The following is a 121,896-nucleotide window of genomic DNA, read 5'->3' as shown; positions in this document are numbered from 1 at the left end:
CTCACACTCGGCATTTAAGGGGAAATGGCTCTAAAAGACCTACACTTGATACCTGTATAAGGAAAAGGATATGATTTTAGAAACTCACACTCGGCATTTAAGGGGAAATGGGTCTAAAAAACCTACACTTGATACCTGTATAAGGAAAAGGATATGATTTTAGAGACTCACACTCGGCATTTAAGGGGAAATGGCTCTAAAAGACCTACACTTGATACCTGTATAAGGAAAAGGATATGATTTTAGAGACTCACACTCGGCATTTAAGGGGAAATGGCTCTAAAAGACCTACACTTGATACCTGTATAAGGAAAAGGATATGATTTTAGAGACTCACACTCGGCATTTAAGGGGAAATGGGTCTAAAAGACCTACACTTGATACCTGTATAAGGAAAAGGATATGATTTTAGAGACTCACACTCGGCATTTAAGGGGAAATGGCTCTAAAAGACCTACACTTGATACCTGTATGAGGAAAAGGATATGATTTTAGAGACTCACACTCGGCATTTAAGGGGAAATGGCTCTAAAAGACCTACACTTGATACCTGTATAAGGAAAAGGATATGATTTTAGAGACTCACACTCGGCATTTAAGGGGAAATGGCTCTAAAAGACCTACACTTGATACCTGTATAAGGAAAAGGATATGGTTTTAGAGACTCACACTCGGCATTTAAGGGAAAATGGCTCTAAAAAACCTACACTTGATACCTGCATAAGGAAAAGGATATGGTTTTAGAGACTCACACTCGGCATTTAAGGGTAAATGGATCTAAAAGACCTACACTTGATACCTGTACAGGGAAAAGGAATGGGGTTCAAAAACTCACACTTGCCATTTAAGGGTAAATGGGTCTAAAAAACCTACACTTGATACTTGTATAGGGAAAAGGAATGGGTTTTGAAGACTCACACTTGGCATTTAAGGGGAAATGGGTCTAGAAGAAATGAGTCTTTCAGGTTATTAGAGAGAAAATTCATTGGATTCCCAATTCAACGCCCTTTTAAACTGAATTATTTCGAAAAGAAACGCCCTTTTAAACTGAATTATTTCGAAAAGATAGTTGAAAAATTTTGGTATGCAACTAATTCGAAATGAGAATTAATTTTTAAATAGTTCTTAAGATACAATATTTAACATCAAATTTATGTGTATTCAAAATTTTGACAATAACGAATGTTTAGAAAACGATACAAATAAAGATTATTAAACATACAAATCACAATCAGAAAATTTACTTCAATACTATTTATATATTTATAAAGTTTATTTATTTGTCTCAGATAAAATATGCAAATTTTAAATATCATTTATTATTATTTACTGTAGATTAATTGGGTGAATTGTCATGTATGTCATTTTTAATACGTTCTTTTTTACATTTTAATATGCTATGCATGTTAATATGTTTTACTCTTTAAAATGTGACATTATATAATGTTATGTTATGAAAAAGTATATTTTTTAATACTTCGGAATTGATCTTTGCAGAAATTTGAAAATTATGAGCATTATTTGTAAGCGAGGTTTGGCCTAACTTGTAAAGATTTTTTTTTGTCGCATTATTATTTCTATACAGTTTATGATTTTTTAAAATATGGATATGGAACTATAAAATATCCAGTTGTTTTGACATTGTGGCAATCAAAACAAATGATTATATGTTTTATGTATCTAATCTAAACTAAGATAATTTTTTGTGGCATTGTAGCAGTACAATAACGATACACAAAGAGAAACAACTTTTATAAAAAAAATAATTTGTTGTTACCTTGTTAAATGAAATATTCCATTAATAACTCTGAAACGAAAATAATTTCTTAGTTAACAAAACCCCTTCAGTCGGATCATTTATGAAAATATTGTTTCAGAATTAATGTAAAGATATTTCGATCATTCTCTTATTAATATTGTGTTGGTGTGCAGTTTGAAATGACCAAAAATTAGCAATATAATTATTAAAAACCATAATTACTCTCTTAAAGAATCATGTTTCAAAGAGAAGCTTTTTTTATACATAATTTTTTCCTTTACTGAAATATTTTTCCAAATTATTTTGCTACATTTATTTGCGAAAGAAACACTGTTTGTCAGATTCAAAAACATTTAGTTATAAAACTTTTGATAAAATAAATTTTATTGAATGTTCCGTAAACATCGTCTTTAAAACATATTGTTTTGAAAGCAAAAATATGTTTTCAAAATATGTTAAGTTATTTTGGCGGTCAATAATTGCATATAAATGCCCCATAACTAATTTAATTTAAGGATGAAACTGAAAAAGTGGTTATTAGAGCAAGTCCTTAGATTTAATTCGACATGCTTTTAATCCCATTTTCACATTAACTCATCTCGATAGTGATTCATCAGAATTTGATAAAAAAAATATCACATCCAGTGTGTAATTTTTTTACCACATTTTCGGTAATTATTCGAACAAATATGCATAAAAGAAGTGATTATGGAGTGCCTGGCCATTTGAATTCTGCTCATGTTGAAAATGTTAACTATTTCTAATTTGCGAGCATGTTTATTAATGCTGAATGCTGCTAACATTAATTTATTCATTTCTCATTTCTATCCTTAATATAAAACTACTCTAAAAACAAAAATATGTTCAATTTTTTATTTTAACACATCTATAAAACTTTCTCATGGTTCAAATGTATTTAAACATTCCCAATGACAAAATTGAAAAATCAGGAATTTCTTTTTTAGCAAAAGAATGCGTAAATTTTACCAATGATAAAATATTTGTTTCGTGAAAAAAAATCAGTGCAATTAAATCAGAAATAAATTTTATTGTATCTTGTTATAATCATAATTGATTCGTATCAATTCCTAAAAAACGTGTTTTAATTGTAACGTATTATAATTCTAAACGTATTATAATAAATATTACGTTTTTCAATCTATTTCATGAAACTAAGATTAAGAAATTAAATTTTTTTCCTAATCTTTGTTTCTGTTTCGATTGTTTCTCTATAGTGTAAATAATGCAAATAATGCCAAGATACATAATAAAAAATTGAAAATACATCAAAGTTTATTTAAAAAAATTTTATTTTTGCAAATATTTAATATTCATCAAATTAAATAAACATTTAGGCACATTGACATCTAAAATATATTTGGGAACAAATTGTTTTATTCAAAAGTAATTCCAAATATGGCAACTACATTAAATAACTTTCTCTTAATTACTCAGCAATTGTTAGGTTTGTCAACAAGTCTCTTTCAAAATTTGTTATGTTTTTAGCAATGAAAACAAAATGAACAGAAGTTTCTTTTGGTATGAAAACTTTTTGTATAAAGTACAATAATTATAATTAACACTATTTTCAATGTTTTTTCAACACAGTATTCGATTATCTGTTTTAATTCGTTTGGTATTGAATTTACGGGACATTTTTTGAAATACCTATTTCATTTGAGGAAATATTTTTGACTTCAATTTTGATTTCTTTATAGGCAGAAAAAATTGACAAACTTTTTAAATTATAAATCTTTAAAAATGATTTTAAATAACTATTATAGTAAGGAAATAGCGCAAATTTCCATCTAAATATCTTTTAAATATTATGTTTTACGTAATAAGCCTACGAAAAGAAATTAAATTAATTTGTTCAAGTTATCAAGTTTCTTCTTAAGCTCGCAATAGCTGTGCAATTATTTGGGAATAATAAGAAATGAGTTAATTCAATAAATTATTTGAAAAATAACAACAAAACTTACTTAAGGTACATATAAAATTGGAGAAGTTTTTTCAATTAATATAATAACATTCAATTTAAAATTAGAGAAGTTAATTTTTGCTACTCAAAAACCAATTATAAATTTAGGGCGTTTTTACGGATTGAAATAAAATTATTATCTGTATAATCAAGCAAATGTAAATTTCTTTTGTAACAAGTACAGTGATTTATGGTTATCAGTAAATTATTTTGATACTACATTAATTTTAAACCAACTTGGTAAACATAATATAAAGATAAACGTGTTCAAAATATTTTTTAAAAAAAATACGAAAATAATTGCGAAATCAAATTGCATAGTTTGCTTATTTTAATTGCTTATTTTAACAGTATTTATATTTTGAAGTCTAGTTATTTTAAAAATGAAAAGTTTTAAACCTTATTAAAAACTCAACCTTTAAGTATTACTTAAAACAAATTTTAAATATCGGTGAGAAGTTAATTTTACAATGAATGTTTACAATTTGATTCCTAAAGAAAATAATTGTAAAGGAAGTTGAGTAAAAAATATAACAACGGAAAGAGGTTTTAATTTATTTAAAGGATTTGGTTAATATATATAAACTATAAAAGTAGTTTTCAACTGTCAAAAATTCACAACTTTGACTATAATGTTATGGAGTATTTAATTGCTAAGAAAATCATAAAATAACAGTTAGATATTGCATAAATGGTTTTCAAACGAACTGTTAATCAAAAAAGATGTATATAAATTATATATAAAAGCTATGTTTCATTCAAAAATTATTTTATAAATACATTGCAATATTTTTAATGGTCCCAAAGTCATTCATTTAACATTTCTATATTACAGCATGCATAATAAATATAATACAATATACATGAATAGTGGTAAATATGGTTAGCTTGTTTTAAAATGATACATTTTGAAAACTACCACAGATTTCAATTAACAACTTCAAATAGACAATTACATGTGGATACATCTAAGGAGATACATTTGGACGTTCATTAAATAAGAATAAAATTTTTCCATTGCAATAAATTTGCCGGAATTGAAATCTATTTCATTTCAAAATAATACAAAACATCACTGTCATTTCAAAATTATACAAAATTTGTTACACAGAATTGTTATTTTGAAATTATACAAAGTTTATTACACATAATTTTTATTTTAAAATGATGCAAAAATAATAATTGCTGACCCTTCCGAAAATATATTAAGCGAAAAGGATACATCTCACGTTCATTGCACTTTTTGGTAAATAAACGTGTTCAAAATATTTTCAAAAATAGTACAAAAATAATTGCGAAATCAAATTGCATAGTTTACTTATTTTAATTGCTTATTTTAACAATATTTATGTTTTGAAGTCCAGTTATTTTAAAAATCAAAAGTTTTAAACCTTAAAAAGAATAATTAATAATTATGTAATATAATAAAATTTAATAATTATGCTATAAAATAAAAAAATAATAATGAATTCATTTTTTTTTAAAAATCAAATATTTGATAAATTATTAATTATTTGTTAAATTAATAATTATTAAGTTTCGTTTTCAAAAATGTCTCAAAGAAGCAAAATTGTTAATCGACTTGAACAGGAAAATATTTGAATTTCTGCTTGTCATCATACACAACATATTTACAAAATTACAGCAGAAAAAAAGTATGCAGAAAATACTACACTGTAAAAAATATTACAGATCAAGTTACAGTAAAAAGTACTGGCACCTTGAGTGCAGCATTCGTAAAATCCATTTTTCTAAAATATCCAGTAAAATTTTATCCTGTAAATTACAGTAAAATTTTATATTGTAATTTTTACAGTAAAATTTATTTAATCATAGTGATTTTTCAATAAAGATTACAATATGTCAGATTTTTTCTGTCATGAAATTTTACAGTAAAGATGAATTTCACGGTAAAAAAATTACTAGCACCCTGAGTGCCAATGCTTTTTATCATAATTTGACAGTGTACTGCACAATTATTATTGTCAAAATCTACGATACATGAAAAAGTTTTTTTCGTCCGGAAATTTGCGTTCTGTTTGAATGATTTTCTTAACTTCACAGATCTTAATATACCACTTAAATAAGCAGAAAAAAACTTTCAGTTACTTTTAAAAATTAATGTATTTAATTATAATAAATTATTGATTTTCAAAAATTTATTTTTAAAACTGGATTGTTTAAAAAAGCATTGTAAGTGAAATATCTTCAATCTTAATAACTTTTTAACTAATGAATGGATTATTATGTATTTATATTCAATTTTAAGCATTCCATGGGATAACTTTAAATATGCAAATTAATAAGAACAGACTACATTTTATGTTACGAAATAGTTTGTAAGAATTAACATTCTCTGAGTAACATACTTTTTTCCGATTGATCCGTTTTCTTGACCTACAAAGTCTGGAAAGGGGTAGTCGCAATCTGGATGAGATGGTTACAATTATTTAGACAGGACAGTGGTCGAAAGTTTGGTTTTCTTAATGTTAATTTAAATTTTTTGTGTATTTCACCAAATGTAATAAATTACTTAAGAGGAGAAAAAAAATTTGCTTAAACTTATGAAACTCGTTCATTTGAATGTGATGTTATGCCAAATAAGTTTTTTTTAAATATTTTTATTTTTGTCTTATTTATTTTAATAATAAGCTAAGATATTTCAAATGATTTTTTTAATTATTCAAAATATCTTTCAATCTATCTTTAAATGCCAAAATTCAAAATTTGAGCAGAATCAATCAAACAGTTCTTTATAAATGGAAATTTCAAAATATGAATTTTTGGATCCGTTTCCTATTTCGCGTCCTGTGTTGATTATTTGAAAGCAGTGCTATGATTAAAGCTTGTGATTTAGCTTCGTAAAAAAATAAATTAGTACGTGAACAACCTGAAACCTAAATCAAATTTGATGAGAATTTTCAGTAATCAGGGCCGTGCTAAGAACTTCAAATTATTAGTCTTTAAATTATTAAACATGAAAAGTATTCGCTAATTTTCGAAAGTCTTCGCCAAATGCAAATCTTAGCAATTTTTTTATATATTTTTCTTTCCGGTGGAAAAAATTATTCGCCAATACTTTCACCAAAAAACAATCTTATTCACCAAATTTACGATTTTATCGCATTTAGTGAGGTGGCAAATGCTTAGAGCGGGCCCTGGATAATGATATAGCAATTTAAGATGTAACAAATTTCAAATTCAAATGATAAACTTTTAACTCAACGTAAGTAACGTGATTTGGTTAATTTTTTTCAGTATCTTCGAAATCAGGCAGGAAAAAAAACGTTTCCACCTACCTAGTAGCATTTTTTTATTGACAATACGCATTTATGCACGTTCGAATGTAATATTTTTAACATTAACTAGATATAACTAGAGTTAAATATTCATTCTGTTTTGTAATTAGTAAAATAGTTGAAATTATATTCTATTTTAGACCACAACTATCAGTTACAACTATAATTATGAAACAAATAAGTAATTCAAATAATTTTTGCAATTTGCGTTATTTAGGAAAAAAAGTTTTAATGAGCATTTTTGATCTTTCCGATGTTTGGAAACATTAAATGAATTTTGCAATAAACCTTTTAGAGTTTTAGAAATATTGGAGAACCAATAATTGTTGTAATAAAGATATGATAATTTTTTCAAAGTTAGTAATCTAGGAAAAATAAATAACAGATTTTTATTTCCACCTAACTTTGCCGTTTTCGAAGAATGAATTTATCACATTATTCTTTTTCACATTATACGTAACATTGCGTATTTTTTTTAGAAACCTATTCGAAAGAAAATTTATACTCTGTTTATTTAGTTTTGAGCAATCGTAGAGAAATGCTTCAACACTGTTATTATATAAACTAATAAAACAAATTACAAGCTATGTATCTATGAAAAATTATAATCATTTAAAACAATATATTGGCTTGCACAAAAAGTAACATACAATGTATTTAGAGAATTATTATAGAACCTAAGTAATTAAACTTTTAACTGCACTTATTTATTTTATTCCTGATTGAAAAACTTATTCTTAAGAGCTTAAGAATTTCTTTAAAATAGTATTTCATTTTTAAAAATATCTTAATCTATTAGTTAATAATGCCAACAGTTTTATGTCTTTAGAATATCTGGTTTTTGAAAAGTAATAGTATAATTGTAAGAAAAGTTTTAAAATACATCACCTTCCTTAAGAATTACTCATCATTTTTGTTTTAATCAAAATATCGAAAATTTAAAATTAAATTAATTAAATACATTAATGGTAATACTTCCAATTAGATTTTACAAATAACTTTATATCTGATCTAACAAAAGCAAAACTATAGCATAATTTTTACAAAACTTTTAGTTAAGCAACAAAGCAAATAATTTTCACTTTAATATAATTTTAAAAAAATAGGAATGATACTAGCTAGGAATTTGAAGCCTTAATGTAATCTACTTCTAAACTTAATGCATACAATGTCTTTTAAAGCCTTCAATTTAACAAAAAATACTTTTTTAACTAAGCAAAGCATTATTATTTTTTACAAGATTCATTTAAATCTGCTTTCTTCTCAAAAATAAAACTGATAAATAATTTGATGTATAATCCCTAATCTGGTTTATAAAAACTCTTCAGCTATTATAATAATTATGGTTGCTGTACAATTTCAAATTTGCATAGTAGAAGTATTCAATGAGTTAGGAAAAATAGTTTCTATGTCATTTTTATTTCAATAGGGTCAAGATGCAAATTTCAACAACTAACTTGTGAAGATCTTCGCATCATTGGTCACCATTACAAAAATTGATTATCATCTTTGGTTCTAATCAAGCTGATCTTCCTCTTTTAGAGAGATATTCCTCCACTATTTTTGAACGGTTCAGTTAGATAAACTGAGAGGGCACGATTAACACACACACACGACAACAAACTTGAACAACATCACCATTTTTTGCTCCGACGTTTTATTCCATGATGAACACTGAACTACAGAAAAGAGACACCAATGCATTCGATGGACCATGGAGTTTCAGGAAACACTAAATGAATTTGAGAGCCACATTTTTTTTTTAAATTTACTTTGTTGCGAATATTGGCTCGAAGGTATCACGGGCGAACACATTTAGAAATCATTGAGAATATTCTGTGATTTTTTAAAACAAAATTCAGGAGTCATTCCGACGTGGTGTGCAGAAACATGCCGTTCTCAGGACTCGAACAAAAGCCTCTCGTACACGGATGTACCAAGGTCCATTCGTTTTCATGAGGTCTACGTCTTCTGTAATAGAGTTTATAAAATAATTAAAATATAATGCATGTTTTGTATATACTTATACTACATAGAATTGCAACTTCAAATACATTCAATATTAATTTTTTACATAGTTTTTCACATTAATCAAGATTTCTTTTAGATCAGCAGCTAATCTTCTTTTATTAAAAATAATATTTCATAACAATTTAGGTAAGATGGAGGTAACAAAGTTACTGTGTTAGGCCTAAAGAAAAAGGCTATTTTATTTTATAGTCATTTAAGCATTTTCTTCGAATAAGATGTCATCTTCTCATTAATTTATATTCGTTAAATATTATATTTAAAAATGTGCATTTTTTAGCCAATAGAATTCATTAAAATTGAACAGAAATGTAACCAACCACTTGGAATCACTTTCAAACGTTCTTCGCTTTATGTTAAAATTCATGTAATTCTTCCATTCACTTTTGCCATACAACTTTAAAACGATGTAAGTAAAAAAGCATGTCCCCAAAGCAAACTCCAGTTAAAATACTAATTAAAAATTGAATAAAAGCATAATTTTGTTTAAAAATAAGACAAAACATTAATCGCAGACTAAAAATCAATCGAAGAAAAAAGTTTCTTTTTGTACCTATTTATTCTTTAAATTTGTGTTGAAATATGTATCCGCAATTTTGAAAAAGCCAGAACTTACCTTGAAAAGTATATTTTATAGCTAATTGTAAGTTTAAGAAGAGGCACAATTAAAAAGGATTATAGATAAGTGATACGAACTTAGTAAAAATTAGACTGTTGATGGGTAGACTTAATGATAAAAGCAGTGATACTTCAATTCTAATAAAGATTAAAAGTGATAATAAGGATTAAGTGAGTTTTCTGTATTTCTTTCATTTTTGAAAAATATATTTTATTATTTATTTGAATTTCAAAGCTACAGGTTTCCTGCTATTTCATTTTTTTTCTTTCTTGTTTTCTCCTCATTTTTAACTCTTATGTTTTCTCTAACTTTATTTAAGTTATTTTAACTCTTAACTTAAATAAAGTTAGAGCAAAATTAATAACCCTCAAATTACCAATTATGTTTTAGAATTTCTAACTTTCAATTTCTTGATGAATAAAAAATCTGATGCCTTATGACGTTTTATTTTTTATTCCCTTTTTCATTCAGTAAAGAAACCTTTTATTAGTGTCAATAATACTTTAGTAACTATATAGTGAACTATATGCAAATGTAACTATATAGTGAACAGTTACTAGATATAAATAAATTTATTTATTAAATTTCAGTGAACTGCAGAAATTAGCCATAGGTTTGTTGAACACAAATCTGAACACAATTTCAATTCACGTCTTACATTGCAATAGGTCTTTTTTAGGGACGTGTCAAAATAAAGTAATTCTATGCTTATAGCAGACCATAAGACAATGTATTAACTTCTACAAAATCAACAGATATTTAATTGAGCTGACTAGAACGTACCATAAGTAAATTGCTTGATACGGACAGCAATAGCTAAAAATATAACAACTTCTAATTTTATTAATAATTATAATATCTGATTATGTTAAAGTAAAATTCTGTGTGTTTACTTAGATACGAATTTTTTAACTTTTCAATGATGAGTTTATTGAATTATTTATAATGCTTTTTAAAGCAAAAAATTATATTCTTAAAAAAATTTCAAAAATAAAAATAAGAAATTTTTTAATTTAAAGTTTACAATAATACTTTTACAGACAAATAAACAATCGAAGAAAAAGAAAGAAAGAAGTTTAAGAGTTGCAACTATATATTTGTTCAAAATAAAGAAAAAATAGGACTTTTTTTAGGAGAAAAACAGCGAAACATGACATTATCTTAAAAAAAAAAAAGCTTTTTTTTATAGGAAGCTTCTTTTGAAGTTCTGGGTATTTACTGGGACAATAAAACCGTAATTTTTAGTAAAAAGAAAATACTGTATTCGCTAATATTCTCTCAAAATTCTTATAGAGAATTCAACAGAGAGATATTTATTAAGTTACATGATATAAATCGTATATGTTTAAATCGACTTCAATAGCAAGATTATCGTTTTTCTTTGATTTTCTAATCATTTACCTATATCAAAGTAGTCATTACGTGTTTAAAATTTCGTTTCACTTTGACGATTCCTCCTTGGTGCGCTAATTTTTTTGTCCATGAGTGTATATATATATATATATATATATATATATATATATATATATATATATATATATATATATATATATATATATATATATATATATATATATATATATATATATCAGACTCAATATGAGAAATGAAGGCAAAAAGTATGCATATTCAGGGTCGCAATTAGTATTTAAGCTGGAAAAAAAACGATATCGAAGTCTAACGAATCACTATTAATAGATGAGTATAAAATATGGTGATATTATATTTTTTAACCATCGTTGAATAGCCGGCACAATTTAAAGTTTGCGTCTATCAATGTCAAGCATTATAATTTTGAGCCTAATCCAGAAGACAATGAGAACTCCTGGATCAAGTAATAGGAGAAATTTTTCCTTTGTAGAGGAATTTTTGGAGGAACTAATCCTCATTAGTGTTATATGGAGAGGAAAACCACGAAAACCTCCTGCGGTTAGTCTGACAGTAAGGAGACTCTAGTCCATTGTCCATGTAAAGACATTTTACGTCAGCGCTGTGGTTGGTGTGATCCGGGTGCGGAATTCGTATCGATCAGCCAACGCTGGGTTTCGAACCCGGATCACCTTATTCGGCATTCTATCTCCTGAGCCAATACGGTTTTGAAATATGGTTATAAGAAAGTTTGAACTTTCAATCAAATAGGTATTGATGTTCTATAAGAACTCGTTCTGATGTTCAATAAACTGTGTTTCGTCAGATGCCTTGAACATTTTCCCCGTTTAAGTACTAATGGGATACCTCTAAGTGACGTAGTGTGGGTATTGATGCTATTGCGCATGCTCGATGAGCTCAAATGTAAACAGAATTTCTCCTAAATCAGTTTGTGACATCATAAAATTCCCTACTTCCTATGATTGTAAACGAATCATCTCCCCTACAAGTAGGGAATTTTATAATATCACAAACTGATCTGAACTGATTTACACTTTTATCAGTTAACATGCGCAAAGCATCCGAGAAGTCACGTGTCTGGGTATCAATGGTCTTCTTTTTCTTGAAGTGAATGTACCTAATTTCCGACTCCCCAATCTGTATGCTTTTTCGTCCATCTCTTTCATAAAATTTCAAAGATACATATTACGAGCAGTTTTTATGGAACACTTTATAGATTTGCTATGTAATTTTTAAGCATGGTTGTTAAAATAAAGTATTCAAATTGTTAAAATAAAGTATTAAAATAAAGCATGGTTTGTTAAAATAATGTATTTCAACCGTAAATATTTAACCAGTTTCATTATCATTTGCTTCATAATTAATCTAATTTATAAATATAATTTCATGATACTGCATTTTAATTTCAAGTAAAAAGAATCAGTATAAAAAAACGAGACGGATAAACTTAAGTTTTATTAGACATACAGAAGTCTTATAATTGATACTCAAACAAAAAGCAGGACTACGAAGACAATAATCATGTAAATAGAAAAAATTACTTCATTATAGAATCACGGTTAAAGTAGTTATTGTAGCCGCGGGGGAAATCTTTTTCTCAGCAAGGTAGAGAGAGAGCAAGATAGCTAATTATCTTTTTTTAATCGTATTTTGTTATTTTTTAAAAGTTATAATGCATTACAATTGTTTACCATTCATAGTAATCAACTATGATTATGATGCTTATAAAAGAGGACAATTTGTTAAAGTAAGAAAATGTCTAATGATTTGAAAGTTTAAAATCATTAGTTTTCTAATTATTTATGAATTGACATGTGAATGTTAAAAACTATCAATAAATAAAAACTAACTATTGACTTTTACTAAATGCCTAAGGAAATGCCCAATTGTAACTTTTTACTGAGATTTAATAATTAAGTCCCTATTTAACGACGATCCTTATTTAAAGACGTCATTTTCTGATCCTAGCTCTTCCTTCCCACGAAAATTTTAATCTGTGCGCAAACATATCTGTGTGAAACGGCAACAGTTTTACTGCCCAAATTTTTTATTTACTTCGAATTTTATTTTAAAAAAGACATTGACTAATGTTCGAAAATTATTAAGTAATTGCTCAATAAATAAGAAAATAGTGTCCCTATAATTCTCCATAGATTAACACAGAAGAAATTGAATCACTGTTCTGCCTGAAGGAAGATTTTCATTATGTAAGTCACAAGAACATCCAAATCATATGTTGTAAATTTTGCGTCAGTAATTTGTTTACTTTCAATATGAATTCAAATTTTTCGTTATTCAAACAACCTTATCATCACATTTGATACTGGCATGGACTAAATTTATGTTCTTTTTTAAAGTATCTAAAATTATATTTCTAAATACACTAATTTAGGGGTGTGCTAAAAGTAACAAAACAAAAAAAAAACATCGTCACATATTTTACAGCCTATCTAGATAGTAATACAGAATTAATTTTAATTTTCGATAAATTCATTAACCAGAGTCGTAGTGCCGCAGGGGATAGAGCGTTCGCCTCCCAGTAAGGTGAAGCAGGTTCGAATCTTAGCGATGGCTAGTCGATACAAACTCCGCACACGGTTCGTACCGACCACAGTGCTGACGGTAAAATGTCCTCAGTGGTAGACGGATCATGGAGTCCCCTTGTTTTCGGGTAAACCATGGGAGGTTTTTCACAGTTTTCCGTTCCATGTAACGCAAATGCGGGTGATTTTCTACAAAAAGTCCTCCACAAGGGAAAAATTTCTCCTAATTCTTTATGCAACAGTTCTCTTGTGTTCTGGATTGGGTATAAAATCGCAAGGCTACAGAGTTAGTTAAACATTAATAGTCGTAAACCCAAAATTGGGCTGGGTGTTCAACAACGGTTATAAAATAAAAAATATTAAGCAAAATCATTAACCGAGGAAAAACTTTCTGAATATTTTTAATTAAGCATAGCATCTTCAGTACGCGAATTACAGCGTCTTGTAACAGCAATAGAAGCGTCACATATTTTGAAATTACCCTTGATAGCAGAAATGCTAAATATAATCATTAAAGTTCAATTTAATAAAGATAAAAGTTTTTCTTTTAATTTTTAATGTAATCAATCTATTAGCACGGCGTAGCCAAGTTTTGATAAAAAAAGTAGGCGTAAAAAGACTAAGGAAAAATTACTTTACTTCTAGATTTATTTTAGTACTTAATTGGAAGAAGCTAACTCAATATATAAAGTAAATTGCAATTTTCTAAAAATATTTTATGCGAACGTTTTCCATTAAAGTAATGAATGCTTTCGACAGTATAATTTTATCGATGTCCGAAAGAAGGTATGAGCTACGTTTTATAACTCTACAAATTAAATTGAATTATGAAATAATCAATTAATAGTAAGATAATATTCCATATGTTAATAATATCTTTGATAAATGCAGAATGTGAAAAATATTATATGAGAAATAAATCATGTGATTCCACTTTTTTTTCTTCATTTAATGCTTCAATAAATTTCTTTTCAAAATTAATTAATTAATATAATTTCTAATCTCTAATTAGAAACTCATAAAAGTCAAACGCCACAGCAAAAGATAATATTTAAAATTTAGGAATGATTAATTAGTAATTAGAATTTAATGGCCCCAGATAATTTTCGTGGCGGAAATTGGTTAATCAATAAAAAGTTTGCAACTTTTACTTAACGAGTTACGAAATCACAAACTCAAGGAAAATCACACACACACACACATAAGAACTTTTATCCTCAATTACTACTTTATATTTTTGAAGCAAGTAGCGACCTCAAATATTTTTCCACTATCCGCAAGTAAAATGACATTTGAATTTTCTTCTCGCGTCATTTGTTACATTTAGTGTTTTATTGTGCATTTTTCTTGAATTTTCATTTTCCATTTTTTCAATTTTTTAGTGCTTCTCACACTATTGTATTGATATATTTTACTTTGGCTATACACAAGTAATAATATAAATTTACTCAAAAAAATATATAAATATAATTAAAAGAAAATTAAATAAAGTTGTGTGTTTACAGAGCAGCACTTCATCAGGGGACACACTGTCTGTAAACACAGTGTGTCCCCTAATGAAGTGCTGCTCTGTAAATTTATATTATTACTTGTTTATAAGATTTGAATTTGGTTTTAGCTGCCTTGTGCGCTGTTCCAATTTGAATTTGAATTAATGTAGTTATGTTTATTTTGGTTACCTCCTGTTTTATTTATTTCAATTAAGATTTGAATTTATGTTTGGATATACTTTGGCTATATTAATACAATGTTAGAAAGCACTCTTTTTTTGCGTTTATAATCGTGTGAGCTGACAATGAGATCATATCTTTACGTTATTTTGTTTTTTGTCTTTTTTAATTTTTTTAAATTTTTAAAAATATTTTTAAAGACATTTTATTTATTAATAATTTTTTTCTCTCTCCTTAAAATTGCATTTTTTTCTTCTTTTCTTTGTATTAACTTATTTTATGGGTTTAAGGTACTTGCAGATAATACGCTATATACATATGTATTTAAAGAAATTCTGCATTATGATTTCTACAAGTATACAATAATCAATAGATTCGCCATGCAAGCAGCATTAGTATGAATAGTGAATATACAAATCAAGTTCCCGCAATGCCTGCCATGTGCGGAGAGCAAAAGAAGGATAAATAAATAAACGGACCAACCTGAATAACTTTTGATCTAATGATCAGATATTCACTCATTAGGACTCAATTTTATTGTTTTAGATGATATACTGATTAGTTTTCGCTGACATTATTGTAAGTTACGAAATCAGACATAAAAACGTACTTTCACTGAATACACATACCCTTTTTTTGATGGATTCGGATTTCTGACCCCCAAAATATTTGCAATCAGGGAAATATGGTCCCAATAGTTCGATCAGGAGAACGGTCTGAAGCTTATAGCCCTTAATGTAAGTTTCACTTTTTGCGTATTTCGCAGTTATTCAAAAACTTTTTAAGTGAATTAAAATATGTTTGCACAAAATTATAACATTTGTTTATCCAAAGATAATTCCACGCAAAAAATAACTTTTAGTAAATATTTTTTTTTATTAAATAATAATCCAAAAATTTTAATTTAAATGGTATGCAATCTTTTAAATTATTTTGAAGAATTCTTTTGCAAGATTTATAATACTGATCGGATATATATTTAAAAATCAGTAATGCAGTGGCAATTTTATAAAAAAAGTATTGATTTATCACAAATTATTTGATATAATATTCGAAATAATGTTATCATAATAATTTTTTTATTATATATGATGTATTCCTTTTTAAATATTTCTGGCTATTGGTAATCATTTACTAAGGAATTATGTGTAAATTGAGCAATAGCTCAAATCAACATTATGTATTCCAGTTTTCAAATTTAAATTTGTTTTAAATATTCTAACAAAATAAAAATATAGATTCAGCAATAATATTCCGAAAACAATACAAAGCTTACAAAACCTACTTCTAAACACATTCATAACGAAATGAATTTTTTACAGCATTAATCAATACAAATATTTAAGAAAAAAAACTTTTCACTTTCTTATTTTTCAATATTAAAAATCATTAAATTTTTTAAAATGTTTCAAAGTAGTCGATTGAAATTTGTAAAAAAGATTTTTTTTAAGTATTTTTTTTATCTGAATAAATAAAAAAGTACATAAAATCAAGTCAAAAAATATATATATTATCAAATGCATTCAGCAAAGTTAATTTTTTGCAATGTTTTGATGAACATATCATAGATAAGTTACAAATATAAGATTATAAATCAATTATAAAATACCTTGTTGTTTTGAATTGTTACAAAATAAAATTCTGAAAATTTTAACTTACTTGCAAATTTATGTATTGCACTGACAGCTGTTAAAATAAATGTTATAATTTTAAACGATACTATCGCTTAGAAATGTGCGAACACAGAGATTTCAATAAAAATCAAATCGATACTTTAACAATAACAAGGGAGTGCACAAAATTTTAAACAGACACAGTGCAAGAATGTATTTCTTTGATTATTAGAAAGAGTCATTTCGGGTAATTTTGGGATCGTTTCTGATAAACATTTCACAAAAATGTATATTGCTAAAATGAACCCTTCACAAAATATTTGAAATTTAAAATAATGCTTTTCGAAATATTTTCCATTTTAGAAAATGGAATCTTCATGAAATTCTTCTAAAAAACAGATTCAATTGTGTCCCTAAATTCTAATTTTAAGATTACAACATCCAGAAACACATTTTTTTACAAATGCAAGACCTTTTTTCAACATATTTACATAAACAGAACCCGGCAAAGAAGGATCCGAATATAAGGTGTTTTTATATTCATAAAATTTCGAATATATTTCTCACAAATTCACGAAGGCAGTGCCTTTAACAAAAAGTCTGAACAGCCCACTGGCTTTTGTGATTTTCCACAATTTCACAAGAAATTGGGATAGCCCCTGATTAGAGCAGTTATAAAATCAATAAATATGAGCAGCTTCCTTTCATTCATAATATAAATTCTTACAAAAAGTTTTGTATTTTTTTTAGTTTATTTTTTCAACAATGGGTATAAGAAGTTTTCTTTTATTTGGAAGTAAAATAATAAAATATTTCGTGTTTTCCCCTTATATTCAGTCAATCAATCTGATTAAAGAATACGAACCATCCAAGATTTGCCTTGAAGTTCGTAAATGTCAAGGGTTATTCATAACTGCAAATATTTTTTTTTATCAACGGAATGCGATATTAAGAAGGCTTTAATACGGTTATAGGCTGTGCTCGATTTGTGAAGAGGAAATTGGAATATTGTTCATATATTCCACATGAAAATGCATTATTAAAGGCATATTTTATGTAATAAACTAAGTAGTTCACACAGGTAATTTTTGTTTTTAGAATTGAACTGAACATAAATTTTAATAATGTTAAATTTTTATAATATTAAATTCCTGTTAAGTTTAATGGGGATGTTCTGCACCACATTCAAGTGAATAATGAAAGTGAAAGTAATGAATCAAATGATACTACAAACTAGGGGTGACACAAAAACATAAAGAGAAGAAATCAAAAATACAGAAAGATCACTATGATGCTTTTTTTTTGGGGGGGGGGTAAGACCCATAATTATTTACACAAAGTAAGCTGACAAAGAGGAAAATCTTAAATATATACCTAAATTTAACTAGATAAAATACTTACAGAAAACTGTTATCGATATTTTTTTTCAGTTAGCAATTCAAATGTGATTATTACTTTCAGCAAAATTAGATAATATGTATATTTTATATAATTTGCATGTTTGTTTTGCTATATTCAAATTAATTTATGAAACTAAATCTCACTTTTCTATTTATGAAGAATGAATAAGAATAAAAGTTTGAATTATTTGTCGTGAGAGACAGTATTATGTATAAAGAGAATATAATAATTTTTTTAATATTTAAACAAAAGACCAATTATGTAAAAAAAAACATTTAGAATACCACATTTTCTTAAAGACTGAATTTTAAAAATTAAAGAACAAAAGTTTGATCCACCTAAACACAAAATTAAATCTAAAATGAATGAGCATTAACTGGATACAAAACTTACCAAATGTAAAGGGTGCAGTAGTTGGAGCAGACTTCTGCAATAAAAAGAAATTAAACAACATTAATCAACGCAAATAAGTAGCATAATCAATAATAAAATCGAGACTTATAAAATTATGACCTGACTAATTGTCATAATGTCTTACAATGAAATATTTAACAACATGTTTTCATTAAAAAATTTGAACAATAAAATTTCAACTAAAACACTAAAAAATCAAGTGCATCATTTTAGTGTCAACATAAAAGTTCTGTCAATGTGTGCTATTTCCATACTTAAATGTAATTTTTAAAAAGAGTTATTAGATAATTTCTAATGGTGCGTATCATAAATAGTAAATGTTTGTGCAATTGTATAACTAACATCCAATTCTAAATATGAAAACCTTTATTTTAAAAGGGCATGTATGAAGATTTTACTTCAAACATTTTTAAATATGTTCTGTTTATAGTGTTATTGTTTGTAGTAGGAAAAGGACTTTGTCATTAAAAAGCACCCAATTAATGTTTACTCTGTGTAAATGCGCACTCGTTGGATTTAAATTTATTTCACGATTAATAAAAAAAAATTATTTCATAGAATTGCATAGAATAAAATTGTAACAAAGATATCTTTAGTAAATTGGAGAGAGTTCAAAAGCGCATTTAAAGTATATTTTAAAAAATATGCATTTTTCCGCAATCAGAATGTAATACAAAAAAAAAATATGAATACTTTTTGCTAGAAAGTATCTATTTTTGCATGCAAAATCACTACCTTTAATATGTGTCTTAAAATTCTTTTTTAAAAAATGAAATAAAAAAATAATGCTCATTAGGAACCTCAAATTATTATTTAAGGGAGAAAGAAATAAAAACGCTATCAAATTGCATCGAATCATCACTAGTGAGGAAGGCGAGAGGAAAATCAGTAAACTAGCTTTAAAGAAACGGAAGTAGTTAGATATTTCTTGCCAAACATCAGGCAATTCTTCAAAATAGGCACTTATTTTTAAGAACTTGAAACACGTCAACTGAAATTTCCAATCTATATTTAGTTCAAGCTAATGAATTTTTGTATTCAAATCATTAAATTAGCTTATTTGCCTAATGGATTTTGGAGGTCTTTCTGATAATCGTCCTTCTACTCCCATAATTAAACAGGTTTTTATCATTTCTATTCAGCCTTTCTCACTAATAATTCAGCAGATTTCGATAAAAGGTTTTAGCGTTTCTTTGCTGTGCATATTTTTAATGATTATACTTCTGCAAAGGATTCTTAAACTTAATATTAAGAGCTGTGATTACTGAACACCAGAACCATTGGTTTTTCTACGTTAATGTAACAACTGAATTAGTTTTATAAGTTTTTCTATAGAAGAATTTCTAAAACTTTTGAAAGTTTATTTTATCCCTAAATCAACAATTATTTTGCTGTCATAATTTGACATATTTAAAAAAAAACATAGTCGTATAACCTAAAATAATATTCCATATGAACATTTGAACTTTACCTCTTCTGCTTGAGCAACAGCTTTTCCAACAATGTCTTTCACGAAATTTGAAGCTACATCTTTAACACACTCTGGTGCTTCCTCAAAGGTTATCTATATTAAATTGCGAATAAAATATTAATATTTTTCAGCATAATATCAAGTAGTTTTAAAATTTATGAACGAAAAACAAGAAATTCTATTTTGCAATAAATGACTATGAAAACTGAGAATTAAATATTTGATTTACAACAACATTTTACGTATTTTTCATTTTAATTTCTGCTTTAAAATAGTTTGATAAGTTGAATTGAGTTCTTTTGCTTTTTTGGTTGTCGTGCAAATATATCGTCTGGCAATTATTGTTCTTGATATGATTCAATTTTTCTTTCATAGCTGCTTTGGAATTTCTTAAACTCTGTTATCTCAGAACCTATTGTATGCTGCTTCACAAATTTCTCACGTTTCTTCTGCATTTTTACCCAGTTGATACTCAATTAATGAAATTGCGATGTAAATTAATTCTATCGACAAAGTAGTTTAAATAACAATATTTTTCCTCCACTACTGTGATTAAACTATTCTTTCAGAAAATATATCTACCAGTGTATCAAAATAAAGTAATAATGAAGTCTATAAGAATAAGTCTCAAAATAATTTATTCGAGATAAAACATGACACCAGATTCCCAGGTAAGACTTTTCAATAAATTTAACATAAATCACAGCTAGTTCAGGATAAATAAAATAGTTCACCCACTTAATGCTTTTACTCCAAATTTTTATTACATATATTTTTCATGCTTTATATTATTTTGTATTAATTCTGGTCAAAATATGTGATAAATATTATATTTAGCATTTTAATAATTCATGGTTATGAAATACAGCATGAAACGCTGGAGCTTTTTTCTGCAATCAGGGTCAAAATCTTCCACATACGTCTCGCTTCCAAACAATAATTGTTCAAATTTGTACTTATTTGGAATTATTTAGATTTAAGAGAAACATTTATTCATCATCGAATTTCGTTAATTTACTAAATCAATTATTGATAAATTATTGAATACGAATGAAAAGAAAATTCAAAAAACTTTTTTTTTTAGATTTTATATTTCAATACAAATGTAGTTAATAGCAAATATAGTTTAAAGATAATCTAACAGATTTTTTTAGTAACTATTAGACTGTTATTTATAATTAAAAAATATTAAATTTTGCTTGCTATTAGAGCATCAGAAAAAATATATAAAAAGATCACCGGTGCCGCATCTGCATCACTATTTAAACAATGTTTAAAGCTATTGCACAATTGCAATGAGTATTTTCCTGCTTTTGATGTGAAATCAATTTTCCGCACGCTTCGCTAAAATTTGGCTGTTTTCACGCTAACTCTATAGAAAACTGAGTTTGTTCTGTCGTTAGAGCGATCCGTTGAACTAGCATATATGACATTGGGAGGCTACGTAACAGGCAAAAATTTCCTAGTTGATTAAAGCAGTCCTGGCAGAGTCAAATTCTATTTCCTCCAACTCCTATATTTACCCATGATAATATAGGAGTTGGATTATCTTTGATATGGACACAAATATCCTATTTATTAAATTATTTAGCAAAATAGATAAAAGAAAATTTTTATTTAATTTTATTAATTAAATTTAATTGTTGAAACTTGTTATCAAAATATAATTTTTAAAGCTTTCAGTATTTTTTAATTTCTTTCGAAATCACTAGAATTTTTAGTAAAATTTGCAACGAAAAAAAAAAACTTAAAACCATGAAAAATGAAATTTGGTTGCTAATATTTATAAATTATATTTTAATGAATAAGCTGAAATAAAAATGTGCCCAAAATATTAATTAGTGGCTTAATGAATAGAAAATTGATTTTCATATTAATTCTCGTAAGTCAGAATAGGAGACGAGGGAGTAGAAATTGACGGATTAGTTTTTATTAACTTAGTTACCAATAACTAATTCAAGGTTTGCAGTATTTTTTCAATATTTATAAAAACGCCGGAGTTTTATGGTGTTTCTCCTAGTCAAATTTTACTACAAATATGTGGTAAAGTTAAAAATATTTCAAACCTTCAAAAATTTGCTGGTTAAGGTTTGTAATATATACTAGAATCTATAAAATGCATTTTAATCTATAAAAATTTTTAAAAAAAGTTCCCGCAAGTAGATTTTGGCTAGCTGATAACATTTAAGTTTAACTCTAATCACGTTTTTTTTCTTCAGATTTTGTGATTAGCTTCCTTTTCATGAACCCTTACGTTTCGAAATTATTGTATCTGGCATTTATAGATAACTGATAGATAAAAGTATAGATAAATAACAGAACTAGATTTCAATGGATAACAGAGCTTGCTAGACAAATGTCTCGATAAATTAAGATTTAATTAGACTTTTTTTTATCGTGTTTAAAGATGTCTTCTTTTTAATGAAGAACGAAATCTTTCCTGTAAGAGTCTTAATAGGTAGGATTAGGATCTACGTATCTCAACAAATTACTATACACCACATTTCATGCAACTATGATATTTGGATTATCTTAAGAATAATTTTGTCTATTCATACTATTATTTAACTTAGAAAAAAATGACTATCTAAACATGTAGAAAGGTGAAAAACATTTACTACAAACTAAAACTGATTGGTATAATTTAAGAATTAAAAATTTTCAAAGAACATTTATTCAAAATTTCTACAAGGGACATTTTGCATTTCATTAAATAAAGGACACAAAATACTAAGTCTACAATAACCCTCCTTACGCTTAGAAAAAATATATAAAATCTAGAAATTAAATGTTTACTTAAGATACTTACAATAGTAATATTTCATTATTTATATAGCTCATTATTTTAGCAGGAATGGGAGATAACATTCGTTTTTAAACAATGTTTCCAACTTGTTGCAACTAAGTTAACATCAACATAATGACAAAATATCATATTGTCACGAAAAACTTTTTTAAATTAATTAAACAAAAATATCATATAGAATTCTGATTTTTTTTTTATTCTTAAGTCTCAAAAAAAGCAAAAATCAAAATGAATTCCACTTTTTGCCGTGAAAAACTCAGTGATGACAAATATATGTTTCATATGAAATATATGAAAAATATATTTTTTTCAATGGTGACAGGCTTGGTAATTAAGAAGAACAAGTATTTCACTTTGAAAATATAATCAGGAGAAATATATAATCAATACTGTAGAACTGCTAGTTAATGGGAAGATTTAATTGCCGATGTGTTTTTCTTTAAACAAAAGCATAGATTCAACTTCTGTATCAAGAAATCAAAGGGGATGAGTTATACCAAAGTTAATTTTTCACGGGCTTCTGTCACTGAATTTGGTGGTCCCGAATCTTCGTTCATCTTGAAAACGAATTTCTTTGGTTTACGGAGAGGTTCTTCCTCTATTTCAGGGCTAGGAGGTGCTGAAATCACTGTATCGATCTGTATACTAGGTAGATCCTAAAAGCACATCGTAAGTTCGATTTTCAAGAAAACAACACAGGTTCCAATCTAGACAAAGTATCAGGGATGCAAAACTATTCTCAGCAAAATAAAACGCAACGAAACGAGAAAAGAAAATGGCCAAGCATCAGAAGACGAATATGCTTGTGCTGTATAATAATGCTATCTTTTGAGAGTAAAAGAACATTCGATTTTCAAGCAATACATTCTGGATATCGGCATGCAACTACGCATTCCCTATATTATTAAAATTACATCCATGCTTCTCTACACTTCGTATTATAAACTCATGCATGTTTAAATCCAGTTCAAACAAAAAGAAGCGAATACAAAGATTTGAATATTTTCGTATTTCAACACTTTTAATTTTGAATTATATTATACTCAATATAAAATAAAAAATGTTTAACGAAATATTATTTTAACTCCATAATTATATTTCAGAAACCGAAGAATGTTTTATTTAACTTTTAAATATAATTTTATTAAATCTAACTGCAATTATTTAAAACTACTTTAATTTTTAATGCTTGTATGGCATTTTTGTCCCGTTGTGAGGGGAATTATCAAAAGTTAATTGCAAATAAATATTGTGTGCAATATTATAAATAATAATCTAAAAAAATATATGATGTTAAAATTTTAATAGATTTTATTTAATATTACTATTATTATTAAAATTATTAATATTATATTTATTATCTTTAAAAATATTATTTAAATTATTATGATTGTAATTATTACTGTTGTAATTATTATACTTATTATTTTAAAATTGGTACTATTATATTTGTTATTATTTATACTATTATGAGTTATATTATTACTATTATATTTATTATGAGCTATTGTATTTATATTAATATTATCTCGTTTATTATTATAATTATTACACTATTATTGTAATTCTTACTGTATTAGGTATGATTAATATTTATTTTATTAACTCTGATTTACAAAACATAGGAAAGTTGTTTTCGCGGACAAAAGATCTTAAAAAATGTTAGTCACTGATACAATGTAACAAATCAAAAATTATTACTATTATAGTTACACTATATTACTATCATAACTATATTACTATTATTGATTAAATTATTACTATTATATTTATTATTATTTTTATTTAAAATATTACTACTATATTTATTATTGATATTGTATTTGTATTAATATTATCATATTTATTATTATAACTATTATATTGTTATTGTAATTCTTATTGTAATAATTATTATTTATATTAATTTTCAACCCTGATTGACAAAATAGGATGATGTTATTTTGAAGGGAAAAAAATCTTAAAATATATAAGCAAATTGTATAATATAACAAATGCAATAGTTTTTTTATTTACTAAAAATTGGATGAAAGTTGTGATGTGTTGAAATAAATTATAGATTGCAATGATAAAAAATATGAAATCTGCACTGTGCATATTTTAATATAATTTTTTCCTGTTAAAAATATTCCAAAACAAGTGAAAAACGTTGTTGATTTTAGAGTGAAAACAAACTACAGCTGCAGCACGTATACAAAAACTTTTATGGAATTCATGCAAAATGAAATGTTTTCACATTTAATAAAACTGAACGAAAAAGCATACAAGTGAAAATAAAATTATACTGTAAAGAATGCGTTTACTGATAAATTTTTTAAGAAATTTAATAGTTTATAATAAAAATAAACAAAGTCACGAATTCAAGAGAATTCATAATGGTAAGATAATCTGTAAGCATATAGTCTTGTATTTTAATAAAGCAACAAAATATATAAAAATAACACAGAAAAAATAAATATTACCAACACTAAATAGAATAAGTATTAAACCTTTTTATTGTTATTACTTTTGTAAAAAGTGCTTTAAATGTTTGTATAAAATAATTAAATACTAATTTGACAAAACAATCATTTAAGTACATTACGTTACCAAGTAAAAGTCTTATTTTTAATCAAAGTTCGTTAACTAAGAAAGAAACATACCAGATAAAACTATAAATTTAGAGTATTTCATATTGGCAAATGCCGTAATTAAATCTTACTTACTGTTAAGTTCAGAAAAGTTAATAATAATTGAGAACTGACTTTGATAATTTACATATCGTCATTAGATTTACATAAAATCTTTATGAAACACTGAATATATATTAGATGTCACATGATATATAAACGAACATAGATTGAGTGCATGATGCAAAAAAATATGAAATTACAGAAACAGTGAAAACAATAAAATAAGATTAAATTAGGAATTTTTTTTTTAAAAAATGTCTTTTTGTAAGAATATTATGAAAAAATGCTTTCAAAGGAATAGAAGGAAGGTGGTATACGAAAAATATATCAATAACAAATATTACATTAATAATGAATAACAAATTTTTATTTTAAGAATGTATAAATTTTCTAACAGTTGTCATACAATCTTAAAATGATATAATATCATCTATATCAAATATGAGTCATACATGCTAAATAATTTTATTTATTCATACGTTATAGAGAAATGAATTTTATAACAACTTACACTTGGGCCAACAAGCTTCGATTCGCCTTTAACTTCTAAAGAAATCTGATTATGTGCCATAATTATATTAAAGTTAAATCACTAAATTTATTAATTTATCATTTTCGTTGTTAAATAAAAGATCGCAATTCCATGAAATTAATATATTTGCTCAAAGTGGAAAAAGTAATCTTTTTAAAAAGCACAACTTCCAAATTTTCATTCATTATGATAATCATTGTATAAAACAAAGGTAAAATATAACGTTTTTTTCTTTAAATAAAAATGGAGAGAAAATTTTTCCAGAATGTTATATACAAAACAAAGAGTAATTTCGGTATACATTTTAATATTTTTTTCTTTAAGAAATAGTTTTTTTTCGCTATTAAATTTATTATGATAAGAATACCCATCAAGAATAATTTACTTTTTTTTCAGTAAAAATTTTAGACCATTCTTTTTTTAAAAGTATAAGCTTGTCGAAAGTCATATGCACTAATAAGTTTTTACTTATTGAATGATTTTTAACTCATTAATAGGGAAAACTAACCTATTTTAGGCAGTTAGTACTAAAGAATTGAGCAATTCATTTTAACGTAAAGTAATTATTTTATTCAATATTTTTGCATAAAAATTTTAATTACTTTATATATTTGAATTTCGTTGTGACATTCAAAACGAAACAAATGTAAGCACTTATCAATTTTATAAAAGCATTTATCATTTTTGTATTAAGTTATCACAAATGATAACTTAATACAAAAAAGGCGTAACTTAATTTTTTTCTAAATAATTAACAATTGATAAGATAAAGAAATGAAATGCATGAAATAAAGTGGAATTTTCTTTTTACGGCTCAATATCTGCTAAGATGTACATTTTAGTTGCAAAAGTCAGTTAGTTAACTTACTAAAATCTCAGAAATAATTTCCTAGCAAACCAATACAATTTACATTAAATCCAACTTGATATTAGGAAAGAGTAACTAAAATGCATTACCGGGAAATCTAACGCAGCAATTTCTTTCTCAAATTGTTCCATTTGTTCTATAACAGTATCTTGAGCTTTAGAGAGGACCTCTTCTACGACTTTCTCGGCTGCTGCTCTAATTTCATCGTCATCCGGTTCTCCTGAAATCTTCTCTTCTGGTTCCATCATCGGCGACTGTTGGGGAGCCGTAGAATCTTTTTCCCTTTCATTTTCAGTCTCATTATCTCCGCCAAAGTCGACTAATTCAATTTTCTTCGCAGGTTGAAAAAGGAAGGGGAAATATAATCAGTATTGCAGACACACTTAACTTCGTTTTGTTTTATTAATATTATTTGAGGGAAATGTTACAAAGTTTGAGTAATGTTAGTTTAAGCGATTTTGAAGAACTTGGAGAAAAACAAGATTTTCAAACTAAGTAGGTAAGCGTGAATAGTTTTATGTACATAACATCTTATGTTTGATTTTTAAAAAATGTTAGTTGTACATTAAATGATGCTAAATGTAAGCGTTTGAAATTACTATACACATATCTAAATTTAAAATAGTAAGATAAATTAGAACGTTTAAAGCTACATTTTTTAAGTAGAAGGCCTAAAAGGAGAAATTAATTTTACTTTTGTCAGAATTAAAACTAGGGTGCATTACTTTCAAAAGATAGGGGGGCAGGGGATTTTCAATGGTGATGGAAATTTATAGCATCCGGTTCACAAAAAAAGGTTTCACGGACTGGATGTGGCCGGTGGGTCACCAGTTGGTAACCACTGCTTTAAATAGTCTGAAAGGGGTCAAATGTTTGGTATACAATAAATTATCTTTGTCAATAATATGACGATAACTTTCCAAGTAGCGACCAATAAGCTGTTTAAAGTACACTGTCATCAAACCGAGAGATTCAGTAGGGATTTGAGAACTCTAATTAGTTAGAAAGTTCTCAGAAGTTTGATTAACGATAAATTCCTTATAGCAATAATTAGGTAATTAATTTTTTTTTTAGTAGTCAGGAATCGATTGAAACTGGCACTGTCATCAAGCATAGAGCTCCAGAAGAGATTTTAGCGTTCTAATTAGTCTGAAAGTTGTACATTGAAAAAGAAGCATTAGAAACTGTCAGAATATTGTAAATTAAGCGTGTTTTTGGGTTTATTCTATAGATCCAGAAACACGTTAAATCTCTCTCTCGTAAAAAAGTACGAATTTTACTGAAGCTCATTGGTAACACTTTTTCGGATCATTCTCAGGGATGTTTCCCTGACCATCGTCAAGAACCCGTTTTTAGCTGCGACGCAAATAAATAACTACATCAACTACAACTTGGTAACACTTTTGGTAAAATTAATAATAAAATATGGTTTTATTACCATGCTGTTTGGTAGTAAATCTGGTAATTTTTTGAAATTCTAACCTAAAAAGTTGGTAATTTTAACATTATTAGTATAATTTGAGTATTGCCACTATTTTATTCAGTAATCACTTGTTAACTTCATTTTTCGTTGGATAGTTGCTTTTATTTATATGCAAGAAGCTATAAGCTAACATAACTATACCAAATGCGTATTTGCAAATCTACAAACGTCGGACTAGACAAACTAAATCAGTACCTTAACCGCTACGCATCAGGCATGTCCCATCATCCTCAAATAAAAGCGTTGAGGTTGCGGATTTTAATCCACCGTGACTTTGGAAGTATCTATTTATTTATTTATTGTTAAGCATACATATCCTATCTTGTGTGCTCATCTCAAATTTATAATTATTATATTAGTTTTTAAGCCCTTGTCACGCGAAATACGGATAGCACAGGATATAGAAAGTCCTTATAAGAATATTTTTATGGATACGGTGGGATTCGAACGCGCAACCTCCATGCTATAACAAATGCTTCACTGTAGCGTTTTAATCTAACTTGTGCTATCTGTCCTTCAAACTGACAAGAGTTTATATTAAATAGAATTTTATAATAATCACACCCTGAATATGTGCGTATATTAATAAATAAATAAATACTTGGGATAGTAATGATGACTTTTTTTTTAAATCACTCGTTTTACAAAGGCCTCCTTGACCAAGAATTTCGCCTTTCCACAAATTCAGGTAACGGGTTTGAATTCCACTGTAATTGTGGATTTGTAAGAATACTAAAAAATTGGATAGATAAGTTTAGATTCATATACAGGCTTATGTGCTTAATTTAAAGAATGGCTTGTCTCTTATTTCAGATTATCTCATTAAAGAGAAAATTATCGAAATTTAGATTACGAGATTGATTATACCCTTACATACACAAATGTGAATTACAAAAAAAGTAAATAAAATTTAAAACGAACGTGCCCTTAACCTAGACAAAATAAATCATTCGAAAAATTCCAAAGTAAGAACAAAGATTGCTTATTAAATATTCAACTTATTGTTGTATTATTTTCATAGGCTGTGAAATAAAATAACATTCAAAGATTTAAGCACAACATCTGAATAAATTCGATATTAAGCCAGATTTTGTAAACTCATCTGTTCAGCAATGTTTTATATTCACAAACCTATACCTGTTCGAATTTTGAAATTATATTTTTTTAATGCATGATTTTAACCCCGTGTTTTTTTTCATTATCATGCACCGCGAAATTTCTTTCTGATATTGATTATAATGTAACATTATAAACTTATTTTTTCAATTATTTCAACATGATTGTCAAGGAAAATGCTGAAAATACGAATAACTAAATAACTAAATTGGTTAAAAATACTGTTGTAATTGATATTAAAAACAAAAATAATACAGTAATAATTAAATTATAACTGTTACAGCAATTAAGTATTTGAAAGTTAGTAAAAAACTAAAAGTTTTCAATTTTGTTAGCTTTACATTGAAATAAATTTAATATAAATTTGCAGGAAATAATCTGACCAAATTTTTTCAGTCTAGATAATCTTAAGTACGTACCGAAACAGTTTCGTAAATATTAAAAAAATATGCTTAAAATGCAATTTATGCGTTCTGTAATAAACATATATGCTACATAAAAGCATTGTAACTATTCAGAGTAATGAGTTTAAAAAAATTTTTTAAATTTAATTTCAAGATAAAGGAAATTATTATATAGTTTTAACAGGATGAGATTACTAATGAGTTATTTTATACCTCAAATATTTATTTTATTTATGAAAATCGTATTAACCTGACTTTTCCAATGAACAATATTTTTTCTTTGTCAAAACAGCTAATATTTAGTTGCAGAAAAAATAAAATTTATCTTATTAAGAATTTCATTGCAATGTATTCAATATTCTTTTACATACAAAGTACGCAAAAAAATATTATTTCATCAAAAATATTTATTTTATTAAGAATGACCTATTTGAAATTCGCAATTCTGTAGACATTTCTCAAATCTCAAAATTTCGAAATGCAGAGAGTTGATTTTTGTTTTACCAATAAATTTGACAAAAAAAATTTCTTAATTGATAATATTGAATTGATAAATAAATTTATGGGAAATATATTCTTATACTTCTGATGAATTATGTGAGTATATATTCATATACTCACATTCTTGCTTCAAGAAATAACATATTTAAAAATCATTTTCCAAAATAATTGGATTTAAAAAGAAATAAAAAAATTTAACTACTTTTAAACTTTAATTCATTTTTATAAACAATGATGAAATTGTTTTGATGATCATAAAATATAAGCATGAAGTTTGACCAAGGTCTTTACAACACAATATAAACCGAAAGTGATAATTATGACTTTTATATCTTACTTAAAATAACTGTAAAAATATTATGTTAGAAATTACTGTTCTAAAAACATTCGAAGTTATTTAAACTTAAATTTATTTTAATCAAATATCATGGTTTTAATATTCATTTTTAGCTTTATTCTCAGAAATATCTTACTTTTTCAGCAACAACCATGGCTTTGGATAAAATATCTTCAATATAACTTTTGAGCGATTCCCTCAGATCATCAGATTGAGATTCAGGTGGCTGAAATAAATGCACATAATTTAAACTATTATAGTCAATAAAAAATGACAAAGGTTCATAACTTTGATAAATAAAGTTACTATGTAAATTCTTCTCTCATTTAAATGCTTGTATTCTGGCTTATAAGACCATAACAAACTACACTTCAGTTCCAGCATAATTATGATGTTTCGGAAACAATAAATTGTTACTATTATAATATCGTAATCTCTTACATTTCTCCCTCATGGCTTTGATAAATAAAGTTGCTATGTAAATTCTTCTCTCATTTAAATGTTTGTATTCTGGCTTATAAGACCATAACAAACTACACTTCAGTTCTAGCATAATTATGATGTTTCGGAAACAATAAATTGCTACTATTATAATAACGTAATCTCTTACATTTCTCTCTCATAGCTTTGATAAATAATGTTGCTATGTAAATTCTTCTCTCATTTAAATGTTTGTATTCTGGCTTATAAGACCATAACAAACTACACTTCAGTTCTAGCATAATTATGATGTTTCGGAAACAATAAATTGCTACTATTATAATAACGTAATCTCTTACATTTCTCTCTCATAGCTTTGATAAATAAAGTTGCTATGTAAATTCTTCTCTCATTTAAATGTTTGTATTCTGGCTTATAAGACCATAACAAACTACACTTCAGTTCTAGCATAATTATGATGCTTCGGAAACAATAAATTGCTACTATTATAATAACGTAATCTCTTACATTTCTCTCTCATAGCTTTGATAAATAATGTTGCTAAGTAAATTCTTCTCTCATTTAAATGTTTGTATTCTGGCTTATAAGACCATAACAAACTACATTTCAGTTCTAGCATAATTATGATGTTTCGGAAACAATAAATTGCTACTATTATAATAACGTAATCTCTTACATTTCTCTCTCATAGCTTTGATAAATAAAGTTGCTATGTAAATTCTTCTCTCATTTAAATGTTTGTATTCTGGCTTATAAGACCATTACAAACTACACTTCAGTTCTAGCATAATTATGATGCTTCGGAAACAATTAATTGCTACTATTATAATAAAGTAATCTCTTACATTTCTCTCTCATAGCTTTGATAAATAATGTTGCTATGTAAATTCTGCTCTCATTTAAATGTTTGTATTCTGGCTTATAAGATCATAACAAACTACACTTCAGTTCTAGCATAATAATGATGTTTCGGAAACAATAAATTGCTACTATTATAATATAGTAATCTCTTACATTTCTCCCTCATGGCTTTGATAAATAAAGTTGCCATGTAAATTCTTCTCTCATTTAAATGTTTGTATTCTGGCTTATAAGACCATAACAAACTACACTTCAGTTCTAGCATAATTATGATGTTTCGGAAACAATAAATTGCTACTATTATAATATCGTAATCTCTTACATTTCTCTCTCATGGCTTTGATAAATAAAGTTGCTATGTAAATTCTTCTCTCATTTAAATGTTTGTATTCTGGCTTATAAGACCATAACAAACTACACTTCAGTCCTAGCATAATTATGATGCTTCGGAAACAATTAATTGCTACTATAATAATAAAGTAATCTCTTACATTTCTCTCTTATAGCTTTGATAAATAATGTTGCTGTGTAAATTCTTTTCCTAATTAAATATTTGAATTTTGGCTTATACGCCCATAACAAACTAAGCATAAATACTATAATAATTGCTTGGAACCAATTAAATGCTATTATTATTGAAAAAAATTATCCATTTACATTTTCTCATTACTTTGGTTGCTATACATATTCTTCTACTAATTAAATGATTGAATTCTGGCTTGTAAGACCATAACAAACTACACTTCAATACCATTATAGTTAGAATCTTGTTACGAAAAACGACGTTCAGAAAATAATTAAATTATATTATAAATTTATACAGTTTCGTTTCTCCCTAGCTTTGATAAATACGGTTGCTACATAAATTCTTTTCATAATTTAATATTGGAACTCAGGCTTATGAGACTATAACAAACTAAATTTAAACTTTAATCGATTTTTAGATGGCATTTTGAATAATTATACTTTTGCCATTTAAAGTCAAATAATACAGACATGAATTATTTCATTTCAGCATTGCTAAAGTAAATATTGTTTCTAAAGTAAGAATTCTGGAATTGAATATTTTAATTCAATCTTTTGAGAATCCTAGTTTGTTACAATCCGAATTATTATGATTTTTTTAAATTTTTTTTCAATTATTTTATATGCTCTATAAAGAGATCATAAAGGCAAAAGAAGAAAAGAAGAATCAATTTTAGCTTAAAACTCCCCCTCCCTCAAATGTAATTATTACATACACACAAGCACTGTTTCGTTTATTTAAGTATATTTTAATTTAGGAGTGCAGTTATATTTTAATCTAACTTAAACTCATTCCCTAAATACAGGAAAACATTGAATTCATATTTGATCAGAAATATATTAAGTTAGATTTAAAATTTGCAACAAATTACCATTACCATTTTTAGACTTCAAATCATACTTAAATATGAAAGACAAAAATTTAAAAAAAATTGAAGAAGATTGATTAATTCTACGAAAATCATTTTTTGAAAATAGCTTTTTTTAATTTCAGGAGCAATTTATAAAACTAAAATTATTTATTAATAGTATTATGTTACATACTGAATTAGTTTAAATTAATTAGGCGGCTCCGCCTCCTGCTCGTAATGACCTGTTATTTAACTTCGTCCTTTTCCTTAAAATTGATTTCAAACTTTCGATACTTTTAAAAAAGTTCATTTTGTTTATAAAATATATAACTAAATAATTTTATAAAAGAATTTTTGTTAATATATTAATCGTAACATTATGAACGATTACTTGGATTTAAAAAATAATCAACTGTACTTGAAAAAAAATACTTAAACTTAGGAATATAAAATGTGTTTCGCAATAGAAAGTAATAAATGAGAAGTAATTTTACCTGTTAATAATCTCTAATAATAATTTTATATTGTATAACAGTTCAGATTGCCAACGAGTTCTGTCCTACGACTACAAACGATTTATATTTTTAAAAAAATTAGATATAAATGTTGTGATTTATAATTGGCAAAATCTTATCGCTCTCTTTTATTGTATTTATCCATTCTTTTTGACAACAAGTCAAGCGCGAGCTAATAAAAGGATGATTCCGAGAGAGATAAATTTGTCGGCAACAATGGATAAATAATTATTATTTAAAGAAAGTAAAGTGAAAAAATATCACGAAAAAAGCACTTAAAATTGAAATAACTATAGAACCATTCAAACTTTCTAAAAACTCGCATTAAAATTATATTTGTAAATTGCCTTTTCAGGAAGCCTAATTTCAACTCTCTAATTGACTTTCATCGGGTAGATCAGTCAATATAGTTTTTTTACTTCAAATTTAAGCGTTGATAATTCTTGAATGAAAAATTGAATTTTCTTTTGTATTTTATATGGCCTTTTTAACGTGTCAAATTTCACCTCTGTATTTGTATACCTATGTCTTGTAGAGAGAGATCCGCACAGTGTTACATCCATCAAGTTGCACAGTGTTACATAAACAAGTAATAATTTTCAAACTTATCTACTCATCTTCATAATTTCAAGTTTCTAAGTTTAATAGCTTTTACGGAACAGAACAACATTAAGTTGAACACCATTTAAGAATTAAGTTGAACCCCATTAAGTTGAATTCATAAAATATCGGAGTCTATTACGATTTTTAGAGAGGAACATTTAGGGTAACGCTAAAACTATGCGCGAGACTTACCGAATTTTATAGATTTCATATAGACATTTAATGGATGAAAGCAAATTAGTTTTGCAAAGTTAAGACTATTTAACGAAAAATAAGATTAACAAAATAATATTCGAAATATAGTGAATGTATTCGCTTTAACTCACCTTTTTATCTTGTAGAGACAAACATTGGCTAGCATCCGGCATCAACAAAAAGGTGCTATTTCAACATTTAGATCGTTTTGTACATAAAATATCGCAATAACTTTTTCTAACACTTAATGCAATGTTTTTTACTTCCACTCAAAATCAATTTCATTATTTATATATCACATTACACACCATTTTTTTTCATAAATCGAATGGTTTTTTTCAAGCTTTCTTAGCTGTAATTATTCCGTAAGGGTTGCTAGAATAAATAATGGAAGTCGATAAACATAATTGCGAACTGGATCATAAAATCTATCATTCTGGAAGACATTAAAGAGTTTAGAAGCGTCGCGCCAGCATAACAACGCAACCATTCAAGGACAAGTTGGATAAGGACACTAGTTTCGTGTCTTCAGAAGAAGCATTATTTCCCGTATTCAAAAGTAGCGCGTGCCTGCAATCATTTATTGATTTGAGTTTTCTCTTCATTGGGTTTATTGATTCAGTTGAGGAATTACAATACAATAGGCAAGGTAATGTTTAGAAAGTCAAATTCTCCAAAACTTAATTACTAAAATAGTACTTGCTAGTGATTTATTGCGTCCAGACAACTCAAAATTTGTAAATTAGGTTTTGTTTAAAAAAAGAGGGGGGGGGTGGGCAAATCGATATTAAGATATATTGATATCATATTGATAACGATAACGTAATTACTTAAATAGGTTTTGCTAGTAATTTATTGTGGCCAGACAATTCAAAAGTTTGCAAATTAGATTTTGTTTAAAGAAGAGGGGGGACAAATAGATATTAATAACGATAACATTAAGATATATTTATATCATATTGATAACGCTAGCGTGATTACCAAAATAGTACACGCTAGTGATTTATTGTGACCAGACAACTCAGAATTTGTAAATTAAGTTTGTTTAAAAAAAGAGAGGGGGGGGGGCAAATATATATTGATGACGATATTAAGATATATTGATATCATATTGATAACGATAACGTATTACTTAAATAGGTTTTGCTAGTAATTTATTGTGGCCAGACAATTCAAAAGTTTTTAAATTAGATTTTATTTAAGAAAGAAGCGGAACAAATATATATTAATAACGATAACATTAAGATATATTTATATCATATTGATAGCACTAACGTAATTACCAAAATAGTACATGCTAGTGATTTATTGTGACCAGAAGTTTGTAAATTGGGGGTTTAAAAAAAGAGGGGATATATATTGATAACGATAACATTAAGAGATTTGAGAAAGTTGAGCAAATGATATTTTTTTTAATATTTTGTGGGAGAGAGAGGGTATAGTATAAAATAAATCGGGGATCAATATTTAAAAATATTTAACTGAAGAGGTAAAAAATATAAAAAGCATCAGGCCCATCCTGATTTACGGAATAATGAGCACCAATCTGATTTCTTCCCCACAATCTCTAACTCCTATCAATAAAACTGTTTCAATCATTTAATAACAGTGTGGGTCGTTTAAAGTATATTGTTATTGTAGCAATCGTTAATTTTCAGAACTAATTCAATTTCAGAAGTTGTTCTGAAAGCTGTAGGAATGTTTTAAGTATTAAAAAACTGCTTTTTTTTATTTAGATTAACAGAAGCCAACAAAACTTTCTGCAAACATTTGTTTTCCGATTTTATTGGGATGAGATGCATTATTATAAAATCAATTTACTTACTTTGTTACCATTTGCTACCATTATTTTTAAAATACACTGTAAAAAATTACAGATCAAATTTTGATAAAATGTACGAGCACTCAGGGATCCGGTATTTTTTACCGGAACATGTTTTGGAACAAAAATACCTGATATACTTTAAATGTTACAGTAATAATAACGGCAAAATCAAATTCAAATTTTAAAATATTACAGTAGAAATTACTGCATAATACTTTGCAATAAATATGGATTTTACGGATGGTGCACTCAAAGCACCCGGTATTTTATACCGTAATTTGAACCAGAACTTTTCATTGCATAGAAGAAGCAGTTTGGTTATCATAAATATTTTAGCGAATTCATTTGTGGTTTAATAATTCCGTTTACAAATAAGGAATGCAGTTTTCATAATATTGTAACTTCATACATCAGTCTGCCTGTAAAACTTTTATTTAATTACTTACTTTTGCTAGGCACGTAATATTTAATTAAAGCAAACATTATTTATCAATTATGTAATTAGTTTATCTCCAATATTCAATAGCAAATTTTAAATACTTGTTCAATATAATAGATTTGCCTTGGTTGAATAAATCATACTGTCATATGTTTTTATAAAACTTATTAAAGGAAAACACAACTTTATGTATGGTGTTAAATAATAACGATGATATGCATCAAAACACTTTAACATTTATGAACTGTTTATGAATATGTTCATCATAAATTATTGCGTCTATATAGCTACAGTATTTATCAGGGGATAATGCTCGATGACCTCATAATATAAAAAAACACTACTCTTAGTTTCAGGCGTTTAATTTAGAATAAAAATGTGTAACTTTAAACGTTGTTTTCGATTAAATTTAACATTATCACAAAGAATAACTATTGCAATAACTCATAATTTTCTTTTCTAGTTTTCGAGTTTAATATCCTTCATACTCATCTCTTTTGTCTATCAACTTTTAAATTTCATTTGGCATAATTACTGTTAGCATAGAGTAATAAAGAACCCACTTTGGGTTCCTAAAGATTTAATTAAAATCCTCAGTTTCGCAGATTTTACCATGGAAACCTTTACAACAGTTAGACAATATCTTAGACAAACCTAGATAACTTTTAAGTAACCTAGTTCATGTCCTAACTTTAATGGCAAGCGTAAAATAGCTTTCGTCAGAATTACGGCATAAAGAGCTAGTTTTAGAATTCATGCTAGTAAATGCTGTTGTAAAAAGTAATACTTTAAAAAAACTATCCACATAAATTTAGTTTATTGTATAGTTACATTTAGTGCAGCTTATTATATTTAATCATAAATAGAATTTATGTAGCAAAAATATTTGCCGAATAAATGAGTAAAACACGATAACAGTAATGGGTTTGAAATAGTGGCATAGTTTAATTTGTTTCTATAAAAAAAGTTTGCTTACCTTAGAAATTAAAGTGTTAAGAAAAGTTGTTCGATTGCTATTAACTAATTTTTTCATGCAGTTTATTTTAGTAAAAAAGGCCATATCGTTATTAGGACTTAAAATACGAATTACCAGAAATATTTTAGTGAAAGTCACATCCATGCAGCCTGATGTTAACGCAAATACGGGGTAATTCCACCAAAAAGTCCTCCACGAAGGCAAATTTTTCCCAATACTTGATCCAGGAATTCCCTTGTCTTCTGGATTGGTTTCAAAGTTACAAGGCTACGGAGTTGAACATTAGTAGTCGTAAACCCTAAAATTGGGTCGGCTGTTCAACGACGGTTATAAAATAAAATAATATCGTAACCATGGTTAACGACACCACTCTAAACTGGCGGGTGAGTTCTTTAGCAAGACAAATAGTAAAAAGTTCCCTTTTCGAAATAAATAATGTATTTATCTGAAGCATACCTTATCTAAAATATGGGTTTAAAAGTGTTTGGAGGGTTAGATTATACTTCTAAGAAAGAATCTCCACTAATGTTAGTTTTGAAATAATGCAGATTTTTATAAATAGAACAGCGGCACCACGTAAATGTGTATACATTTTTTTAATAGTTTTAATTTTCTAATAGTATAAAATTTTAAAAGTTGAATAGTTTTTAATAAATTTTTTAATACCTCTCTTGTAGTACCATATGCTTTGTCTTAAAAAAATTTAAGAAAATCATAAATGGGGAAAATTAGAGGTACTGCCTGTTTTATTAGGACAACAGAATCGAGAAAATAACCATGACTAAAATTTCACTTTAGCAAGTCATTAAAAAATGTTTCAAAAAAGAAAAAGTTTATTACTTTTTTTTATTATGACTAGGAGCTAAAAAGAGGGACGCTGCCAAAATTCTAAACTCAATTATCTCCTTTAAAAACAGACGCAATCTCAATATAAACAGTTTTTGATGAGATTGGTTCTTCTCTAATAACAAGTTACTAAATTTAAAGTATTTTCTTCAGCGCTAGATAAGAAGCATTTACCAGGCTGAAGAGTTTACTATGTTTCTCAAAATAGCCTATCCTTTTTAATAGAATGTTTTTCAACGTATTCCATATTCCTAACGTTATTTGTTTGCTCACACTTTCTATATTTTCTTTTTTATCTCTATAACAGTTAAGCTCCTCTATCAATATTGTTCTAAGAGACATAGTCAACATTGACTTTCCCCAACTTATTATTGTATTCTATCCCTTTCCCCAACATAAAGACAAAACTAGTTGAATGTATTGTGCTACGATAGCCTAATATATTTTAGAAAAGAACGACTTAATAAATATCGAAGTTTTAGTCTGTTATAATTTATTTAAATATATACAAATCATGTTTAATGGTTAATATTTAAAGATATCTTAAATTTAAGATTAGACAATAAACGTTCACCTCCGTTAGAAGTCTTACAACTTTGATTGTTGGTAAGTTAATTTTTGTATCAAGCATAAAGACAAAATAGCCTCGTATAGAAAGTCGCATAAATTAAACTAATATTCAACTAATTATTTATAAGTTCAACCTGTAAAACGTGGAAAGATTTTTAGTTAGGATAAAGTCTTACCTGCACTTCTTCCAGCTCGATGTCTATGTGACTGGCATCTAAGATTTCTTCATAGCTTTGAGCTGACACAGGAGATAGTTCTGTTGGACTAGAAAGTGGTGATGGCACGGTATCTATCTGTATAGTTGGAAGGCTCTAAGAAGGCAGAGATTAACGCATTGGCATACATACATGATATTTAATAATGAATGACAATTATATAATGCAATTGGAATGATACTTTATATAACTTGTGTACAATGCACACCAATGTCTTAGTACAGAAATACACTGTTATGCATCGGTATCTAAACTTTCCTTATTATTTTGAGTTAACAAGGGTGATAATTCTGCTGAACTAAAGTTTGGCATGTTATTTATCTGTATAGTTGCCAGGATCCAAGAAAGCAAAGTTTAACACATTGGCTTACATACCATACATTTTATAATGTACACAACTGTATAATGCTTTTTTATTTCCAATGCCTATCTGTGTTAACATTTTGTCAATTCAAGTATTCACTGGGTTGATTTCTTGGCCATTCTTTCAGGGGCACCATAATAGGTGGGCCAACGTTGCTCCCACAGTAAAGACAGATACAGAAAATGGAAGAACATCCATGATTTGCTCGGGATTCGAACCCAGAATCTTTCGATTGCAAGGCCAGTTAGATGACCTCTACACAGTCCGGTCGGCCAATTGTATAATGTAATGGGAATAATATTTTATACAATTATGTATAATGTACACCTTTATCATCGGACAACAATACATTATGTATCAGTATCTAAACTTTACTTATTTATCTTTAGCTAACACGGTTAATAATTCTGCTGTGGTAATGACACGGCATCTGACTGTATAGTTGGAAGGATCTAAGAAACCAGAGAATCTGTACATTGGCATACATACATTGTAATTTACATTGTATCACTGTTATATATTGGGTTATTATGTATTGGGTTTATAATGTATAATGTAATGTATGCACTATAATGTATTGGGTATAATTCTTTGGACAATAATGCACAATGTATCGACTCAAATATAATATTATATTAAAGAGCACAGGTATCTAAAAAATTTTCATAATTTTGAGCTCACGCAATTGATAATTCTGTTGAACTAAAGTGTGGGTATGGTTCGGTATCTACCTGTATAATGGGAAAATTTCAAGAAGGTAGGGCATCTAACATGGTAACATTAAAATTCAGAATGTATTACTACTGCACAATGTAATAAGATAAATAATTTAGGGCATACAAAATCTTACCAATTTTTTTATTTATTTACTTTGCACTTGAAATGGTTGTATTCAATAATCGAGTGAATTTCCAACCATATTCACCCGATTTACTAAGATAAATTTACGTAGTAATTCTTGAAACGGAAAAATTTTTGAAATAGTAATTTATCGGAAGTGTTGAGATGAAAATGTTTTCCAATCGACTTTCCCGAAAAAAAAAATCGACACTTTCTGAAAAAAATTAATTTATTTTGTACTCGAAACAATTGTATTCAAGATTCGAGTGATTTTGCACTCATACCCATTCGATTCACCACGATAAATTGACGTACCGTAAACCGGGGCGAGTGTACCCATTTTAGTTTTTTTTAATTTTCACTATTTTAAATTGCAAATAAAAAAAATTTTACCGACGGAGGACGTTCAGACTCAAAGGAAGATGGCGCTGTAGTAGTTTGATCCGTTTTTATTTATTTGGTGTCTTTTTAACCGACCTGTTCAAACGTCTTTTGAGAGATTTGTATTGAAAATCAGCAAACTTTTAGTTGGTGTTCCGTAAGTATATTATTATTATTACTATTTTCACTTTGGTTAAGTGATAAACTTATCTAAGACTAAGATTACATTAATTTTATATGAAAAAAAACCAAAAAGAATATTAGTTTTGCTGTTGCAAACAAAAAGCCAGAATTCGCGGGGCGAGTCTACCCATTCGTATTTAGTTTTAATAAAGCATAATAATATAATTTAGAACTTTGTTTATATTAAAATTAAGTCATTTTAAATGAATTTGAGTTTTATTATTTTAATTCTGCATTGATAAATTTATCATTAATAAGAAAATTTATAGGTTAAATATAAATGTGAATATGAAATATGTTTATTTTACCTATTTCTTCAATTTTTATATTACAAAATTAACTTTTTTTATTTAATGCAAGTTAAATAAATTATTATTTATAAATTATTATTACCTCCCAAAAGAATGGGAAAAGAATTTTTCAGGATTCACAATGTTTGAATTTCGATTTTGTTAATAATCTTTAATTATTATTATTTATTAATTATTTAATTGTAAATTTATATTAATTTTAATTTATTTTTATCAACAATAATCAGAAAAAAATGTTATTTTATAATGTTCATGATTATAAAAACAAAACTGTGATCAAAATGTGATAATCTATCAAGTACTCAATTTGTGTTATTTTATGAATAAAAAAATGGAATATATAATAAAGTTATGAGTTTTACTTCATAAATATCCTATATAGTAACTAAAATAACAATTTAATAGTAGAATTTGATTATTTACAATGTTAACATTCATTTTAGTAGAATGGGTAGACTCGCCCCACACGAGAGATTTGTCAGCAGTTCTATAAAAATATACAGTAACAGCGTAACTGCCAATATTTTCTAAAATCGATTTCACAGCTTTAAAGAGGGATAAATAGCGATTCCGAAACACCTATTAAAAGCCTTTTTTCTTTAATATTTACAAAAGTTTGACCACTTGAAAGTAGACAAACTGAAAAAATGGGTAGACTCGCCCCAGTTTATGGTAGTAATTCTTGACATGGAGTAATTCTTGACATAGAGTAATTTCTTGAAGAAGTATTGATACATCTGCAGAGACGAGTGGAATTTTTTTTTTTATGAAACATATATATTAATTGAACTGACAAAAAAAATTTTTTTAATGGAATTAATATTAATCATCTATTAGAATTGAATATGTATTAAAATATCTATTGTAATAAAATTTGAACTAAACATTCATTAGAATGGAACTTTCTCTGAAACATGCCCATCCAAACAAATACAGGAATTCACTTTAAGATATTCACATAAAGAGAATAAACAGTGCACAAATTAATATCATAAATATGATAAAACTCAATTATTATGTTCGTTACATTAAAATAAAAACTTTTATATCTTTACACCTAAGTTGTTAACTAACGTAAGTCTCAGTAAAAATCGGATGTGACAGATTTACAAGAATTTATATCATTTCATGCATTTAGAAAATGTCAGAAATCTGAAATGCCAAGTCATTAGGAGACCACCTTTGAATTCGAAACTACAAAATGTAAAAGCTACTTCTTTTACATTCTAGTCAAACATACGAGAATATAAATGGTAATTTAACGTGAATTTATTTCAAAAATGTTAGTTCGACTCAAACTTTTGAAAGATGATATGAAGCTTCAAAGCTTGAAGCAACTCCGTTTACTTCGAGTGAAATTCCCTGCAATTCCTTGGAAATGTTAAATTTTTAGTTCTATTATAATTTTAGTTTAAGCTTAGATGTTAAATATCCAAAAGAATATAAATGCTAAATAAGATCCAATGTTTAAATAGAACCAAAATTTTAAAGCGAGTTAATGAAATTAAAATTTTAAGTTTTTGTATACTTTAAAATTGCTTTTATTTTAATTATAAAATATTTTTGTAATTGTTAATGCTTAATTGTCTATATCAGTGATAAATATTTCCAAAAGTCTGAATGAATGAGAATAAATTTTATTTTAAATTATACAACTTTTTAATGAATTGATTTATTAAAAAAACATAAATTCAATGATATCGAAGATGTTTTAAATAATTTTTATCAATTACTTAAAAAAAATTAACAAAAAAAATTTGAGTAAAACATTTTAATACATTTTCGATAGCATTGAATTTTTGCTTCTTTCAATAAATTAATTAATTAAAAAATTTTATCTATAATTTTTTAAGAGCATTGAAAATATATAAATTTCTGAAAGTATTTTCAAAAGACGTTTTTTTTTAAATATTTTTTTAACCATTTGTGCCAAAATATTTCAGTGCACTTAGTAAACGTAATAACATAGCATAAGTAATAATACATTTGTATAGTATATAATACTTAAATATTCCAATTTTATCTGTGAATTATGGAATTAAAAAGCAAACACTTTAATTTTAAAAGAAATAGAACTAGATATTTTTTCTTAAGATTCGAAATGGGAAAAAAAAAACATAAGTGCCTCTTTAAGAAATTGTTAGTTGTTATTTCATGGAAAAAAACAAGATATGAGAGAATGAAGAGGGATAAAAAGCACATGTAGAAGATAGAAAGATATTTTAAGCATAAAATGTACTTATTTTTATTTTCACATAGAGTTAAAACCACAATATGGAATGTGTTTATAATTTTTTTGCAAAAGCAAACTATATTTCTCGAATCTATCTCATCATTTGTACCATTTTAAATATTTTAAAGATCAAAAATATTTGAAATACTAAAAAACAATTAATATTCAAATTTTTTTGAAAAACTTTAATTTTATGCCATTGAAAGTAAAGCTTCCATGCAAACAAACGGTGCATAGAGAAAAACTCTTATAGTAAGAAATATTTATAAAAAAACACTCATTCGGTTGCTTATATTATTTAGGAGTTGTGTGGAACATTTATTTGTGTATAAATGCAATTAGTAGAATTAATAATTATTTAGATTTCATAGCTTTATCGGCAAGATCTAGTCAACAATTTATACACCGAAAAAATAACAGTACGGCCAAAACACCAAATAGAATATATCTTGTTTCTGTCTCTATGGGAACACCGAAATAATCAAAAAGAAAAAATTTAAATATAAAAATAGTGCATAGAAGAATGAAAAATTAAATTGAAGATCGAATTTGATAGTTCTAGGCAAAAGATTCGAATAAAAAAACTTTCCTACTAAATAAATAGTTCATATAGTAGAAAAGTTATCACAATAAGAAATGATATAGTGGAGCACTGAATACAATGTAATAGTTCCAGATTAAAGAGAAAAACAACATGAATAAAGCACAAATCAAGTACAGAAATGGACATACTATAGTTTCATTTCTGCAGACAAGAACCTTCCTCAATGAAACACCAAATTATTTTTAAAAAAAAATTTCAGTCGTTAAATATTAGGCAGATAATACAAAAGCAAAAACTTCATGTTAAATAAATTATGCATGATGGAAAAAGTTTTCATATTAAGAAACGTTACAATGGAATCCCAAATACAAAATAGTAGTTCTAGTTTAGAATAGAAAATGTTTATAATAATTAAATGATGTTTAAAGAAAGACTACCATACTAAAAAAACTGCACTATAGAATGTTGGCAAAGTTTTCTTTCTTAGAAATGGTACAATGGAATGCCAAATATAGTACAGTAGCTCTAGTTTAGAATCAAAAATTCTTACAAAAGAAAAAGGTCCAATGTAAATAAATTGTGTATGAAAAATACGATGACAGACGGCAGATACTAAGAAAGAAAGCGTTCGTAGTAAATAAATGTTGTATGAAAAAAAAGAGAAGGTTCTATTCTAAGAAATATATCAACGTAATACTGAATGCAATGTAATAATTCCAGTTTGGATAAATAGTTTCAAATAATGTCAGAGGAAATGTTCATATTAACTAAATGGTGTTTGTACGACTAAAGCATTTTCCTAATTTCAAAATATACTCAGCACTTTGAAACTTGATTTTAAAAAAAAATCATACATATTGATTTCTTCATACTTATTTCTCACGTAAGACTTTTATTTTAAGAAAGCTTTTTGAATCAAATACTTTCTTGCTAATAAAGATTAAAGTTCAAATTCCATCCTTTCAAATAAGGAACCTTTTAATATTAATCAATATTGCTCGAAAGATTTTAGAACTCAGCGTCATGCATTAACCAAGAAGCAAATTATACCGCTCTAACATGTTCATGTACCTCACTTAACACTGCAACATCCAAACAATTTGGGGAAAATAATAATCTTCCAATCAATATTTTGCATGCCCCGATTGAACAATGAATGTAACAAAATTGTACGCAAATTGATTAAGTCATTTAAACTTCAATATATTAAGAGCAATTCAAAATTTAGGACAAAATCTAAAAAATGATAAGTATTTTTCCTAAACGAAATATAGCAAATTGTACTCTACGAAATGATAATTGGGTACTGTTGAACTTTCAACAAACGTGGTTTTTGCAATAATATTAAAAGAATACATTTTAAACAATAAGAACTTAGGGAAAAAAGAAGTAAAAAAAAAGTAATGAAGAATAGAAGTAAGATACATTAGATTTTTTGAGAATGGTTAATGTAAGTTGAAAATGAATAGACGTGGAAGGATTGAAAGAGGCACTTACTTTATTGCCACGCTTTTCCATTTTAGGTGAAGAGTTTCTTCGATCAGCATCTCTGGCGGCAACGGATGCCAATCTTACTACATTTTCAACAACTTTGGCGGCTACGGTATGAACATCATCATCAGCTATACCGTTCTCCTGTTCAGCAAAACAGATTGTTAAATTACTATTCCTTTTCGCTCGACCAGCTCATAAACACTACACATAGCTTGCAAAGGAGAATAGTTTTTATTGGTTAGAAATCCTAGCTGAGAAAATAAATATCAGCTCATTTAATTTATATCTTTAAAAAAATTGCCCAAGGCTAAAACGAAACGATTAGTGTTAGTCTATAGGTCTGAATGAGGTGAGTAATGATTATGTACCCTAAGTGGGAAGTTTTCTGTGAAAAAAAGTTATCTCAATTAAGTTGGAAAAAAAACGAAATTACTTTCGAACAACTCAATATATAGGAAATTAAGTGTATTTTCTATAACCCCCAAGACAATATCTGCTTTGCTATAAACACCTAAAATATATCAATTACAAATGTATCAATTAAAAATGAATCGATTACAATTACAAATGTTAATAAAACTTCTAAAATAATATTTTAATCAGCAGAAACACTTCATCTTAATATTTAAAAAAAAACTTTGTTCTTTGTCACATTTAGAAAATTAAATCTAAAATAAAATATTATTTAAGTATATTCTATTAACATTTTGGAATAAAATCTAGAACATGCTGGTCGCTAAACTTACCTGTACTTATCTGAAAAAGCAAAAATTACACTACAACAAAATGGATGAGAAAAGCGTGTGTTGTTACTTTTTGTTGTGAGGAAAAATATTAGTTCTGAAAGTTCTTGGAAGATTCGGGAATAAGGGTTGATGTAAAGGATGCAGTGGGACACTTACAGGGGATATTTATTTACCTCTTTAACCGCCACGCGTAGATCTTCTTCCGCCCACTTTCCCTTATTGTACTTCCTTTGGTATTTCAAATAGAGTGGAGGACCTAATCCTGAGAAAACAGAATTATCGTATATAGATTTTTCTTTAATCTGTCTTGCAAATCAATACTTTCTTCGGTTGAAGTTAGTTTTGGAGTTATAAGTTATGGGTGTTGAAGAGATTATTAATTCGTAATTCTTTATTATAACACACACTTCATCCATTCTTTCTTCAGTTTAAATTGGTTTTAGGGAAAAGGGATATTAAAAGTATTCAAATGAATAGTCATTCTTATTTCTAAATTATAATACTTTCATTATTTATCATTTTTTTAGTGGGAGTTGGTTTGAGAGAAAAGTTATGGTTGTTGAAGTAATTATTGATTTACATATCTTCATATAATACTTTCATACTTTATCAATTTTTCTGTAGAAGTTAGTTTTAGAGGAAACATTATGGGTATTGAAGTGAATATTCATATTTTTTATTATAATACCCTCATACGTTATCAATCCTTTCCTTTGTGAAAATAGGTTTTGGAGGAAAAAGTTGTGGACATTTATGTTTGATTTATTGATGTACATTCTTTATTAATATGCTTTCTTACTTAATCATACTTCATGCTTAATCATACTTCATTATCTAATATATATAATTCTCTTACGTGGCTCCCAAATTTTGGCTGTATTTCTTTTCCGCCGGTGGCAACGTCTGCTTTGTTTTGTTTGCGTTACTATTTCTCTTACACGGCGAATCGACCAATGATTGCCGCTAGAAATGTCACATGCCAAATCTAGCTGAGGTGGCTCAACATATAGCGCTTTTAAAAACGGAAACTGAAATAACCAGAGAGCATCAGCTGCGGCAATCTCATACTATTAAGCTAGGCAGAAGTGAGTAGTCTTTGTCGATAGATCTCTATTTTAGTATTTTGTCGAAAGCGCTTTTTTTCACGAATTTATATATTACGAATTTATTTGACGAATTTATTTGATTTTTGATTTATGTCACGAATTATACTGTAGCACATTTCTAATAGGTTTAACGAATTACACGTCATTTATCTGAATTCCAATTTATTTTAATGACTTAGTATTTACTAAATAGATGTAATTTTTTTTTTAAAAAAAGTTTTTATATGGATTTGAATGATTGTTTTGAATTCTTAGAATTTTGTGCATTTGCAATGTACAACACAATGTACAAGTTAGTAGTGAGCGAAGCGAGCTTGGTTTGCGAAGCAAACCATATAAGATTGCGTAGCAATTTTCGGGGGTTGGCGAGCGTTAGCGAGCAGGGGGCGCAGCCCACTAGTTAATAATATTCTTTCTTCAGGGGATGTTGGTTTTAAGGGAAAAGTTATAAAAATTCAAGTAATTATTTATTCACATTTCTTTATTTTATAATACTTTTTTTTAGGAAGTTGGTTTTGGAGGGAAAGGTTATGGGTATTCAAGTGGTTATTCATTCATATATTCCTTATTATAATGCTTCCATACTTTATCAATGCTTTCTTCTTCGGAAATGGTTTTTGTTGGGAAAAGTTATGGTTATTATTGTAATCATTAATTCATATATTCTTTTATGCTTTCACACTTAATCAATACTTTCTTTCGTGAAAATCGGTTTCGAGGGGAAAGTTTAAAGTTTCGAGTGATTATTCATTTATATTTCTTTATAATATTATTAACATACTTCCCCATTTTTTTGTGTGAAAATTGGTTTTGGTAGGATAGATTATAGATATTTATATGATTATTCATTCATTTATTCTTTATTAAAATTCTTTCATGCTTCATCAATGCTTTCTTTTGTGGAAATTGATTTTTTGGGGAAAGTTTACGGGTTTTAAGTGACTATTCGTTTATATTTCTTCCTCATAATACTTTCATGCTTTATAAATTTTTTTGTGGAAGCTGGTTTTAGAGGGAAATGTTACAGTTATTCAAATAATTATTCTTTATTGTAATTCTTTCAAATTTCCTTATTAAAATTCTTTTTCAACATGTATTCTAATTAATATTTGCATTATTAAAACACGTTGATTAATGATACACTTTTCATTTCACATCCTTTACAATTTCAATTCAAAAAGAGATACAATTTTCTTGGTGGTATTTATCAATGCATTCCGAGGTTTTTACTTTCAGAAACAAACTTTTAAAATTCTGAAATGTTTTATTTTCATATGAAATACTTTATTCCAACACAAATGCCATTTAAGAATCCAACACAAAAAAATCTCTTTAACCTTGAAGAGATTTTTTAATTGAATCAAATGAGCAAAAAAAAGTACGTTCATGTAGGGGCGCTCGATTTCCGGTTCGGAGACCAAAAGAATAGTAAACTTTCGGAGCTCCATTTTGGAATAAAAAATTAATTGGAAAAAGCTTCATAGCTTACGTAAGAAATATTATATATTACTGTTTTCAAATTTAAATTAAACTTAAAAAAATACACTGAAATTATGAGATTTGCATTCGAAAATTTAACAGTCAAGATATTTAAATTTTTAAATTTATTATTTAAATTTTAAAAATTATTTTAATTTTGACTAAAAATTTTTTATGACAAATTCAGTTTAAAAGTTTAGTTGAAAATTAGAAAAATAATTTATATGCATTAAAAAAAGTATAAAATTAGGAAATTTAAACATCTGCTATAGTTTAATTGTTTAAGAAAAAAGTCAAAGCAGGCAATACTTTAAATAATTTTTAATGCGAAAGTATTATACATAAACTTTGTAAACATTAATACAATTTTGTCCACTTTATTTTTATCACAATAAGGAATAATTCAGAGAAAGTTATTACTAGCTCCCAAAAGCTAACTTAAATACCGGTGGCATTCTTTTTCATAAACAAATGTTTTCTAGGCAAATATATTTATAGAATTCTTGTAATTTTAAGAAAATGATTATTTTAATTTGAAGTCAAATTCTAAGTTTTTTACCGAATTCCAAAGTATACTCAGTGCAAATAGAACTAATATAGTTTATAATATGATAGTTTTATGTTTGTGAATGATGGCAAGAGCAAAAAGGAAACATTAGTTTTTGTTAAAATATACAAGGGGACTAACTTTTAATTTAAAAAGAATTTTTATATTTTATAGGTCTTTTAATTATTTGTTCCATACTAATATAGTAGTTTTGCAAAGTAAGAGATAACTGGAAAATGATTTATTTTATTAGATACTAATAAAATAACCATATGTATCTAAATGAACTAAATATTATAAGAAATTGTCAGAATTCAGAAGTATAAAAAAGAAATCGAAGTGCAAGAGAAAAATATTTTTAAAAAATAATGTTAAAATTGATTTCTTTTTATATATTCTATTTAGAAATTACTTTTACTTTAATTATCTTTAGTATAGAAATTATCTTTATTATAGATAACCTTGATAAGTAGAAAATATTTAAAGGTTAACTTTAAACGATGACTTTAAACATATCCTTATATCCAAATGTTGAAAATAAAAAGTAGCTTATTATTTACCTCTTTGGGGGGCAAACCATTTTCGACTGGTGTACCGGTGTTGGCCGTGATTCCGTTTCCTGCAAAAAATTGGATAAATTATTTTCAGAAAGAAATGATAAGAATAAATACATTATATATTGTAAGAATACTACAGATTGATCGTTTTTAACTCACAATTATGTGTCATTATTTCATAAAATATATAAATACACTTATTTAAACTTGTAGGTATTGTTTTGCGCATTATACACTTCTGGACAACTCACAATTATGTATTATTATATACAATTATACACAACTCACAATTATGTATCATTATTTCATAAAATATATAAATACACTTATTTAAACTCGCAGGTATTGTTTTGCGCATTATACAAGTCTGGTTAAAACTACCAAAATATGGTAAAATGTTTGTTTTGGGAGCACAAAAAGCACATTATTTGTTTCCGAAGGATTTTGATAAATTACTAATAATTTTGGTAAAATTAATAATAAATATTGTTTTATAATACGTGTTAAAGTTTGATAAATGTGATAAAATTTTGTAATCTTATCACATTACCTTAGAGCATGTAATAAAAACTATTTATTCGATTAAACTTATATTCGAATTATGTATTTTTTACTACATGAGCGGTAGGAATTATAATTTTGAGAACCAGAAGGATTTTGGTAAATTACTAATAATTTTGGTAAAATTAATGATAAAATATTGTTTTAAAATACGCGTTAAAGTTTGATAAATGTGATACAATTTTGTAATCTTATCACATCACCATAGAGCATGTAATAAAAACTATTTATTCGATTTAACTTATATTCGAATTATGCATTTTTTACTACATGAGTGGTAAGAATTATAATTTTGAGAACCAGAATTTATTATAAGAGTACTAGAACTAGAAAATATTGAAAGAGTACTAGAGATGGATTGTTTGTAACTCACGATTATGTTTCACTATTTCATGAAATCTATATATACACTTATTTAAACTCACAGATAATGTTTTGGGCATAATATACTTAGAAAAGATTGGATCAAAACTATTAAAATATGGTAACATTTACCGTGTTTATGGGTATTGTTTTGGAAACATAAAACGCACATTAATTTTTATCCGAAACATTTGGTAATGATCTTGGTAAAATTAACAATAAAATATTGTTTTGTAATAAGCGTTAAAGTTTGATAAATGTGATAAAATTTGGTAATATTATCATATTACTTTAAAGCAAGTTATAAAAACTATTTATTCTGCTAAACTTAATTTCCAATTTTTGTATTTTTTACTAATAAGAATTATAATTTTGAGAACCAGAATTTCCGAAAAACCCTTAGCATAAAAATTTCTTAAATACCGTATATTTTTGTTTTATTAGCTGAATTATACCTCTTTTATCAGAAAAGTCTTTACTCTACAGTACAGTAATTTAAGCAGATTTTTTTTCTTTGCATGTTTCGACTAAAAAAATTTTATATAATGACAAACAAATCAAAATCTTAATTTGAAAATATTTTGGAATTTCAAAAATATCTAAGATTTTAAGACTACTTCATACAAATTGTGATTACCTATAAATCTGTTTGCTAACAATTCTTAGTTAAGATTTTTTTTTCAAAAAGTTAAGTCCTTTCAAAAACTGCTATGAACATGCACTAAGCAAAGTTTAGTATATATGGTCAGGAAGTATTTAAGAAGTTTATAATATTTGATTGATATTAAAAAATGATTCAATATTAATCGCACATTAAAACGTTATTAAATTATTTTTGTTACATGCTTGCACCCTGAGCAAAAATTATGTAGCTGTATAATCAAAGAAGCTTACAAACAGTGCAAAATATGCAGCTTCATATTCAAACTATTTTTGTTATAAGCTCACAAACTTCACAAATATTCTGCTGCAGCATATTCAAAGTATTTTTGTTATAAGCTTGGAAGCTGTGCAAAAATTCTGCCGTAGCATATTCTATATAGCTTGCAGAGAAAGCGAGTTCACAAAACGTACAACAAAAAGAGGACATTGCAATTTCTAATCCCGTAACATTACGCAGTCAGGAGATCCGCATATTTATAGATTATTTGAAAAATGGTATCGTAGATATCATTGCTACACAAAAATGCATGGTCGTAACTAAGGGTCAAAGCAAACTTGGTCTTTTCCAGAAATTTGACCATTCTAATACTATTTGATATCTTCAATTTCACTTTTAAATAACGAATCGAAAAAGATCGCTACATACACTTTAAAAAAATGCCAGATCAAATTACGATGGAAAGTTTCGCCGCTTAGAGATGTCAGAGATCAGGTTTTCTTACCGTAAAATTCCTTTTCACCGAAAACTTTGCAGAACAAAAAAATATGATATACCGTAATTTTTACAGTAATTTACTGCAAAATTCCATATCAAATCATTGTAATTAAATAAATATAATACTATAGAACATCATAATAATTGTTATTTTAAATAGAGTTTCTAATATTAACAAACTATCACCAAAATAACGATTAAACTATTGTTTTCCAAGTGTATTTCCTTTAATTTTATTTTATAACCGTCGTTGAACAAGCAACCCCAATTTTGAATTTACGACTACCAACGTTCAACTCCGTAGCCCTGTAATTTTGAATCCAATCCAGAAGAGAAGGGAACTCCTGGATCAAGTATTGGAAGAAGTTTTCTTCGTGGATGACTTTTTGATAGAACTAACCCGCATTTGTGTCACATGGAGAAGAAAACCACCCACGAAAAGCCTGGCGGCAAGGACACTCTAACCCATGATACGTCTACCGTTGAGCATATTTTATGTTAACACTGACGTCGTTGAGAGCTGGGTGAGGAATTCGAATTGACCAGCCCTCGCTGGAATTCGAACCCTGTTTACCTCTTGGAGGAACAAGCGCTTTACAGCCTGAGCCACCACAGTATCTGACACTGATTGAGAAATAACGGATTACTCTACGAAGAATTTTCAACGACACTAATGCAAAAATTTTAGAGACTTAATAAATCGTGCTCACTTTCACAAATTCGAAAAGACGTAAAAGACTTATTAAGTACGTTTTTCAGGAATTGAAAGAAATGGTTTAAAACTACAAACCAATTTATCATTTATTGTATTAAAAGAAATAAAATCAAGTTTATGCTCCTTATAGATTCATATTGTGTATCTTTTGATACCCTGGCTAATTTTTTTCTATTGTACTTGTACTTTTGTTTGACATGAATACTAACTATTCAATTAACTTCTTATGTAGTTAAATACTAAAAGCTAAAATATTTATTTGATTAAAATGGAACTATTCTTCTAATCGGATGTTGAAACCCTTGATGTCATTTGTACCTCGAAATCTTTAACCTGAAAGTTCTAATAACATAATGAGCTTAAAGAATCTGAACCCATTGAAATTGAAGTACGTACTTCATTCCATCGTTCTTTTATTCTCAAATCTCTTAAAAACTTCAACATCAAAAGCTCTTCGTTTCATCTTAACATTCTCTTTTTAATAATTTCTTAGAAATAAAGCTTTTTTAGGACAAAAAAAAATTCTTTTAAGTCATTTGAACTTCATAAAAAATATTATTGAAAAGATTTAATATGTTAAAAAAATATTCTTTTTTTCTTCCTTTTCCAAGTTTTCTATCCATTTCTTAATTAATTGAGAATAATAATATTATTTCTAAACGGATATTCTTGAAGAAAAAAAAAGGCTTTCCTTTAAAGTTTGTTTTTAATGTTTTTGTGGATGTCATGAGTTTTAAGTTAATGCTCTTTAATTAATATATTTTGAAATTCAATTTGCACCAGACTTGAGCCAAAGCAAAAAAAAAAAGGATTTTTTTTGCTTTGAAGAGGATTAAAAAAAAGGAAAGAAAAACAGAATACAGTGCGCAAAGAAAGTGATTACTCTGAATAACTTTTGGTCTAATGATCGGATTTTCATGTGCTAGTACTCAATCTTTAAAATTAAAGTTTTTTATAGTAATGGACCTAAATATGTTAATTAATTCATGCAGAAGATATTTTAAGTTACAGAATGAGATAAAAAAACATATAAGCATATAATAAAAAATAAACATTTTTTTTTACTGGAATTATCTTTGGATAAAAACTTATACAATTGGGTGCAAAAATTGTTTGATCCGGAGACATGGGTAAATAGGTAAATAAATAAATTATCATTAAAAGTCTTAAACTTGCCGAAACTGTTAAGTCCATATTTTATATTCTTTAAAATGATGTGAAAGTTTGTATACCTTACAACTATAAAATTTTTCAATTACTGTTAAAAACAATATTAACAAAATTATCATTTAAAATTATTGTTTGTGGTTTTGGATAAATCAAATTTATAATAGTAGGCAGAAAAATTTCGATTTGTTTAAAAAGTTTTCAAGATATGGCGAATACGCAAAAAGTGAAATTATTATTAAGAGAGCCAAACTTTCGACCACTTTCCTGACTGAACTATTGGGACCATAAGTTCCGGATTGTTGTTAGCTCTTTTATTTTAATGGTTAAGTATCCAAACTTTTCCAAAAAAAATTTTTTTGATTCAGACAAAGTCCATTTTTGGTTTGATTTCGTAACTTAAAATATTGTCTGCACTAATTAGCCTATTTAAAATAATATACGAATACGTAAAAAGTGAAATTAACATTAAGGGAGGCAAACTTTCGACCACTTTCCTGACTGAACTATTGGAACCATAAGTTCCGAATTGTTGCTAGCCCTTTTATTTTGATGGTTAAGTATCCAAATTCCTTCAAACTATTCATGTTGATTCTGACATAGTACATTTTTTACCTGATTTCGTAAATTAACATACTGTTTGTACTAATTAGACAATTTAAAATTACACCCTTAAACCATTAAGAGAGAATCTAAATCCGACCATTCGATCAAAAGTTATTCAAGATGTTAACTTTCTGTTTTTGTGTACTTAAGATTTCTATCTCTTAATGAATAAATGAAAGTGTTTTTACGATTCTATATCAGTTTTTATGCATTGCAAGCGTTTTTACATTGTTATAATGCTCTTTAATTTGTTAGCTCTGTTTGAAAATCTAAACATAATTAATTAACATACACAATTTTAAGAAAAGATTATGTTTGAAGTGAAAAGTTTTCTAACAATGTTGTGTTGCCCACACTTATTTGTGAAGCAGAGATTTGAACTCTCACTAGCAGATTCATTTAAAAGCTTAAAAATGCAAAAAGTGTGCAAATATTTTTATTCGGAATTATGAGAAAAGACTATAAATGTGAGTTGACAAGCAAAAGTATTCTATTTCATCGAGAGTGTGCAACTTTTAAAATGAGTCTCAGCTGGCGATATAGCTCTGACATCTGACAATCACTGAATATAGAAGAGGTTGAACTTTTACTAACTGTGTTGAGAGATGATGACTTATAACACAATCAAAAAGTATGAATTAATATAAAAACACAATGAATATACGGTAAACATTATTCATTAAATTAGTATGAATAGTTTTATTAGTTTTACAATTTCGCATTCATGAATGCTTCATAACTCCACTATTATGTCTGTCATACCTGCAATTTTACAAATTAAAAATACGTCTAGTATTACAAAAAAAATTAAATGTTGCATTAGATATTAAGTTACATATGCCGCCCATATTATGCACTGTCCTGCTTTGCGCAAGTCTTCTCTAGCCGAGCGATATTGGGAAGCCCGAGACCTTTTAAATTAATGGACTCGAGTTACTGCATTATGTTTACCATCTTTTTTTGCATTTCACTTTCCTTATTGTGCTGTAACTACTGTCCAATAAATTTGCCATTGGAAATAAAAATATATTAAACTATATAAAGAGTATTATTATTATTATTTACTTTTGCTTATCTTTGTTGCAAAGACAGCTATTTTTAAAAATATGTGAAATTTTTTTTTATTCGATTGGTTACAATTATCATAAGTTTTTTTTCACTATACAATCAACCTAATAAATAAGATAATGAAATTAAACAAGTACTGCTGTAAAATTATTTTTTTTTTAATGTTTTAAAAATATTAAGATGCACGTTAATTGAATTGAAAATTGCAGATAGAAAAATGAAAATTTAATTAAATAATAATTAATTAAATATAAAGCACCAAATAGCTTCTACTTCGTCTCTTTATTATTGCTATTTTTACTATTATTATTATCATTATTGCAATTAGAAACCAGGATAGCTTCTTATGACTAGCAAAATAGTAATCACCTATATGCTTTGTAAAGAAATAATATTGTAAGTGGCAAAATCTAATTACATATACCTTTGTTTTTAAAAATTTCCTTTTGAGGAATAATAAATATCCCGTTCCATTTTGAATTTTTCTTCTATATTTGTCTTTAATACATCTATTGAAATCAAACTTTCGAAAACCAAGAAACAATTCAACAATCCATAATACAATAATTAGAAAGAAGCGTTTTGAAATCTTTTAAAATTTATTTTACCCTCCATTTTTGGTTCTAGCTTATAATAATGAAAAAGAAAACAAATTTTTGTTTCATATTTCAATCAAGGAAATAAATCTCTGACTTCTTGTCAAAACGAAAAGCAATTTTGAAAAATGACTTTTCTTTAACCATTACTTACAACACGAGATCTTATTTCCAATTTCCAATGTCGAATTAAATTTGAAAAACTGAATTGTTCAGGAAAAATTATTGACGATGATAAATGTTTTGGCTATGACCAGAAAAAATAGAAACTTTCGACTTACTGCATTGCTTATTTCAGAAAAAAGTAAATATATTTATGTAAGTTTCTTTCTCGTCCTAGTATTTATAGTTTTGTTTAACCGAAGTGCAGCTTTTATTAATTTGAAGATTGTTTTAAATTTTTAGTTGAATAAAAGACATGCATGGAGTAAAAAGATCTAGAAAAGTTTCAGTTCTGTATGGTAAAGATATTTCTGGTAAAAAAAAAGCAAGAACAACAACATAATTCTGGTTAGTAAAATCAAAATATACGGTATATAAATAATTTATTAGGTAATTTTATTGTTCATATGATAACGGTTTACCTGAAATTATGGTTCATAAAATTTTAGTTCTTATTACCAAATATTTAGTAAAAAATATAAAACTGAAAACTAAATTTGACCGGAAAAATAGTTTTTATGTCATGCTCTACGGTTTCATGATAAAATTACCAAATTTAACAACATTTACCAAATTTTATCACACATTATAAAACCACCATTGTCAATTTTATAAAATCTCTGCCAAAGCACTTTGGTAAAAATTACCGAGCTTTTTAATGTTCACATAAAACCAAAAACAAGGTAAATTTTACCATAATTTGGTAGTTTTTGTCATATTTATTTTCTCAGTGGACAAACTGAAAAATGACACAATGTTTTTAAACCTTGTATATTTTAAGAAAATATAGTAAAATACCGGAAATAAATGTAGTATAATAGATTTTAATTTTTATTACATTAAATACGCATAATATTTACGAAAATTTGTTCATTTTTAAAAAGTTTTAAAAACTTACGTTTGTTTTCAAATTATGGCCACTAGAAACATAACGTAATAAAAATATTTAGCTTAGTCAGTTGAAATCATTAACGAGTTTTAAAAAACTATCTAAGTGACAAAAAAATAATAATTTTTTGTTAGATAAAAGCTACAAAAGTCATGCATCCAACTTAAATACTCAAATAACAACATTTATATAATAACTTTTAAAATACAACTTTTATTTTAATATAAAATTTTAGTCCAGCTTTTCTTTTAAAATCTTATTTCAACTACTTGATTAAAAACTTCATTCACTACAAAAAATATACTGAAAACAATAGTCGACATGATTCAAGCTCTAAAAAAAACAGAAAAAACAGGCTCCCAATTTCAAGACTTGCTGACGAGAATGAGAAGAAGTAAAAAAGTGGTTTGAAATTTAAAACGTTAATTTAAAACGAAAAATCAAAATATAAAGAAGAGAAACAAAACTAGTAAAACCGCAATAGCCGAAAGAGAAAAAAGATGAAAACAGAACAAGAAAAACTACTTAGAGGGACACATCAAAGTAAAATGCATTTCCACGCTCTATGAATAGATGGTGAGGAACAAATGTCATTAATAAGGGAATCAGCATTCATATGAATAAAACAAAAATCCAGGTCATCAAGATGAGCTGATGGGACTAAAGTGGAAACAATTTTGGTATTGTAAAAATTGAATTTATGCCCAAGATTCCAACAATGTGCAGCAATGAATGATTTCTCATGTTTTTGATAACGGGCGTATCTCTTGTGTTTCTTATGTGTAAATTTTTGATCCAGCTCCGGTTTTTTTGGGATTATTTATTTAATTATTTTAATACTTTATTGTCAAAAAGGAATAATGTTTAAATTGTTTTAAAAAAATGCTGACTTTAAAAAAAAAATTTAAAAATGCATGCCCAGTAAGTGAAAAAGTTATAATAATGGAGATTTTAGATCATAAATTTTTTTTAAAACATACCCTATGAAACAATGAATTTTTCTTGAATTTTATTTAGTTATGACTTCATTTTCAACATACATATAAAAATGAGTAAGAACTTGTGTATTATGTTTTGTAAAGGACGACAAGTCTTGTTAAGCGAGCGTATTAATAAATAAAGAATCCAAGGTTATTTTTACCTTGAAAATGAATTTCCTCATTACTATGTAATACGTTGACTTTTATTCATCAAGGTCACGAGCAGGAAAATTCAGATACAGAGCGCTCAAAACAAAAACGTTATTCAAACAAAATAATAAACATCTGGCAACTAAATATTAAGCGCATTCTTTGAATAAAATTTACATTCCAAATTTTGCGCGTTCTTTTTATGCTTAACATTCTTGAGAAATAGGGAAATGCTGAATTTTTTTATTAAGATTTATTAACCATCAGTATTTTCAATCGCATTTATAGATATTTTTTTTTGTACATTATCGATTTTATTGGTTATTGATGTTAATTACTGGTGGACTGTAATAACTTTATTTTTTTCTAGAAACATGCCAAAGCATTACGGTAATCAATATTAATTTGCTCATCTTATTTATTTTACTGATGGGAATGTCTTTGAACTTTCTTTAGTGACTTTTTCAGTTTAACCGGAAATTAGAGGAGGGGTGGGGAGGGAGTGATTCAACAGCTCTTAAGTTTATGTTTTTTTTAGACTCTGTCACGTATATTTTTGATTACTTAAGAAACTTAATCCATTACTATTTTTTTCACTCAACTGACATGGTAAGGCTGCTTTTTCTTGTAACTATATCTCTTTTATTTTGTTTTTTAACTAAATTGCTAATTAACAAATCTCTTCAAAGAATTTTTTCTCAAAATTTTTTTTTATTAATGCAAAGAAAGTTTTGTTCCTTTTGTAATTTTTTGTGTATTTATGAAGAAAAAAAAATCGAATAAAAAATAAAATTCGTCAGTTTTCCATTTCATATTTCCGTAAAAATTATTCAGAGTATCTGATCTTTATTTAGCTTACTTTAGTGTATATTTTTTAAACAATATCTAGCCCCAATTTCTTTTTACAAATGTATAGAAATTTGTATAGAAACAATTTTTTTAGATATATTCAAGCCACTTTCGTGCACATTTTAAAATATAGCAAAATATAGTGTTGTACTAATTTTTTCAAACTATTTCGCTCATTTATCTTTTATATTTTCTTACGCATTATTTAAGGCTGTTTAGGGCATATGTTTTAAGTTTAAAAGTGATATATTCTGAAATATTTTTAAAACTTTAATATTTAAAAAAAAAAAATTAATTTTTATTGTAAATATACTTAAAACAAATCAATATATTAGTTTATTCTAAATAAAAAAAAATCCAGTTTTTAGTTTGTCTCCAGCAATATTTTTTTTAAATTAGTACTTTCTTTTTTTAAATTTACTTATTTACTTATTTTGAAATTTTATGTATCAAAATCCAAAACTTACTATAAAATTTTTTGGTGACGAAATTAATGTTATTTAATTAAACAAATGTATAATTTATACCAAATTCAAAAAATCCATGCCTTTATGGTATTATTTTTTAAATTTGGTAAATTAAATATTATTTTTAAAAATATATTGTTTTAAAAATATTAAAAAAATTTTGCCTTTAAATTTATAAGATTATGCCTATTTGGCATCATTTTTTATAACCTTAAAAAACATATGCCAACTTTCCCACGGTCAGCTATTATAACTTGGGAAACATATTTTTTAAATTTGACAATGTATGAATAAGTGAAATGTACAGTTCTTCGAATAATAAATTATACATTTCTTTGCAAGACTTACAGAGATATTCCAATGCGCCAGGTTAAATTGTAAAATCCCCAGTATTTTCTAATTTGTCTCTTATTTTTCAGGCGTATTACAATATGTATTTTGGCTAATTAGAAAATATACTGAGATTTATTCAAACTGAATTTGCTTAAGGTTATTGCAATAAGTTAACTGGGCTTTAATGACTCTGGGCTTATTTCAAACTGACTGAAGTAGCTCAAATTAATTGAGAAAAGAATGAAATATTTCCTAATTATCCAAAAGGAAAGTGTATAGAATATAATATCGGGATTATAAGAAAATAATTAAGAATTAATATATTTGGAAAAAACCTGACTCAATACAAAATGAAGGCGGCTATTTTCAAAGAGCCGACGACGCATACATAATACACACTGAGAAAAAGAACTCGATGTTAGCGACAAACTTTGAAAAAACGAAAGTAATTCTTATTTCGTGTCGAAATTGCTATAACAAATGATTTTCCCACCATTTAAACCTTAATACATTATATAAGAACCTTTTGTAAATGAAAGAAAAATCCATAATCGGAAAAAAAATCTCAATTTTCTTAACTCGTATCAATATAGTGGCATGGATAGAAACTCTCTGAGACTCTTCCTCCACATGTCATTGACATTGATTCAGTCAGAACAAAATAATATTATCCAACTTTATGGCAAAAGACAACAAAAATAAGCTTTTATTTTTGTAACAAAACGATCCTTAAATCCCGATATTTTTCAACAAATAACGAACGATGAACGAATAAAACATCACTATCGTGTTTTTTCTAAGACTACAAAATTTAAAAGAAGTAACATATCTTCAAAATGCATGCTGAAGATTGAAGAAGGCCAGTCAATAATGCGTGTGAAAGAAAAAAAGAAGTAGGAAAGAAAAAGAAAAAAAAGAAAGAAAGAAAAGACTAAATGTCCGACAACCCCAAGGTTATTTTCACTGGCTACCATCCAAAAAGAATCTCGTCCACGCTTATGGGTCTCTAAAGTGGACCCAACTTCCTTTTTACCTCCTCTATACTTTTCTTCCTCGTTATTATTGATGCCGGAATTCATGCCCCACTAAAGTGGCACGCGAGACTTTGGGGGGGGGGGGGGGGAAAGGGAAAAAAACACAATTGAGCTTTTATACAGTGATTGATATTTTTGCACTGCTTCCTTCTTATCTCAATCTATCACTTCAAGATATATAAAATTTTGAGTGTTTAAGAAAGACTGATATAAAAGGTCTACAACAAATTTTATTAAATTTTCATGAAACTCAATTAATATAGAAAGTTATGGAGAAAGTAACTGATTAAAAAAAATGAAAGTTTTTTCACATGAATTTTTAATATAAGATCTAGTCCTTCATATAAATTAATACCACACTGAAAAAAAAAGTGTGGTCAAAACTTTCATAATATGGTAAAATTTACAGTATTTCTGGCTCTATGGGAAAAATAAAAAGTTTAACAATCTTTAAGGAAGCTCTTTGACAATGATTTTGGTAAAATTAACAATAAAATATGGTTTAAGTTATGTGATAAAGTGGGGTAGAATTAGGTAATTTTAGCATAAGATCTTAGAAAATTGCATAAAAACCCTTTAATCAGTTAAATTAAATTATCACTTTTGTATTTTTTACTAAATGTGATGTGATAAGAACTACAAAAGAAAGGGTAAATACTTTGTGTTAAGTAGAATAAGGAAAAACTACTTGAATAAAGCACAATGTACTTCATTTGTGCTTTATTCACGTTATTTTTCTTCAGTTTAATTAGAACTTTAATTTTGAAAACTATATTTTCCGGTAAACCGTTACCACATGAACGGAAAAATTATCAAATTTAATTATTTACCATAAATGCCATTACCATACAGTACTTTGATTTTTCAGGAATTTTTTCTCCTTGCAAATATCCAGAACACTGCCAAATGAAAAATATTTCGTTTTCCCGAAGTATTCTTTGAGTCTTGATACAAGATATATAATTTTAAAGGATATTTCAATATTTCTTTTTTTCCCTAACACCACATATCCTGTTACCCAAACATTTTCAGCGTGCCATAATGTTAGATAGCTCTTCTTCCAAGAATGTTGAGCTCTAATGAAAAACAAATCTCCTGAAAAACAAATTAATCCAGGCATATCTCTTTTCCCAGAATTCTACTCTCTGCACAAATGAAAAATATTTCTTTTTCTATAAATTTTCACTGACCCCTAATACAGGACACCAGGCATATCAGGAATTTTCCTTTTGCACTAATACCAGATATTCTGGTTTTTTTTAATTTTTTCAGTGAGTCCTAATGCTAGATATCTCCTTTCCCGAAATTTTTTAGGTATTAATTTTCTCTAGAAATATATTTCATCAGAATACTTAAAATATCTTTCATTCCAGAAATCTACTCTAAACACTAATATATTTCGTCTACCATAAAGTTTCTCTGGTACCTGAAAGTTTCTCTGGTCATCTAATCTATGAATTTTCTTTTTTCGCCACCAATCCTGTTTTCCCGATATTTTCAACTAGCGCTTAGTCCAAATGTATCTTTTTTCAGAAACTTTTTATGCACTCATGAAGGGTATTTCGTCTTTGGAATTTTTTTCAGGAATTCTATTTCCCCTCTTATACTAAATAGCTCGTTTTCTAGGAATATTTCTCCGAATGATACAAAATATTCCTTCTATAAGTGATTGTTATGGGAATGGATATAACATATTTTAGTTACGTACTATCCCGTCGACCATTATGCCAAATCTGAATATAAATTTGGATAACAGTTACATTTTGTTCAGATTTAAATATTATCTCATTTTTGCACGCTGTAAGATATATTTTTATTTCATTTTTTATAATCACTATATTAAAATAATTTAGAAAGATACCAAAATGACTTTGGCGCGATGTTGGCGAAAGTTGTAGATGGGGTAAATTCATTTTTCAACTAATCTTTTCCTCGAAACATCTTATTATTTATTATTTCTCATTTGACCGGAAATTATTAATTCTGTAAATAGTGTTCTTTGACAGCTAACATATTTATATAAATTATCGAGACCACAGGACAGCATGGATAAAAAGTTAGCTGCTATGTAATTTCCAAAACTTTTAGTAAATAGGAAATATAATCTTTGAAATAATTAATATTTATCAAGTGAAATCACAAAATCCTGGCCCATTCTTGAGTGAGTATTTTAAAAAGCCCAACTACATTTTATTTATGGTTATTTGATTGTTTTGTTTAAATATGATAAAATAACAATGAAGTTTATTGTTATGAAACAATTTTTTCTAAGAAATTTCTAACAATGTCTATCTTTTTTTAAACATTTTATTTCTGCGATAAAACGAGATAAATCGTTTTCTAGAAATTTTATTTGTCAGTTAAGAACTTGATATCTCCTTTTCTGCATTACTGTATTCTCTGGTTACAGTAGATAAAAGAAAAATACATATATTTTAATCTAAATTTCTTTTTACTTCAAACTTTAGCAAAAGGTTTCAGGAAATTGATAATCAGATTTTCACAAGTTTACTAGATATCATAAAAAGGAATAATGTTACAATTAATTACGTTTTAAAAATGCATTGTTGAAAATATTGTTAAGTTTAATATTTGCTCTTGTTTGATGCAAGATTTGTTTTGTTTGTTGCAAGAACGTGATAACTGTTAACAAAATTGTCAAACGCCGTAATCTTGAACCAATATGACCGAGGCCATATCTCCCAGATTGAGGCAACCCCCTATATGTTGGGGATCAAAAATTCGAATTCATCAAAAAAAGAGTATGTTTATTCGGATAAAGTACGTTTTGAGTCTGATTTCATAACTTAAAATATCATCTGCGCTAATTATTTAGCATATTTTAAGTTATCCTCTCGAATTATTAAGATTGAGTCCTAGAACGTGAAGATCCGATCATTAAATCAAAAATTATTTAGAGTGATCCGTTTATTTTTTTGCGCACTGTACAAGTACGTCCTATGCATCTTATAATTTTTTAAGCAAAAGCTTTAAACCATTTTTTATTTGAACAAAAAAAATGTTACACTTCTATTAGATTAAGAGCACACACTCAAAATCGGTTCAAGGTTGAATCGTTACTTTAATCCATATTATCCAATTGCTGAAACTTTAATAAAGTGCTAAATTGAACAGTGTTTTGGTAAAAATTGAAACCTAATATCGTGTAATCAAGTTTAAAAAATACCATAATATAGTTCAGTTTTGCAGCACATTAAAATTTCAGAAACTTTGAAGGCTATTATGATTAACGGGCTCCAAAATTTAAAATTATGCTGTTACATTTGTTATTATAAAATAACGAGCCTGGTATAACGTAAGTTAAAATTATAAGACAACAAAACTTTTTAAAGAAAATAAAGAAACAAATAAAGCACTATTGGAAATTTCTCTAAAAATATGATTAATTATCAATTGATTGATTTAATTGTTATTTTATCATATTGAAACAAAACAGTCAAAAAACCAAAAGTTGTATTCAAACTATTAACTGTGATAAAAACCATTTATCAGCACCTTTCCCCTAATACGGTAAAACAACCACAATTTTATCGCACCAACTAGACCCACCTAATAAACCCACTTAGTTCCTTGCAGATTGAAACATATTATGACCGAGAGGGCTAGTCTGTCGATCTCATGACCACAGAATAGGGGTACGAGTAACAGCTTTGACACCACAATATTTCCTCCATTTCCCTCGACACATGACGAGTTTTCAATGTCCTGCACTCCCCCATTGATGAAGGTGGACTATTAGAATATAATACTCTCATTCACACATAGATGGCAGCACTATAAAACTTAACACAAAAGAAGTCTAGTACTTCCCATGTCTTACTGTAGGTCAAACAGATAAACTAATTGGACCACATCCACAATTCATTTGAAGAAACACAACTCAAAAATAACCTAACTCCAAAGCCCATTACCTAGTGAAGAGCCTACTTCTAATATCCAGTTAAATTTCTTTTTTACGGTTTGGAAACCATGCTATTTGTAAATGGTTAAAAAAACGTATAGTTTTGTATTCATGGTCTTACAACCATACTAGTTGAAAACGGTTTCAATACCATGAAAGTAATAAAAAATGTTCTTTACCATAAACTTTACGATTAAATGGATTGAGAGACTGCTGCAAGTTATTTTACCATAATTTTGGAATGACAGTTCTAACAGTGTGCCGTTACATTTGATATTATACAATAACGAGTCTATTATGATAAAAAATAAACTTATAGAGTAACAAAAAAATTTTAAAGAAAATAAAAAAAATAAATACCAGCATTTTTCCCTGATCCGTAAAGACTACAATGAAATTGGAATAAGAATAGTTCGATGAGCAACTCGTATCTTCTTTCGTTTTCACAAAGAAAACAAATACAAAGCATAAAAAAGGAATAATTTGTTTCTTAAACCCTATGTAAAGAAACTAGAATCGGCACCGAAAAAGGTTTTCCTCCTACTAATGGTCTCCCTGGTGCTTTAAGAGCCGAGATGAGAAAAATATACTCATTAATTTGAGCTCCTATTAATCTACGAAACAGAAAGCAACAGTAAAAATAGCCGCCTCAGCATCAATAAATCGATTTTAATATGGAATTAGAGAACGAGCTTCTGAATCCTTTACTTCTTTTAGGATAATAATGAGCTCGTCATCGCTATTTGATATTTTGTATTTCTTTTGTTGTGCTAATTTTCCCCATTGAATTTTTAATGAATTGAGAAAAATGGCTTCAGGAAGAAAAAATGTAATATTTAGGGATATTTTCCTGAATTCAGAGGCGGATTTTATTAATTTTTATAAAATTAGATTTACAGTATGTGTTTTTTAGGCATTGATTTGTAAGAAGTGATGTTCAATTTTGTTTAAGTTTAAAAATTTTAAGAATCTAAGAGCGCTTTTTTATTCATTTACACTTTAATATTGAGCTTTTTAAAAAAATTAATTAAACTAATTAACAAAATTAAAAACTTAATTATTTAATAAATAACCGATCTCGAAGTGAGTGTTGTTTTTCAGTTTCATTAATTTGACCTGTATGCCGTAGATTCTTTTACATTAATGTTTTTAAAAAAGAGTTTTTCCGTGCGTTTCGAAGTTAACTTACAATATACACCGAAGAGCCATTACATTATGACCACCCTACTGATAACGTGTAGGACCATCTTTAACCCTCAAAACTGCTAGCACCCGCCGTGGCATTGATTCCACAAAGTGCTGATAGGTAGTCTGAGGTAGCTGGTACCAAGCGCTCATCAACTGGTCCTGCAATTCCCTCTCATTGCGAGGGGGTAGCGTGGCAGCACGAATTTGGTTTTCCAAGTAGGACCACAAATGCTATACTGGATTAAGGTCAGGTGAATTTGGGGGCCAAGACATGACTTGAAAGTCACTGGAATGTTCCTCGAATAAATCCAATACGCTTCGACCCTTATGACATGGTGCATTATCCTGTTGGTAAATACCATCCCCCCGCAGGAAAAACTGTTGCCATGAATGAGTGAACCTGATCTGCAACTATGTTCAAGTAGCTTACAGACGTCAGGGATTGTTCTGTGAGGATTATGGGTCCTAATGTGCCCCATGAAAACATTGTTCCTGGCCGAGAAACCATGAAAACCTGGGCGAGCCCATTGTTATAGATGGAGGGTGGTCATAATGTAATGGCTCCTCGGTGTACATTAAAATGTCTTTGAACAACAGAAATAAAGAAATAAAGAAAACAAAAACAGTAGTATACGTAAATTACTTTGCTTTTCAAAACTTTTGCATTTCAAAACTTTTATTAATATAAACCTTTCAATGGAGAAGAAATAAAACAGTTACACTTTGCAATTACCTTGTATAAATAGTGTATTTAAAAAACTTTTAGGGTAAGAACATTTAGCAATTTAACGGAGAAAAAAACTAGAACAGTAGTATTTTGAGTAATTTAAAATTACCATGAAAATATATTTTGAAATCTTTAAATACAACAAAGACTTTTATATGGAGAAGAAATTCATTCGAAATTTAGATAATGTTTTTTTAAAAAGAAACTAAATAGAATAAAATACGCTCTTGATGTGCGAATTTTAAAAAAAAATTAGGATGATCAAGAAAATATTTTTATAGCTATTAAGAAAGTATCTTTATAGCTATCAAAAATTATTTTTATAGCTGTCAAAAAAAATATGTTTAATAGCAAACAATTCTCTAAGAAACGTTGAAATTCTCCATTTCCCATTAATATCTAACACACTACACATTTGGAGTAAAACATTTAAATGTTACATTCTTTTTTAATATTAATTTCTAAAAAGGTATACGTTAGCTAAGAAATATTGAAACATCCTATTCCCTTGAAATAATCTCTAAAACGTTTTAAGAAACATTTAATTCCTTGCTAATGTTATCACTAAAAAAGTTAGGTCCTTTTTAATGATAACCGGAATCAAACTATAAATTAACTGCTTGAAAATATTTTGACAATTAAATGAAGAAGGAAACATAAATATACTAATAAAAATCATACTTACAAGGTAATTTGAAGTGCTTAAAATCTTATTAATAAAATCAGAAAATGAAAACATTTAACAAAAAATTCTTTTTTAGGAAAAATATGTTCTGAAAGGCTATCCTTAACGGCGACATTTTTTAACTCATATTGAAAGAAGAATCACGCTGAAAAATTAAAATGGCGATAGAAATAATTTATTTTCAGTAATTTCATGGGACCAGAAAAAATGTCGTGAAATGTCACTTAATCAAAATGAGAAAAAAGAAAACGCCCATCTTTTAATAAATCTCTGAAAATAGCACGAGTACGACCCAGATATTTTGCTTCGATCTGAAATTTCCTACGCCAACAAATCCCATGGATTTAAGGCCGTTTTTCTTGCAGTTAAGCTCACCAGGGTGTTTGGTTTCTAACTTCAAGAATCTTTTCAAACTTTCTTTAGAACCATTTTTTATGTGAATCTACACAACAGACATTCTTTATTCTTTTCCAAAAAAAGAACAAACTTATAGAAGACATAATAGTGAGTTGTGGCCCGATTTTCAATATTTCCATTGTATGATAATTTAACCATGAACTTACTATGAGTTATAAATATTTTTTACAGGGAAAATCTAGCGTGGGTAATAAAATAATACTAGTTCCTTATAAAATAAAGCTAATTTTAACAAAAAAGGTATAGATTAAGGTTGTTTTGGTTATTTCAGAGTAAAAGTTGTTAAATTTGCTGACACAGCACCGATTTCTGAAAGTTGAGAAACGCAATGTAATTTTTGAAATAAAAAAATACTGCTGTTTAAATTAAATGGGAATTTCACATTTAAGAGAAATATTATATGTATGTATAAAAATATTTATTCCTTGAAAATAATATAGTAGTATTAAATTTTTTATTGAAAAGAATAAGTCACAAACAGAATTGAGATTTCGTAATCACAGGCAAAGAATTTCGAATTATTTATCACACAACACTTTTTCTTACTATCTAAACAAAATAGCACAGAAATAAGAGGAAAATTTTTTAAATCAAAATATAGCGAAATATTATTGCATCTGATCCATTAGATTAAGTACAATTATTACACCATTTAAATATCCCATTTAAACGCAACTATTGTAATGTTGATGGTAATCGTAATGTAATTTTATTAGTAATGGTAATAAAATACAATCACACTTTTTGGTACTTCAATAAACAAAGTAAAGTAAGCATTAATTACTATTTTCCTAGATTTATATGAGAAGCTGACAAATAAAACATGTTTTCTTTAAAATATGTACACGTTTCCAATGCTTATTTATCATAAATAACATTTATATATCAATGATTGCATTGAACTAGAACTTGTAGCAATCTAAAATTAATATTGAAAACCATTTCAATAATTGATGGAAAAAACTGTCAATAATTGTTGTATTAAAAAAGTGCAGAATTACGTTTTGTTTATAAGAAGATTGACGCTTCGTGGAAAATGTTGGCATATTACAAATAGACAAATTTTCTTAGAATATTAAATCTAAGAATAGTGTAAATTAAAACAATTAATCTCGAGTCACAAATGTTTGTATGAGAATAAATTATACAAAAATGCAAATTATTTTACTTTGATGTTAAAAAAAATTAAATATTGATATAGATGACTCTAATGTTCAAATTTTATTCAATTTATTCATTATAATTCATTAATTCATTTTAATTGATAATAAAAAATAATTTTAATTAGAAGTTTAAATAATCTTTCAACCAATCAGTATTAAAACAATTTTTAACTTAAAATTTGATAAACTTCATTAGGTATTCACGTATTTTTTTATATTATGTAATACGCTAAAGTTTAATTAATTAATAGCTTTATTTAGCTTTTGCTTCGTAACCAATTGCTTCATAAATAAACTTTATGTTCATGCTGCGTTTGAATAATTATTTCAAACTAAAACTATGGCACATACTGGGAATTAATTTAAAACTTATGTAGTTAATTCATTTTCTGATAATTTCAAACGAACCTAAATTGGTCCTATAATATTTTTATTTTTATTTCAATTTTACGTATTTATCATTTTCTAAAATAAATTATAAATAAATTAATTGCTTATTTGAAATTATTTGCCATACTTTTTTTTTTCGAAAAGGAATCATGATAAATTTCGAGAGCTTGCTTTTGAACATTTTTGCTTAATCGAACATTATTTGACAGTATTTAATCGAACAAAACCAACAGAATTTGGATATGAGTTGAGCATATTATCACATGTTCTCGAAAAACATTATATTTCATGATTTGAATATCAACGACTAATTTTGCACCTCCTAAATCTTTCACTAAACATTCCAGTCAAAACTACCAAAATATTGTAAAATTTACCTCGTTTCTGTCTTGCTTGAAACACAATCTAGATAATTTTTACCGAATGGCATTGGTAATGGTTTTGGTAAAATTAACAATAAAGTTAAGTTTTACAATTTGTGATAAAATTTGCAAAAGGAGCTAAATTTTTATAATATCATTATGATACCTTACAGCATGGCATAAAAACCATTTTTTCGGTTAAATATATTTTTCAGGTTTGTGTTTTTTACTAAATCTGTGCTAATAAGAGCTATTATTTTGTAAACCAGAATTTCCACTAAACAGTTACCCTATGAACTGAAAAATTACCAAATAAATGTTTTAAATACCGTATGTTTTAATTTTATTAACCAGAATTATGTTAATTTTTTTCCCAGAAATGCCATTCTCATATAGTACAGCAATTTTACCACAATTTTTCCGCTTGCAATTACTCAATTATTTTAGTAGTTCTTTTAAAACTATTTTCCGAAATCTTCCAAACACATCTAATTATTTAGCACATTAATTTTATACTGTCAATTTTTAAGGGATATAAAGAAGTAAAATTTAAGGTTCTCCTCTTAATTAAAAAAAATCACTTCGACTTGTAAAGCATTCAAAACGATATTGATAACTGATTGATCATAAATAAATATTGATGATGATTTTAGTATAATTAACAGTAAAATATGGTTTTATAATATTTGATGAAATTTGGTAAATTGTGGTATAATTTAGTAATTTCAACATGATACCTTACACCATGGCATGAAGACTATTATTCGATTATATTTATTTTTCAGATCTGTATTTTTCGTTAAATATGTGATAATAGCAGATATTATTTTGAAAACCAGAATTTCCGATAAACCATTATCGTATAAATGGAAAAAGTACCAAATGAATGGCTTAAATACCGTATATGTTGATTTCATTAACCAGCACTGTTTTTTTTTCTTACAAGAAATGTGATTACCATACGGTACGGTAGTTTTACCAGAATTGTTTTCTTTTTTTCCTTCAGTAAAGATCTCCCCTTAAACTAAAGCCGCCCCCGGTAATACATTTAGTTAAATGACAAACCAGACAGGCGAATTTCGTTACAAAAGCCCAAATATGTTCGGATACGGAAGGTCGCCTACACTTACTATTGTCTTCCAGCAACTTAAGGCTTTTCATTCTAATAAATATGCCAACGCTAAACAAACGCAGCATCTCTATGTTTTCCTAGAAGAGGAAGAGTTCTATGAAACAAAGCTTTCTTGGTTATGATGACATTATTTATGGCTTTTTTTACGTCTGGTTATGATTTCTCTTTCATAACTTCTTGAACATATTAGGAAATATTTGGCACCCGTCAGTTACTGAATTTCCCGAGGATAAGAAAGTTGGTGAATAGCTTTAGTAAGGGTAGTAGCTATTTCACATGTTTTGAATGAAAAATAGTTATTTTAAATTTATTACAGGGATGAAACTATTCTATTCGATTTATAAATAAATCATATTTATAGTTAAGGCTGCTGTCATTGAAAATAGCAATAACTATAATTAAAGCTGTTGGAACATACTTTCAAAGTTTAAACAAATTCTGCATTCTCATTTTGTATTTTAATAATAATAATGATAATAAATAATTATTAATATTATTATTATTATGATAAAAATAATAATGATTATTATTATGATTTTTTTTTTATTATTATTATTATGAAATAATAATAATAATAATAATAATAATAATTATTATTATTATTATTATTATTATCATCATCATGATAAAAAATAATTATGATTATCATTATTATTATTATTATACTTGAAATTTATGCTGACTTAAATAGTAGGAAAATCTCAAAAATAGTATGTGTGTGATATTTATCAAAAATCTATTCAATGGTACCAGATATTGTTTCACTTTTCCACTCCCTCCCCACTTGTACTTAGATAAGATGCTCTTTTACGATAATGGAGCATTTGTAACGTGAGTAAAAGTGGTGCAATTTCATACTTTTAAAATATGTACTTTTTGATTAATAGTATCATATTTCGTCATATTTTTCATTATAAAATTGAGCAATTTCAATAATTCTATTAAAATCTCATGAAAATTAAAATTGACTGAATATTTGTATTTGTTTTCTTATACATCAATTTGCAAAAGCTTTTTTTTTCAAAATTCCTATGTAAGGAGATTATTTACTTTTACAATAAAGGTTCATTTATTATTAGACAAGACAAACAATTTAAAATGAAGATCATTTTTTGATATGCAATATTTTTTTAATGAAAGTTGCAGTTTAAAATTATTATTTAGCGCCGTCTACGCCACAAAGAAATTTGGTACAACTGAAATTCATTAAAAAATATGGTAGACGGCTTTCTACTTGAAATTATTTGTACACGAAATAGGAAGAAATCATCTTTTTAACACTGGCTTGCCTAAGGAAGTAATTTTGACTGTTTTTAATTTCAATTAGAAAAACAATGATGTATATAATGACACAATTTCTTAGAATTTTGTACAACATATAATTTTTTTATTGTTAATATTTACTAATAACTTGTTATGTAACGGTAAATAATATAAAAAAATATTAAAAATTAATTTTAAGCAAATTTCTTTATACGTTATTTATTCTTTTACAATCCAGTCATTTTGACTGCTTTTGGGTAATATAGATATATACTAAGTTTCAGTCTTTCTAGTGTTAAATTAGGGAATTAATTATTAAATCATTATCCTTTTTTAATCAAACTATCTTTTTTCAAGTGTTTGAAAAGACACTCTATCTATTTTAAAACAAAGGAGTAAGCTATAATAACTGAAAATATTCAAAGATAAAATTGCATTTTTAACGAAATAAACTTAAAGCGTAAAAGGGGATGAAGTTTTTTTTCTTACTCGCTTGACATTTGAAATTTGAAATTTTCTCCAATGATCTTTTAATTACATCAGTTTTAATAATTTAATTTTAACAGTAAGTTATCTTCAGATAAACGTGTTTAGAATTGTGAGCAAAAATGGTTTGATTAGTAAAAAATTTTCCATATATATATATATATATATATATATATATATATATATATATATATATATATATATATATATATATATATATATATATATATATATATACATAAAAAAAAAGGAAGATTAATGAAAATAATAAAATCAGAACGTGCCATAAGGTACATCCCATATCTTCTTTTTACGCTTTTATTTCCATGTTTTTTTATTTGACAAACTTGTTACGAAAAACATTTAAATCATATTTGAAAGATGCAGATAAGTGGAAGTCTATTTGTTTTTTATGGAAGGCACTTGCATTTTCACAAACATCATGTATTGTTTCACTATGAAAGTAAGCAAATTGCTGCGTTTTGCTTTTTAGGTAAGATTAAAATATTTAAAACTATCCTTTTATATCATTTTATATGTAGTCATTTGAAAAACAAAGAAATAAATCCTAATTTATTGTTCTCTGGGCAGAAAACTTGCATTCCTCATTAATTAAAATTAGTAATTGCAATAATTAAATAAATAAACTTCAGAAAATTATTGAAATCAAGCAGTTTTTTAGAGAATTGTAACTACATGTAATAGTTAATAGAGTTAAAATGTCACAGCTATAAAAATGAAAGTTTCCCTAAAAAATATATTCGAAAACAATAAATTGTTTTTAAAAACCAATATAAAATAAACTATATAAAAATGTCCTTCAATACTTAGTTTTTTAAATTGAAGATATTTCCACAGATTAAATTTTGTTTTAATAATCAGAAGAATCTTATATTATACTGTGTAGATGAGATTTTTTTTTTATTGGGGACAGTTTAGTTTTGAAAAAGAGAAGTAAACAGTTAAAGTTTGTTGACCAAGCCTTCTTTTGATTAAATTTCTAACTCGAACAAATAAAGCGACCGAAAGTTATATTTACGCAAGAAAATTACCTGTATTGATAGGAAGACATTTATAATGTTGGTTTGATAATTATTTTCTAGGAAAATCATTTCTTCCTCTATTCTGCTTGTTTGAAGATGTAGTAAGAGGGTTTTTTTAAAAAAATTATAATATCCAAGTTGACTTTAAGATATTATATAAATTTTATTAATAGAATATTATTATTTAATTATTTTAATAGGAAAATTAATGAAGCTGTGAAATTAGTTATATCTTAAATCACTTTCTTATGATAGTTAAAAGAAGATAACAATTTAACATTTATAAAATAATTAGAAATATTTGGGTATGACACAAAACGGATTAATATATTAATAAATCTTTCAAAATAAATTAGTTTAATTCAATATTTATTACATCCTTACCTTTAGTTTAACACTAAAAAACGGTATGGTCAAAATTATAAAAATATGATAAATTTTAACGTGCTTCTGGCTTTATCAAAACACTAAAAAACCCGTAATTGTTACAGCTTTGACAATGATTATGGTAAATGTATTAGAAATATAACGTTTCATAATACGCGTTGAAATTTAGTAAATTTGGTTACATTTAGTAATTTTATGATGACACGTTAGACATGGCATAAAAAAAAACAAAAATTTGGTAAATTTTGCTTTTTACTTATATATTTTTTACTACATATGTGGTTATAAGAACTATAATTTTGAAAACCAGAATTTCCGGTAAACAACTACCACTTATGAATAGAAAATTACGAAATTATTGGTTTAAATACCGTATATTTTGGTTTGATTACCAGCATAATGGTTTTTCCCCTGAAATTTCCTTATCATGCGAAGTGGTAATTTTACTAGAATTTTTTTAGTTTAACATAAAGTTGAAGTCAAAAATAGAAAAAAAAAAAACCCAAAAAATAGTTATTAGATTGAAAGAAAACCAAATAATAACCTTAGTAAGCATATTTCAGACAAAATACGCTCACTAAAATAAATAAACATGCTTAATGATAAGAACTATATTCTCTATGATATGAAACCTATTGGCTTTTCCATGATATTTAATAATGATATAACATTTATGGAATCTGCTGCATTTTTTTTTATAAAAATTAAAGTTTATGATGTTTAAAGCAAAATTCCGCAATTCAATTTTCAAATTTAATCTTTGCATTTAACACTAATATTTTACTTTTTTTTAAGCCGTTTCTAAAATACGCCTGGACCATAATAATTAGTAAGACAGGCCCTCAATTGGAGCTATTACATTTTGAGATTTCTACTAGAATTATTTAGTAAAATAAAAAGATGTTGGATTAAATTTTTCGTTCTCAAAGAAATGTTCAGTGATATTTAATTATAACAGAAAGCGCAGACATAGGAAAAAATAGAAAAAAGGTTATTTGACGTCACCAGCGCATTTAGTGTAATAGAAAAATATTTTTAGTTGGTATGGAAACACTAAAAATAATTCTATTTATTCAGATTGTAAGACATCCGCTTTACGATTGCAAAGCATTTATAGAAAACAACGCATATCCATTATGGCATTGTCCTCATAATGTCAACGGAAATAACTTATTCAGATATTTTTATTTATTGAATAAAATCGATAACAAGATTCTCGGAAGAGTTTTGAGCGAATTCTTTGTAATATGTATACAGCATTTTACACCCATATTTATTTGCAATTTCGTAACTTATATTAACTGCAAGTGTTCAAAGCGCGGAAAGGTTAATACGTGGCCAATCATTTTTTTTTATTTATCAAGAAAAAATTCAGTTTTTACAACAAAATAAGATTATATTATTTTTTTGCAGATGCTACTAATACCACCATTTAGTTTCACAAGAAATATAACCTTTTTTTTTTATCTTTACTTGATAATAAAGATATTTAATCTTATATTTTATTATATTGCAATTATTTTTATTCCAAAATAACTCAAGTTTGTAAAACTTCAAAATACAATTTATTCACAGAGAAAAAAATCTGTTAAAATTACGGTACTGTAGGGTAATGACATTTCTGGTAAAAAAAAAAGGTATGATAAAAATGCATGCAAGGTATCATGATAAAATTACCAAATTTACCACATTTACCGAATTTTATCACACATAATAAAACCATATTTTATTGTTAATTTTACCAATATCACAACTAAAGATCTTCGGTAAAAATTACCGAGCTTTTAAGTGTTCCCATAGAGCCAGAAGCACTGCAAATTTTCCTATAATCTGGTAGTTATGACCAGAACTTTTTTTCTCAGTGTAGTATTGATAAAGTAACGTAATTTAACGTACTACAGTTTGTGTTATACTACTGTTGTGCAATTTGTTCTAATGCCAAACTATACTTTAAGATTTTATTTTAAGCACTGAAGTCTAACTTCATACAGTGAATTAAATATGTCGGAAGATTGATTGCTGAAAATTTAAAAAAATCAATGCTTTCTCTTTAATGTTTCACTTTTATGTTATTTTTAAGTTTAAGTTTATCATTGCTTTCACTTTAATGTTATTCTTAAGTTTATACTTAGACCCGTAGTCTTCAAATTATCACTTTACAAAAAGAAAATAGTACTTCCTTTTAGTCAGATAAAATAAATCAATTGTATTCTAAGATAGTATTGTGCAGGTAGATAATATTCCCATTCTTTTTAAGATATCAGTATCAGTTCGTATCAATTGATTATTTAGTGTATTGAAATAGAGTGTATTGAAATTATAATTTGTTTTTATCAACATTGAGATTTAATCCATTCGATTACTAAATCAATACAGTCATTCTTAAATAGTATTTCCTCGCAGTTTTTTAAAAATCACAATCGATTGTTTTTAAAAATAAATTCAGTCTCTTTTTTTTATAGTTTTTCATAGTACGACTTATCAAGTAAGAATATCCACGCAATTATTGTATTATTTTTTAGAGGAAAGGAACAATTTTTTTCCGCATTCTGTGATATTTTTTTACAAGGCAGTCCTTACGTAATAATCTAAAACAATCCTTCAAAATAATTTGATTTATTACTGAAACTAAATCGATGTAATCTTTAGTATGGGATTACACATATTTTATTCAACTTGGGAAAAGCATTCCGATTACACTGCAATAAATAACTGTAAATTTTACAAAAGAAAACATTTTTCACAGAAAAAAAACTTTTTAAAGAAGAATACAGACTTTTTCTATTTTTAACCATTATCCGCAAAATGTAAAAAATTCCTGTTTTTTTTTATTGGACCTACTCTGTATATTTGTCGTATATTTTAAAACTGTTTTGTTGACGGAACGGTTTTCATCTGTTTTTCACCCTAATCATAAACAGCTTAACGTTGTTTTTCGAAGCTCAGTCGCCAAGGGAAAAAAAAAACATAGTTTAAGGGCCTTACACTTGAAGCAATGCAATGATTTTGAACTATTTATAAAATCTTGCCGCGAAGAATTATCTGGGCTTTAGAACGGACAAATGACTTAAATACATATATTAAAAGTTATTAAACTTCTTTGCGAATCGCCAACTAGGCAAATATTTCCCACAAAGTTGAAAATTTTCAAAATCACTGACTTATTCTCAGTTTTTGCAAATTTTTAAGAGCCTAGGTAGTGTAGCAATAAAGTATGTTTTTAAATATTAAAAAATTAGACCAAAATCACTTCTCACTTTCACGAAACTGTGTCGTTTCTCCATATTGACGCTTTGAGCCATTTTTTAAATAAGCGTTGACAGCGCTGGCCTTAGATAGGTTAAACTTGGTCTAAGCGTCATGAGTAACAGTTTGAAAATCACAGCAGTTATAAAAATACCATATTATCCTCAAAAAAGCATCATTTCATATTACGACGGATCCTTCAAAAACAGCCTTAAAACCGTCAATCCAAATTCTACTTTTTGCCATTCAGTTATCCTTATCGTACAATTACTTTGCTTTTTTTCAAATCATTTTATGATAATTTTCTATACTTTCTCTTACTTTTCAGCAATTATTTTATGATTTCTAACATCATATAAATAAAATGCGATTCGACTTTATTGTCAAAATGATACCAGAAAATTAGTTTTCTACGGATATAAATTTTTGGTAAGTTAAGTTGCCAGACAGTTTTATAAGGGTGGGTAACTATAGTTTTGAATGTTTTAACACTTAAATATGATTTCGTTATGACTTTTAAGATAAAGACAGTTCAAGATTTTTTATCTCAATGATAATTAGAGCTTCAGTAGCTCGGGGAACAAAACACTCACCTTCTTATTAAGTCTCCTAGGTTCGAATCCCAGCGTTGACAGAGCATACAAAATCTACTTTGCGGGTCTCGTTGAACGCAACGATGGCATAGACTTTTTTGTTAAAATAACAGTTTTTGTTTTTAAAAATTTTTTAAAAAAACGAAGTTTGTTTGCTAAAATAACAACACTTATCTGCTTAATAAACAGGTGTTCGTTTTTAAATAACAGTATTCTTTTGCGATAGAAAAGATCTTATACTGGCACACCAACGGTTTTTTCCGTCTATTTAACAGATGTTTTGAAGCACAGATATTTTTTTTATTTATTATTTAGTTTGGGAATTCAACGTGTGGTAAGCAATACGATTGCAACAATAATCAAAACTATTTGGAGCGTTTTGTAAAACTGAATAATTAAAAATCTTACATAAAATAAACACCAAAAATAAAATAAAAAATGCATTTCACGTACGAATTGTTATTATTTCCTAATAAAATGGATTAGGAGAAATTTAAAAAAAAATCGGATAGAAACTTTTTCAATTTTATAGTAAACAATCTATTTCATTTTAAATGCGTATCGGTATTTAATGTATAAAAATTGACCAAATGAAAAGTGACCAAGAGTACTGATATCAGACGATAGAAGTGCCAACATTCAGGTTTATAAAGGAAAGAAACGGGAGTGATCAGCTGGTAGCATGTAACTAATTAAAGAATACACTCTAGAGTTGAGGAGTTAAAGTGGATTTTAAAGTCATTCTAAGATGGATGCGTCCAAAATAGAAAAGAATATAAGTAGGAGAAGAATGTCAGCTTCCAAAGATTTAACGTAAGCCAGTCCCCCAAGGGTTAGTACGGGCAGTGTATAAAGTGTATAAAGAAAAAACAACATTTAGGGGCATAGCAGCAGAGGATTCATCTTGATCTTCTTGATCATCTACCTCTTCCCCAAACCACTGATGGGAATGGAGAGAGAATGAATGTTTTCTCTATTTATTTATGGTTAGTCTGGTGCTGCACTTTTGCACTTTTTATTAGCTGTATTATACTGTTTATTAAGATATTTCTTTGAGAATCTATCTATATCATCTATGTTGATAATATCAGCTAGAACTTTTTGAGATAGAACAAAATAAGTACTTTATTTTATTATTTTATAACCGTCATTGATTTACGACTATTAATAACAAGCTTAAGCCCGTCCCGCCCCCGTAAGGGGGCATCCGGGGGCACTCCGAAAGTTCGAAGTGAGCGTAACAGTTCAATTACATGAGCAAACATATTCAAAATTTTCAAATTAGAGTTTTAACAAATAGGTGGAATATTAAATATGAAATCCAGAAAACGGTGCTACTTAGAAATAAACTAAGGAAACAAACACTACAAAGAAAATAAACAGTAACAATCAGAAGAGATATTGATGTCGCATCTTCAGTAGGGGTGCAAAGTTAATAAAAGGAAACAATTTCACATGGAAAATAAAGGATGTTTGTAACTCAGAATATAATTATGGCTGGCACAACAGTACTAAAGTTATCAAATTCCAGTAATTATTATTATTATTTTTTTTTTAAACAGAAAGGACATATATATACCATATATAAAAACTCTAGGAACACAAGTGATTAAAATTTTCAAAATGAGGAATCACATAAGGGCAGAGATTGACAAAGCATGAGACTAAAGCTCCAAAAAAAAAACATTTTAAGAGAAAATTCAAGTAATAATCAAACCATAACAGGAAAGTTAATAAGCCGTGATTTAGGTGTATTTTTCCTAACAAGAGGCAGCAAAAGGCCATCAGGATTCAGGGAGGTGCCTTGTTACTAAAAATTTTTCTTATTATTTCCTCAATTCCCTTTTTTATTTTAGGGTTTGACCAATGCTGCTTTATAAACTCGTAGGTGGTTTTTGAATGAAAAAATTTCTCTCTAATGTGCTTAAAATTTGTACACTGGATTAAAATATGTTCCCAATCCTCAACAAGCTGACAGGTACTGCACAGCTGAGCTCCCCCAAAAAACCTGGCTTGATGTTGTCCATGACAGCCGTGATTAGTTAGGAATTGATTTAAAAAGAAATTCCCCATGATTTTCCTCGTTTGAACTTTCGGGAGGAGCTCGAATGTGTGCCTTCCCTTTGTGAAGCTGTCACTCCATCTCTCCTGCCATTCAATCAATTTTTCGCGTTCCAAAGTTTTTCTTGCAGTCCGCCTGCTAGGATCTTCAAACAGGTCGACCGTTGATCTCTCACAGGCTAATTTGGCTAACCTATCAGCTTCTTCGTTGCCCTTATGGCCTGCATGTGCTTTTATCCAATGTAAAGCGATATTGTTTGTGAATTCTTGTTTTATTAAGTGGACTAAATACTCTTTAGAGTTGCTGCTTTCCAAAGCTTGCAGGCTAGACAGGGAATCCGTATAAATTGAGATATTGTCTGTAATTCTTTGTTCTTTAAGCCAACGAATCGACTGGAGAATGGCCCATAATTCAGCCTTAAACACGGAAACGTGATCAGAGATGCGAAAGGTTTTTCTTTCAACAGGTTCTCCCTCCAGATAGGCCACGAAAGCGCATCCTGTCTTAAACTCATTGTTAACTAATATTTTTGATCCATCTGTAAATAATTCTAGTCCTTTATAAGTAGGTAAATGCAGTTGATATTTAAGTAAAATTTCTTCAGCCGGATGATAAATATAAGGTGTAGGTATTGGTTTATAGATTATATGTTCTTCTTCATGTTGAAAAATATTATTAAGTTGAGCTTCTATGTTTACTGCCATATCTAGAGGAATTGTTCCAGCAAGTGCTTGGAGAGAGTCAGTAGATGCAGTCTTGTATGCCTTAGTGATAGACAGTAAAGAAGTTCTTTCCATTTTTTTCAATCTATTAATGATTCTTACCTGTTGGGAAAACCAAATTTCTGCTCCATATAAGATAAGTTTCTGAGTGCTGTTTAGGTAGATGAATTTCCGAACATCAGGGCCAATCCCCCAGTCGACCCCAGAGATTCTATTTAGTTTAGCTTGAAATTTAGTAACTTTGCTATAGATAAAGTCAAGGTGAGGCAACCAGGAAAGCTGATAATGCAATCTAAATCCCAAATAATCTATGGTTTCCCTCGTTGCAATGTTAGCCCCACAGAGTTTTATAGTTGGTCGTCTTGAGACCCGATTGGCTTTAGGAAAAACAATCGCGACAGTTTTCTTGGTACTGAATTGAAGATTGTGGGACGTAGCCCAGTTTTCAAATTTCGTCAAAATCATAGTGGCTTGGGGTCCAAGTCTATCAAGAAATGTTCCGTTGAGAAGTAAAAGGAAGTCATCAGCGTATGCGATTATTTGCTCATTAGATTCCCTTTTCATATTTAAAAGAGTGTTCGCTATAAGTAGCCATAAGATCGGTCCCAGACTTGAACCCTGTGGGACTCCTCTTGCTAGAGGTCTCTCCAACTTCTCATTCTGGATATCAAACAGGATCCTTCTGTTGTCCAAAAAACTTGAAATCAACTTAACTAAGTCATAGGAGCAGTTGCAGGAATTCAATTCTTCTATAATTTTGTTCCATAGGACGCTATCAAAAGCACCTTTGATATCAAGGGAAATACCCAGTGCGTGATGTTCATTATCCTTTATTTTCTTAGTTTTCTCAAGTAAGGACTTCATAGCTGTGGTAGTCGATCTACCTCTCCGAAAACCGTGTTGATCTGTATGTAGAATGTTATTAGATTCAAGGTGAAAGATTAATCGATTTGTTATTAATTTATCCAACACTTTCCCCCAAACCGGAAGAAGAGAAATGGGACGATAGTTTTCAGGTTGGTGTAAATCCTTTCCAGGTTTAGGGAGAAGAACTAATTTAGCTTTCTTCCATAATGTAGGGAAATAATTTAGCGAATGACACTTGTTAAGGATTTCAATGAACCATTTTGGTTCCAAGTAGAATATGGATTTAATGACTTCAGGGGGGATGTTATCGGAACCTGCAGCTTTATTGTTCTTTATACTATTAACAACAACTGTAATTTCATTCTTAGTAAATAGTTGATCTTTGTTACAACTTTCAGGTTCCAGCAAAGGGGAGGGGTGTTGGTCCAATGGGAAATGATATTCCAGGATAGCTTCAACTTTTACGACTATTAATGTTCAACTCCGTAGTCTTGTAATTTTGAACTCAATCTAGAAAACTAGAGAACTCGTGGATCAGGTATTGGGAGAAATTTGCCTTCGTGGAAGACTTTTTGATGGAACTAAGCCATATTTGCGTTAGATGGAGAGGAAAACCACGAAAACCTCCCAAGGTTAGTCTGACGGCAAGGGGAATCTAACCCATGATCCATCTACCACTGAGGATACTTTACATCAGCACTGTATCAGCAAACGATGTGAGCCAGAGGTGTCTTACCCAACCAAGAACGACTGGTTCTGGTGACGCAGCTCCTGACTGAAACATTCAGCTAAATATGTATTATTATATTCTGCTAAATATGATAATACTATGTTGCTCACCCTGTAAGTGGTCTTTGTTCTAAGGCATACCCTTCTCAGGAATTCCCTGCTTTAGTTAAGTATTCGGAGAGCTAGACTTCTTCGTATTTCTATATTCTTTGCAAAGTATGGCGACGCGAAGTAGAACAATTTTCATTGCTTCGTGGTAATTGCACAGTTTCCTTACTCAAAAAATACTTTCGTAAAATTAAAACTGAACTGAAAACTTCTCTGATTGAAATTTGTTTAAAACTACTGTAAGAACTTGAGGCTGATAAACCAATGAATAGTTAGTTACAAGATGATAGTTAGTCCCCTTAAATGTATGGATATAAAGAAGCAACTAAAAATTAATGATTTAGGAAAGAAAAGTTACCTGACACAATGCTGAAGGTAAACTTACAGTACATGTTATAAGAACAACACAATGAAAAAATTCAATATGAAATGAAAAAATTCATTCACAGAAACACCGATGGCCGATGATTAAAGACACAAGATACCACTGGAGCCAGTGCATTGTAAGAAATTCCAGATCAAATTACGGTATAAAGTACCGGTACTTTGGGTGCATCATCCATAAAATCCATTTTTACCGTAAAATATACTGTAATTTTAACAGTAATATGTATTTAATTAGAATGATTCAGTAATTTTACTGTAAAATACAGTAAAAATTAAGGTGTATCAGATTTTAATTACGTAACACTTTTCTGTAAAAATTTATTTTACCGTAATTTTTACAGTGCGTATTCAGTAAACTCTTCTGACAGTGTGCATCTGTGGGATGTTACAAGTTAATTTAAATGACGAAATGTCAAACGTTACATTGGCATTAGAAAATTTTAAGTCAAAGACCAAATGTTTCTCTAAAGCAATAATTTTGGTAGATTTCAAAGCAGCCATGTAGACTGCTTTTATAAATCATAGCGCAGAAACTCAGAACATCTTGAAATTAAACTCAATAAGATTATGCGTGTTCCAATAGATTCTTTTGTATGGGGGAATCGATGAAAACCAAAAAGTTAGCTCGTTAATTAAGAAAGGAACACTTGCCACCAAGACAACAAATATAATTTTTCTGAATCATTTAAAAGACGTGCTTATGGGTAAATTATGGATGCCCACAAATCTGAGCAAGCAGTAAAATAAATGGATAAATCCTGTTTTTAAATGGGTAAAAAATGTTTTACCACAATTCCCGTAAGAAAGCTGTGGCAAACTTCAAGCTAAACGGTTGACGATGATTGCATGACAGAACATCTGAATAGATTAGGTAATCTTCCAGTAAATGTATGCGTGTTCTGTAGAGTTTGTGTGATGAATATCATTAATATTATTTGGTTATAAATGTTTGCCTTGTTTGTTTTGCTATTTCTTTTTGTTTAGCAAGCAAGGCTTCCTGATCTGTATGAATTTATATTTCAGATAAACATACATAGCAACAATTCTCAATTTAATTGCTCTTATTAAACTGGTTAATCAGTTATATGCTATCTGTGGTTTTCTCGTCTTACCTTGATTTATAACACTGAAAGGTCCCTCCAATATCCCTCCAATACTTTTAGAACGTTAATACGCATGCTCACTTTCATTTTAGAAATCCTAATATTTTTCAAGTGGTGCTAAAAATGGTTCCAGGAGCAACTATGCTTAAAGTTTTGTATATAAATTATTTCAAATCTAATATAAATAAAATATTTCATGTTTTATACAATATAAATATATAAAGATTATAGAAGTAATTAATTACTATTCTGATATCAGATTATCACGCTTCAATGCAGTTCAATAACCATATAAATGGGGGGAAGATAGTAATTATAGACAATAAAAAATTTTTGATGGTAATTATAAAACTATTATAATTTGGTATTTTTGGATTATCATTATCCCCAATTTGGATTATCATTATCCCAATCAAATTCCCAAACTGTTTGCTTTAAATAAATGTCAAAACATAATAAAATATATTTAATTGAAGTTTAAATTAATCACATCATAGATTTGAGTATAACTAGGAAAAGATAACTGTAACAGCGATAACTATTTGGAAATTTAATACATTTTAATAAATTAACAGAACATTTCGTTTATTTCTAGGTCATTTTTAAAAAAATTAAAGAACTTTCAGCAATAATGAAGATTAAAAAAAAAGAAATAATGAAAATTATTTACCCTAAAATGTATTGTATATGATATTTATAAAAGTTATATCTGAGTCAAACAGAGAATCATATCTTAGAAGTTTTTAACTAAACTTTTTACTCTTAAAGAAGAAACCAAACTGATTTTGTTTTGCCTAAAATTTTCCTTTCTTCAAAAAATACGTGAAACAATAGTTAAACGCTCCTAAATTTGTTTTGCATTCAATTGCTATTAATTGATGGTATTCAACAGAAAAATAAAAGTTTAAAAATAAACAAATAATGATAAAAATTTCCAAATAAAGATTAAATTCTAAACCAAGAAAAAATATTTTTCCATTTAAGTGTCGTAGAAGCTTCTTTCTCTGCCGAGATAAAATGCTCTTTCTAATAATTCTCTGCGCTAAACTAAGAACGAAAGAATTCACCATTTTTACAGCCCTAACCTTGTAACAGTATAACTTTTCATGGGCTACAGAAATAACATTCTTTGATTTAATTTCGAGGAACTTGAGCAATAAAACACATATTAAAACATTCAAACGATTTTACTGTTATCTTTATTCCATACTTAATTTTTTAATGAAATTGGCAACGAGTTGTATGACTCAGTAGGGCAAAGAATTCCGTTATTACTTATCTGGTATTATTGACTTCAACCAGGCAGAGTCATAATCGATAAAAGAAATGAAACGTTAAAAACCGTTATGTTTGTCACACTGCAAATTATCTTTCAAAATATTAGAAGGTTTGAAAATATCGTTCACTGAAATTCAGAAAACGATTACGAAGGTAGCGGTTCTAGATAATTTACAAAGCAACGTTGAAAGAGATTTGGCAATTAAATGAAGATCTTTAATTTATAAAAGCATATAACATTTCCAAGCATTGTGACATCAGAAAACGTTAAATATTGTTTTGATTATCGCATTGTAAATAAAGTGTTGAAATATTTCGAATTTACAGTTTAAAAATAGAATTTTCTAAAACTTAGCAAACGATTTTAAAAGGCAGTTGCTCAAAATTTGCAAAGTGTCAAGAGAAGTTTGAAAATGAAATGAAATTAATAAAAAAAAATGAAATTGAGTTAATAAAATGAATTGGAATTTGTATCTGTTAGTTTATAAAAGAACATATAATTTTTTGAATCTATTATTTTAGCTGTTACTTTGCTATGTAAAAGTAACATGCTTTGTGAATAAGTATTATTAATTGAAAAATGTATTTTATACATTTTGTTAATTGTACTATCTATATTATTTTATTTTGCAAATATAAATTTCATTATATTTTAAAAATAAATATCTTAGAATTATTTGAAAATTAAGTTTTTTTTTAACTTTGTATGTTTAAATTTACAGTTTAAGCATAACAATTTAGATTAAATTTAGTATTTCACTTACTTTAATACCCTTACACACTTTATTTCTGACATGTTGTCTTGACATACATACGACTGTGTATTTTTTTATAATTTTTAATTACTTATAATTTCGAACATTCAGGTGAAGTAAATCTATTTTGTAAACAAATAGCATCAAAATAAAATATAAAATTTTTTATTATCTAAGCAGATGTTATGGAAAAGTCGTAGCAAAGCTGATATGCGATGAAACTCCTGGAATATCTAGTAATGCACGTGCAGGAAAAAAATTAGGTCACGCATGAGCTTACAATAACTAAACTAAAAATATCTTTTTATAACTTTGGGAAAACGAACACAAGTAAAGAAAATGTGTTTATTAACATCTATGTTTGATCACACGATTCAAATAGAAATCATAAAAACTAGTCAAAAATTGAATGATTGTGGAAATTGAACACCTGTTTCTAATGACATTTCCTCGAGAGATATTCACATTTGGTATGCATTGTTGTCAGAAATAAATTTAAACAGTTGCTGCATCAAGTTACATTTACATTTATTTTAATTCCTACTGCAAGTTAAATTTGCCACAAAAACATAAATCTTAAGTTAATATTAAAAAAATTAAAGCTACAAAGTTTGAATAAAAAAGGATGAAAAAACAGCATTGTTGATTTACTATTTCTAATCAATTTTAAATTTGATTTTATCATTTCCAGCAATATTTTCGGCATGCTAGAATTTGATATATTTATTTTAAATTTAACTCCTAATAACAATATTATATGTATGAATGATATTACTTTCTTCATGTCTTGTACACTAAATGCTATAAGTAATTTTGATACTTGTTATTATAATTTAAAAGCTTTCCTTTCATAATCATTTCAAATTTAGTTAACCTTTGATCACACGATTCAAACAGAAATCATAAAAATGAGTCAGAAAGTGAATTATTGTGGAAATTGAAAACCAGTGCCTAATTACACTTCCTCGAAAGATGTTCTTATTTGTTATGCATTGTTCATAGAAATAAATTTAAACATTTGTTGCGTCAAGTAATGTTTGCATTTGTTTTAATTCCTATTGTAAGTTAAATTTGTTACTGAAATAATAAATTTATAACAATTTGATAAATTCAAAATCACACATTATAATAAAGGAAGGGAAATATAGCATTTTTTTATCTACTGTTTCCTCAGAGCTTTGCTTAATAAGTTTAACATTTAAAGTAATATTTTAGACATGCTAGAACTTGTTATATTTCTTTTAAACTTAACTCGTAATAATAATATTATTTACACGAGTGTTATTTTCATCATGCTATGTACACTAAATGTTAAAAAAAATATCAAATTATTATAACTATAGAAGTTATAAAATTATTATTAGTGTTAAAAATTATTAATATCAAAATTTAATAAATTGTAAAAATTTAACATTTGTTCCTAACGATAATACCTGGAAAGATATTCGTTTTTGGTATGCATGTGTAATTTAAAATCTGCTGTGTCAGATGACATTTACATTTGTTTTAATTCTTATAATAAGTTTAATTTTAATAAAAGAACATATTTCAAACAATTTAATGAAATGAAAATTACAAAGTCTGAATAAAAAAGGAAAGAATAAATACAGCCTTGTTGATTGACTACTTTCTTTGATTTTTAATTTTAATTTTTATATTTAAAGCAACAATTTCGGCATGCTAGAATTTTATATTATTAATTATAGTATTATTTAAATGAATAATCTTATTTACATCCTGTACTATACACTAATAATTCTATAAACTTATACTTATTACTATGCTCATTAAAACATTATAGTTATTACTATAAATCGAAAGTTTTTCTTTAAACATTATATCTTAGTTATTTATTTTTTGTTGTTGAAGAGAACAAGATTTTTAACGTTATAGCTTTTTATTAAAAAATGCATTTGAATTTTAAAATTTATTAAATACTTATTACTATGCTTATTTGCAGTCAGTTGATTCTTATTTTAACCAACTGGGTTTTGATTTCGGTAATTAAAAATTATATGAATAATTGTGTGAATGAACTGCGTTTTCTCAACAACAACTATGCTTATTAAAACATTATAGTTATTACTATAAATCGAAAGTTTTTCTTTAAACATTATATCTTAGTTATTTATTTTCTGTTGTTGAAAAGAACAAGATTTTTAACGTTTTAGCTTTTTACTAAAAAATGCATTTGAATTTTAAAATTTATTAAATGACTAATTTGCAGTCAGTTGATTCTTATTTTAACCAACTGGGTTTTGATTTTGGTAATTAAAAATTATATGAATAATTGTGTGAATGAACTGCGTTTTCTTAACAACAAAAAATAAACATTGTAATCTAAGATGCATATTATTAGAATAAGACAGATATTCTTTTGTGTTTGAGAAATTTATTTTAGTATATATACTTAACTTACAATTTTCTTTTAGAACAATATGAATGAGTGCAAATTAAAATGTGGAAAAAAGTAAAACGATTTCTTAATGAAATCTTCTGAGTAAAAATGGTAAAAATTAAAAAAAAAAGGAATTAAAAGAATAGAAGGAAGTTTTTTTTGTTCCTTTTCCTAATGAAATATACTTTGGATATTTAAAGAGTAATTACAAAACAAATTTTTAAAAAAAATTTAAATTTTAAAAGTGTTCTATACTTCTCTTAAGAATTTATACTTCATAGGAAATTTTTCAAAACCATATGAAAAAGTATAAAGCTGAAGGGGAAAAAAGTAAAAAGAATTTTTAATAAAATCTAGCAAGAAGATTAAAAAAATAAGCATTATGTTTATTCTTATTTTATCACGGAGGAAAAAATTCTGGAGAAATTATCATGCTGCATGATACTGATTTTTCTCATAAAGAAAATAAATAAATAAAAATAAAAACGGACATAATTCTGGTTAGTAAAGCTGGTATTTAAACCATTCATTTGGTAATTTTTCTATTCACATGGCAACAGTTTAGCGGAAATTATGGTTCTTATTTCCAAACATTTAGAAAAAATACAAAACGGAAAAGTAAATTTAACTGAATAAAGGGTTTTAATGCAACGTTCTCAGTTTTCATGATAAAATCTCAAAATTTTACCTCATTTACCAAAATTCTTTTTCTTTTTTTAATTTCACCAAAATCATTACCAAAGCACTTCGCTCAAAATACCGATTGTTTTAGTGTTCCCATAGAACTAGAAACGGGATAAATTTTGCCAAACTTCTCGTAATTCTGACCCTGCCTTTTTCTTAGTGCTTCAATGTTAATAATACTCATGGTCTAAGCTCAAAATAAAAGTTAGTGTAGATATAATGTTGTTATGGTTTGCGTCAAAATAACGATATTTGTATGTTTTCATTTATGAAAGTTTTTAAAAATTATATTTAGGCATGTAAAAGCTCTATTTGGGCTTACTGAAGTAGTCTAAGAAACTCCTGAAAGGCTTGTAAAAATTTTAAGCATTTTTGAGGCCTGAAGTATAAGAAAAAACTTTTGTCAAGAAATAAAAATGGAAATAAAAATGATAAAAAATAAGCATAGATTTAGTAAAATAATATAAAAAGGAAAAAATGTGAAACAGATATTTCCATAAAATGCGTACAGAAAAGATATGAAACCTAATCTAGTTTAAGAGATTACCAATTCTTTTAAATGTAAGAAAAATAACACTATACTCATTTTTATGTAAACTCGCTTTAAATAACACTGCTATATTACTTTATATCTCTTAATATATTTAAAACAATCCATCAAACTAAATATTAGAATTAATATGTCTGAACTTCAAATATAAAAAATACTATAATTTACTAAGTACCTTAAAGGGGAAATTGAAAAATCAATACACATATTTTGTGGCATTTTTCCAGGAAAAAAATAGCTTTTTATTTTACTTGGTGATTTATCTTCCTACGAATTGGGACAGGAAATTTCCCCAAAGCAGAAAAGTATATTTTCCAGCATCAGATTATTCCCTAAGGGAAAAGAGGAGGGGGTTTTTAAAGCGTATTCTACATTCCATTAAAATTGGCATTTCACTTATAGACAAAAAGAAATTAGTAATGGAATTAAAGACGTAAAGGGAAAATTGATGATTATTTTATAAAATAATTAAGTTCGTATATTAGCTTTGGATCATCCAGAAATGCTACTTTAATTTATTTTCAGTTTAAGAACAAAATGAAATGATTTAATGATTAAATTTTAACATAAATGAAAAGTTTTTAAATCTCAGAAAAAATAAATAATTATATTCATATGATCATTTAGTTCTTTTGCCCCATAACTCAAAAAAAAGAAAGAAATTAGTTATAAAATTAAAGACTTGAACTATTAAATCCATTATTTGACTACAATTTTAATGATTTTTGAAATTTATAATTTTGAAACTAATGTTTTTTTTGCACACCATAAATTTCTCCATTTTAATTTCAGCACATTTTTTCTGTACTCTAATTCTCTACATAGATTTTGTCTATGATTTTTTTCTTTCCTGCTGTATGTAAAATCTCATTTTAATACAATTACAAGACATAAAAAAGTACCGAAGGTTATAAAACCATAAGAGAAAAATAAACTAAGAATGATTATTTTTATATTGTTTTGCTCACTGCATCACATACAATACTGTTCAAGTTATAATAATAATTTTTTCTAATTTCAAGCTTGCAATAACATTTGCAGGAAGATAATACTTTTAGAAGTTATGAATTAATTATAAAGAGTTTGTGTACAGATTTAGATAATATTTGTTATTTTATAATAGAGCAAAGAACCATACCATACCATAATTTTATCATAACGGTATAAGATTTAGGGAAATATTCCGGGGTTCGTGGACATGATTAGAGTATATTTGTAATTTTATAATGCAGACAAAATTTTTGTACCACAATTTTATCACAGAGTCTGCGCGGTACAAAATTTGTGCAAAGATTACGGGTTCGTGTACTTGCGTAGAGATTATTAGTTTCATAAAGTAACCAAAATGTTTGTACCACAATTTTATGACAGTATCTGTACGGTATATAATTTAGTCAAATTTTTCAGTTGTGTCGAATATAGTAATTAGAAATAGAAATTTTTTTTCCAACAAAATCCCTTCAAACAGATACTGGTGACATATGTCTTAGCAAACGCAAGTTTCAGGTTCCCGTTCCAATTTGAACTGTGTAATTTCTTTCGTTAAAAACAATTATATAATGTTACCGTCATCAAATCATTTATTTTCTCTGTTTCTTCCAAACATGATACTTTTCGTTCTTAGTTTCTTAGTTCTGAAATATTGTTTCAGAGTTTAATTTTATTTTATCAGATATTTTTTAACATTTTTCATGTTAAATTAGTATGCTTTGGTTTTCAAGCAGTCGCAGTTTATTTTTTTGTAAATATTTTCGCTGTTTAAAATTAGAACTCTTTGTACGAAACATTTTAAAATAAACGCGAGATGTAGATCTTAAACTTCTTTTTCTCTCCCCTTAATCCAATTCTGACAGTTTTTCATCATTTCATTCAATTTATTTGTTTATTTTTTAGATAAACAAAAATGGTTTGATTAAGAAGACTATTTGAAAGCAATATTCTCACAATCTAATTTAATAAAAAGTTTGATAATTTATTAAATTATATTGCACCTCAATTACACAATATCTTGGTTTAAAATCATATTCATAACTTTGAATGATAGTTATTACCATGTACCGTAAGTCAAAAAGGGGCCGTTTATTATAAAAATTAATTATCCCATTTTAAATAAATATCCAAATAATGAGCTTTTTGCAAATTTTTATGAAATAAAAACAATCAATGTTCATTTTTCATTATTTTATGCCAGTCAAAGACATAATATTTTTTAATATAAAAGATAGGACAAAATCTGACGTAAATAAACAAAAAAAATACATATTTTAAAAATATGGAGTTAGGGTACTTTTACAATTATAAATTTCTTTCAAAAAGAAATTCTTAAACTAAACTGCGATTTAAGAAACACAATTAAACCTTTAAAGGCCATTTTTCTTCCTTTATTTATAGATATCTTTAATTTATCAGAATTTTATATAACTGTATTGCAATGCATATTTGCAATACAGTTCTTATCAATCTCCTTGCGAAAGAACAATCAGATAGTAATATATTCTTTCAATATCTAAGAAACAAATACATTTATTTTTCAAAAATGTAAAAAAGAAAGATAAATTTAAAAATAAAGTATTTATTATTCATACGTACTCGTACATTGTCATTGAATTCAATATCCAAAATAAGTCTGTCTCGTAACTGAAATCATCTGACTAAGAACCTTTACGAAGAGTAGGATTGCACAATCACACTATCTGCTATACCTTATTCTTTGATGCAAAGGAGAAAAAATCTTGAAAAGATCATTCCCATTGTTGCATATTACAAGTACCATCTAAAAGTAAGAAGCATTTTACATGCTTTTTCGAGACCCGCTATGTGTAATATGAATTAATTTTGGGTATAATTTACCGTTACTACAAACGGACGAATCTCAAGAAATGACATTTTTATACTCGAGTAGAACTGTTCCTTTGTTGCAGCAGGGACAATGGTAGAGGTTTCTTCTTTTTATTTCTTTTTTTTAAAAAAAAATCTTCTTTTAGGTAGCTTTTCTTTTTCAAAGGATACTATGACATAACAATAAGTATGGGAGAGTAATTAAAATGCAAAATGTATGCTATTAAATAATGCTCAAAGTATGTGAGAGTTATTTGAGGTTTATTTGTGCTTTCAGTTTGAACAAGGATCCTAAACTAAGCCGTAAGGCAAATCGTAATAATTATTTTTTTTCATGTACAACGCTTTTCGTAACTTTATAAGTTCATTGTTATGGGAAATAAGGCTTTAAGAAGAGATAAAAGTTTATTTGGAATTTGGATTCAATTACACATTTATTTATACTTCTAATCATACATGGCAACGTTACTTTTAAAAAGTAACGAGTAAAAGTACAAGTATTTTTAAAAAAAGTAACGAGTAAAAAGTATAAAGTTCTTATTTTAAAAAGTAACGAGTAAAAAGTACAAGTAAAAGTACAAGTACTAAGCAAAAAAAATAACGATTTAAAAGTACATTTCTAAGAAATCAAAAATTCAAAGTAACCTGAAATTTTATTGAATAATATTCTTATGTTCTTTAATGTTTTTGCAAAATTGTTGTTATTTATTTAATTATTTTTAATTTTAAAAGTTATGGACATTAATTTATTTTCAAATTCGGAAGAATATTATAATATAATTTTATAATATAATCGTATAATACAATTTTAAAATCAAATATAATTTTAAAATCTAACTTTTTATGGATTTGCACGAAAAAGAAATTTTATCTATTGATTTTTATTTCTAGTTTATTATTTTTATTTATTTAAATTACCATTAATTTAAAATTGTTTTATTCTATAGAAACGCGTTTTAAAAACACAAACATAAACAAAGCAAACATGGGGTTTCAGATAGCTTTGTGATCTTTGAGCTAGTAAAAAATAATTGAATGTGTATGATAAGTTGAAACAGAATGTATTTAAACACCAAGTTAGCTGTGAATGCATATATATTGCACATTAATTTTATAAATTAAAAAAACATAAGCATTTTTTTTTTAATTTTAATTTTTTTTTTTTTTTTTTTTTTTTTTTTTAAGAAGGCTTACCGAGTTTTAGAAGAACGTAACGATTTCATTCGACAGTTCCGTTACAAATACTTGTACTTTTTCCCTAAAAAAGTAACGAAAGTACAAGTAAAAGTACTGAATTTAAAAAGTAACGAAATACAAGTAAAAGTACGCACTTTTTACTTGTACCGGCGGTACAAGTAACGAAAGTAAAAGTACTGCCATATATGCTTCTAACTGATGTAAAAATTATATATATATTTTGAAAATAAAAAATTATTCTAAAAATTTTTAAAAAAAAGTCGAGAACAGTTCATTTTTTTTAATTTAAATTTTTTAATATATTTATTTTTCCTTAAAACGACAAATATAATTAATTAAATATAAACTAATTATGCTAGTATATAAGCTAGTTATGTACATATTTACATAACTGGCAACATTCGCATTAAATCGATCAAACGATGACATTTAAATGAAAAAGTGATCAATATCATTAAAGCTAAATAATTATCAATAAAATTACTTTCGATAATACGTGTGACATTTTAGTCACATATAGAGAAAAATAGCTTTTCTGGTGTTTTTATATTAATGAACAATCAATAACATAAACAAAATACATGACAATGAGAAATGGAGGTTCATATCTGATACCACTGAAAATAAATGAGTATGTTTTTGAAGAGGTTGTGTGATTAAAATAATTGAGTAAATTGTAAATAATAATAATTATATAACTATCGAAATTTAAATAAAAACTAATACGACTAACAAATGTCGAGATACATCACATAGAAAAAAAAAAGATAAAGCTATCCAAGATATTAGATATTAGTAAGACCAGTAGTTTTGTAGGGGAGCGAGTGTTTTAAGTGGACAATGAATAAATCAGATGAGATTAAATTGGTTGCTGTGAATGATTACAATACCGTATAGTTTTGTATTCATGATTTTTTAACCGAACCGATTGTAAACTGTTTCAAAACTTTTAACTAGGTTAAAAAAATTATCGTTATTATAAACTTTTGTTTAATTCGATGTTAAACTTGTTAATTAGATGGACTGACTGTTGCTGGTTACTTTACCATAATTTCAGAATGAAAATTATAACAGCGTAGAGAGAGTATGTTATATAGTTTAATTATTCCTTTAACAAAAATGATTAATTTTCACTCCATCAACAGTCATGATCATTTTAATAAAAAATGGAGTTTTGAAAAAAATTAGGTGCTGGTTGTGGTGAGAGGAAATTTTGTAACAGGGAAATACATAGTTCAATATGTCAAAAGCCACCACATTAGCAGAAATATTGTTTAAAATGCAATCTTCATATTGATTGAATTTTCATACATTGTTAGTTCTAACCGTAAACATTAAATGCCTTTAAGCTTAAATTTCTATTTATAACCAAATCGATAAACTCTACCGTCACAGTTTATTCTATTTGGAATTAAAACTTAATAACTGTCGTTCAATAAATTCTTTGCTGAAAAGTAATTTGGCAGCTGAAATCACAGTTGATCCATGCGCCACGGTTTTAACGTTATAATTAAAACTATTCGCAAATAAAAAAGCGTTACATTCCATCCAAAAAAATTTAAATTTCAAATATTTTTTTCATTTGAATATTGCGTGAGATATTTTGGCTCAAATAGATTATACATAAAAGAACAAATAAGAAAAGCAATAGTTTCTTAATTTAAGTTCTATATTCCTAGTAAATTACTTTTTATTTTTTATTTTTCTTACATAAAATAGAATTCTAATATTTTACAATATTGCCTTAAATACGCTTATGATGTTCTGTTAAAGTACATACACTGCGTACACTGTAAAAACCCTAAATACACAGTAAAAAAATTCCTGAACAAATTACTCTAAAAAATACCGGTACTCAAGGTTTTGGGATTTTACGTTTCACCGTAAAATCCCAAAATGCATATCATAATGATCATGCGCAAACATCTTTTTCAATGCATTTCAATGAAAATCTAATAATTCAACTATTCCTTTAAAATAAAAGTATAAAGTGGAAACAAATTTTCAGCAAGTTTTACATTAAAAAAATTACATTCTTCGACATTGTCATATTAAATAAAAAATTTCCAGCAAATGTTAAATATGAGTTATTAAAATGATATTACTCTTTACTTGCTTTCGCATTTCAGTCTTAACTTTATATTATTTTTCACGCACATCAATCAGATAAACTTTTTTTCTTCATAAAAATGTGCACGAATAGGTAAATAAAAAAATAAGCTAATTTAGTTTTATGAATTCAAGTTTTAAATCAAAGTCAAATTTTGAGAGACTACTTGAACTTTATTTCAGAATATTTCTGATTAAATATTTACTTGGCTCACCAGGAATAGAAGGCCGTAATTGGCTGGCCAGGTATAGAAGTGCGCATGTGCATCGGAATTTTAAGATGGTTTAGTATGTCTAGCAATGTAATTTTCAAGACCTGAGTCCCTTTTTCTTCAGTAGTGGTTTGTTATAGTTCGATAACAATTTTGATTTTTTTTTTCTGCCGGGGTACTGTATTGGCGATCGATCGTTCTCTGATTCAGGTCAAAATTACGATCTGTGGATGAATGAATGAATGTATGAATGGGTCCGCCCTATAAACGGGTGCGACGTATGGTGTGGCAGAAGTCGAATTCTCGGCCATAGGTGGCGCCACTGAAAAACAAGAAACGCACACTCTGCCTTAAATTGCTCGGTTTCACCAAGCAGGCTTGCCCGTGTGGCAGTTGACATTAGAAACAACAACAACAGCACAACCCCCAATGCTGGCTCTGTTATTAATTAATTTTTCCAAAGGACCTAAAAACATATACAAGCGGTTATTACAGAGTACTCTGTATGCAAAAAATACAGTTGATACTTATAAATTTTTTTCAGGATATAAAATATCGTAATATTTGTTCATTTATTATTTTTTGTAAGAGAGAATGATCTATATTTAATATCCTCATAAAAACTGCAACCGCTTGGTTTTTAAAAGTCGTTGCTCATAGAGCGTGGAACGTTATTTCGTGAAGTTATGGTTATGACACCTGTGTAAACAAAAACCCGATGCCATAGCAGCTATAAAATAAAGTAAGTAGCCATTAATGCACTGGTTTTCATTGAAGGTGATATTTAAATTTTAAATCTGGCAATAAGAGATCACATCTGGCTCTTAAGTCACATTTTTGGCATAATCTTTTATCGTGTATGTTTTGGTAGCGTGTCCTTGATCATAAACAATGGGAAACGATACAAATTTTTTCAAGAAAATGTTATGGATATTATGAAAAAACGTTATTCAACATTTTCGAATAAGCTGTTGACATTGACTGATCCGTGATTTGTGGTTGGGAAAGCAACAAAGAAGTTTTGATGCAAAATTCTATCCATTGTTTGGAGAAGTCACTTTCGGGTAGAAATGATAATATTTTGTTTTTACCATATGAGAGTTACGTATTTACTTGTTCAGTCGAATAGTTATCAAAGATAATGACTTGAAGATTATATATGATAATATTTATTTTATCTTTAGATCAGTAAATTAGATCAGTAAATATCAATTCACGCATATAGCAATAATTTTTTAAAACTTTTTTCTTATAAAAGTATTTATTGAATAGTATTTATTGGTTGTGCATATAATCACGTAAATTATATTGCACTTAAAATATTTTGATTAAAAATGGAAAATTTAACTGAAAATTTAACTGCTTCGTAAAATCAAGTTAAATTTTGAAAATTTAAAATTATATATATGTAATAATTAAAACTATAAAATTTAACTAAAGAGATTATTAGGATAAATTTTTAAGTAGAATTTTTAAAAAAGATTATTAAAAAAAAAACAGTTTTTAAATCATGAAATTTGATTTCACTGAAAAGCTTCTTTTCATCACTTGTTAAATGTAATGTTCTAAAAGATTTTAAAAAGAAAAAATAACAATTGAAAATTTCAAATTATATATATGTAATAATTAAAACTATAAAATTTAACTAAAGAGATTATTAGGATAAATTTTTAAGTAGAATTTTTAAAAAAGATTATTAAAAAAAAAAACAGTTTTTAAATCATGAAATTTGATTTCACTGAAAAGCTTCTTTTCATCACTTGTTAAATGTAATGTTCTAAATGATTTTAAAAAGAAAAAATAACAGCTTTAAATCATATACGTACATATATAAACACCAGAAAGCTGAAAAACATCATTTTTCATTGAAAACTTTTTCCTGTTAATAAACAGTTGGCAGTACAAATCAATGTTTTCTATTCATAGCTTACTGTAATACATTTTTAAATTTAAGAAAACTGATAATTTTTAAAAGGTAAATTTTTAATTGCAAAATAAGAAAGCTAATTTAGTAAAAAAAATTTTAAAAAAGAGATATATATTATAAATGAATTAAAAAGTAGTTTGGAAAGCTCTACGAGACATTTAATCAAAATAAATATATGAAAAAAAGATTATTGTCTGCAGATTTTCAGCAATTTTTGTAGTTTAATGAACTTTAAACATGAAAAGTTGTTTGAATCTGCCATTTTGTAATATGAAAACACCAAATTTAACCACAAATCAATTTCTAAAAAAAGAAAAATTTAACTTTGTTAATTTTCCTTAAAATCCTCAAAATCTATCAGCGTAAACTAAAAGACAAAAAATTACCTATCAAAATTATATATATATATTTCATATATATTATATATATATGAAAATTATATTTCAATCCTTTACCTTAATTATAAAATATATAATTAAAATGTTAGCATAAAGTTATCGACAAAATTACAATAAATTCTTTTAAAAAAGTTCACAATGTAACTCTTGTGTAAACGATGCATAAAACATTACTTAATTACAAATCGTAATTACCCTCATGTAGTAATTAAATTTTTCTCTACTCGCAAATATCAGCAACTCAATTAACATTTTTTTCAACCTCTCTTCTTACGTCTTCACAAAAACTGGTAATTTAATTTAAAATACGCAGCACCTCCCAGGTATCGAAGAAAACGTGGAAATTTCGAAATTCTCCCAGAAATATATTTAGCACAAACCTGGCGCTTAGCAGCGTCTAAAGGCAATTAGTGGCACATGATTGACGATTTCCTGCGCTGTTCTTTCCTTTATTAAATCACTGCTTTCTGCTTTTTATCATGACCGACATCGCATTTATAATAACTCTAATATATATTCTTTCAGGCGGCTGAGAAATGTCTCCATTATTATAACCTTCTTTTAACACTTACTTAATTATGTTTTATTCAGTAAGCACAGATAATAAATAATCTACGGCTATTTTTGTGTATGAAATTCAATCTTTTTTTGTAAATATTTGATCATTGTAATATTTAATGCAAACAATTATAAACGAAAAACTGAGAAAGTTAAGAAGAAATTGAAAGGATTAAAAAGATATTTTGAGTAAAAAGAATAATTATGTTTTATTCAGTAAGCACAGATAATAAATAATCTACGGCTATTTTTGTGTATGAAATTCAATCTTTTTTTGTAAATATTTGATCATTGTAATATTTAATGCAAACAATTATAAACGAAAAACTGAGAAAGTTAAGAAGAAATTGAAAGGATTAAAAAGATATTTTGAGTAAAAAGAATTGAGAAGAAGAAAACAAAGAATTGTAAGCCACAACATACCATATAATCAAAAAGCATTGTTTTTTTTTCTTTATTAAATTACTTTGCGATTTTTATCATGGTCGACATTGCATTCATAATAAATCTAATATATATTCTTTCAGACGGCTGAGAAATGTCTCCATTATTATAACCTTCTTTTAACACTTACATAATTATATTTTATTCCGTAATCCCATATAATGAATAACTTAAGTCTTTTTGTATTAAATTCCGTCTTGTTTTTTTTTAATATTACAACAACATTGTACTGTTTAATACAAAGAATTAAAGAAATAAATGCAAAAATGTTAAAAAGAAATTTTAAAAAATTAAAAAGGGAATTTGCGTTCAAAGAATTAAAAAAAAGAAAAAGAAAACAGAAAAATGTAGACGGCAACATACCATATGATCAGCAAAATAATTATTTCAAACTTTGGAAATAACTATTTTAGAGAAATCTACCCAATAGAATCCTTGTTTAGCTCTTAGTAACTATTTTTTATTCTGTATTATCAAATAATAAATTATTTATTATATTTAATAGTTTTTCTATCAAAGTTCGTCAAATCTTCTCCTCTTTAACTATAAAACACTGCAATATTTAATGCAAATCATTTAAGTGTAAATAGCAAAATACCATATAATTATACCAGTTTTATAATAATGAAGGCCAATGACGCAAAAAAAGGAATGCATAAAATAGAAGCCGGGTATGTTATCATAAAAGTTAAGTTGGCATTCTAGTTATATTTCTTAATACAGTAAATAGAGAGAAACAGCACTTGCGAGACCATAGGAGGGTGGCTCATCATTTATTGTAGTTTCATTTTGGAGGTAGCTTTCATAGAGGAATTCGAATGAATTTCGTGATTTTCTACTAAAATTTTTTTGCACCTAAAATTTTTGTTGTTCTAAGAATCTCTGAAATATCGTAAGGCATTTTCTGTTATGTTAACGTGCACGGGTGATAACCTTTGAAATTTCGCTTTTAATTTCAAGAAACTTTGGTGTTAATTACGACGAGACCCCCTCTACATTAACCCCTTTAGGACTGCAATCACATATACGTGATAACGCTATTCTGCCTTCACTGTGCACGGTATTAAACTAAGCATGAAACAAGACTTTCTGACTCTAGCGGTTCAAAATAAAACGAACGTGATCTCAATACGGTACTCATATATTACACATCATATTGGTACAATTTGGTATTACATAAACTCCATTTTTACCATAAAATATTATACCATAATTTTAACAGTAATATTTATTTAAATAGAGTGATTCAGTGATTTTACGGTAATTGTTACTATAAAAATTACGATATATCAGATTTTTGTTCCGTAACAGGTTACGGTAAAAAAGGAATTTACGGTAAAAAGTATCAGCACCCTGTGCTTTTTACCATAATTTGATCCGGAATTTTTTACAGTGTACTTGTTTCAATTTTGAACATTCAATTAGTTCACATTAGTTCTTGTTTCAATTAATTGACATTTATTCTACTGATTTCATTAAACCACTACGTTATACCAACTTACTCAGCATAGTAATTGGCATAGCTGGAACCATTTTAAAGAAAAAGTTTTCATAAATACAAAATTACATTTTATGACCTTTTGATGATCATTTTTTAGTTAAGTGGTTCGACTAGTCGCAGTATTTTTTATATCTAGAATAGGTATTATAATCAAGCACTAAAATTATATCAGCTACACTGCAAAAAATTTTTGATCAAAAAGTACCAGCACTCAGCGTTTCGGTGATCCAATTTACCGTAAAATCTATTTTCAGCGAAACAAGTTACGGAATTAAAAAATCAGATAAACCTCAATTTTTACAGTAATAATTACCATAAAATCACTGAAAGATACTTTATACCAGGGGTGTCAAACTCGCGGCCCGAGATGAACATTTTTGCGGCCCAATCAGTATATCCGACGCAAAGTAAAAATAAAATAGAAATGTGAATTAGAAAGAAAACTAGCATATAAAATTGCAATATACTTTATTTATAAACTATAAGGATCATTTTAAATTGTAAGCGCGAAAATGTAAATTTCTAATTGGCTTGCCGCACCTGCAATTCCAGGGATACTGCATCGTATCAAAAATACGCAGAAAAAATTTCAAATCTTAGAGCAGAATTTGAAACAAGGTTTAAAGATTTTAATTCTTTGGAAGACAAATTTTGTTTGTTTTCTTCAATTTTCCCAATAAATATAGACTCAGTAATATGCAAATGGATGTGATTGAGATTCAGTACGACTCAAATTTGAAGGCAAAATTCATTGAAGTGGGTGTGACTGAATTTTACGAATATTTACCGGCATGGTTTGAAAATACTCGTAAATTCGCACATGAAGTCATTTTCATGTTTGGAAGTACTTATCAGTGCCAGCAATTATTTTCTGTTATGAATGGAAATAAATCTCCTGTCCGAAACTGTATTAATAACGCTCACGTTGGGTCAATTTTGAAAGTAGTCTCAGCCAATAAAATTTCTCCCGAAATAGGAAAGATAGTAGCAGAGAAGAGATGCCAAGCATCAAACAATAATTTAACTTTATATATGTTTATTACAATGTACTATTCAAAATAAAAATATTTGTTTCCATGAACATTTTTTTTTTTTTTTTTTTGCGGCCCACTTAAAGTAAGCATTGTTTATTTGGCCCAAGTTAGCTTTTGAGTTTGACACCCCTGCTTTATACCATCTTTTACGAAATTTTTTACAGTGTGATAGCCGCAACCGCTTTTAACCTTCATATTTCCTCTTACCTCGTATATTCATCAATAAGTTTATTTCAAAAATAAATCTCACCAATTCGCGATCGCAACGCTTGAGTACGCTCTCTAGCGGAGCCTGAAAATATCAGGCATTTATTTATTAAGTTTTCATTTAGTTCTATCCTATTCATTGGCAGAGTCGGAAGCCATTTTCTTAGTAGAAAATAAGAAGTAAAATTTCCCCAAGGAAAAGGTAGAAGAACTTGAAAAAACTGACCGGAACATTGGTAAATCTTTCTGAAACAGAACACGCCAAACATTTGAAGAACAATTTCTCAATAATTTTACCTTTCTATTCTTAACAAGTTTGCTACCGATAACTTCCGATTTCGTGACCGCATACTGTTACAAATGTATGTATTACGGTAAAATAAATTTTTTTTGTCTTCAATTCATTATAAATGAAAGTGAAGTCAACATTGCTTAGTTTATTCCAATGAATAAATTCGAAAAACAACAATAAAGAATCATCCGAATTACTTGAAATAATATCATTTATGTTGATTATTAATAAATTTTTATCGTTTTCTTAGTAAGTATCTTTTTAATTTTGATTGATAAATTTCAACAAGAATTCAGCTATTCTGTTTTTAAGTTACATATTAAAATTCATACCGAGATCTTGCAATTATAAAATTTTATTGTGTGGTATGTCATCTTAAAGTAATGAAGGGATAATTTATGTATGTATTATTTGAGAATAAAGTTTTCAAATGAAGAACATATCATTTTGAAATTCTTCGGATTTATAAAGCATGTAAGTGTTATAATTTTTATAATAAAAAATTTTACTTGTAAATAATTTTTCCTCTTATTTTATGATGATTTTCTATAGAATGGTTTTCTACGTCTGATTATGAATAAAAAAACATGAAAGTTTTTTATTTTAATGTGAGGAATTTTTAGAATTATTATTTATTTATTTTTTGTTTCGTAAGCATTCTTTATTTTACGTTTTTCAGTTTCTAAATAACTTTATTGAAACTTGAAATTTTTTGATAAAAATTGTTGTCAAAAAACTTTTTTTGCAAAATTAAATGATATAAAAATATGGACTTATGTATACTTTTTGAAGTAATGTGATTCATAAAACTTTGGAATGTTAAGTTTAAATAGGCCTTTTAAGTTATATCATTAAATTTAGTAAAACTATTTCTCAGGCATTGGTTTTAACTCTAATAAGAAGATACGTATTTTTTTCTGTTTATTTACAAATATTTCTCCGATGTGTTTTGGATGTTCCTTCTCTAAAAAAAAGAGATGCCATTCTGTTTTCGCTAACATAAGAAATAATATCAAAAATTTTTCTTTTTAAATTTAATAAGCTACAATAAAGAAGGAACGTTACAATGCTACACTGAAGAGATTTCCAGAGCAACTCAATGACTGTTCCTATAGAATTTCGCAGCCGTTCGTCTCATACAACAAGTTCGTTGCGATAGCGAATCAATGATTTAAAATTTTTTAAATCGTCTTTATTTTATTTCAAACTGCTTAAAAAAATAAGGAAAGAAAAAGGGCAGAGAAGAAAAAATTCTCTCTTGACTAAGATATTTTCTGACATGTTTTCATTTAGCTACTAAATATTATGCCAGACCGAATTCCAGAAGCACAGCGGGTGAAGAGAGAAACAAGCTCCCCACGATAACAAGGAAATGGATCCATTGGAAAGAGTTTCGATAGACTAAAGGAGATGAACGTTACTTCATCATTTCCAACATCTGACGTTCACAGTTGGATATCCGCCTTTTACTCGCTTCATCAAAAGTCTATGACTCTTAGTCTTAAGGGATTAAATGAATCGACAACATATAATTTGGGGCAAACATAGACCTACTTCATTTCATTTGTTTTCGAAAAAGTAATGTGGTACTTCAGTCAGTTTGCTATTAAACTTATTGCATTGGCTCGGTTCTTACATTTCATTTCATTTCGAGTTGGAGAGGTTGCTTTTAATCATCCAATGGCGCAGATATATTTTTGAGCAGTTAATCACATAATGACCCGAAATCGGCACAAAAGCCAAAGAAAGTTGGAAGGTTATTCTATTATGCTAAAATTATTGATGCACATAAAGTACAAATTTGCATCAAACTTAGGAAAATACACGGAGAAAAAAATTCTGGTAAAATCACAGTATTGCAAAGTATTGGCATTTCTGGAGAAAAAAAATTATGATTCTTGTTAAGTAAACCAAAATATACGTTATCCAAATTCTTATTACCTCATTATTAGTAAAAAATAAAAATTTGCAAGAACTTATCAGTAGAAATGATTTTTATGCCATACTATTTGATAAAATAACAAATTTTACCTCATTTTCCACGCTTTACCACGCATAATAAAACCATATTTTATTTTTAATTATACTAAAAACACTACTAAAGCGCTAATTATACTATTTAACTTTATAATATGATTCAATTTAAAATTATGATTCAAATTTCATACTGTGATTCGATGTTATTGTGATTCAGGATATTATGATTCAAGGTACTATAATTTAACTTAAACCGAAAGGCAGGTCATTTTGTATGATATTAGGGCTGAAGGTATCGATACTATAGTTCGCAGTTGATTGAGAGTTTCTAAAAGTTCTATATTGACTTATATGAAATATAATACTTATAAATCAATACTGAGTGTAAAATAATAAAATTTTGAGTACTCATTAAAAAAAAAAACTATTAAACAGAGAAGAAATTTTGGTAAAATTACCGTACTGTATGCTAAGGACATTTCTGGTAAATAAAACCATAATTCTGTTAGGAAAAAATATATATATAGTATTGAAATCATTCAATCGGTATTCCGTTCATATGGTAACGATTTCCCAGAAATTCCGGTTTTTAAAATTATAGTTCTTATTAAATCACATTTATTATTTTATTATAAAATCGACACTCTATATAACGACTTCTCTTGTCCAAGTGGAAATTAATGTTCTAACGAGAAATCTATATCGTGAGTGCACAAAAATACTATAAATATTTACCCTTCGCGAAAAAATACTAGGCTAATTTTGACAAAACATTGCTGTAATTTATCTACGTTAAAGTACCATTTAAAATAATACAATTGAAATCTTTGAAAACGTTTCGTACATTTGTGAAAAGAAATTTGCAAAGGTTGAATGTATCCTTTTAACTTAATGAATGTATAAGGAACATCATATAAATTTCGGCAAAATGAAATACAATTTTAATTATCAATATGAAATAATACGTATTTCTTAAATTTTGTCACTATACACTATAAAAATTCCTGATCAAATTACTGTAAAAAATACCGACACTCACGGTGGCGGTACTTTTTTCCGTCAAATCCAATTTTGTGAAACAAGTTACGGAACAAGAAATTTGACACACAGTAATTTTTACAGTAATAATTACCGTAAAATCACTGAATCACTTTAATTAAATAAATATTACTGTAAAAGTTACGGTATAATATTTTGCCGTAAAAATGGATTTTCCGGTGAAATGGATTTTACGGATGATGCACCCCAAGTGCCGGTATTTCGTATCGTAATTTGATCCAAAATTTTTAACAGTGTAAATCCCGATCACCAAGAATAAGAATTTTGGGAGTTGTGTAATTCAAAACAAAATTCAAAACGCTTCATATTTAATGTGCAAAAACAGTAAAATGGTAGTTTGAGTAGTAGTTAGCTTTGCTTATTATCTTTAACTTTGCTTGCCGTAAAATCTAAATATCGTAAAATCCATTTTTAACACAGATTTAATTAGAGTGATTCTGTAATTTTATGGTAATTATAAATGAAAAATTTCAGCACATCAGATTTTTTGCTCCGTATCATGTTCCGGTAAAAATGGATTTTACGGTTAAGTGTACGGGCACCCTGAGTGCCGGAACTTTTCACCGGAATTTTTTACTGACTAGCGGTCGCTGTAATAGAGCATCATACTAAATAGCGTACACTATTTCCTTGCTACTTTAATACATTTTCTAAAATACTATACACTGCACTTTTATCAAAAATTAACACTTATAACGAGCTAATTACGTTTTTTTTTTCATTTCTTCCTTTTTTAATATTTTTTTAATGTTATAATTTTTCTTCATTACGCAAGATAATTTACGGTTTACATTAAATTTAACGCTTATAGAATATTGGCATTCCATTTCATAATTAAATTGGCATTTCATTTCATATATTTAAACTTATTTGATTTATGAGCCACGTTTGCTTTCTGATTGAATGCAAATAGAAACATTCAAACGAAATTATAGTAATTTGATAAATTCTACACGAATATAATTATTCTGAAACAGTTTAGTTATCAGCATTTTGTGACTGACGTGAATATATTATCCTAATTGATATTTTCAGCAGCAAATAATCTTCTTTTACACAACGATCTTTCTGATGTTCGAAGTAGTTACTAAGTAAAAAGAAACGCTAACAAAAAACTGTGTCATTAATTCTTAATTTGTAATAGCACGCAATCGTGAGAATGAGAAACAATAATAATAAAGTCACACGTTACGCATGGATATTAATAAATTTCGTTTCTGTTAAACATTTAATTTGGGAAATAACTAAGAAACTGACGGTATCTTAAGGTGATAAAAGTATAGCACAAAAATTATTTTCTAATTTTGATTAAATATTTAATAAAAGATATTTTAATGACGTTAGAGACGTTGTGACTCGGGGATTAGAGCGCTCGCCTCACGAACAAGTAGGCCGGATTCGAATCCCAGCAATGGCTGGTACTACCACAAATGAGTATAAAAAATGAGTTTTAAAGACAACAAAATTTTATCCAAAACTAAATTAAAACATGTTATAAAACTAAACAGGAATGAATATAAACTCTATATGGGCAGCGAATTCATAAACAACAATTTAATATTTAAACTTAATATAAAACTTATGTTTAAATATTTGAAAGAGCGGAGCTAAGCTTTATATTGACATAAATAAAAATCCTTGAAATATATTTTAATCGGATCAAGTATTTAAAGCGGCTATAAAAAGATGTGGATGTGTCAGATTTTCTTTTAAGTTAAGTAAAACTCTTCAAAGTATAATTACAAAATTTTTAAGTCACGTTATAGTGGTATTAATAACCAGCTGATTGTGTTTTCATAGAGATTCGCATGCTTTTTTTATAAAAAATAAAAATTCATTCAAATAACTTTAATTTTAACGGCCTCTCTGACGTTTTTTTATTTTTTTTAAGAAAATGCAGCATTTTATTTAAGTTACATTAAAATTTTTTTAGAATTATAATCATTTAATTATCAAGTGTATTTTCCAAAACGTTTTTGAAACTATCTCTTAAAAAGTTATCAATTTTTAAAGGGTTGTTTTTGGATAAATTTAATACATGCAATCTCATTAAAGCACATAAAATTAGTAAGCTCAAGCAATTGTTTTTAAATACTCATTGTATTTTCTTAATTTTTAAAATGCAATACTTTTAACGGTAAAATATATTTTTACTGGAAGATGTTACAGATCGAAAAATCCGATATACCATGATTTTCACAGTAATAATTATCGTAATATCACTGAATACCGCTAATTAAAGAAATATTTCTGCAAAAGTTACGGTTTAATATTTAATGGAAAAAATAAATTTTACGGTAAATTAAATTTTACGGTAATAGGGTTTTTTACAGATGATGCACCCAAAGTGCCGGTACTTTATTGTGTAATTTGATGCGAAATTTTTTACAGTGTATACAAGAACGTGGTGAGCTTATATTCATTCGCTAATAAGCAAAATCACGTTGATTAAAATGGTGTATTTAAGCAACACAAACACAATAAAATTAATAATAATAAAGAAATCAATAATACTATATTAAGGAAAGTTTGGGTTTAAGGACTATTTGCAAAATTCTTTCTGAAACTCATCTTTATTTTCATCAATCCAATTGAGTACCCCATTTAGTCACCTACTTTTACATTTTTAACATATTAGTACATTGTCCACAGTACTGTAAAATATTCCGTATCAAATTACGGTAAAAAGTACTTGCACCCTGAGTGCAGCATCCGTAAAATTCTGACATACCAAAATTCCAGTTTTACTGAAAAATTTTATACCGCAATTTTTATAGCATTATATATTTAATTACGGTGATTCAGTGATTTTACGCTAATCATTTTTGTAAAAATAATGGTATATCCGATTTTTTGTTCGATATAACTTTATGGTAAAAATCAATTGTACGGTAAAAAGTACAGCCATCCTTAGTGCCGATACTTTTTACTGTAATTTGATTCGGAATTTTTTGCAGTGTGCCTTACGAATTCGAAAGGTGACCTCTTTACCAATAATGACGCTATTAAAAATATCTGGTTTAGTTTCTAACCTACATGGCTAAGCATTTACAAACCTTAAATTACCACATAAAAGAATGACTTATAGGTATAAATAAATCAATTTAAACAAAACGTTTGTCAATTTAAAATAAACATATCAACAAATTGCTTTAATATTAAAAAATATATATAGAAAACTCAATTTTAATAAAAATTTATTTTCACAAGTAAATGGTATAAAACTGAAGAAGACATAAAACTACAAAACTGTCAAATAACTCAGAGGAATGCATTGTATTTTAAAGATTTCAAGTAAACTTTTATGCTTAGCATCTTTTTTTCTAATACAAAGGTGACTCAAATGTGATTATTAGCCACTATTAGGTGTCAAATATGAGTTGCAGGTTCATTGTTTTCAGTCGTAAATAAGTATTTCATCTAAAAAATGGCTTCAGCTGCTGTTTAAGGAAATACGTTTTCAAAAGATAGCATACTTTAAATTGAAATTACTTAAAATAAAGTAGTACAAATAGATATAACAATTTTTAATTAGAGTCAATCATAAACTTAAAAATGAACTTGAAGTTTTAAAATACCTATATGCCTAAAATACATTCATCGATGTAAAATCATACAACATATGTTAAAAGTGCCTTTTGAGTTTTAAAGATGTAATTACTGTATTGAAAATATTTACTGAGTTCCAAAGGAATATATTCTATATTAATTCTATTCCATAAAATAATATGTATATGAAAAGTAATATTCTTAACATACAATAATACAATCGTAACATGTAATATATTCTTAATTTTATGTAAGCATATTACATATTAAAAATCAAATTCAGATTTCAAGATTCATACCCTACACTGTGAAACAATTCCGTATCAAATTACAGTATAAAGTACCGACGCTTTATGCTCATCATCCGTAAATCTATTTCAGCGCAAAATTCATTTTTACCGTAATTTTCACAGTAATATTTATTTAGTTAGAATTTAGTAATTTCACTGTACTTATTGCTTTAAAAAATAACTGTACATATAATTATTTGTTCCGGAACATGCTGCGGTAAAAATGGAATTTACGGTATAAAGTACCGGCAACCGGAGTACCGGTAACTTTTTCCGTAATTTAATCCGGAACTTTTCAGAGTGTTTGTTGAAAACACACTTTTAGTTTTAAAGAAACATATGAGTTAAAAATTTATTTTTTATTTTAAAAGGGATTTGTTAATAATGCATATTTAATTTTAAATACGTACGGATCAGGTGAAATTATTATAATAATTTAGTTTTCTCAGTAATTTAATGATAATAGGCAAAAAGAAAACATTTTTTAAACATGTTGTAGAAACATTTCTCTGACGATTGACCATTTTAGTGTTCTGCGCTATTTATATATACCACGTTGATTATACATACTTTTATTTATAACGTACTCTTTACATATTTATACAGCAAATTAGTGCAAGAGTAAATCCTCAAACATTATTTACATTTACAACAAAATTATACTTAACAAGCCTTATTCATTATTTTACAGACTCGATTGAAAAAAATTTCTAAACCTTAAATTGTACAAACATTCTTATAAAATACTAGTGCAGACATTCTGGTTCTATTATAAAATTACAAATATTCTCTGAACAACCACACAAACCCTTTAAAAATTATACAGGATTATTCATAATTCCCTCCGGGTTTCGAAGAGTTATAGTAAAAAAACGAAGACGAATATGGCAAAAAAGAACATGGGAAATTATTCCGAAAGTATTCAAGTTTTAATTTAAGCAGTTGCCGGTAGATGGCAGTAACATGTACCACTGAAGTCAGTTATAGTAAACATAAGGTTGTAGTAAACGAAGGGAATTATGAATAACCCTGTACATGGCTACCGAAAAATTAAAATTTTCTAAAAAATGTCATTGCAAACTTGAAATTGGAGAAAAGATCAGTACCATATGACTGATTCCTAACAACACCTTTTATAAAGTTTCAAATAAACTTTTAGTCTACATTGGAAATAAAATACATACATCATAAGTTGAAAATGCATTCTTTGTTGAATAAAAAATTGCTAAAAAATACTTTTTTAATATTAATTATTCATATAATATTTCGTAATGAAATGTATCCAAACAAATTATATACTAAAAACTTTCTTTAATGAAATCTCTATAGCAATCTCATTACACTGCTAGAGTTTCCGCTCTAAAATTATGGCTAAATAACCGGCAGCAGCCTGTTCATCCAATTAACCGTAAAGTTTACAGTAAAGAGGATTTTTTTACGGTTACGATTTTGAAACCGTTTACAACTAGTATAGTTATGAAGCCATGAATACAAAACTAAATGGTTTTTGTAAAACTAGTATGATTTCAAAACCATTAATAAAGAAATGAACTGGACATTGGAGCTAAGAGGTTAGGTAATGAGCATTGGAGATTGCAGGATACTAGAAATGTGTTGAAGAGAATAGAGGGAACATTGTGTTGTCAACGCTGGGACTCAAACCTCCATTCTGTTGGCCATGAGACTGACAGATTAGCCCTCTCGGCTATAATATCTACGCAGCTGCGAGGAGCTAGGCGGCTTCATTAGGTGGACTTAGTTGATACGATAAAATTCTGATTGTTTAACCGTCTTAGGTGAAAGCAGTTAATAAACGGTTTTTCTCACAGTTAAAAGTTAGAATACCATCTTATTTATGGTTATTTGACAGTTTTGTTTGAATGTGGCGAAATAACAATAAAAGAAATTGTTGTTTAACCATTTTTTTCGAGAAATTTCTAACAGCGTAGTTGTGTTGCCCTTAAAATCAACTTCGTGAAATTAAGTCTGTTATTCTAATAAATGACTTTGCAAAATCAAATCGCATGCTTAAATAACTTCAATGCATTAAGATGTTCGGTCAATAAAAGTCAAGGTAGATATATAAATATCATATTAATTGTTATATTGATCATGTAGTTGAAATATGCTTTATTATTATTAATAAATATCAATAATAGCAATGCCAAATAGTATTTGGTCAATTTTGCAATATTTCTAAATTTTACGAACGAATCAGAATATTTTAATGACTTTATGACGTAGATAATAATCAAATTTATTTAATTAACCAAATTAATTGAAATATATATTTAAATTAAATCAAAAGCAACAACTAGCCTTACTACTTACTACTGTTAGCCTCATTGATTTTATATATGTTTTATAAATACCACATACTCAACATATCTATGTTTCAGCACATACATCCAGTTTTCCAGATTTTTACCCTGTTTACTGTTCTTCTTTCACTAATAGATTACTTTTTCAAAAAATAGCAGCAATTTTGATTTTTTATTTCTTTGATTTTTAAAGTAAAAGAATTCCCAATCATATTTAAAATGTACCTTCACTATGCATTTTTTGGAAATAATCATTTAAAAAAATACTGCTGCGTTTTATTTAAATTAAAATAAATATTTTTGAATTCTTTCATATTGTTTAAGATTTTTGTTCTGGTTTCAAAATACAATAACAGAATTTTTTCACCTTTCCTACAGCATCTGTACCAAACGTATATTTTGATGTTTTCTTAACTTAGCTATTCTACTAGTAGAATAATTTGATACCTAAGGTCTGCAATAATGCAAAAAGAAAACATTTCTGCCAAAATTAATGTACTTTATCGTAATGACACTTTTGTTAAAAGAAAACTACATTTTAGGTTTAAAAAATATATATATGATATTTAAATCCTTATTTGGTATTTTTTCTGTTCATATGGTAACGGTTCAACGGAAATTATGTTTCCTAAACTTATAGATCTTATTACAATATATTTAATAAAAAATACAAAAAACTGAAAAGTAAATTCACCCGAATAAATTGGGGTTTTTTTGCCATGCCCTAACGTAAAAATATAAAATTACCAATTTTACCACATTTGCCAAATTTTATCCCAGATTATAAAAAAATATTTTATTGTTAATTTTAGCAAAATCATAACCAATCATAAAATTACCCAATCTTTGGTGTTCGCAAAAAGCGAGAAACACTGTAAATTTTACCATATTCTAGTAATTTTGACCACATTTTTTCTTATTGTATGTTGAATATTACTCAAAAAAGCCAATAATTAAAATTTAGAAAATGCTAGAAAAATCTTGACATTTTAATAAAATTTGTGTTTCTCCTTATTTTAAAATATTGATTTTTCCTAAAATTAGGAATAGGCATTTGAATCATTAATAAAATCTAGTATTTGATTTGGTTTTGCAAAATTTAAGAGATACAGTTTATATACTATCTTCACAAAGTTTTATGCTTAAAGATTAACAGCCATATAATTACCTAAACAGTTGTAGCAACATTTAATAACTATACTATTTGAAACTGCATTTATTTACTTAAAAATTGAAACATTATGCCTTTTTTTTTAAAGTAACTGAAATTGACAGGAAAATTATTTACACAGTAAGAAATTTCAATGCACCTACAATTTTCATAAAAATAATAACTTATACTAAATTATAGTAACTGCATAATATCATACTATTTCCCTGCTTTAAACAAATCATGAAAACTTCTTCAGTCTTTTATAAGCATTTATATGCAGATAAAAGAAACAAATTTATTTCATCTTTCATGGGACCATTGTTTTGCGCTAAAGCTTCCTTGAAGTATTCAGCTGCATTTTAAATTATTCACAAGATGTTGTAAAAGAGGTGTTGCAAGATGTTAAATAGGTGTCACAAGGTATTGCAAGATGTTAAAAGAAAGTGTTGTACACACTTAGTAAAAGTCATTTATTGTTATCAAATACATGCATATCTTGGTAAAAAGTTTTGATTTGTTGTATTGTTTACATATCAATAGCATTAAGTGTGTCAACAAAAGAATAATAATTCAATAAAAAAAAAAGCCTACTTTATGTTTTAAATTATCATTCCATGCGCAGGGAAGAGCTGTTTTTGCACAAAAGGTACCGACTATGTTTCAAAAATATCTTTTAAATATTGATACATATTTCATCAAATTAAGAATTTAAACACTACCTTAAATTTTTATATTGAAAACTATTCAGAAAGAAAACCTTTGATTTATTCGAAAGTTTTTTTGATAAAATTCTATCATATGAAACACAATTCTATGACATATAGTGAAGTTAAAATCATAATTCAAATTCGTAAATCAGAAATAAAAATTAATAGTACAAATTAAAAGCTTTAAAATAGGATAAAAAAAATTTGTGAAGTGTTTAATTAATATATCATTGTAAAAGTATCGATATTTTAAAAATTATCTAGAAAGAGACTCAAGATACGTCAATTCAAATAAATGTTTAAGTATTTAAGCACTTTCTAGAATGGAGTATTCATATCTGAAGGAAATGTCACCAGTTTTTTTTCTCTTAGTTAGGAAATATGCATTTTTAAAAGTAGATATTTTAATAAAATTACTTTATATATATTATTGAATTTCGACCAAGCGATGTTGTGTAGACATTTTGTGTTTATAGTAATTTCAAACATATTCAAAGAATTTTCAAATGATCCGGGAAAAAAATTAACATTTTTTTAAATGCAGAAGAAATGCGAACAAAAAATAAAAAAAGAAACGTCATATTTTTTTATTTGATGTTAGAAAGTATATGCATTTAAAATATAAAAGGAATAAGCTTGTGGCATTTTTCGTACATTATAACTGTATTCTTACATTAAATTTCAAAGCTTTAACAACTAAACTTATATTTTAACATAAGTATTTAACACTCTTTTTAATCTTCTATAAATTTTAAATAAATATGTAAATCTTTTAAAATAAAGCATTTCCCCAACAACACACAATAAGTATGTTAAACTTTTAATCATCTCTAATTTGAACATCCTCATTAATTTATTTCAGTTCACTGTATTATTCATTTATTTTGATTATAATATTTATATTGTTTCTTTTTAACGCAAATTTTATTGAATTTTCTAATGACAAACAAAGAAATTTTGAAAAAAATATTTGTTTAGATAATATGCGTTATAACCATAATTATATCAATGATTTACAATCAGAAAATAAATGTAAACTTACCATTTACTATACAAATACAGCTTAATACAGCGAAATTGCATGGAAATCATATATCTAAATTCTAATGACTAAAATTTCGATCGTAAACTGACGTCAATTGTAAACTGATGTCATTATTTCCATCTACATTGTCATTAATTGATTTTAGTACATTATTTTCTTTAAAAAAGAGAAAGAAAAAAACGCTATTTCTTCCAAAACAAAGATAATAATATGTTTTGTTTCTAAGTTTTTTTTAACAAAAATTACTTCACTCTTCAAATTTATTATAATAAAGTTTCCACACTTCTTCTATGACTTTATACCCATGTTATTAAATATGAACGTATTAAAAAATAATATCTACTTTTAATATTCAATTTAAAATATTCCAGACTTAATTAAAAGTATTTAAATTTAATTTACTAATTAAAATTAGCTAATAAATAGCATTATAATTTTGGATATTTTTTTTTGGAATTATGTATCTTGGTGGTCAGTTATTAACTATTCATAATTGTACATCTTTTACTCGTGTTCTTTTTATTAAGAAGAAACTTTTTCATATCATCAGATGAAAATAATATTTTCATGCTATTTCATACTATTGAGCACATTCTACTCATGAGAAAGCTAATCGATTCAATACTACTTGAAAAATAATGAGATAACTATTTTGAAAAAGTTGCCGTTAGTGTTTCTAATTCTAATGCTAAAGTAAAAAGCGATAGATGCATAATGACTAAAAGTTTTTTTTGTGTGTGTGTAACAAAATTGAATACATTATTACGGAAATAAAAAAATTACCCTATGCATCAATTACAAATATCATTTTTACAAAAATATACCTTATTAGCGTAAATTAATAATAAAACAGTTAAAGAAATGCAATCCAATTAATCACACTGGTCAGAAGTATTCAACAAAACTTAATTCTAAAACTGCCGATTCAGTAGCTATTTTCGATTACAAGTATTATTTGTTTACGAGATATAATAGAAAAATCATTAAATGTTAAATTACTACCAATATGAATATTTTATATAATGACATATCATGCCAATTTAGCATAACTTAAAATTTCTCTTCTTTTTAATATAAATTTTTTCTCTTTCACTTTTCTTCCCTTTAATTTAATAATTTTTTCATTTTAATTCTAAAATAAAATAATACCTAACATTCATATTAATTGAGAATAAGTTATCTTTTGAATTATAATAAATATTAGGTTAAGTTTATTTATCGTTAGATGGTTTATTATATAAAATGTACTTTAGAATTTTTTCTCTATTTGATTCTATAGCACCTTTATTGTAATCATATTTATAATGGCAGCATTTGTGCCCCTTATTTCTCATTGCTATTAAACTTTCATGAGAAAAAAACACGATTATTTACTTAACGACTATACTTTGACTATAATAACACTATAAATCTCTTAATTTTCCATACTCATAAAAAAAAAAATTTAACTCGAAAACAAAACAATTAATTACAAGACAAGAGTTATATTTAAAAATAAAATAAAAAATAGATAATCAATGAAGAAACTATCTACTTTATAAACCTAATGAGAAATTAGCATTCTTTGTCGTCAATACCGATTGATTAATAATCAAAATTTACGTATGGTTTTTTGCATGGTTCATATTAATATAGTTTTATTTATACATTTATATTTCATAATTTAGTTTGTGCTTAAATCTTCGTATTAAATTACTCACACAATAGTTTTTTTACCCTCGTAGGCTTTATATTAAAGTACAACATTTATATGAGACAAATATACAGATTTTTATTTATTGACAATACTTTCAATATAATAACTAAATAAATGCCTTTTAGTTTCTGGCATTATAAAAAGTTTTAAATCCAAAAAAGAAGTATAATATAGACTAAAAGATGGGCTTTAGAAATTGCTTTCAGTAATCAAAGAAGAAACTAACTTCTTTTTAAACTTAGTGAGAAATCAGCATCCTTTCTCTCCTATACCAATAAATCCCATCTTCTAAGAAAAGATAAGGAAGATGAAAAGGGATGGATAAGCGAAAGAGGACGGATGGATGAAGAAAGAAGTATAAAGAAAACGAAGAGAGGGGGAAAAAAAGGAAATTCCACTACTTACCAATCATCTTTGAATTGCTACTTCTCATGCTTTACTCCAGAGGCGATTTAGAGAGACGATTTAATCCCAACTAATTCAAAACACTGAGCATCGCATCGCGCATCACTTTTTAAACACAACACAGCGAATATGACCGCACATCCCGCACTTTGTGAATGAAGATAAAACTCGCCGGCAAGTGAAAAAAAAATCGTTGGAATTGATTTGTTCCTCGACACGAGTTGACTCAGGAGGACAAGATAATATTTCCTTTAGACTCTGACACGGTAGAAACAACACTCGCCGGCGTCGATTTAAAAGCTATATTCACAGCCGACGCGATCACGTCGATATACTCATTTGCACTCTCATCTTTTAATCGTAGTTCCGGTTTTGTGCGGAAGATGGCGCTAATATTGTCAAATTCACATATCCAGTCATTTATGATCGAGTTAAAAAGTAAAAATGTTAATTTCGCGTTAAAGGTTAAAGTAGCAATAAATAATTGAATCTTAAAGCTTCAATCAAGGTTTATTCTGGTTCGGATATGAATTTTTATTACTACCGCAGGTATTTCCTGTAGTTTAGAATGGTTGAGTCCCATAAAATCAATAGAAACGTCGGTTTGTATCAATGGAGGAACAGTATCTAATAACATTGATGCCAGCTTATACTATAAATTTGTTTGTTGATTGTTATTATAGTATTTTAATTTTTTTTTATTAAACTATTTTTAATGAAGTGTTAGTTATTTAGTTTTAGTTTTGACTAAAATATTTAGGCAAATTAGTTTAAAAGAAAACCGAGACCAGAAAATAGCTACTGTATTTCGCATTTAGAAAAAAATGAAATCTCTTACCTTTTTTTTCTCAGTAAAAGAATCGTCTGCTCAAATTAAAACAATCGTATGCGAACATTGAAATTTTATTTTGAAAAGAACTTTATTTTACAGCAAATCACGAATAATTTTTTTATTTAATTATCTAGTAATGAAATGTTTGGTAGCTAAAATATATGGCACAAATTAAGGTAAAAATTTTAAAATAAAAGAAAGAAATATACATTCTTTTATATTTTCAAAACAGAAAATACTCTTTTTTTTGTAAATTAAGTTAATTGTCTGCTCAAAAAATATTTAAATTTTAAAAAAATATATGTTAAACGAAAACTATTTTCAATTTCAAAAGAAATATGAATTTAAATAACATTCGTAATCAACAATAATCTCTAAACACTTAACAAAAACTAAAAAGTACTCTAATTTGTATTTTAGAAGACTTTGGAATGAGATTTATTCTTTTGTATAAATTTTTTCATTCATATTTAATTTTAGCAAGTAATTATTTAATTTAATGTGGCATTATTTAAGAAATATCATGTAATTTTTCATAACTAACTAGTAAAAGCATACAATAAAAATAAAAATAATTACTTAACGAGCTAAAAATTGCAAACGAAAGGAATAACGGAACATTTAATAAGAAATGTTATTTAATATTTTTGAAATTTCCGCAGCATCCGCTAAAACTATTTTCGCTTGCTGAACAATAGTAAATTTCTATTGCCTTCGATAGAAAATATTTAAAAATAATGCTTTAATTAATCATTAATATTTCATAGCACAAAGAATAATATAATGAATATATAGAGCAGTATATGAACGCAAATGAATAGCTTATCCTCTCTCTCTTCTAAAATTTTTCAAAGACAAGTTATCGTATCATATTTTTCTGCATAGAGACTTAACTATATGAAAAATTATAAATTGTCCATTTATGCAAGTATCCAGCAAATTAAGGGAAATATCAGTGGTAAAATCACTTGGAATTCGATTTTCAATTTCATTGAAAATATAAAACAAATGACTTTCAACATCATTAGCACTTGAATTGAATTCAAGGTGCATGCCATCACGAAGAAAAATATTCTGGTGAAATAATAGTAGTGTATAAAAATGACATTTCTGGTTATAAAATTAATAATAATAATAATTTGGGTTAATAGAACAAATATACGGTATTTAAACCATTCATTTGGTAATTTTTCCGTTTTCTGATTTTCAAAATTATAGTTCTTAATGCCACGCATTTAGTAAAAAATAAAAAATTGAAAAATAAATTTAACAGAAAAAGTGGATAAATAAATATAACCGAATAGTAAAATTTACAAATTTTACCACATTTTCTGAAGTTTATCACATATTATAAAACCATATTTTATTGTTAATTTTACTAAAACGCTTCCAAAGAAATTACCAAGCTTTTCGGTGTTCTCATAGAAACAAAAATACGGTAAATTTTGCTATAATTTACTGATAGTTTTGACCGTAATTTTTTTAAGTGCTTAATAATACTAATGAAGTGATTAAAAATAAATAAATGAAACTATAAGGGGAAATAAATCAAGGAATAAATTTATGTATTCAAATAATACTATCTAAACGTTCAGTTCCAGCCAACTATAACAATTTTCAAAAGCAATTTTTAAAGCAAAAACATGTTACAATTTTATCAAAAATAAGAAAGTATTCGAATTATCTTAATTTTATCAATCATAGCGATATTTTCAGGTATACGTTGCGAACTCAAATATACACACTAAGCATTTACGCAATATTAATTTTTTACCGTATTTTACTTTTCTGTGATAAAGTCCTTAAAATGCGTCAATTGCTTGTAAATAAACTTGAAAGTCAACTGTTGTTGTTTGATCAGATTATGTAGATTTCACTTATGCTTATTTTAGTACATTCAAAATGTACTGCAGATTAAAATAAACCATGAATGGAAAAAAATACTTTACGGATATATTGTATATTTTAAACGCATTTTTCGTTAATGTTTATTATATTATACTTCAAAAAAATTATAGCCTCTTCCAAACTTTCTTTAATTTTAAATAAATAAAATACTTTAATTAATGTTTTGTTCTTTAGAAATTTAATTTATACGGTTATGTCGTATATCTAATAGCATTTGATTCTCAACTAATTCAATTTTATGAGAAAAATAATAAAAATGTAAGAAAAACCAGTAAAAGAAAGTGTACGATATTTTGTTATATTTCTGATAAGAATCTCAATTTTCTTTATTTATTCATAATATGGATTTTGCTAGAACATTTGGGGAACAAAAATGATTTGACCACTATAAAAAATTCCAGATCAAATTACGATTACAAGTACCGGCACTCACAGAGCCTGTACTTTGTACCGTAAAACCCATTTTCAAACAAGAGAGTTATTTTTACTATAAGTTTAAAATATGCAATTGCATTAAGGTATATAAAATTTGTAAGTTCAAGCAATTAATTTAAACTACTCATTCCGGGTTTTTTTTAATTAATAAAATGCATTGTCCGTCTAAAAAAAGTGCGTTACACTTTAAAAAATTCTGAATCAAATTACTGTAAAAAGTACAGCTACTCTAGGTACCGGTACTTCTTACTGTAAAATCCATTTTTACCGGAACATGTTACGGAACAAAAATTGAGATGTAATGTAATTTTTACAGTAGTAATTACCGAAAAATCAATGAATCGCTCTAATTAAATACGTAATACTGTAAAAGTTACGGTATGATATTTTACAGTAAAAATGGATTTACAGTAAAATGGAGATTATGGATCATGCAACCATAGTGCTGGTATTTGGTACCTTAATTGGATTTTCAATTTCTTATAGAGAAAAACAAATTTTATTGCCTAAAGATTAGGTAACGGGGTGGAGAAACCCATCTTTAATAGTTCATAATTTGATTTTTTGCTATCCAGAAATAACAATAAAGTTTTTTTAACAAATTTTTTCAAAAAAAAGTACCTGAAAAAATTTCTGGAATTTTAAGAAGAATTCAAATCATCCTAAAAAAAATGCTCTTCGATATGAATGAGACACTAAGATCACATATTATATGTATCTATGCTTGAATTAATTTTCATGTTTTGATTATTTGTTATCCAAAGTAAGGAATTTTTTTTAACAAAATCTTCTGAAAAAAGTATCTGACAAATTTCTAGAATTTTAAGAAATAAATCAAATCATCCTAAAAAAAATACTCTTCGATATGAATTAAACACTAAGTCTAAGGATACATACTATATGTAACTATGCTTGAATTATTTTTTTTCACTTATTTTTAACAAAGTAATGCCATTTTTACTCATAATTGTTAGCTGATTGCAATAGTATTGCCCCAATAAATTAAAACAGTTTGCAATGTGGAGCATTTTTGTATTATTTTATAAAACCTATATATTTTAAAATGTGAAAATGGAACAAGACTTGGAAGAAAATAATTCTATTAGTGAAATAGTTCATTCTAAATTTAATAACTATATCTTTTGGGTTGCCTATTGTTACACAGCAATAGTTGTCACTTGTGTAAAACTTTAAGCTAATTTTTTAATTTAAAAGTAGAGGTTTATTTTATATATAACTTCTAATATTATTAGAAAACAGCAACCTTTAACAAACTTCTTTCCA

At 27.0% G+C, this 121,896-nt stretch overlaps 1 protein-coding gene across 8 annotated transcripts; it reads right to left on the bottom strand.

Moving 5' to 3' along the window:
• Positions 1-6,549: 6,549 nt before the first annotated feature.
• LOC107436690 (uncharacterized) lies at positions 6,550-117,799 on the bottom strand. Of its 8 annotated transcripts, none has more exons than XM_071181435.2 (11): positions 117,438-117,799; positions 50,557-50,615; positions 46,122-46,259; positions 39,730-39,864; positions 31,043-31,132; positions 27,155-27,397; positions 23,491-23,649; positions 20,188-20,280; positions 18,696-18,729; positions 16,948-16,974; positions 6,550-9,010 (listed from the first exon to the last, which is right to left on the bottom strand). In XM_071181435.2, exons 1-11 carry the CDS (start codon positions 117,463-117,465, stop codon positions 8,898-8,900), a joined length of 1,119 nt encoding a protein of 372 aa, XP_071037536.2. In that variant the 5' UTR covers positions 117,466-117,799; the 3' UTR covers positions 6,550-8,897. The 8 variants fall into 8 exon arrangements, with proteins under 8 accessions (XP_071037536.2, XP_087015732.1, XP_087015733.1 ...); XM_087159606.1 differs by lacking the exons at positions 46,122-46,259; positions 117,438-117,799 and adding exons at positions 47,038-47,126; positions 115,334-115,398; XM_087159607.1 differs by lacking the exons at positions 46,122-46,259; positions 117,438-117,799 and adding exons at positions 47,038-47,126; positions 93,108-93,260.
• Between the last annotated feature and the right edge of the window lie 4,097 nt (positions 117,800-121,896).

This window comes from Parasteatoda tepidariorum, chromosome 3 (genome assembly GCF_982258835.1).
Source record: "Parasteatoda tepidariorum strain Cologne lab strain chromosome 3, Ptep-v5.0, whole genome shotgun sequence".
Classification (NCBI taxonomy): Eukaryota; Metazoa; Arthropoda; class Arachnida; order Araneae; family Theridiidae; genus Parasteatoda; species Parasteatoda tepidariorum.
Note: the sequence above shows the minus strand (reverse complement) of the source record. Positions and strands in the feature narration are given on the sequence as shown.

Coding starts and splice junctions, on each gene's coding strand:
- LOC107436690 (XM_071181435.2), bottom strand. CDS start 117,465: ATGAGAAGTAGCAATTCAAAGATGATTG. Junction 50,616..117,437: donor TAGCAATTCAAAGATGATTG/GTAAGTAGTGGA, acceptor AATTTTTTGCAG/GAAACGGAATCACGGCCAAC. Junction 20,281..23,490: donor CCCGTGAAAAATTAACTTTG/GTATAACTCATC, acceptor AATTTAATATAG/ATAACCTTTGAGGAAGCACC.